Here is a 108,458-nt window from a genome sequence, read left to right as displayed (position 1 = left end):
CTCAAGGAGACATACCTGTGCTAGCTCTGATAAAGCTAGCATGCTAAAAATAGTGTAGAGCTGTGAAATCATGAGGCATGGGAGGGGCTAGCCGCCACAAGTAGGTACCCATGCAAGACACTAAGGTACAACTCCCCGTTCTGTAGGCATGGCCAGAATTCCTTGTTCCTAGATATATAGCTTGGCACTTAGCTATATTAAAACTCATTCTGTTAGAACGGGCCCAGGGTTATCAAGTGATCTGTGTTACTGCCCTGTCCTTGTTGTGTACCATGCTGCCAATCTTTGTATCATCCACAAATTTTATCAACAATGATTATATACTTACATCCAGATAATTGATGAAAATGTTGAATAGTTTTGGGCCTAGAACCTCACTAGAAACACTCCCATGCGATAATGATTCTTCACTGATGGCCAATTTTTGAGATCTATCAGTTAGATCACATGTTATCAGTTAACATGTGCTCTGTCAATGTTGTACAGTGCACATTTTCAAATCAGAATGTTGTGAGGTACTAAGTCAAACATCTTGCAAAAGTCTCAATACTTTACACCTATGCAGTTACCTTTATCAACCAAACTTGTAGTCTCCTCAAAGAATGAGATCAGGTTTGTTTGACAAGACCTATTTGCCATAAAACCACGCTGACTGGCATTAATTATATTCCAACCCTTTAAAAATGTTTTATTAATTGAATCCAATATCAGCTTTTTGATTATTTTGCCCAGGATTGATGTCAGGATAACTAGCCTATAGTTATCTGGGTCATCCCACTTACCCTTTTTGAATACTGGCACGACATTAGCTCTCTGCCAGTTTTCTGGAAAATCCTCTGCATTACAAGTTTTATTACAAATTAACATCAATGGGCCAGAGAGATCCTTAGCCCACCTTTAGGATACTTGGGTGAGAGTTATCTGGCCTGCTGATTGAAAAATAGAGTAGATGTTGTCTGAGATCCTCCTTAGTTACTAATAGGCTGAAAATACCTCATCATCCTCATGTAATACGAGTACATCATCCTGCTGCTTTCCAGATGAAGAACAGAAATATTTGTTGAATACTTTCTGCCTCTTCCGCATCATTATTAACAGTTTTACCGACTCCATTTAGTAATGAGCCTCTACAATTTCTAGGGTTTCTATTGTTCCTAATTTACTTTAAAAAAATTCCTTATTGTCCTGAGTCCTGCCAGTCATGGATTTTTTCCAATGTGTCTACTTCCCTTATAAATTTTCTGTACTTCATAACTTCCAACTTATGTTGGTTGCTATTTATTTTCCATTGGTTATATGTTGCTTTTTTATTTTTAACTGATGCTTTCACTTTGCCACTGAACCAGAATGGACTTTTAGCTAAAACTGCCCTCTTTCTTGATTGTGGAACAGTGGCTTTTTGGCCATCTAATAAACTCTTCTTAAAGGACTCCTGAGGCACACATGGGGACTCTGCTGTTCAACGCAATCTCCTCTCAGCAGTGTCTCTTCATTTGGACTTTACTCTAGTTTTCAGGATTTGGCCCATAAGAATTATCATCAAAGTACTTTGGAACCTTCGTCTACTGCAAGTGCAGAAAACTGGCCAAGCTCAAGCTCCATTGTGCTAGGTACTATATGAACATGTAGCGAAAGACAGGCCCTGCCCTGAAGAGTTACAATTTAAATAGACAACATAGACAAAGGAACAGAGGCCCAGAGAGGTGAAGTCACATGCCTAAGTAGGTCAGTGATGGAGCCCAGGAATAGGATCTAGGTCTTTTGGTCCCATTTCAATACATTATTCACTGGACCACATTGCCTCTACTAAGACAACACAGTTAATTAAGGTGCTTTCCTTGATCCAGTAATACTGTGATAATATTTTTGTAAGAAGGGCCATTCTCCAACCCACTAAGTACTACATGATTTATTTCAATACCAGGCTTAAAATATCTACTTTTCTGACCTCTCTTTTTTTTTTTCTCCTGGACACATGTTATATTTCAATCAATTTAAGTTCCTCCAAGTTCAAGAAGCGTGATGGGCAGATCTTATAGCGCAAGAAGAAGTTGAGTTATGGATCCCTGAAATCTTCATTTAGGGTTAACTTCCCATTGTTATCAGGACAAGTCAGTATTTATCTAGCTATCATCTGAGAATACATTTCCTGATGGCTGCATTGTGACTACTCTGTTTATACTTGGCAATGTTTCCACTGTAACAGAACTTTACACATTGTCTTTTATTTTAATTTATGATTCAGCCATGTCCTTTCAAAATTAAACCTGTTTGTCAGTTCCTTTCCAAGCCTCTTCTCTATACCCTTTATACATTTAGCAAATTGCGAAAAGACACACCCCAGGACAAATATGTAGCAGTTGTGAGGACAAGGAAGAATCTTTAAGTATTTGCTGGCAATGATATTCTTACAAAACAAGGGTTATCTTCCATATAGAGCTAAAGCAAAAAAAAAAAAAATGCACTGAAGCATGGCCTAATGTGGACAAAATTGGTGTGGGGAAAAAATGAACTTTGCACCATTTCTTTGGGTGATTTTATTTGCTCAAACAGCTTCATCTACCACCTCTACACCGATCACTCACAAATCTGTCATTCTACCCCTGACGTGTGGCCTTCCATCCAAACCTCTTTTTGAGCCTGTCTCTCTGATACCTGCTTCCAGTGGCTTGCCATCAACTTCTTATCACCCCATCCACCTCCTCTTTCTGTAGCTTTTGAATACATCATCATCTTTGTGAATGGCTATCTTTAAAACCTCCTTATCCCACATGCTCAGGTTGTGTCCCGATCGTCCCTCCTCTTCTTTCATGAGCTCTTCCTCCTGTCCATAAAACAAAAACCCTCCTATCCATCCCTCGTCATGTCTTGATTACTGCCACCTCATCCGTAGCCCCCTCCTACCACCACTAGGTATTGAGTATGGTCTCAATTTCCTGTTCATCATCATCTTTCACAGCAGTCTCTGCTCTTTCTTTGGTGCCTCTCCATATGGATGTGCTCCACTTTCCAATCCTTCCTTCTGACCCACATCTGCTGTGATGCCAACAAGAAATTGGGCAACTAAGAGTGGCAGCTTAGAGTGGGCTGTTGAGGACATTGTCAGAGCTTCTCAGAAAATGCTGATTTTTCCTCCCCCATTTTTCGTCAACATTTTCCATGGCATGTTTCAACCTTTTGCTGAAAAACTTGAATTTTTTTGACCAAAATGGTTTTAGTTGGAGTTTGGATGAAAAGTTTTCAGGTTCTCAACAAAAAGTCGGAAACCAGTCACTGTCCACAAAATATTTAAGAATATTCAAGAACCTAACTTCCCATTGAAATTTGATGGAATAATTTCAATCCGATCTCGTTGTCACTCAGAACAATTTGGATGTACAGAATCATTCCCTAGACCACTTTCCTTGGCACTGTCTCTTTGAACTGTGAATGCCACAGCACAGGATCACCCATCCTATATGGTCGCACAATGCCTAATATTTTGGGGTCTACTAGAATATAAACAATAATAATACATATGCTGATAGGGTAGAGACATTAAGACAGGCTGGGACAGAGGGAGACATGACAGAGGGACGAAGATGGAATTTAAAAAGTCCCTAAACAGTTTCCGAACTGGGCATCCAGATCAATCAGTTTGGAATATCCTGGCCTTGGACCTTGTTCTGTGGGAAGGACACCACAGGTGGTGGTGTTGGTGTGGTTCTGCTTCCTGGAGGTCAGGGCACGGCTGGGGAAGGATGAGGGGGGGATGGTGGCCCAGAACCCAGCCCTGTGAGAGGTTCTACTGCTGAGCCTCAATTAGGCTTCCTTTCTGCCACAGAGATCCCTCACGCTTGGCTGAGTGCTGCGGAAAAGGCTCGGCCCTCAGAAGATACGTTTTGGAAAGTCTTTTAGAGCAGAGATGTGGTGGGTCAGGAGCTTTGTCAGTGAGTGAACGATGGTTTGCTGGTCAGAGAGCAAAAACATCCTCAGCACTGAAAGGGACCATTTTGGGCTCAGTCCCGCAAGGGGCTGAGTGTCGTCAACTGCTACTGGCGTCGTGGAGTGCTCAGGCCGTCCCAGGAAGTGCACGGCACTTTGTTTGATCAAGCCCTTAGCAGGATGGTGTACATGCTTTATCAGCAGCTACACCATTCATGCCTGGAGGGTGCAGCAACAGAGTGGTCCTGCCCCACAACAGTATAATATAGAGTGCTGAAGGAGATTGGGTGGCGAGAAAGGACCAGGAGGCCAGGAGATGTCCTCTACTGTTTTGGATTAGTCTGCAAACTCTGAACATGCTCAGGTTCCCTCACCACTAAGTTTACATGGAGTTGGGCAACTCTGGGCCTGTTTCATCACTGGTTTCATGTGAAGGGCAGCTTTGCTAATGCTGAGATTTACATTTCTTGTTAGCCATTCCTCTTGCAGTCCCAGCGGACAGGCCATGAGTTGCTCATGTTTGCTGATAAATAGGTTGGCTCATCTGCCATACCACAAATAACCAATGACAATAACTAAGATGCCTTCAGCCTGATACTTGATTCCTTTGGTCTGGCTGCGCAAAATTGTGAGGAAAAGTCCCACTTTCATTGGATGGATGGGGGCAAGATGATAAAGAGCCTAGTGACACTTTTTGTAGTGAAGCTCACACCCCCACCTGACCTAGCTGGCATTAGAACTTGGGGTGCCGGGGATCAGGCAGCATGCTCTGGCTTAAAGTGACTTCCATCATAGACAGGATTTACAGTTTTGTTCAATGGCTTTCAGCACCCCCACTATAAAAATTGTTCCCATTCCACTGCATGTGGCTTTGTGTCTGCACATCTGTGTATATAGCTCTCTCTAAACATGTGTGTGATTATCTGTTTGTCAGTCTGTCTCTCCAGCTCCTCTCACCACAGGCCAAAATCACCAAAGATGGCTGCCATAGTCCTTCAGTGTGACACTTCACATGGGCAAAATGGATCACGGGAACTGCAAAGGCTTTAGAATCCTGTACATTTTTAATTGAAAACAATATTTGGAAGGCTCAAAACCCACAAAAAGTAATGGGTGAAAATTGGGAAGTCCCTTCAGGTCTCTGTGCCTCAATTTCCCCATCTGTAAAATGGGGATAATGATACTGACCTTTTTTGTAAAGGGCTTTGAGATATCTATTATTGTAAGGTGCCACATAAATGGTTGGAAAACTGGTCTCAGAGTAGTTATCAGCGGTTCACAGTTGAGCTGGAAGGGCATATTGAATGGGGTCCCGCAGGGATCAGTTCTGGATCCGGTTCTATTCAATATCTTCATCACTGATTTAGATAATGGCATAGAGAGTACACTGATAAAGTTTGCAGATGATACTGGGAGAGGTTACAAGTGCTTTGGAGGATAGGATTAAAATTCAAAATGATCTGGACAAACTGGACAAATGGTAAGTAAATAGGATGAAATTCAATAAGGACAAATTCAAAGTACTCCACTTAGGAAGGAACAATCAGTTGCACACATAGAAAATGGGAAATGACTGCCTAGGAAGGAGTACTACGGAAAGGGATCCAGGGGTCATAGTTGATCACAAGCTAAATATGAGTCAACAGTGTAACACTGTTGCAAAATAAAAAAAAAAAGCAATCATTCTGGGATGTGCTAGCAGGAGTGTTGTAAGCAAGACACAAGAAGTAATTCTTCCTCTCTATTCCACATTGATTAGACCTCATCTGGCGTATTGTGCCCAGTACTGGCTGCCACATTTTGGGAAAGATGTGGACAAGTTGGAGGAAGTCCAGAGAAGAGCCAAAAAAAATGAAAGGTTTAGAAAACACGACCTGTGAGGGAAGATTTTAAAAACTGGGTTTGTTCAGTCTGGAGAAGAGAAGACCAAGATGAGACATTACAGTGTTCAAGTATGTAAAATATTGTTACAAGGAGGAGGGAAAAATTGTCCTTGTTAACCTCTGAGGACAGGACAAGAAGCAATGGGCTTAAATTGCAGCAAGGGAGGTTTAGGTTGGACATTAGGAAAAACTTCCTAACTGTCAGGATGGTTAAGCACTGGAATAAATTGCCTAGGGAGTTTGTGGAATCTCCATCATCTGAGATTTTTAAGAGCAGGTTAGACAAACACCTGTCAGGAATGGCCTAGATGATATTTAGTCCTGCCTTGAGTGCAGGGGACCGGACTAGATGACCTCTCAAGGTCCCACCAGTCCTATGATTCTATAAGAGCTAGGTGGTGGTGTTATTTTATATATTAGCCCACCTGCGTGTGGCACTCTGACCTCATTCCCTGTTCTGTCTTCAGAGACGTCTTTCATATAACCTACCTCACGCAAATGCATGAAAATAGGCTTTGCGTGATCCGCTACAAGGTCAAACAGTGCTCTCATGAACTGACAAGGGGAACAAGTTCTAGTGTCAAGGACACTCTCTACCAAGGACACCCTGCCTCCACTTCCACCAGAGCAAAAATGTGGGGGGCTCTCAGCCTCATTCAGTCTGGCTGATGATGGCCAGGGAGAGAAGGGCATATCTCTTAAGTCTGTGAGCCTCTCTGATGCATTCAGAATAATGGGGTTCTCTCTTCCTGGCTGTTTTAGGTACTTTCTTCAGGAAGAGTCCCATGTATGGGGTTTTTTTTTTGATTTGTTTGAAAGAAGAAAATGTGTTTTGTGGCTCATTAAGCACCTTCTCATTTCTGTGCGGGCAGGCATCTGTCTGCTGTGCCCTCCAGGAGTATGTAGTTCAAAAAGGGGACAGTCAGGTAAAAGTCAAATATATTCATATTTTGCAGCTAAAGTATACATCCTCTTTCATTTGAAATAAAGCTGAAAAAGTTGACAAAAGTGTAAGCCCTCTAATTTTCGACTGTCTGGGGAAAGCTTTTCTCTCTCTCCTCGACCCACCCACTTACCACAAAGTCATACAGGTGGTTAATTTTTTCTATTCAGTTAAATAATAATAATAATAAAGTTACCATGGCAACTACTACATTGCAGGACAGTGATGTTACCCATCAGACATGACGCAGCCCCTTAAACGCCAGCACGTGTCCCGTGAATAGCCAGGGCTTTTGAGATGCGGGGAGGGGTGGAGGGAATAGGTTTGCAATAGAATGGAATTTGTTTCCAGCTTGTTACTGCTCATTTTATTTTATTGTTTTAATTGGTGCAAATGATGACCAGGGACCTCATTCTCGACAGCTGAAAGATCCAGCCCTCCTTTTTCTAAATACTGGAGCAAGGGGAACCTAGCAAAGGTGGCAGGTCTAAAATCTCACCCGTTTTTTCCTTTTTCAGAACCTGGGCTAACGCTGGCTTTAAAAAAAAAAGTAAACTTTTTTTCTTGTAATAAAAGATAACTTTCTGAACACAATGAATAGTTTTGTGGAACCTTTTTGTTTTGGTCAAAATTTTCCAATGAAAAATGGATCATTTTTGCAAATAATCTGTTTTTTCCAAAAACCAGACTGGTTCTGTTTTTTGTTTTTTTATTTGGAAAAAGGGCAGGGGAAGCAGAAATGTTTAAAAAGTATGTGTGGGACTTGCTTTTAAAATTTTCTCTGAAAAATAATTGGCATTTTTGGATCAACTCTAAGCTGAGGCTTTGCTTATGAGGTGCCTAGTGCTCCCATTGACGTCACTGGGACCTAAGAGTCCTCAGCAAGGCTCAGGATTGGGCCCTCAGGGAAGAGTCTGGGCAGAAGGAGGGAATAGGTCAGATTTTGGGCCTACCAAACTTACCAGCTCCTATTGATTTCATTTGGAGATGTGGTTGCTCAGCACTTTGATAATCAAGTACATGTAGGGCTTCCACTAACCAAACGTTTATGTATTTTTTCTAATAAAATAAAAGACAGCACAGCCAAGCGCTCGTGAGCAGCAACAATTACATTAAAAGGTCTCCTCTACAGCAGCATTTTCCCCTCGAAGACATTCATAGAATCTCAGGGTTGGAAGGGACCTCAGGAGGTCATCTAGTCCAACCCCCTGCTCAAAGCAGGACCAAACCCAACTAAATCATCCCAGCCAGGGCTTTGTCAAGCCTGACCTTAAAAACCTCTAAGGAAGGAGATTCCACCACCTCCCTAGGTAACCCATTCCAGTGCTTCACCACCCTCCCAGTGAAAAAGTTTTTCCTAGTGTCCAACCTAAACCTCCCCCTCTGCAACTTGAGACCATTCCTCCTTGTTCTGTCATCTGCTACCACTGAGAACATTAAACAAGAACAAGCTGAACTGGGCATTTTGAAGATTTCTGACTTTGGGTTACAGCTTGGTATGTACCAATAAATGGGCAATGAAGCGAAGGGCGGGACATAACCACACACTGGTATTTAAATTAAAAATCCTCCCAGTTCTTCTAGCTTCTCTTTACGACAGGCTCGTCAATAGTTCCTGAGAGGGAAGATGGTCTTGTGGTTAGAGCCCTGGGCTGGGCTTCAGCAAATTCCTGGCTCTACTTGTCTCTCTCTGACTTTGGGCAAGTCGCCTTCATCTCTTTGTGCCTCTGTTCTCCATGAGCCTGTCTTCGTCTGTCTGAGCTGCTTGGACTGTAAGTTGATGGGGCAGGGACTGTTCACTTCCTACATGGAGAGCACCTAGCATGATGGGGCTTCAGTCTGGAGTGGAGTCTTTAGGCTCTACCCTAGCACATAAGGACGGCCCTACCGGGTCAGACCAAAGGTCCATTTAGCCCAGTATCCTGTCTTCTGACAGTGGCCAATGCCAGTGCCCCAGAGGGAATGAACAGAACATGTAATCATCAAGTGATCCATCCCCTGTCACCCATTCCCAGCTTCTGGCAAACAGAGGCTCGGGACACCATCCCTGCCCATCCTGGCTAATAGCCATTGATGGACCTGTCCTCCAGCATAAATAATATTAATAAACAATGGTTGCTAGGGTAGCATCAGGAGTGTCTTTAACCAAAATCTAAACTGTTTTGAGCTTTCTAGTTAAACTTCTGTTTGCCTCCCACAAAATGCCCCTCATGTTTTTCAGAAAGTAAATACATCTGTTGGAGAAGGAGAAGCAGCAGCAGCAGCCCTAGTCCTGTGTCCTGGTTCATGACAATACATAGCACTTGCACAACACTTGTCAAACACAAACAGTCTCCCTGTTCACTGTTGTTTCACACATAGGCAGGAGTGAAGTCAAGCAATAACTCTCTGTTTCACATTGGCCACAGCTGAGCACCAGCACTTTCTTCTAGCACAAACTGAGGGCCAACGCTTCTCTGCTTTTCATGTACCATGCGCTGGGTAATAACATGGGAGGCCTCTCTGCTTCTACCATGAAACTGGCTCTACACTGAGTGAACTATTTACAGAGATGCTGCAACTGCAGCTAGCATCCCAGCCATGGCCTTGTGGCGTAGCTTCCTGGGGCCTCCACCAAATTCTTCTGTCCTGTAACCTGTGCTCCTGCCTGTCATGATGAGGCATGGATCCTGATGGGGATCTCTGGGTGCTACCTTATTGACTATTTAAATATCCAATATAGCTGCAGGTTAAAGGGATAAACTTTTGGGGGAAAGAAGCAAGGAGAAAAGAGTGGGTGTGATTCAATTAAAGTAAGAGGATGTCCTGGTTCAGTTGGCTAAAGCATCTGCCTAGTAAACAGGACCTCTTGGTTTATATCCCAGTGGAGCCTGGTGCAGGTTTTTGTTCAGTCTGCTTAGCTTGACAAAGAAGACTAAGGGCTGACTTGATTACAATCTATAAGTATCCGAATGGGAGATAAAAATTGGATAACGGGCTCCAGTCTAGCAGACAAAAGTATAACACAGTACAATGTCTGGAAGCTGAAGCTAACCAAATTCAGATTGGAAATAGAACATACATTTTTAACAGTGAGGGTAATTAACCACTGGAGCAATTTACAGGGGTTGTGGTGGATTCTCCATCACTGGGAATTTTAAAATCAAAATTGGATGTTTTTTTAAAAGATATGGTCTAGTTCAAAAGGAATTATTTTGGGCCAGTTCTTTTGCCTGTGTTATACAGGAGATCAGACTGGATGAACACAGTGGTCCCTTCTGGCCTTGGGGGCTATGAATCTATTCTGCATAATTCAGTCTTGCTGTAGCAGACACCACCATGCAGGGACCATCAGCTTAAACCTGTACTCCTGCATTGTGTCTTTCAGGCCAAATCTGCAGTTCTTGGTTGGAGAAAACTCCCATTGACTCTAATGGGAGTCTTGCCTGAGAATGGCCAATAGGATTGGGTGCCCCCATCTAATTTAAATAATGGAGGCCAAAGTCAGAGGTGATGTGCATGAGGGGTGTACCTCAAGTCAGTGGCAGTGAATATAAAATGGTGTTATTTGCAGGCGGAGAGATTGGCAGGACACCACTGTGGCAGGAAAAGCAACCAACAGGAGGATATAAAAAGGTAAAGAAGGGAGACCTTGCTGCCTGAATATTCTCAGCAGCATTAGAATATATATAGACACAAGTCTTGATCCGCTACTGACCCGTGTCATGGACTCCTGTGCCTAGCATAGTCAATGGGCTCCCTATGGGCACATGATTCTGCTCTTGTGCATGCAATTGCAGTATCGGAGCCTGCATTATTGCTGTAGGAAAAGTGCAACTAGGATCCTGAAACCTGGATAGTGCATTAAGAGCATTGTTAACCTGTGTAACATACCTGCACATTGATGGAGCTCTCGGTTGCCTTCTTTGGTGCTGAATGCTAAATGATTAATGAATAATGCATTTATTGGCTGATTTCTAGACACGCTCTCTGGAGGCACGTATACCTCCATCAAAAGGACATGCAAGGCAAACAGAAAGATCACCATCATGCCTGGGAAAAGAGATGAGCTTTGCACTATGTCCTGGAGGCCAGCAGACTTTGGCGTTGTCAAACCAGTAGTGGTTGGGGGTAAATTTGAGTTGAGACCCTTCTTGTCCAAAGCTTTCTTGTCTCAAGAGTAGGGTCCCGCTCTTGGTGCCAACTGAACCTTTCAGATTAACAGTGAGCAACTTGATGGGTTTGTTCTAATAACTGGCACTTGTGTAGTGCTTTTTTTGAGATGCACAGATCTCAGAGCACTTTGCAAAGGTGACTGTTAGAGGTGGAGAAACTGAGATTGCAGGGAAGTGAGATGACTTCCCCGGGGTCACACATGAGCCTCTGACAGCATTGCAATAATTTGCATCTGGACCGCTTTTCCTAGTTCCATGTTGCCTGTCGTTTTCGCCCCAGGACTAGATGAAACTTTTATATGCAGGACAAGGGAAATGGAAGAGTTTCCTAGCGTGAGCCTGGGCACAAGGATATATTTGCATAAATGGTCAGGAGACTTGCTTTCTGTGAACATTTTTGCAAACAAAAAATATCACTCGCTGATGGTCACAGAAAGTGACTAGAAAGGGTCTTGTTCACCGTGTGAATTCCAGGTTTTGTGTGCATGACTGTTTGTTTGTGAATATTTCCTGTGTGGTGTTTGCCCATCTCTTGCTGACTGTGGGATAATGATTACCTGAGTGTCTGACTACAATCCTAATTTTTTTTTTTTACAATACCATAATGCAATCTCTTTATCATGAAAGTGCAACTTACAAATGTAGATTTTTTTTTTTGGTTACTTAACTCCATATATTCTGCCATATTTTCATGTTATAGCAACCAGACTCCGATGATGACCCAGCACATGTTGTTTGTTTTAAGAATGCTTTCACTGCAGATTTGACAAAACGCAACGAAGGTACCAATCTGAGATTTCTAAAAACAGCTCCAGCACTCAACTGAAGTGCCTTCCAGAATCCGAGAGGGATGAGGTGTGGAACATGATTGCAACGGGTTGAGATTTCACTAAGGCAAAGAAGATCCATCTTGCCCCAGTGCATGCTCATTATTCCACTAGAATTATGTCACTCGCCAGATACCCCTTTTGTTTCAGTGGGTGATGTTATGAAACAATACCCTGTAAGTTAATCGGTATTGCAAAGCGGAGGCTTGCTCTATAGTCACTGTCTTTGATGTCTTCGGTAGTTCATGTAAGGATCTGCCTCTCTTTTGCTTTGATTGACAAGCCCCTTTCTATAAATTTGAGCAATTAAGCAGCCCAGTAGCAGCTGCTAAGGAGAGCTGCTAAGAGCAAACCTGACACAGACTGCTGTGCAGGTCTCCTGCCATTCACTTTGACATTCTGAAACACCATCTGCAATTTAAAACTGCATAGGCAGATTTGTATCCGACAAGTTAGGTAAGTGTACTTCTGTGTTTGCTGTATGTCACTGCTCCGGCTCAGGATTAAACCAGGTCTTGCTGAGGTGACAGAGAAGAAATGTTCAAGTTGTACTGAAATCTATTATCAAATATTACTATTTAAACAAGGAATTTTAGGATTAGTCTATATGAGAAACGCAAGATTAGCTCATACATACATGTATTTAATTCAGTATGTGCCTATAATGTGTGTATGTGTTTATGTATATAGATGTCTTTCCAAAGTTTAACCTCAGTGCATGAAGTTTTCCACACTGAAAACTTCATATTCCTATGTATGTATACGATATATAGTCAGTATGTGTATACACAGATACAAATACGAAGTTTTCAATGTGGAAAACTTCATGCACTGAGGTTAAACTTTGGAAAGATGTACCAAACCGAGCTGTTAGGTCAATGGGACTTTAGATCGTCAAGCTTCTACTTAGTCTGCCAGATCCTCCCCTGGTGTAAACTGGTGTAGCTCCATTGACTTCAATTGACACTGATTTGTACCATTTGAGGATCTGGCTCAGTGGGTGCAGTTCTATTTTCTGTACCGTTGGCTACGCCCCCAAGGTTAACTTTCAGTACCTGGGGTTTTTACATGGAAAACTTTATATGAAATAAAGGCTTGAAAGGTAAAGGAGGAATATATTGGTGTAGGGCTTGATTCACTTGTTTGTTGCCATTTCCATCTCCCTTCTCTGGGAGAAGAAGCCGCATTGGGAATGGAGGGGGGTCCTTTCCCAGTAGGTTTTGCTGGGCCGAAGCCGGTTTCATAAAAAAATTTGGTTAGTGGAAGTTGCCTACAAGATGTGCTGAATCAAGGCATCTCTCAGGTACCTTGGCCCTGCCCTCCCTTGTCTAGCAACAGTCACTTTCTGGGCTGCATTGGCAGGTTAGCTGCCCTGACCAGCTCTGTCTCCTGGCAAAGTGGCAGGTGGCACGTGTTGCTGCATCTCTGTCTGCCTGGGCTGCAGCCCCCAGGGAGTGAATTAAGTGTTTACATTCTGGAGAACAACTGTGTGTGCAAAATATTCCGGGTATTCTTAGCAACAGGTATACGGTGGTAGTGCCCTCCCTCCCATCAGGATCAGGGTTTACAATCTGAAGACCAATGAAACATGGGAATGAGGGGTGGGGAGAGAAGACAACGGTTCTAGACAAAGGTGTGTTTGCAATTGCCCCCGGCTAATTTATTCCAGAGTAAGTCCCATCTGTACCTGATGCCATTCTGAATTGGCTGTTATTTTTTAACAAGCATTTCAGCAGAGGTGAGCCTCGAGGAAGAGATCCTGGCTGTTCAGCTCAGCCTGTTTCCTTGTTCCTGGCAGGGCTATTCAGTGAGCCTGTGACACCAGGTTCCCTCTGCCTCTCTCTCTCCACTCCACCCTATTCCCAGTGAAGCCGGAGCACTGCCTTGCCTGCTTCTCTGCAAAATTCGCTATGCTCAGGGGTGGGGAAACCAGTGGCCCACTGGGCTTGACAAACCCCACAGCTAAAGTTTATGAGATTAATCCCAGAAGTTATAGCAAACCCAGCCACTACCCTGCATTACCTAGCAGCACTGCCTGTGTTGTACGGAGGGAGGAATAAGGGGATGTGCCATCTTCTCACTCCTCCTCACTACTGGATGCAGAAAGGAAAAGGGTGGCTAAGAGGGGATGGTGCCATCTCTTCCCCTTCCCGCCCTAATCTCGGCACTGCAGATACAGTACACATGCCCAGGACTAAGGGTGCTAGCTCCTTGGGGCTGAGCATGTCTCACAGCTCGCTGTGTGTCTCCTTTCCACCTTGGGGTGCAGCATGAAGCTCCGTCACGTGCTCCTGGGCTCCCTGCCGCTCCTGATACTGGCTGGCTGTGTCAGTGCACTCGAAGCCTCCACCATCAACCTGCACACCTTCATTGGCTGCGCTGTGCGTGAGTTCACCTTCCTGGCTAGGAAACCTGGCTGCAAGGGGATGCGCATCACTACGGACGCCTGCTGGGGGCGCTGCGAGACTTGGGAGGTGAGCAATCCCTGAGGGGCACCTTGCAGGGGCAGAGGTGGCCTAAGGAGCTAGCTTGAAACCAATGATTCTCAACCTATTTACCACTGTGGGCTGCATGTGCAGCTCTCTGTGTTATGTGGGTCGCATCCATACAATATATATACTACCTGTATGGGCCTGAGGCTGTCACATGGGCTGCAACTGTGTGCTGACTGGGCCACAAGCGGGCTGCGGGTTGAGAACCACTGCTCTAAACAGCACCAGTGTTGGTGTCGCTTTATTTTTTTCAAATGGAGATTGGCAAGTGGTGCAGGAAGCACCTAATTCCCCTAGCACCAGGGAGCTGGTCTTGTGGTGAAGCCCCTGAACTAGGACTCATGAGATCCGCATTTGACTCCTGGCTCTGCCACAGACTTCCTGTGTGGCGCTGGGCTAGTTGCTTAATCTAGCTCCGCCTTGGTTCCCTGACTATAAAACAAGGATATTTCCTTTCTCTCCGTAGCTAAATCACACTTAGATTGTCAGTTCTTTGGGACAGGGACTGTCTTTACTATGTGTTTGTACAGCACCTACCACGATGGGACCTTGGTCTCAACTGAGGCCCTGATGCACTATCATAAAACAAACAATAAATAACCACAATGACAAGACCGTGCTTGGAAGTCAACAAGCCAGCATGAAGGCAAGGCCCCTGGTCTGGTGAATGACAGTCAAAATACAAGTGCCAGCGACTGACAAATTTGCCTTGAGTTATTCATTTGAACCATTGTTCAAGAGAAACACCCGCATCATGTGGTAATATTTATAAAGTGCTTACGTAATACTCTCATTATGCAATGTGAAAGCCTCTTACGGCTTAAACCCTTAGGGGAAAGAGCCCTGTATGACTTTACTGAAAGAAAATTCCTTTGAGATTAAAATGGGGCCCTTGATTCATGGGTAATATATATTTGTTCCAAACATCCTATCCCAAAGAGAATGTCTTTCTAATTTGGTCCCATTTAAATTGCAGCCCAGGATGAAAATGAGATAGTTCTGTTCTGGATGGAGGCGTGGGGGTGAGTGGGTGAGAGAACAAGTCTACACACATTAGAGATCAAACTCATGACTCATTTTATCTTGCTGTAATGTAAACATTTAATGGGCTGGATTCGTATGTCTTTATTTCAGGGAAAATCCCATTAATGTCAGTGGGGTTTTGCTGAGTAAAGTCGAGGGACTCATTCTGCTGATAACTGATGGGGAGAAGTTTTGGTTCAGACTTTCCTACTCCTTCTTTTATTGCCTGGGGGCGAGGAGGCTGGGCCACCGTTTGCTACCCTTCCCTTGTGGAATAAACTGGGGAAGTCGGGGGGAGGGTTCCACCTCCATAACCTAAGGAGCCTTTGAGGGCCACATGCATCTTGTCACCTTGCTCCACCAGCTCCCACTGCTCCTTGGAGAGCCACAGATATTGCAGAGGCCCTTACTTGACTGCAGCTGCCGCTGGGGCAGAGTTAAGTTAAATTCATAAAGCCCTCCTGTTCCTGGAGAGTCCCCAGATGTATTGTATGGGGGACTTAATAACATGAGGGACTTCTGAAGCACATGGTGTCTGTGATCAGTCTGCCAGGACACCTGGGCCTCCCGTAAAGAGCACGGCAAGCCCTTTCCACACCACAGAGGGGAAACAAACACAAATTAAACTATCCCTATGCTGTACTCACTCGTGCTACTTCCCCCTGCAAGTTGGAGGGGGCAGGAGAATCCAGAGGAGTCCAGTTGGCTCCTTCATATTCCTCTGCCCTCCATCCTGCCCCACCCACTCTTTCAGACTTCTCTTGAGGAGAAAAGAGGGATCATGCTGCAGAGGCATAACTTCCCATCCCCATCCATGGGCACAGGCTGCCCTCCCGCTGCAGCTGTGCTGAGTGCAGGGAGCTCTGGTCAGACTACGGCAGCCCATCCCAGCAGTGGAATGGATCAGAACTTTACAAAAAGTTTAGACTTTTCAGTGAAAGTCAAAACCACCATTTTTTGGGGCCAAAAACTGAAAAATAAATCTCACGGGTGTTGTACTATAGGTGCCTCATGCTCTGTTCTCCCTTGTGGGCTGGGCCAGACTACACCTCCCATGATGCACCGTGGTTTCCCCTTTTTGCTGAGCCTCAGTAGTGCATCATGGGAGTCCCATTGCTGCAGTGCTTCAGGGACTATATAGGCTGGCTGGGGAGCCTGGCCCATAGAGGAAACTGCAGCATCCAAACTGCAACTCCTCCCACGCAGCATTGTGGTGGCATTTATGAATATTTTTTTTGTTTTCAGGTGTTTGGGTTTTTTGACAAAAAGTCAAAATTTTCCACAGAAAGCAGCAGCACTTTTTGTGCAGCTGAAACCCCAATTTTCTGTGTTTAAAAAAAAATCAGTTTTGAGAGAAAAGGTTTTGACCAGCCCTAGCCAGCACCTTCCATTTCAAAAGAATTCTCAGGGAAATGGTCATAAGCCGAAAGGGAAAGAGTCTAGTGGGACCCATACAGCAATCAGCCTAAGAATTATTTCTAGACAGTCTCTTTATGGACCTGGTCCTGCAAACCAATTGTCCCTACTTTTGTGATTAATCCCAGGAAAGCAACTGGGACTGTGGGGGTTGCAGGGTCTAGCCCCAGTGCTATTCGGCTCAAAGCTGTCCTGAGTTCCTCTGGCCTTTGTCTGATCTCGGCGTTTCCCCCCACCTAACAGAAGCCTGTGCCGGATCCCCCGTACATCGACGCGCACCACCGAGTCTGCACCTACAATGAGACTAAGCTGGTTACGGTGAAGCTGCCGAATTGTGCTGCTGCTGTGGATCCTTCCTACACGTACCCTATGGCCATACGGTGTGACTGCGGGGTCTGTGCTACTGCAACTACTGAATGTGAGACTGTCTGAGTCCCCTGCCCCCTGCCGGACAGCGGTTCTAGGCATTTGGGGCCAAACTCTGTCCTGATGTACACCCAGAGTAACTGCAGGATTGTGGGTGGTGTAAGTCAGCATGGAATTTAATGCTTCTACTCACTGACCCTTCTGTAGGGTAGAGGCACAAGCTTCTCCCAGCCACCAGTTGTTTAACGATCTAGTCAGGGCTGCCCAGAGGATTCAGGGGGCCTGGGGCAAAGCAATTTCGGGGGCCCCCTTCCATAAAAAAAAGTTGCAATACTATAGAATACTATATTCTCGTGGGGGGCGCTGCGGGGCCTGGGGCAAATTGCCCCACTTGCCCCCCCCCTCTGGGTGGCCCTGGATCTAGTTGACCCAGTGGAGTAATAAGGAGCCTCACAGCAACATATCAGATGGAAAGTACCGATACAACTTGCTCTAGCCACAGGCATTTCACAGTGTGAACTTGCCTCATGCATAAAGGGCACATTTAATTAGAAGTCGTAGACACGTTGAAATTGACAAGAAGAGCATTAAGGGCTTAGTAACAATGAATTTGTACATTTCAGGTTTTATTTCTCCCAACCCTGAGCCCTGAACTCAAACATACTCAGCAGAGTCCCCTCAACTCCCATTAGGCTGGTTTCTCTTCTAATTTACATGGGGGTAAACCAGGAATAACTACATCAAGGAAAAGGGAAGTATAGGGCTTTGAGCCCAGTATCCGTGAGCCCAGAATTGGGTTCGGAAACATCTATAATATCAATGCATGAATGCTAAGATAATTGCATCATCATGACCCTGATGCAGCACTTGCTTAATTCCTTAGTTTAATAGGAATGGACTTGGGCACGTGCTTCAAGTTGGCACGTTTGCGTGTTTTGCTGATTTGGGTCCAATGTGCATAAAATCTTATGCAAAAGCCAACCCAGGAGAAAATTCCTTAAAAAAAGAAAAAGCACTTCAAATCTGAAAGAAAAATTAAACATTTCTTCCCCGTGCTGGTTCTGCTTGGAAAGAGGGCAAGAACTGATTTAATGTAAATCAAAGAGGCTCTCTATGGTCTGTGAGTCTCTTGATGATCTCTTCCACTTTGTCAAGATCATCCCAACCACAGGCCCAAGAGAGGCTATGTAAGATCACCCTACAGTCCCCCGTGCAGCTTAGCTCCATGGAGACCTGTTCTGTGGGAGAATGCACGTGCTATGGGCTGAGGTAATGAGACTAGGATGCTCACCATGAAGGCTTTAAAATTGTGCCTCTGATGCCCAGATAGCATTGCCACAGTATGTGTGATATTCCCTGTGCTTAGTGCAGGAGTTTCATTTAGTTACAAAGACCATAGCAAAGTTTGCCAGCGTGATCCACAAGGGCTTAGAGATCCACTGGCCACCACATGGAGAGGGGTGGGACTGCATCTACTAGTATATCCCAACCATGGCCCCTGACCAGCTGCATAGATGTCCTGTGCCTTAGCTCCAGGTTGGAGAAGAGGATTTAGTGTCTTCTGTCCCTGAATTGTTTCACTCTGCATAAATGGTCGGTTTGGGTTGTTGTGAGAACAGGAATTTTGCCCAGTGTGAGCTGTTAGCAGGCGCACACAAGATAAAAACAACTTTCCAACATAGTTGTTCTGATAGGATTTCTGAACAAATTAATGTTAAACACATGATTTACCCACCTAAACCCTGATTAGGGCTTGAAAATCAGGCAAATCAAACAGCCTTGTCTCTTAGATAGATTTCCTTCCTGTTCCAAGAATGCATGCTCAAAACTACCAAGAAAGCTTACTTGAAGTTTCTTCTGCCCGTTGAAATATATCTTTTAATTTAAGCTGTAATTTATTAAATGCTGTAATTTTGTGTCTATTGAATTGTAAAAGCTGCATGCCATTTGTGTAGGAATAGTGGTGGATTTGAATAGTGGTGCCCTGCCGATCCTTTGAATAGGCAGACTGCTGCCCTGAGCAATAGCGTAGCGTAGTTTTCCCGCTGACTGTGATGTTAACTGCCTTTAACAATTCTGCAATTTGTTTCAAGCTGCAGCTCCCATCTCTGCAGTCGTGGTGGTGGTGTAAATGGCATTGCTCGTATCCTGAGCAACTTGCAAATTTCTGTGTGTCCTTAATAAATCTGAACTCATACTATGAAAGCAATTTGAGACACGCTTCTGCTTCTGACTTCTTGGTGAGCTAAGCTGCAGCAAAGCAAACCCTTCTGGACACCTGCTAAAAACATCTGCAAAGCTCAGTTTTTGGTCATTTGCCTCACAGACTGATGTCTTACCATGAGCCTGATTGCACTCTAGCTGGTAGTCACGGAATTAGGACTGAGGTTTGAGAGTGGTGAAGTGCTCTTCAGAGACAACAGGGTATTCAGACTTTTCCCAAACGTGGGAGTGGGTAACATAAGACAGTGTGTCGGAGGAGATATTACGCACTATGACTGAGCGTTCTGGCTGATGATGGGGCCAGACGGATCAGGAGATGGAAGAGGGAGAGTGGGAAGGAAGAGCTGAGTGATTAGAACCAAAGTAACACTTATAGATGCAAAGAAGCTGACTGACTGACAGACAGCAATGGTAGTGGGAGGCAGGAAAAAGGTGAGAGACTGAGGCCACCAATTTATTTCACATGAACTACACAGAACTCCCATCAGTTAATTGTGGGCACTGCTAATCTGGGGTGGGTTCATGGTGCCCTAGAGGTGGAAGATGCTATTGCTTATTTCCTATGCAATTAATGCTGGAGATCATAGAGTGGGCAGGACCATAATAGTCATGTAAGGGGCTAAACTCAGCACTGGCGTGAACAGGCATAAATCTGGGGTTCAATTCAGAAGTCTTCACTCATGCAAGTTCCCACTGATCTAGTCCTTGGGATCTGGCCTCTTTAAATTCAGCCGAGGAAATATCCTTTTATGCCAGGGCTGAATTGGGTCCTAGGCTCGCTCTCTTTCTCTTTTAAGGAATTGTTTTGGTGGGTTACAGAGATGATGCTGATTAAGAATACAGTTGAAGTTGTCTAAATTCTGCAACTGTCTTTGGTGCAATATAGACAATTCACAAGTGGGTCTTGGCTAATGTTGCTGCCTTGCAATGGTTTAAAGGAGGACAGGCGCACTTTGTGACCTGTGCAATACTGGATCTGCACAGTACTGTATCCAATGCACTGGTGAGAGAAAAGGAGGATAACAAGTATGTGGATAAGGGGCAAATACTTGCCTTTGTGATGGTCACCGCTCACTGGGGATCATTTGGAAGACCATCTGGCAATAACAGTCACTGTGTCAAGGTGTCCCCCCCACTCTGAACTTTAGGGTACAGATGTGGGGACCTGCATGAATAACTCCCAAGCTTATTTTTACCAGCTTAGGCAAAACAGTTGCTCCCACCACCAAATGTTTTAAAAAAATGTTTGAGGGAGAGCCATTTGGGAACTCTGCCATCCCCCAATTTTCCCCAGTCCTTATCCCCCTTTTCCTGGCAGGATTTGACTAATTTCCCTCCCCCGAGTCTCTCTACCCTTTTTCCTGGGTAGACTCAAGAAAATTCCCCCCCAACAATTCCTGGTGAGGCCAGATCCAAAATCCTTGGATCTTAAAACAAGGAAAAATTAATCAGGTTCTTAAAAGAAGACTTTTAATTAAAGAAAAAGGGTGAAAGGAATACCTCTGTGAGATTAGAAAGCAAGATGATCTCACAGACAACAGATTCAAAACACAGAGGATTTCCCTCTGGGCAAAACCTTAAAGTTACACAAAACCCAATTTGATTCTCCCTCTATGTTTGAAAAGAAATGACAGAGAGAAAAATAAAGAAATCTACCACATTCTTATCTAAATCCTCACTAATTTAAACCAGGGTTAGATGGTTGTTTTCTGGATTTCTGACTCTGGCAAAAACACACACAGAACAGACCCAAACAGACTTTTTCCCTCCCCCTTCTTTGAAAGTATCTTATTGGTCCTTCTGGTCAGGTGTCAGCTAGGTTATGTGAGCTTCTTAACCCTTTAGAGGTAAAAGAGGAATTAACCCTTACACGTGAGAGAAAACGAGGATAACAAGTATGTGGATAAGGGGCAAATACTCGCCTTTGTGATTGTCACCGCTCACTGGGGATCATTTGAAAGACCATCTGGCAATAGTCACTGGCAACAACTTTCCAAAGCTTAGCTGAAAAATGCATCTTTGACACATAGCAGCCAAAATACTCAACAAAGTTCAGTGACTTTCAGTTCAGTGTGTGGAATCCACTTACCAACTTGGTCTTTATTTTCACTGCGGCACACTGACTGGGGCTTGTGTGTCAGCCAGGTCCCCTAAAGCCAGAGGTTCAATTTTCAAAAGAGGGTCCACTCAAATCTTCATCCACCCAAGGTTGATAAACTGACTTCTCCTTTGTGGGCAATAAGCTTCTCTTTGTAACAGTAGTGGTTCTCTGAATGAAAGATTCTTTTTTCCTTAACCCCCACTCATACTTTTGTTATTCCTGGGTGAATTCTGTACCAAAAAAATTAAAAATTCTGTGCACAATAGTTTCAAATTCTGCATATTTTATTTGTCAAAATAACACAATATAATCACACAGGTTTCAATTATTTTTGGTGATTTATTTCAAAATATCTGTCTACAAGTATGTCTGTAACAATACAGATGACAAAAAAAAGATTCGGAATTTTTTTTGACAAATAGATTCGTTACTGGGCATATTAATACAGAACTCTGAATAATAATTCATTTAAACTACAATACAGAACCATATTTCCCGCACCTCCCAGAAGCAGGGCAAAGGTTGGGAGGGGTGGGAGGAGTCAGGGGTAACGGAATAGCTGAGGGAGAGGGGTGTGAACTTTCAGGGTTGTTGGGTATGGGTGGAAAAAGTATGGAACAGGTTTTTTGCAGGGGTGGGGAGGGACTGTTAGGAAGTGTCCCACATGCAGACCCTGGCTGACCCCTAGCCTCTCCCATTCAGTCAGGCACATGTGTTCCTTCATCCCCACTCAGACATCACCATGTGGCCCAGCACCTCCCTCCTCTCCCATTCAACCCCTACCCCAGTTTGTCGTCCTCCACTAGCCTTTATGAGCCCCTGGCTGACCCCACCCAGCACTCCACGCTGTCTGTCTCCCCAAAGCTCCTACCTCCTGACCTGGCCCACTGTGAAGAAGGCTCTTTCTCTTTCCTAGCTGGCTGGGAGCTGCTGCTGTGGTCTATCACGACAGCGCCATCTTGTGGAAAAAAGGTGGAATTGCAGAAGTTATTTTCTGCTGGGAGCTGCTGCTGTGTTCTATTGCCACAGCGCCATCTGGTGGACAAAAGGCAGAACTGAAGCAACTTGCCAGCAGAAGCTTTTTTTCTGTGCAAAAAATTAAAAATATGTGCGGCTCGCTAATTATTCACACACGCGGTGGTGCAGAATTCCCCCAGGAGTATTTTGTGGAGCACGCTGGTTATCACCTTCCATCCAAGACTATCCACTAGAACTGGTCAGAGATTTTCAAAATTAGACATTTTAACCAAAAAGAAGGGTAAAATGTCATGAAAATTTAATCTGACTTTTTGTTCAACTCCACTTTCTGCTGTGAAAAACCGAGATATAATTCTGCCTTTGAATATATAAGGTGGCCGTTGGCTTTCATGAGAATTGTGTAAGCACATCGGAGAGCAGAATTGTTCCTAAGAATGGATGTTACAGGTGCTTCTGCTTTGTAAATTCTGGACCGAAAGAACGTTACTCACCTGCTGGGAGACACCATGGGTCTAAGCATCCATGTCAGTTCAGTGATTTTTCTAATGAGGGATGTATTTATATTCTGAACGGTCATGAAAGGAAGGATTGCTTCATGATTAAGGCAATGGGCTGTCCTCAATTCCTGGCTCTGCCACAGACTTCCTGTGTGACCTGGATCATTGCATTTAATCTCTCTGTCCCCCAGGTCCTCTTCTGTAAAATGGAAATAATGGTAACAAATCTTCTTCCCTCCCACCCTTTGTCTTGCCTCTTTAGACTGTGATTTTTTTGAGGGTGGAATTGTCTCTGTGTTTGTACAGCACCTAGCACAATGGGCTGCTGATATTGGCTGGGCCTCTAGATGTTACCATAGTGTAAATAATAAATAGGGATAGTAATAATAACATGTCAGCTTTTTTTCTTTTTAGACTTTCGTTATAAATGCTCACTGGATTCTGAAGCGCTCTCTCTCGCACTTGTTTTGCTGTAGCAATTTACTCAAGCACATCTGCGAAGAGAAGCTCTACTATTACATTCTACCCACTTTTCAAACCGCCTTTGCTAGTGGTGCCCTAGAGGAGGCTGCGGGAGGCCCGATACAAGCACCTGTCGGCTTTCTGGCTGGAGAATGGGAACATCTGCTACCATGTTCTCATATTCTCCTTGGACTTCCTTATCCTGGATGCAGCCTAGCCCTAGTATCTGTGATGGCTGACGTCAGGCTCATGAGACTTCACCAAGGATGGTTACATTAAACAAATCCAGGGCCATATTCTCAGCTAGTGTGAATCAGCCTAGCTGCATTGACTCCAGGGAGGCTATCCCGTCCCAATTTATACCAGTGAGTATCTGGCACATCATTTTAGGAGCAGATCTTGTTGCCCTTCCCTTTCTCTCCAGTGTTAAGTTCACCTAGGCTGCTGCTTAAGGTCACCCAGGTTCTCAAGGTGGGGAAACCTGGCCGGTTTCAAAAATGTCTTTCTCAAACAAATATGCTCTTGCTCATCCTGACTTTACTGGCTGGATTCAGGACTTACTGGGTGAAGTTCTCTGGCCTGTGATGTGCAGGAGGTCAGACTAGATGATCACAACGATCCCTCCTAGCCTTGGAAGCTATGAAAGGAAAAGGTTTGACAATAAAGGCGGCGTCTTTTTTAACAAGGTCTCATAACTCTACTTTGAAGCCCCAGAATGAGGCTAATCAGATTCCTGTTTCCATCCAGCACATACGGGCTGCCTTACTGCTGCGCTTTCTTTGGCCCCTGACACATTTCACTTCCTTTCCCCTTGCCCCCTTATATAACTAATCATCTTTCTTGTCTCAATAAGCTTTTGTTGGAGGGTTTTTATTACCCACTAGTTAGAGTTGTCAGTGAGTTGCAGAAAACTGACGCTTGTGTTAGTTATTAATAGCTGCTGTGCCAGGCGTGCTCGAGCTGTCTGTTAGCTTCAAGCTGGCGTCTTTCCAAAACACCATTAATATTCACAGCCCCCCCCACAAGATTGTATGATATTGTAATGTTCAGGTAGGGACCTGAGCCAATGAGGCCAAGTGACAATCTGCCCTTCACTAAACTCCTGCTTTTAAAAAGTGCTACCGTCAGCTAAAGAGATGGAGCCGCTAACATGCCATTTTCTGAGGTGTGCTGATGAATGGTAACAATCCCAATGCTGTTGAATACAAGACATCAAAGACACCCGTGCTGATGAAAGCCAACTGAGGGAGAGGGGGAGAATGGGGGTGGGGTGGGGGTCTGATTCATGGAGATCATGACTGTCTCCCTTAGAGATGACAAGCTGCCAGCAGACCTTCAACATGCTGTGGTCTAGCTCTTGCTCAGAAAACCGGCTCTCAGCATTAACAATCTTGCCAAATACTAGTCGGTCTCTAACCTTCCATTCTTGTGAAAGTTGAGAAGGGGATAGCGGACCAATTCCAGCATCATGTCCAGTCTTTAGCTACCTACCTACGCTGCAGAACTGGGCCTGGCGTAGAGTGCTGGGTGAGCAAAGTATGATCTCTGGGTTACCATATGCCCCATGCTGATCTCATTGGGATTGTCTGTAGCCTTCAGACCCTGTGGGATCTCTTCCAAAAGAGTGTCTGAAACCATCATAGTGACTTTATCCCCATTCTCTCCAGTCAGGGTTAAGAAAATATGAATGGCCCACACTGGACCAGAGCAAAGGTCTGGCTAGCCCAGTATTCTGTCTTCTGACAGTGGCCAGTGCCAGATGCTTCAGAGGGAAAGAACAGAACAGGATGATTATCATGTGATCCGTCCCATGTCATCCAGTCTAGCTCCTGTCTGAATTCGGAAACTGTTCTTCTTCCCTGAGCATTCCCACCTGTGGAGCCAAATAAACCTCTGTATTGTCTCCTCTTGTTCAAAATGTGTGAGGAGGAGAGTGTGGGTTGCAGTGCCTTCTGGATGTAACACTAGATGTTTTTGCAGTGCTTTTTGCTGCCACATCTGTTTACTGGAAATGTCCTGAAAACTAGAGGTGATTAAAGTCTGTTTCCGTCTGGGTAAATAAATATAGAGGCATTGGGCAGTTAGAGTCCCTCTCCAAATAATACCACCAAAAGACATCGTTTATTTTAATGGAATAAATGTATTACTATGTACAATACAAGATATTAATGAATTGTTATAATATACAATAATTACAGGTTTAAAAGAGGGGAAGCCAAAGCATACAGAATTCTGGGTTTTAAATAGAAAATGAAGAGTTAACAAACTGCTGAATAAGCAAAATATGACTGCTGAAAAAAATTATTAACTTGAAACCAAGCAAATTTCTTTAATTTGAATTTTGAAACTGAGTCAACATCCAGAAAGGATATGACACCTTCATGTCAAATATAGCTGTCTGCCACTAAGCCTTTGTTTTAACCAGACCCTGAACCCATTTGTATCATGCATGGAATGCTTCTAGGAAGAACTTTTAGCAGACATAGAAATTCAGTTGCTTGTATGAAAAAAAGTAAATGCCTCAGTTCTTAACCTGTCTTCTCAGAAATTGGCTTATAATATGATAGAGGGAATGCTAGATTCTGCATCGTAAGCAGATGAGTATGTTTTCTTCACTACCAGTTTCAGACAAACACAGTGGGACTATGGAACTAGTGCTGAGAGCCGGCATCACAGTCCTGCTATGAATAGTCAGTTACTCCAAAAAGAAACCATTTCTACAGTCTTCAGGTGAGTAGTTCTACCTGTTTCTCATTAGACTGTCTGTTACATTTTGAGACAGGAAGATTGCAGATCAGTGACAATAGCTGTGAATCGCAATGCACTCAACCTTGAATCAAAGTGGAAGTGAATCAATGAGGAGGTTACAAGTAGCCCAAGCTGCAACCTGGCCAATCAAGTATGAAAGTAAAGGTGGAAGCCTGCATAACACCACACCATAGGCTGACGTGAAACAAATGTGATGCCAACCAATCCAATGTCAACCTCTGAAAAATATGCCACTTGAAAAATATTGTTACTATAATGACTTTTGCCATGGTCCTCAACAGGGATTGGATCCCAAAGCTAAAGCATAGCCTCATACGCTTGAACTAAAGAACCAAGGCCCAGTCCTGAAAAGAAGGAGTCTAACTCCCATTGAAATCAGCAGGAGTAGGTGCCTAAATATCTTTAGGGATCTGGGTCTAAATCCTGTGGGGCATGTCTACACTGCCATTAGACACCCACAGCTTGCCCGTGCCAGCTGACCTGGGCTCACAGGCTCAGGCTGAGGGTCTGTTTAACTCAAGTGTAGACTCCTGGGCTTTGGCTGCAGCCTGAGCTTTGGGACCCTCTCACCTCACAGGGTCCTAGAGCCCGAGGACCAGCCTGAGGCAGGAAGTCTACACTGTAATTAAACAGCCCCGTAGCCCAATCACGCGTCAGTTGACATGGGCCAGCTACAGGTGTCTAATTGCAGTGTAGACATACTCTTAGATAATCCTTTGGAGACCAGGTGCAGAGGGAGACATGTACCACACACTGAACAGTGGGTTACATTGTTATGGAGAATCATGCTTCACATGCCTGACAGTTTCATCACTGAAGACTCTATGGGTCCAGTCCTGCAGACATAACCCAGATAAAACAACCCAACCAACAGCCCATCAAATTTCAGTGAGATCTTTCCCTGGGCAAGAACTGTTGCCTTGGGTCTTAGCTGACCGCTAATACAAAGGCTGGTGCTCAGTTTCCTTCCACTGTTTTGTTCGTGCAGCATTGACAATGACAGAGGAAACTCCAGGCAGTAAGTAAGAAAGTAAGTCTTGCTTTAAAAACAAAACAAAAGAGTTGTCCTCGCTGCCCAGAGGGCAGGCGTCTAGATTACAACTAGTCAAAAATTTGTCATTGACTTTTGGGCGGGGGGGGATGAAAAACAATTATTTGGCTTTTTGACAGGATCTTTTTTGTACAATTTTCCTTTTGGTCAAAATTTTCTGAGTTCTGATGAAAAACCAGAAACCAAAAGGGTTTCCTTAAAATAATTTTCTATTTTTGGATTTTTAAAAAATCAGTTTTTGGTTTTTGAAAACCAAAATCTTTTACCAAAAACTGATTTTTTTAAACCAAAATGGTTTTAGAAAACTGAAAATTGTTTGCAAGATTTAAAGAAAAAAATAATGAAATTTTTAAAATGAAAAATAATTGGCATTTTCCAAACAACTCTAGTAAAGATGCACATCTACTTAAGAAACTGCTTTTAAATTCTGGACATGTAAGTAGGTCAAGAACAGCTTGCTGGGTGCATAGGCAAAACTGACTAACTTAAAATAGTTGCCGCTATGATGGGGAAATCAGGGTACATCTACACAGTAAATAATCTTCTGCAGAGTGTCTCTAAATGTTATATGGTCAGCTGTATTAAAATACTTCATTACCAGGTCACTGGAGTACCCTTGGCTCAAATTCAGCCCTCGTGTGACTAGAACCGAGGATGGAATTGGCTCAATCTGTTTATCTGCTCAGAGATTTGACAGCCTTAATAAAGAAGACAGAATAGAGGGGGAAATCTGAAGAGATGTTTTCAAATGCACTCAGTATTGGCCCAATTCAGCTCCTATTGAAGTTTTCCATTGACATCACTAGGAGCAGAGTTAGGTCAATAAGAGAGGCTGTCACGGAAATCATGTATTCCATGACTTTCTGTGACTTCTGCAGCAGCTGGTGCTGGCTCAGGGGCTGCCCTATGGCCAGCAGCAGGAGCAGTTTGAGTGTATGGGAGGGGGCTCAGGTCTAGGGGCAGGAGGTTGGGGTGTGGGACAGCGCTTACCTCGGGTGGGGGGTCTCCCTGGCTCCCATCAGCATGTCCCTGCAGTTCCTAGGTGGAGGGGCCAGGGGGCTCCGTGTGCTGCCCGTGCCCACAGGCCCTGCCCCCACAGTGCCCATTGGCTGTGGTTCCTGGCCAATGGAAGCTGCAGAGCCAGCACTTGTGGTGGGAGCAGCGCGTGGAGCCCCCCTGGCTTTCCCTCGCCCTAAGAGCTGCCGGCACACTTGGAGCTGGGTAGGGAGCCGGTGAGCCCTGCCAAACCCACCCCAGCACCAGCGGTGATCCCGGGCCAACCCCCCCCCCCACCCATGGCACCTCCAGACCGTCCCCCTCTCCCCGAGCACCCGCAGCCCCCCACCTAAGTTTTAGTTAGGGGTATATAGTAAAAGTCATGGACAGGTCACAGGCCGTGAATTTTTGTTTACTGCCCGTGACCTGTCCATGACTTTTACTAAAAATACCTGTGACTAAAACGTAGCCTTACCAATAAGAAGCACTTTTGAAAATCCCACGCTAGAGTCTTTAGTTAGAGGATTCAGATGGAGATTGCTCTACAGACCCCTCCTACCATACACAGACTGTTGTGCAAAATGATTCTTTCAAGGGGCAGTAATTATTAGCAACATCTTATAATATTAAAGCAGCACTTCAAAACTCAAGTGGACTTGTCCGGATTTATGCCCAATTTATATAATGTTTGCATGGCTTCGAATAGAAAAACTAGATTTGTTAGTTCTTTTTCTGTTTCTAGTAAGTTTCATGCTGTGGTTCCTATCGCTGCTGTGTTTGGGGTCCCAGAGTAGCCCGGAAAGTTTACCTTTGCACCCACGATTCAGAAAATTTTAACTGACATTAAAAACAAATACTGAAAGCATTTCTATCAATAGCAGCTATTGGATACCAGTACGTTATGCAAAAATTTCTGCAACTCGAAAATTCTGTTTCTGGCTTATTGAACTTTTTCTGTAAGTGCAAATTTGCATAAGTCGGGTCTTGCGTAACCCGGGGAGTGTCTGTAAAAGGAAAAACTGAATTTTGGGGGCCCAATTTACTGATTGTTGTTTTTGCAATGTGGCTTTACAATTCTGCTCCAGAAAATTATAATGAAACTTCCCATTTGCCTAAAATAAATTTCACACTTTCACTGCATTCCTTACCTAACTGACTTTTCTATTCATTTTGACTATGCATAAAAATTTCCATGCATATTTCATTTCATTATGTTCCGTGATGAGAATGGAGGTTGCAAACCAGCAACACTGAAATCAATGGAAGTTCTCCACTGACTTCAGTGGATCCTCATTTCCTCTAGAAAAATATTTGCTTTTGTTACAGATTTTTTTCTTCGTTTTTTACACAGTACAAATACAATATTATTATATTTTTATATTATTATCTAGAAACTGTCTTTGATCTAGATTGTTTTGAGCTCACTTCCTGGTAGAAGAGATGCTGCTCCACTCCAGCTAATGCTATGAAACTAGAAAGAGTTCAGACATTTACAGCTGTAGGAAGCAGATGAAGCATAACAGAAATCCCCTGGGACAGGGCAAAATTTTATAAAGGATAAAGTACGTGCAGCTACTGATTTATATAACAAATAGCACCTGTGTTGCTGAGAGTGTATGCTGCATTGCTTTCATGCTGCAGTGCAAATGTGCTTTCAAACCAACCTGGTTTACTGTGAAAAGAATCAGCAACAATTCATTTTAGTTTTGAGCTGGGTAAGTTCTAATACTATGAACAAGGAGCCATCTGTTCCCTCTTCGTAGTAAAAAGGCTAAGAGCTACACCAGTATTACACAAAGCTGAGTTATGTTAATTAATTAGTATTATCCCATCCAACTAGGAGAGAGTTTGCAGGCGGCGGCAGCAGCAGCAGCCAGCATGACTGTAGAGAGCCAACAAAGAGCTTTTCCTGCACCGAGGGCACGTGAATTATGGAAATGGCAGCACACTTTTCTAAGAACTTGTCCACACTGAGGATTCGACCCAGCTACCACCACTGGTGTTAACACCAGTCTCGTTACACGAGCAACAGCCAGTCCTGTAAAAGTGAGCTACTAGACACCACAATTTGCACCAGTGTAAATGAACCTGGTTTCAAGCAAGTCTTAAGCTGCTCCAATGCACATGGTGGTGTGCATTGAAACAACTACGCTGCTGGCTGCCACCAATGGTTGAAATCTCCAGTGTAGACAAGGGCCAAGAATTTCAATTTCAATAGTGACTATGGGTGCTTCAATTTCTGGGGGTCCAACTTGAGAGACCTGAGAGGAGCTTGATTTTCAGAGCAGGGAGTTCAGCACTTTCTGAGCATTGGGCCCTTTAAGGTACCCAGAGGTTGAGGCACCCACACTTAGGAGTCACTTTGAAAATCTTGGCCAAAACCAAATTGACACTGCTAGCCATGTGAGATGAAGCACAGACACACGTCACAGATGAGCAGATAAGTCCCTGAATACTGAAACATCCACTGTATAGGTCTGGTTCCATGCTACGATGTGGAATTTTGCTCCTGCACTTAGAACGGAAGAATCCCATGCACTGCTGTAGACTAGGGACCGAATGGCTGGGCAGCAGTTCTGCAGAAAAGGACCTAGGGGTTACAGTGAATGAGAAGCTGGATATGAGTCAGTGTGCCCTTGTTGCCAAGAATGCTAACAGCATTTGGGGCTGTGTAAGTAGGGGCATTGCCAGCAGATCGAGGGACATGACCATTCCCCTCTATTCAGCATTGGTGAGGCCTCATTTGGAGTACTGTGTCCAGTTTTGGATCCGACACTACAAGAAGGATGTGGAAAAATTGAAAAAAATCCAGTGGAGAGCAACAAAAATGATTAGGGGGCTGAAGCACATGACTTATGAGGAGAGGCTGAGGGAACTTGGATTATTTAGTCTGAAGAAGAGAAGAATGAGGGGGGATTTGATAGCTGCTTTCAACTACTTAAAAGTGGGTTCCAAAGAGGATGGATCTAGACTTTTCTCACTAGTACCAGATGACAGAACAAGGAGTAATGGTCTCAAGTTGCATTGGGGGAGGTTTAGGTTGGATATTAGGAAAAACTTTTTCACTAGGAGGGTGGTGAAGCACTGAAATGGGTTACCTAGGGAGGTGGTGGAATCTCCTTCCTTAGAGGTTTTTAAGGTCAGGCTTGACAAAGCCCTGGCTGGGATGATTTAGTTGGGGATTGGTCCTGCTTTGAGCAGGGGGTTGGACTAGATGACCTCCTGAGGTCCCTTCAAACCCCGATGTTCAGTGACTCTATGATTTTGATGGGAGACACTGATCAAGCAGTGTCTTTCAGGCACCTGATCCTGCTCTTGTTGAACTCAGTGGGAGTTTGGCCACTGACACCAGTGGGAGGAGGCATGGCCCCTAGTGCTTCCTTTCTCAGCTAGCTTAATCTTTAGCATCTAATTCTCAGATTATTAACAATGCAGGCTTTCAGGGTCGAATCCAAAACCCACTGAAGTCAATGGAAAGCAGAGCTGCTCAGAGGATTCAGGGGGCCTGGGATCTCTGCCGAATTGCCGCCGAAGACCCGGAGTGGAAGAAGCTCTGGGGGCCCGGGCCCTGCGAGAGTTTTCCAGGGCCCCCAGAACGAGTGAAGGACCCCGCTTCAGGGGCCCTGAAAAACTCTCGTGGGGGCCCCTGCTGGGCCCGGGGCCTTGGGCAAATTGCCCCACTTGCTCCCCCCTGGCGGCCCTGATGGAAAGACTCCCATTGACGTCACTGAGTGCTGGATTGGGACTTTCTTGAGAAAAACGTTTTGTTTTTTGATCTGATGTAACAGATGGTTCTTTACAAGTTGCGCGGGAGATATTTAAAAGGCAGATCAGTGAGAGGTGCACATACTCACTAGGGGTAGGACCTATAGGGCAAAAGGGAGAGAGACATAGTGGCTCTGTGGAACCTGCTACTGCTCATGTGCTACGAGGGGTGGTATGGCACAAAAGAAGAAGGGTGCTCTTTACACCCCCTTACTCCATTGCACCGGCGTGCAGGACCAGCCACAATCTGACCCCCGCTAAGTCAGTAGCATCCTCTCCTACGTGACATGACAGGGGAACAGGCAACATGGGCAATTTCGTTAAAATAGATCACAGAAATACCACTGAACATAGTGTATATATTGTTGAATTTAGGTCCTGATCGGAAGCCCGTTGAAGTCAACTGAAAGGGTTCTATCAGCATCAGTGGCTTTTGGATCAGGTCTTTTAAATATACGTGTGCAAACATTTTTCTTGTTGCTCCTCATGAGACACCACTTTGGGACCTTTAGGCTGAGAGATCCAAAATTGCCTCAGGGAGCTGAATGCCCAATTCAGACCGTTCTGAAAATTTCAGCTTTAGTTTTCTAGTCCAGGCCGCATGCCCCAGGCTCTGCATTCAGTTTTATGGACTTAAGAATGTTTGTAGGTTAAGAGTGCCAAGCTTAACAAAGTTTGTGTCCGGTGGCAGCTCTGTTCAGAATTGTTCCTGTAAAAATAATAATTAAGACAAAAGCCTTCTTCCAAACTAATTAGAAAAGCTCCTGAATTTTATTAGGCTGAAGAAATTTCTCATGCAAGACAGACAAGCCCTCCTATCTGCTGGAATATATTTTGTTTAATTACTAAGTGCCCCATCCTGCATTACATAGGTTTACATAACTGAGGTCGAAGTCTATGGAAGTCCTGTAAGCATTAGAATTATTTGATCAGACCCGAGGTGACAACAAAGCATCCGTTTATTGGCATGCACCGTCAAAGAGCTCACCACGCATATTTTTGCTGGGACCTTATTTACATTTTAGTTATTAATTCAAACCAACTCTTGATAGAATATGTAGGTTTAAAAAAATAAAAGGCCCAGGCTAGGATTTAGCACATTCTTTTTAAGATCTGAAAGCATTTGAAAAGATAATAGGCTATTAACAAAAGTAGGTCTGTCAGAAACGGCTTTGACATCAATTGAGATAAACTATTATCATTGTCAAATAATTTCTTGGAGTAGTTTTTACTCTTTGCTTACTCTAATAGGCTTTAAAATAACATTTGCCTTCCTTATGAATTCAGGGCCTGATTTCCAGTGTGCACTGCAGGTGCTTGGCACGGTAACATTAGATTGCTGGTCTACAGCCTTTCAGTAGGCAAATGTTTATTGTTTCTGTTGTTTCTAATGGGGCTTGAAAAATAATCTGATGTTTCTATTCATTTCCGTGTTTCTGCTTTAGAACCACCAGCGTTGTCACAACAATTCTGAGAATAGTCTTTGCTCGTCAGTTCATACTCCAGCTGCTGGCTCCGTAGCAGAAAAGCACACGGTACCGTAGACCAATTTTCAAAGGTCATCCTTAACTCTGCCCACAATATTTGGAAAGGGCATCGACTTGTGCCTCTGCAACTCACATTTACCCGTGCAAGCTGAGCTCCTTCCCTCAAAAATACATAGTGAGTTTTACAGCTGGGAAGCTACTGGGCATAGATGTATGTGCACTCACAAATACGGGGCGGGAGGGTCAGGGGACAGTTAAAGAGGCCTTTTGAAAATTTGGCCTTGTAGGCAGGGGCTGCTCCAGGCCCCAGCACGCCAAGCGCGTGCTTGAGGTGGCAAGCCACTGGGGGCGCTCTGCCGGTCGCCGCTAGGGCAGCAGGCAGGTTGCCTTCGGCGGCATGCCTGCGGAGGGTCTGCTGGTCCTGGAGCCTGCCTGCTGTGCTTGGGGCGGCAAAATGCCTAGAGCCGCCCCTGCTTGTAGGACCTACGTAAAGTGTGGGTATATTTAAAACATTTATTTTTGATGACAGGAAATTAAAAAATACATAGAATCCAGAGGCCATTTCTAAGTGGATTGTTACCCTTTGAGGATAGGTCAAATTTTGGTCATAAGCAGCTTGAAAGCATCTCTTTAATTCACAGTTTTATCACCTTGCAAAATTGATTTACTTCACTTTATAAGTGCAAAAAAGTCTTGCCTTGCATTAATTAAAATATTTTTTCATGAATAATAATATTGCTCCATCTGCTTTCTCTACTATGCAATGATTTGTACAGAGGTCTGTAGTTTTTAATATATGAGGATATTAGCATTTTAGCATCGATTATCACAGTATTTAGTTTCCCAAAATTACTGCAGTTATATTAATTTCTGATTTAACATGCCTATCATATGTCATAGCATCATTATTAACAGGCACCACTGAAATTAAACACCACCCAAACCCCATCGTTCGATTATTTGTGGCTTCCTCAGAGGCATGATGGGACTGATATATTGCACTTTTCCAAAGTACTCATTATTTTATAAGCACAGCTGTCAATCTAGAGTTTTAGTTTCTCTTCAATTTAGAGAAGCTGTAACATTATCTGGCAGATCCAACCTTAGGGCATGTATTGCAGTTCAGGTGAAAGAGACTTGGTCCCATTTCTCCCTTACCCAGGGACTCATGGGTATATGTATACTGTATATCGAGTCAATTCCTGGGGAACGGAATAAGCAGGCCATCTTCCATTGAAATCAGTGGCAAACCTCAGTGGGATCAGATTGAGCTCTAAACCCTTGATACAAAGTCCATTGAAATAAATTGATTGGGGCAGGGGGCTTTTGTTCATTTCATGGGGATTTGGGTCAGGCCTTAAGTCAATAAAATATTCCCCAAACATTTCTATATTCAATCTGCTCCTAGCTTTCCTGCTGCACCTCTGATACGTGGGAGTCCAGAGAACCCACTGCCAGACATGCTACCTGCAGCCCAGCTGCACTAGGAAATTAACACATTCAACTAGACGCAAACCACAGCTCCTTTCATACGAAAGAAAATGACATCGTCGCCAGGCTCGCTTTCTGGTCCGAGCTACGTTTCCCAAACTTTCTGTCAACATATTCTAAGACAACCCCTTCGACAGGATGAAACGGGATCCAGAGTGTTCACTAGGGATTTATACCCTAAGGCGCACACCAGATTTTCTTTAGCATCTCTGACTTACTACAACTTCATTTTCAGCCATGTCCATGGACAGTGACCCAATGTTATCACAATTCCACTGTGTAATAATTAAGGTTAAGATTCTGTTGCGGGTATTTTTTACTAAAAGTCAAGGACAGGTCATGGGCAATAAACGCAAATTCATGGATGCCCGTGACCTGTCCCTGACTTTTAGTAAAAAATACCCTGCGGGGGCAGGATGGGGGACTAACAACTAGTACTATTGGGGGCTGAACCCTCTGCTGCTCCATTCTCAGGAGGGCTCATCCAAGCCTGGCCACTGCTGTGGCGGCGCTGGGGCACCTGCTGGCCAGCTGCTCCAGCAGCCCAGGGATTGCTGCTCCGGCGGCCTGGAGGATCACTGCTCTGATGGCCCTGGGGCCAGCTGCTATTCCGATGGCTGGGGGACTGCTGCTCCGGTGACCCTCAGGCCAACCACCAGCTATCTGCTCCAGCGGCCCCCGGGGCTGACCACTGGCTGCTGTTCTAATCCCACTGCTGCTCCTGTGGCAGGGGCTGACAGCTGCAGCTTCATCCCCAGTGGGTTTCAGCCCTGGAGCTGCTGCTTTGGCGGCCCTGGGGCTGACAGCTGCTCCAGCCCTGCCCTGGAAGAAGTCCTGGAGGTCCCAGAAAGTCATGGAATCCGTGACCTCCATGACAGAATCGTATCCTTAGCAATAACATAGCAAAAGACACTTACTTACTAATTACCATAGCTAAATATGCCTTATGTCTCGGAGATAATGGGTGACCTGTACTGATATAAATGTTTTGGCATCTGATCCTGCTCCTATTAGAGTCAATGGCAAAGCATAAATTAGTGTCCATGGGATTGTGGGCCCTTGAATTCTAGTGAGCTGCATTTACTAAAACAGAAATTGCTTCATTTACCCTTAAGATACAGCCAGTACATTCTAGCCATGCACTTCCCACTGATTTTAATGGGCGCTGTGCAGCCGGAATCCAGAACAAGGCTTTTACAATGTAATGACAACGATCTCATATAGGAAAATCTTCTATAAATATCTGTGTAGTAAAGGATACTGTCATCATCACTGAAGTCAATGGGAGTTTTGTCTTTGATTGCAATGAAGGTGGGAGTGGGCCTTGTATCTATGATGTTGCTTACTTTGGGCCGAATGTTATAGTCCTTGCTCAAAATCCCACTGAAGTCAATGGGAGTTATACCTGAATCAGGACTGTAGGATTGGTTCCCTAATCTCCAGTTAATGGCAGAGGCTTTCTAGCTGCCCCTCTATAGACTCAAGCACTGTATAGAACATCAAAAGAGGAGAATGCTGGCTCTTCCAACACATGGGTGGGTAAATTAATCCCTGTGCTAGTACTTTGCTGGTGAGAGAGGGTTCAATTCCATACTAGGTCTGGAAACACTGACTCTGGCAGTTGCTTTTTTCAGGGAGTTACTTTACAGGTCTAGAAACATGGATTTGCTGGCACTGTAATTGTATGCCTTGGAGAGGTATGATCAGAAATGAAATCCATAACAAGACAGCTACATGAGCATTTCCAAGGCACTCATAGGCAGATGTAAGTAATAAGACACCCTCACAGTTCACCTCCGAGTGTCTGTGGTATAACGGCATCTTGCTGTGATGTGCAAAACAACAGGCTCCCTGGAGAAGCCTTAGCGAAAAGGCACACTTTATTCAACAGCAAAGAGTGCTTATTGTCAGCTTTCATTCCCTTGAGGTTCAGGCTTCCTGTCTCCGTACTGCATGCTGCAGCACTTCATCCTGCATATTGTCTGAAAGAAAGTTCCTGAGTAGCATACCCACACTATACCTTAACTGCTAATTGCAATAATGAACATGGAAGACACAGACAAAGCAATGAAGAGCAGAGAGAGGACTACAGTAAATAGACATGTTTAAAAGTCCGCTCCAATTAATACCTTTACACAAGATCATTTCTAAAAAACTATTTCAAATAAGGCAACTGGATCATTATAAAGCACTTCACATCAATGTGACTTTGGCTTGTTTGTTTTTGTTTTCATCCGCTGGGTGAGATGTGGAAATGCACCCAATCTGTAGAGTGAATTTATAATACTCGTGGCAATGCAACACCTCCCTGGTTTTTCATGTCTGTCACAAGATTTTTTGGTGATATGATCACTCTGTTTCTGCAAATGAATGCTACAGTTTTTCACTTACACTGTTTTCCCTCACCCAGCTTCTGAAAACCTCCTGGTCCAGCCTGGACACATTCTGTAGAAAATAGAGATATTTGTCATTTTGTGTAGTAAAAAGAACATTCCTTCAATCTGGATGTAAATATTGATCCATTTTGATGGCTTGATGGCATGAGTTAAATGACTGCGAATTGGAGTCACTACCGCTTTGCTTTCATGTCATTTTAAACAAACTAAAGTAGATCCTGAAATTAGTGAGTATCTTATAAAGAAAAGTAATTTGAAAGTATATCCTATATATAACATATATGATTACATATTAAACTCCTAATGATTTCTCTGTGCTTTTGATCCATTCATATTCAATTCTTAAGTATTATAAATTTATACTTTTGATCAATTCTTGCTTAAGGCCACAAATGAAGTTTTTCTTGGTGGTTTTACAGTGTCTTTAAAGTTTTCCACACAGCACCCTTACCTGATTCAGAGTCAGCCATTAGCAGACATTCTGTTTTATACTGGCTCAGTGCATGCGAGCATAGTGTGGGAACAGGCTGCATGCAGCTCTATAGGGTTAGGAAAGCAAATAGACATTAGCTGGCTAACATGTTACAGCCTGAGGTTTCACAGAATGGAGGAATCGTATATGGTTTAATAAGACTCCTTTCTGGTCATGTTCCCCATTTCACTTTGTGTGTGATGCTCATTGCCATTCTAACCTGGGGGGTTTAGTTGAACAATAGCACTGTCCTGCTTTGCTTTTCAAGTGACCTCATACAACTGTACAGCAGCTGTGGCACGTCACACAGCGTTTCTTCTTTTTCTTAGGGTGAAAAATGGTGAGGATTGCTTCATCAAAGACTGTTTTAAGGCCTTTCTGTGTCAGGGCTGAACATTCCAAATAACACTGTGCTCCGATCTTAAGCAGGAGAGAAAGAGAGAGAGGGGTCATAAATACACAGTTTGGAGAAGAAGACAATAGGACATGTTTATGACATACAGATCCTGTTATCCTCATGTGCACCCAACTCCCTATAATAATAAATAGAGATATACCAATCTCCTAGAACTGGAAGGGACCTTGAAAGGTCATCGAGTCCAGCCCCCTGCCTTCACTAGCAGGACCAATTTTGCCCTAGATCCAGGGCCGGCTCCAGACCCCAGCGCGGCAAGCACGCGTGTGGGGCGGCCCTTTCCCGGGGGGGCGGCAGGCTGGGTCGGCGGACCTGCCGCAGTCATGCCTGCGGGAGGTCCACCGGAGCCCCGGGACGACCGGACCTGCCGCAGGGTTGTGAGTTCAATCCTTGAGGGGGCCACTTAGGGATCTAGGCAGGGGCGGCTCTACGTTTTTGGCCACCCCAAGCAGTCATGCCCGGGAGGCGCCCCGGACTGCGGAGGGGGCGCTCGTCCCGCGGCTCCAGTGGACCTCCCGCAGGCATGACTGCGGCAGCTCCAGCAGAGCCGCCGGACCTGCGAACCGTCCGCAGCTGCAGGAGGTCCAACCGAGCCGCGCGACCAGCGGACCCTCCGCAGTCATGCCCGCGGGAGGTCCGCTGCTCCCGTGGCGCCTCCCGGGCATGGCTTGGGGTGGCCAAAAATGTAGAGCCGCCCCTGCCTAGATCCCTAAGTGGCCCCCTCAAGGATTGAACTCACAACCCTGCATTTAGCAGGCCAATGCTCAAACCACTGAGCTATCCCTCCCCCCATAGAGTGAGCCATGCCTTTAAGATGGATTAAAGTCCTAGCTCTGCCTTGGGCCTGGCTTCCTATCTGATCATAGGCCTTGTGGGACAGGCTTTGAGAATAGATGCCAGGGCATTGTCTCAGTGCAGAGGGAGACGTGGAGGGAGCAACAGTCTGCCAGTGGGGCTGGCCAGGAAGAAGAAGCTCCATGTATGCCAGCTGAGAGTTTGTAGGAACTCTTCCACTGCATAGGGGTTCCTCTGAACAGAAGAAGCTGGATCTCAGGGTTTCCAGGAGGCATTGGATGGATCTCAGGGTTTCCAGGAGGCATTGGCTCCAGTGCTCCCTGGCAGTGTGGTTCAGTCACTTAACATAACTATCCTTAGCTCCCCTTCCATGCTCTTGGCTTCTCCTATCAAACTCCACAGAGATGAAGCCATTGCGGAGGCACTTCTACAGGCTCAGGGTGATTGATGGGGGCGTGCCACTGAGTCAAAAATACCCTCCCGTTCTGTGGGCACTTGCACATGTGTAGTGTGGACCTTGAGCCTGCCCGTGGAAATGAATTTGGATAAATGCAATTCCTCCTGCTTTTTAGCTCTGCTTGGCCTTTTAGAACCCTCTGACTAAATAGCAGCATAACCAATATGTGCAGTGACTAGTTGGAATGTGCTTGTATCTGAATGCAGATGCTGCAGGAGTTGACGTACGTACGTATTTCATGTTCATTTCTCCAGCCCTTCTCCTTACCCACAGCAATAATACATTATGAACTGAAAAGAAGATCCCACTAAATAGAGATGTATGGGCCTGAGTCTCATTTACGGCCTCCGTACGTAGCTGTGTAAAGTGGCCTTAAGTGAGAATCAATCCGGATGTGTTTGTATGGGAGTGACTAAGAGTAGAATTTTTCCCATTGTGATTAGCCCAAGTAGCACCAGAGAGAATACATACGAGCGTGTTATTTTAGACAAGCTTTTATATCCATCTCCTACATATGGGTCTTAACTAAAAAGCTGGATCCAAACACACTGAAACTTTGGGACAGCTCCAGTACAGATGAGAATTTTCCAGCTCATTCCCATCTCTGCAGCCTAAATGCAGCTTCTGTAGGTTTCGATTCTTTTTTTTTTTTTTTTTTTTTTTTGGCAGTGACTAATGTTACTCTGCCAAACACGGATGTCCATTTTCTCCCAGGAAAACCACGGAATGTCTTTATAGGCTCACATAAATGAATAACATCCACAATGTACAGTTTGTTTTATCATGATGTGTAAAACAACCTGTTATGTATCCATTTTGTTATGACCAAATATGGTAAAACACTGCAGTGGCTGATCCTAAATCAAACATAAGAACATTAGATGTTTCATTTCATTCAGATGTCTCATGTATGGAGTGTGCTTGTTATATATCAGAGATTTATTAGTGGGTTTGCAGAACAATCAAGGTAATGATAGAGACAGGCTTAAAGGTGCAAAATTCAGTGTGTTTGGAGTTGAGGTTTTAGTCTGGACCCAAGTTAGTGAAAATGGAGGAAAAAATGAAAGAATTGGATTTGAGTGAAATATACAGAAACTAAAGTTATGGCCAAACTACTCTGCAGCCTGGGTCCTAACAATAGGGTCATGCAAAACAATGATACCTCTTTAGCCAGCTTCACTCCATGTTCGTAAGTGAGGGGTTTCTCCTTCATATAAAGTAGTCGAGCCAAAGTTTTCGGATCATCTCGAAGATCAATCTAGCAGTAAAAAAGAACCACACACACGCACGCAGTACTAAACACAACATTCCTGTGGATGAGTTGACTCCAGAGCCCTATGCTAGGATGAATATTTCAGTGACACGCTCAATTTCTCCCCTACTAGAGATGATAATTTTTTTTTAAAAGCTGGTTCATAATCTCTCTCTCTCTCTCTCTCTCTCTCTCCCTCCCTGTGTATATGCACACACATGTGGCCTCAATGTCTCCTTTCCATTTTCTGGTCAAAGCAGAAAAGAGAGAAAACAGGATTGTGTAAGAAGCATATAGGCTTAATTCTATGTCTGAGAACAGGTAGGGAATTTTCCATCAATGTTTTTTGATGGAAAATGCAATTTCTGCAAAATTGAAATTTTCCCGAGGAAAATTTAGATTTTGCAGATTTTTTTTTTGATTTTCTGTTAAAATTAAGTATTTAGTTCTGGGTCAGGTTGCCCCAAGTGAAACATTTTGGTTTGTTGAACTGAAACAAAACATTTAATTGTGGGTCACTTTGATATTAATCTCTGACTGCCTCACCTGCGGGTTTTTTTTTTAAAGAGAATATGAGTTTTTACATCTTAGTAAAGATGGATTAAGTAGGATACCAATTGCCCAGTGAAATGCTATTGTGCAAAACTGCCTCCAAAAGATCTTGGTATAAAGGCTGAAATGTATTTCTAACTTGCCATTATTTGCAGCACCCTTTTAGAAGTTTGAAAAAAAGTTTTCCTCATTTGGCAAACCTTGATTTTTCTCCAAATATTTGTATAGGCTTGGGCCCTATCCTGCAGGAGGCAGGAGCACCTTCAGCTCCCACCAAAGGGGTTCAGTGCTTCTCAGGAGGTACTTGGCAGGATTAGACCCTCCACAAAGAGTGTGTGGTGAGTTAGCTGTTGCTGCAGAACTGGCCTAGCTGAATCTCACAAATGTTTTGGCAACAGAGTGATTGATGTTAAAAAAACCCAGCTCTACAGAATGTCTCCACCTTAATGTGACCATTCGACAGTAGGTCAGAGCTCATGGCTACCCCATTTGGCAGGAGGGACCCTCTGAGTTGGGGATGTCCGATGACATTTGGAGAACGATTATGACAACAAAAAATACAGGTCTGAACTGGTGGTCATGTGCCTACTACTCTGCTCCGCAGCTTGAGAGTGAACAACAATAATACTTGATCTGGCTCTGATTTCTGGGTTGGGTCAGTCTTTTTCTTCCAACTATTTGGGATCAGGATGAGACTGAATGTGGTGGGCAGATTATCCCACATCTGTGTCATGACCCACAGGACTCAAACCCAGGATTCACAGGAGCGGCCATGCTTCAACCTTCCTCTTGGTAGCCTGCGGACAGCTGCTGACCCAGGACCCATGAAGCCCAGCCCTGGTTTAAGGCTCCTCCCCTGACATCCTATTGGCGGAGCCACAGAGCAGCTGATTGGCCTTCTGGCCCTACTTAAGCCAGGAACAGGAAGCTGTCTGAACACCTGGGATCCAGCCTGCTCTGGACTGTGTGCTTCCTGCTCCCCTGTGTCAGCTTCTTGACCTCTGACTTGTGGTTCTGATCTATGCTTTGTCTCCTGCCTCTGACACTCTAGTATCCTGACCCAGCCTGACTGTGGTTACAAACTTGTGGTTTGTCTCCTGCCTTTGATGTCCTACAGCAGACTCTTGGCTCCTGACTATGGATTCTGGCTCTGACCACTAGGTCTGGCTGCCCATGACCTGGCTTTGCCAGTCTGTTTACTCTGTGGTTCCTACACCTTCCTCTGAAACAGCTGGTGCTGGCCACTGTCAGAGACAGGATACTGGACTGGATGGATTATGGGTCTTATCCACTCTGACAATCCCTAGGTAAACTCTGGGGGAAGAAAGTGCTCTCAGCAGGACTGGCTGGTCCAGAAGGAGCTGTGTTGGCTCTAAAGAGGTGGTTAATCCTTGTTGGCTCCAGGAAGGCTATTCAGGGAAGGGGGTGAATGTTGGGGGATGTAATATGGGAATGGCTTCCCCACTCCAGAAAAATATAATGAATTTAAAGCTTAGTTAAAAATCACAGTGATATTGAGGAGCCCCTAATACAGAATATGGGTACAGTGGAGCTAGAGGTGTAATTTCCTGCATGAAATAGCTGTGGTAGCTCTGATCAAGTTAGTGCACGGGAAACAGAAGTACAGCCGAGGCAGTGTGAGTAGCGAGGTGGACTCGCCAGCCTGAGTATGTATCTAGGGTTTCAGACGGGATTGTATTTGGGTGGCTAGCCCATACTGCTGCTTGCCCTGCTGCAGCTACACCGCTATTTTTAGTGTGTTGGCTCGATCGGAGCTAGTCTGGGTATGTCTTCTTGACCTGGGAATTATACCTCCTGCTCCAGTGTAGACATACCCACAGAGTGATCCTTCAGTGGGTTGGGCAACTAGATGCATTATGTTTGCATGGGGCTTGGGGAAGCCTGCTTGTTTCAGTTCATGTGAGTTGCAGCCCCTGAGGTTTGCTTTGAGTTGCAAGTTTGGTATCAGGTCTGCCAGGGTGGAAGCAGGTGTGTGTGGAACAGCAGAGTTTTCAGGGGACCCCGGGACTGCAGCCAAACCTCAATCTGGGTAAGTTCCCCCTGGCTTTGAGGTTTCACAAGGCCCACCTGGCTATAGAGTTCCAGACCCCTTGTGCGGGTCAATAGGCTTCCCAGTTAGTAGCTACCTGTGTTCCTATGAGCACATAAGGCACATGCGGCATGCTGACTTTCAGTTCAGGCACCCACTCTTCCTGGACGTTGTGGTAAGAGGCAGGGTTCACCACAGAAAAACAGATCAAGAACACATCCGTGTTGGGATAGGAGAGGGGTCTCAGCTGATTGTAGTCCTCCTATCAGAGAGCAAAGGCAGGTGTTAGCAGTGGGTCACGCAAGCTGCGTAACAAAGCATCTGCAAGCACTTTGAGTTGCCCAACATTGTCACTGAATGTCAACAAGAGCTGATAAGTTCCAGGGGGTGGAACGACCACTGCGAAGGCGCGGTGGAGGTATCCCGCAGCTGGGTCAGTCTCTGAACCCCCTTTTACATGGGCTTTGTGCAGACAGGCAGCGGGGTGGGTATTCTGTTTTCATAGTGATTCTAGTGTACAAGGGAGATAAGCTAAAAGGGCTGCCTTCAATGCCATTGAACAGTAAAAGAAAACATACCTTGGGGTAAAAACAGCTCTTTAGGTTGCGCATATTGGCCTCAGCCTTCAATATACCATAATCCTAGGAATTCTTATGTGACTGCCATTGTCCTTGGAGCCAGATAACATCTGTAGAGGACATTCACGCCATGCGTTTTACAGTAGGTGTTATGTGCAGGGTGTATAAAACCTCAAAAATGCTACAGACATGACTATGCACAACAAAAATGGGCCTTTGGGCTGTTCAGTTAGATCATGCTATCTCCAGTGCCACGTCAATCAGAATGAGAAACTCTCATCCTGGAAATTTAGCAGCAGCTCGGATCCAGTTTGTGACTCAAGGTGATTTGAGATTTCCATGGGCCCCTGTCTTGTGAGAAGAGATGTCGTGTTGCCCCCGAGGCTGTGCAGAGAGCAGCATTCAGTTACCTCAAAGCACAGACGTTCCATGTAGTTAGCTGATTTGATAACAGGGAAGCTTGTTAGAAGGACAAATTTGGGTCCCTTCCCAGTCTCGAGAGTTGGACTTTGCAATCCATGTGAAATGGATAAATGGGTCTGGAGTAACAGCATATGGAATCTCACAGGCCCATTCTTGGACAAGTGAAATTCATATTGGAGAGTCTGGGTGGAAGCTAGTGTTTCCCAATTTTCCTGCAAGTGGTTCAAAAATTACTTGTAAAGTTACCTGTTTCCTTCAGCAAATGTATAAAAACACAGCATGGGAACAAATGATAACCCCTATGCCAGGGCTGGATTAAGACACAAGCAATATCAGCCTGTGCCTAGGGCTCCAGCACCTGGAGTCATGTGATTATATCAGAATTTAAGACATGTAAGTTCTCATGGTTGTGAAGAAAAGCTTGAAAATATGAATTGAGTGTAACTGAGGCTGAGAGATCTGCCTGGGGCTTGTCTACACTTACAGCGCTGCACAGCTGAAGTGCTTAGTGAAGATGCTACCTGCACTGACATGAGAGCTTCTCCCATCGGTGTAGTTAATCCACCTCCCTGAGAGGCGGAAGCCCTCCAGTCGACACAGCACTGTCTGTGGAGGGGTTAGGTTGGTATAACTACGTAGTTATACTTAGTTGCTATTGTAGACTAAGCCTTAGTCTGCAGACAGCCTGAAGCAATAGCTCTGAGAGGTGTGAACTGCCCCATGCATCTGGTACCACCCTGACTGAGGGCTCTGCATGGGGCAGGACTGGAGAAGGAGAATGCAGAGGGGTCTGGTTGACCAAGATATCCCAGCTGCTGGAGGGACCTCCTCCCCCCAAATGTGTAGGGTCACCCACTGCTCGGTGAGGTGCTGTGTGTCCCTCTGCACCTAGATTGTGAGGCTGTTCCAGGTGTTAGCTATACTGCCTACCCACCATCTTAAAATGTGCAGACTTAAGTTTTTTGCCCTGGAGGTTTCCGGTTCAATCCCTGGTAGCAGCCAAGACGGTGGCCATCACATATGCACTGTGCAAGGGTAACGGAAAATGCAGTTTCTATCCTGAAAGACAAAGAGCGGGGTAATGGGCTACTGTGTTCTAGTAGGCTTGGCAGGGTGCTGGCTGGCCCAAGCGCTGCTAGTATCCCTTTGCCACCGACTTTTTAAAAAAAGTATAAACATTCCCCAGCTGCTTCCCTTTCTAGTGATTATTAACTGACCAATGTTTTGTAGGGGTCAAGGCAGAGGTGGGTCTCGAGGAGGGATTGATTGGTGAGAGGAAATGGCCTGTCCTATCAGAGCAGGGAGGATGCTCCATGTACAGGGATTAGCACGAAAGAAAATGCAAAGACACTTGTGGGAGAATCAGCTAAATGAGGCCACCCCACTGCTGGTGGGGCAGAGAACATGATGTGACTGACAAGAGACAAAGCAGGGAGGGATGGACATATGCTAGAGGATGATAAGAACCTTCCACTTGATGCAGTGGAGGGCCGGTATCTGATTAATGGAACAATGAGGTGATCTTGGCAGCTGAGTTTTGTGTGGCTTGGAGGAGGGATAATGTGAGTCTCAGAGGCTTGGCCTCATGCTGACCCTATTACATGATATTTTAACCGATGAAATCATTTACATCCAGAACATTAAAGCTGATGACTTCTCCAAGGGTAAACACACTTATCCACAATCACCATGGGCTGATACAGGGAGCTGCTTGGCAATTGACTTTTCATACACTTTTGGTTTATCTTGATTATCACTACAAAAGTTTTTTTTTCTCCTGCTGACAACAGTTCATCGTAATTAATTAGCCTCCCATCTTTTCATGTTCTCTGTATGTATATATCTCTCTGTATGTATATATATCTCCTCACTATATGTTCCATTCTATGCGTCTGATGAAGTGGGCTGTAGCCCACAAAAGCTTATGCTCAAATAAATTTGTTAGTCTCTAAGGTGCCACAAGTACTCCTGGTTTTTTTGCGGATACAGACTAACATGGCTGCTACTCTGAAACCTTTGGTTTATTTGTTACAAAACAGATCTTTGGGATAACCACAAGGTGGCAGCAGATACTCTATGTATCTTTTTTTTATTTGGGACCTTGGAAAGCAGTTGGCTAAATATATCTGTTTTAAAAATTCAAGAGTTGCCTATTTAGAGGGGCTGAAACTTAGTGTGCTGTTAAAAATCACAGACTAAAAGCTATGAACATTCTGCATAATGGTGACAGGTCCTTTCAGAAGGTTCATTTAATTTTACTTTGCTTGTCACTTTGGAGCTTATGAGGACAGTTTGTTCTCCTTTTGTGTTTGCAGCATGGGACATTATATAAGCAATAGGTTGGAAGAGAAAGGGTATCTACAGATTACACACAAGGATGTAGTCTACTGTCAATACACATTAGTAGCTCAGGATGACGCTGACAAGCATGGGAGTTATGCTTGCATGTCACGGGAATAGTAGATCAAGGGCTCTCGTGTTATCCAACTCCCTGGGACCATACGAATTGCCATATGAGATCAGCTTTGTATTCTGAATCTGACACAGCCCACTATCAGCTGCTCATGGGGCAGGTGGAAGGAAACCTGTAATAAACCATTGGGATCACCTGCCCATTGGATAGCTTTGGGTTGCTGCAGGAAGTCACTGAGGCCAAGAACTTAACAAGATTCAAAAAGGGATTGGGCATTTAGCTGAATGTGGGGCATATCCAGAGTTGTTGTTTTTAATTATAACAAATTTTGGAAGGGATATTAAAGCTTGTGTGTTGGGCTTTCGCTGATCTCTAACTCTTTGAGATCAGGATTAGACCTTTACGGGGTCCGGAATACCTCACAAGCATTTGGGGCTGGCCACTGTCAGAGGCAGGATCCTGGACAAGATAGACCTTGGATCTGATCCACTCTGACAAGTCCTATGTTCCTGTGCTCCCAGCTGGCCATTGGATTTGTGCCCTAAAGCATGGGGCATATCAAAATGATTTTATCCCAGCTAAAGTAACAGTGGATGCACTCATTAGCTGTACACATAACTAATACAGTTGTCCAGATCTTTTCTCACACTGTGACCTCCAGGTTACAGCAGCAAAATGTTCAGGACATCCTACCCACCCTGCCCCAACCTAACCAGACAGATAGGAAAGGTGATTGTGCCTACCTGGACCTGTCCATGTGCCCCTCTTGGGGTTTCAGCCTGTAGGATGAGAACTCTTAATCTAATCCACTATTTTACAATCCGTTCCTCCCACCCCCTCCTGGTATGTCTTGATTTTCATAGGGCAATCCCATGCCCTGAAATCTTGGCTTTCAGGATGATAAAGGGTTCTGCTTGCAGTTCTTCTACTGGTTTACCAGATGACCTTGGGCATGACACGTCATCGCTTTGTGCCTCAGTTTCCCCATCTGTCAAATGAGGATATTGACACCTGCTTTGTAAAGAGCTTTGAGATCTACGGATGGCAAGTGCTATATAAGAGCTAGGTATTGTTAATATATATAAAAAAGACTCAGAATTACTTTCATGCCCACGCAGTATGATCTTAGAATCACAGACGTTTAGAATTGGAAGGGACCTTGAGGGGTCATTTAGTCTAGTCCCCTGCACTAGAGGCAGGACTATGTAATAACTAGACCATTCCTGATGGTGTTTGTCTAATCTGTTCTTAAAAACCTCCAATGGGAGATTCCACAACATCCCTAAGTAACTCCAGTGTTTAACCACCCTTACAGTTAGGAAGTTTTTCCTAATGTCCAACCTAAACCTCTACTGCTGCAATTTGAACCCCTTACTTCTTGTTCTGTCCTCAGTGGATAAAGAGAACAATTTTTCTCCCGCCTCCTGGTAACAACCTTTTTGTATTTGAAACTGTTATCACATTCCCTCTCAGTCTTCTCTTCTCCAGTGTAAACAAATCCAATTTTTTTCAATCTTTCCTCATAGGTCCTGGTTTCTAGACCTTCCATCATTTTTATTGCTCTCCCTGGGACTTTCTCCAATTTGTCCAATCTTTCCTGAAATGTGGCACCCAGAACTAGACACAGTACTCCAGCTGAGGCCTTATCAGCACAAAGTAGAGCAGAAGAATTACTTCTTATGTCTTGCTTTCAACACTCCTGCAAATACATCCCAGAATGATGTTTGCTTTTTTTTTTTTTGCAACAGTGTTACACTGTTGACTCGTATTTATCTTGTGATCCACTATGACTCCCAGATCCCTTTCCGTAGTACTCCCGCCTAGGCAGTCATTTCCCATCTTGTATGTGTGCAATTAATTGTTCCTTTCTAAGTGGAGTACTTTGGATTTGTCCTTATTGAATTTCATCCTATTTACTTCAGAACATTTCTCCAGTTTGTCCAGATCATTTTGGATTTTAATCCTATCCTTGAAAGCACTTGCAACTCCTCCTAGCTTGGTATCATCCGCAAACTTTATCAGTGTACTCTCTATGCCATTATCTAAATCATTGATGAAGATATTGAACAGAACCGGATCCAGAACTGATCCCTGCGGGACCCCACTCAGCATGTCCTTCCCAGTTGACTGTGAACCGTTGATAACTACTCTCTGGGAATGGTTTTCTAACCAGATATGCACTCACGTTATAGTAGCTCCATCCAGGTTGTATTTCCCACAGGTGTAGTGCGTATTGTAGTTTGTTTATAAGAAGGTCATGTGAGAGTATCAAAAGCCTTACTAAAGTCAAGATATACCACATCTGTTGCTTCCCCCAATCCACAAGGCTTGTTACCCTGTCACAGAAAGCTATTAGGTTGGGTTGACGCGATTTGTTCTGAACAAATCCATGCTAACTGTTACTTATCACCTTATTATCTTCTATGTATTTGCAGATTGATTGCTTGATTATTTGCTCCATTATCTTTCCGGGTACTGAAGTTAAGTTGACTGGTCTGTAATTCCCTGGATTGTCCTGATTTCCATTATATTTGCCCTCTTCCAGTCCTCTGGAATCTTTCCATTTTCAAATTTCATCTCTAATGGATCAGATATCTCCTCAGTCATCTCCCTGAATATTCTAGAAAGTAGTTCATCAGGCCTGGGCGACTTGAAGACATTCAACTTGTCTAAGTAATTTTTGACTTGTCCTTTCCCTATTTTAGCCTCAGATCCTATCTCATTTTCACTGGTGTTCACCATGTTAAATGTCCAATTGCTACTAAACTTTCTGGTGAAAACTAAAACAATAAGTTCTTTAGCACTACACTTCCACATTTTTTTAATTGTTTTTTCCCCCTCATTGAGTAATGGGCCTACCCTGTCCTTGGTCTTCCTCTTGCTTCTAATGGATTTGTAGAATGTTTTCTTCTCATCCTTTGTTTCTAGCTGGTTTAATCTCATTTTCTGCCTCGGCCTTTCTAATTTTGTCCCTACATAGTTGTGATGGTTGTTTTATATTCATCCTTTGTAATCTGACCTAGTCTCCACTTTTTGTAGGACTTTTTTTTTTGAGTTTCAGATCACTGAAAATCTCCTGGTTAAACCAGGGTGATAGTGTTGGAAGGCTGGAAAATGCCATTAGTTCTGTTAGTGCTCTGTGCTAATGGGAGTGCCTAGGACCTTGCTTCTGTGGAGTTCAGGCCTGGGACCCAGCTACATCCTTATTCTAGTGTCACTGTCACAGGCACCTTCTTACCCTACAGTCTCTCTTCCAGTAAAGTTATTCAGGAGGGGGGGCCAGACTACCATGGAGAGAGACAACCTCACAGCCCCTGTTTCAGTAGCTAATGAGGCTCCTCCCATGGTAAGAGGGTAATGCTGCACCAGGGTACATTTTTAAATTGTTAGTTCATCAGCATGTGTTTTAGAGCATGCCAATGTCAAGCATTATTGTTAGCTCTGACTTCATGTCGATTTTCTTTGGAAAGCCACACAACTCAAGGAGGTGTGTGTGTGTCGGGGACAGTGAACCCATATGAGCTGTCATTCCCGCAACAGCATGTGGGAAAGAGCAACCTTCTGGACTCCTTTAAGATATGATCTATTAATCACAAAGTGATTCATGCTCCGTAATGTCTTGACTCAATGACCGTCTCCTTTGCACTGAAATCTAAAATGAAAATGGTTCTGACAAGTCACTTACAGTCATTGAGTGTCACTTGGAGACAGGCATGCCTGGGCTAACTTGAACTTCGTCACGAGAGATGGCAAAATGATTGTCAAAAAGGAGGGGAAAACACATTTCTGTCAGCTAGATTCACAGCTTAATGTTTTCTTTTGGCTCGGGAAAACGAATAAAAGGAAGTGTCATTGACAGAGTGGGTGACAGGTGGAGTATGCACAAAACATGTTCAAATAATGTTACGGTTCTGGATTAGCCTAACAGAAGTGGTAAACTCAGGCATGAATAAAATTCTGGCCAGATTTTCATAGCCCTGCATTACTGCAGAAGGGCGCAAAACATGAGCACACCCGGAATCCTGCATCTGGGTGAACGAACGATCCTTTGCGTGTGCAAAGTGGGTAATTGAATGTGCACGTTCCCTGATTGCACGTGCAATTATGTGATAGGTTATTATTATTTATTACTTGTAGCATGGTAGTGCTTAGATGCCCTGACAAATATATACGGACCGTATTGTGCAAGGCAACACAAACATACTCACAGACAGACCCTGCCCTGAGGAGCTTACATTTTAGACAAGACGAGGCGTGGGGGAAGGAGTGGAAAGAGAGGCGTATTAAGGTGATGTGTCTAGAGGTGGAGCTGGAACTAGAATCCAGTTGATCCTATGCATTGGATCACCTGCCTCTCAGTATATGTGACTGTGGGGTGTGGCCATGCAACAGGCTGTGTGGGCTTGTCTTACTGTATTTAGGCATCTGCTTGGGCCTAGAGTGTGTCTCACAGTCTATATTAGTTATTTTTAGTATTGATTTGTAGGTAGTCTGTTTCAATTCATTATTTTTAGATCAGCTATTAAAAAAGGACAAACCAACCATAACGGATATAAAACTAGCCGCTATAGATAGCACTCAGTAACTGGTGCCGCCTACAGAAACAGGAGCAGTCAATGTGGAAGGAATAAAATAGACAAAACACAAATCAGGCAAAAGCAAAACCAGAAGGGACCCAATCTTGCAAGCCCCTACTACAGGTGTAGTGCGTATTGTAGTGACCATCTGTTTCTCTGCAGTGCTTGGGGTCTCTGAATATTATTAATCTGTGTAACAGTATTCTCAGTAGTGTGGTGTCTGCTACTACATTTATTATGCCTGGCAGCGTTTGAAGGATCAGATCCTAATATATCTGTGCCGTGCCCTGAAGTTTGCTAGAGTTGGCCTTTGCTGGACCACCAAGCAGAGGTGAGGCTCAGTACTGAAGAAAGTCGGCTACCGGTTCATGTGAGTCTTGTCCAATCAAAAATGATGGTTTCACACACATTGGTAAGATGCGCATACAAATGCAGGCAGGGTTGATGTGAGACCCACATGGTGCCTACAACTTCATGTGGGCCCTCTGCACTTCAGGCAACAGTGCCCCCCCAGTGACATGTCATGGTGCTTTTCATGCCTATTAGGTAATAAAGGTAATAATTGGAGATGTACCAATCTCCTAGAACTAGAAGGGACCTTGAAAGCTCATTGAGTCCAGCCCCCTGCCTTCACTAGCAGGACCAATTTTTGCTCCAGATCCCTAAGTGGCCTCCTCAAGGATTGAACTTACAACCCTGGGTTTAGCAGGCCAATGCTCAAACCACTGAGCTATTCCTTCCCCCCTTCCTATTGTGCTCAAGGGCAAGTGAGAATGCAATAGTTGTAGGTTTCCTGCTTGTTTTCTGAGCTGGAAGCATCGGCTAATCCAGGGCCTTATCCAAAGTCCATTGAAATCAACTGAAGCTTTTCTACTGACTTCTGTGGCACTGACTAAGGTCCCAGTGCTCTCCTTTCAGACAAGTTGACTTTGGGAATGGATGCTTCCAAATGGCTGGTGAAATGATAATGACACAGGCTTGTCTACATGAGAACATTGCAGTGGTTTAACTCAAGGTGGCATATTTAAACCAATTTAGTTAAACCAGTGCAAGTTCTGTGTGGACACAATGATTGAGAATAGAGAGTAGTCCATCATGTTCCGTGGAATAACAGTGTTCCCCTATGACTGATATAGGGGAGAGAAGAATGAAAGGGCAAAGTTTATAAACTGGAGTCGCCATTGTCTTAATTCCACAGTTGCTAATAAAAGGCCTCGTTGTAGTACTAGATGCTGCTTCTCTAAGGATCTTGCAGATCCAACAATGTAAACAAAGATTCACCAGCAAGAGAATGAGATGCTTAATAAAAAATTCTCTACATTTTTTCTCTGTTAATTAATTTGGATTACTGGGACAGCCACAGGGGTTTAGGTGCATGTACTCTTCTCAAAATAACGTCTGTTAGACCAGGGAATAGTCTGGCAAGGGAAATGGTAAAAGCCTCATAAATTGCATTACGTAAATTTAGACTGGGCATAGACATTGGAGACTATATTGTAAGTGACTGTCTTTCACTGGTAGGTATCTGTTGAAGATTACCTACAGTGGTTGCCATTTAAAAGTTAATAGCTGTTGAGAGTTACCGCACAGAGTTGTATTGGATATTTGCTATTTTCTATACTCAGGATAGGAAATATTGGCTGTATCTCAGCTGCCGCTACATGAAAACCATTAGTAATCGTTGACTAGAGAGCTCTGTGCCTGTGACAGAAGTCAGAGGTGTAAAAGACCTAATAGTTTAGCCTGGTTTTATTTTTAGTTAGAAAAATTAAGTCTATGGCATGTTTTTTGTGTTGAAATCTCTGCGTAAGAAACGGGTAATCAGTTCAGCCATCACCAAATAGTACTGATGCTATTTTTTATATGGAAAAAATTGTGTGTAATAAAAATCAGAAAGGGAAAGAAGGTAAAACAATTTACCTGCCCTGCAGTATCATATAGCCCCAGCAAGTGCTGCTTGCCTCCGACAGTCACAGTCACTGGAAGAGAGAAACAACAGAGAGGTTGTGAGACACAAGCTCCAGCCAGTAGTTATGATTTTACACTTTTTAAACTACATACCCTAGTGCAAGGCAGATTAGCGTGCGCCTTACCATGTGAACCCTAAACTAAGCTGACAATCATCTCAAAATGAAGGCAACTAAGGCCACAACAAAAGCAGATGGTTTGGTTTGAACTCTCATTTCTTAATAGATAGATCAGGATTTCTCAAACTTCATTGCATTGCGACCCCCCCCCCTTCTGACAACAAAAATTACTACATGATCTTGGGTGGGGGGAGGGAAAGCCTGAGCCCCACCACCCCGGGCAGTGGGCCAAAATCAAAGCCCAAGGGAGGAGAGCCTGTAACCTGAGCCCTGTTAGATGCCAGTCTAACACCAGCCCTGGCGACCCCATTACAACGGGGTTGTGACCCACTTTGGGGTCCCGACCCGCAGTTTGAGAACCGCTGAGACAGACGAATTGCAAGCACTGCTGCTGTCTGGGTATTCAGAGATCTAAGGACATTTGCTAATCTCTGTGAGACTTCCAGCTGATACCAGCAAGTCATTAGGAGCCCAGAGCACAGGGAACCTTCCTCCCCACCAAGTCTGTTTGGGTTATGTCTGGTCTTGATGTTTTCTCTGTTCAGACTTTTTTTCTTCCTCAATTCCAGAGCTGTGAAACAATGATGTATTTGGAACCGAGCAGCCTTCAGTCTGGATCAGTGCAAATGCATTATTTTTTTTGCTCAATCTCTCTTTTTTGAATGCGGGGAAGTTCAATGCCAGTTAATACAGTGATAGTGTTACAAATCATTGTGCTTCATGCACACTTTGAAAACAGGAGGGTAATCTTAGGGGTCAAACGTTTTCCAGGATATTGACCAGATTTTACAATAGGGCTGATGACTTGCTTTAATGATCAAATTCTGTACTTCAGCACATATGCTCATAGAGTCAAATTCAATACTGGCTCTCCGGGCGTGCTCCAAAGCTCATTAAAGTCAACTGGAGTCTTACCGTTGATTTCCGCGGACCTTTTCAACAATATCCTTTATAATTTGATCTCTCTAATCAACATCATTTCATCTAAAAATGTCCTCTGCTTTAATAGAGTTTAGTTATCCAACTAATGTGCTTAAATCATTAAAGTTCCGTGTGGGAAGAGAATTGGGAATTCAATCCCCCCTTAGTCAGTGGGAAAAGATTTTAAGCATGTATCAGGAGAGTCACATCTCAGAACAATGTTGTTCAAAATTATTCACTGGGTGTACAGGATACCAGGATGTCTTAAAACATGCAGGTGAAGGGACTCTGATGCATGCTGGAGATGTGGCTGGGGAGGGCTATCTTTTTGATACTTTTTCGCTAATCATCTTCTAAAATTAATGTGCGCAAGGAAAGATTAATAGTTAATGTTGAGAAAATATGGGATTTGAAATCATCACATAGGCCTTAGCTGATGATTTTACATGATGGGTCTTTTGCAGATGACAAGTACCCACAGCATTTCAGAAATTAATTTTTGCTGCTGTGGGGAACTGTGATGGGCTGCTGACCCCATACTAGACTGGGAAGCATTGATGAGGCTCAGAAGATGCCAGTTAACCTGGTAAGAAACACCTGAGGGAGAATTAGACTTGATAAACAATCACTAGTGGAGGATGGCGCCCAGCTGAGCAGGAAAACCCTGGGATCCTGGCCCTGAGGGTAGGGTGTATCTGGAGAGGTGGTGAAGCAAGAGTCCCAGGGAAATGGTGGCAAGGTTCAGGACAGTGCAGATCTTGGTCGCTGATTAGAAGGTCTTGGGCTGGAACCCAGAGTAGTGGATGAGCCCGGGTTCCCCTACCAGCCACAGGGGAAGTGGCACAGTCTGGGTGGTGAGCTGGACCTGAGACAGTTCATATGGAGAGACTTTGAAACGCCAGAAGAGTGAAAACACATAGTGCCATGGCTGGAAGGCCAAGCCACTAAGAGGGAGAGTCCTGGTTCACAAAGAGGAAGCACAGCAACTCCTGGAGCGTGACCAGGGATGCAGCATGAGTGAGAGACCAAAGGGGGCATCAGACTGGGAGAGAGTTGTTCCTTAGATGTAGCCATGAAGAGGTGTCACAGCAGTAAGTGTACCCCGATACAGGGCATAACTTGGGATGCCATCTGTTACACTTAGAAATCTCTGTCAGTGTTGTTGGACAGGTTGATTATTCAGCAGGTTTACTAGCTTGCAAAATAATTGGGTAGCTCAGCTGAAGTATAAACTTAATAACGCTGACCACCTCATATATAAAATACAATGGATCATACTGCTGGAATAGTGAGGACCAGATTCTCGGTTCCACCTTGGCTGTGGCTGGTACAGGAGCTAAGAGGGATGGAGAAGTGGCTCAAAGCCATTTTTCATGCTGCATTCAGGGGAGCTGGGGGCTGGTGTGGCCCCAACATAACTTGAAGGAGCCTAAATGCTGCTGCGACAGCTCCCCTGAGGATGCTCTGCTAGCTCAAGCCCATTGGTGTGCAATGTGCTTCAGCTATACTCTTCTGCCACTGGCCTACCACGGAATGTCCCCCTGAGGCAAGAGCAGAGCTGGCTGTGTTAATCTGACACCACTCAGGGGCTCACCACCCATCCACTTAGGGGAGTTTTGCATCAGCATTGCACTACCTGAGCAGTACTACCTGGAAAGAGGTGGTGGTCAAGTGTTATGTTTAGAACTTGGACTGAAATAAATAAGGCCTGTTCTACACTACATAATTAGGTCGAAGGAAGCCGCCAGTATATACACAGATGCTTGCAGCTTCTCCTTCCTTTCCACCTCTGTGACCGTCGGGAGACTGATATCACATAGGGTTGCCTAGGGGAAATGGGGGAAGTTCTCATTAAAAGTGCTCTTACATGGAAAAAAGGGGCATGTAGACCCACCCCTGACATTCCAGATTGCCAAACCACGTGGCCGCTAATGTGCCTTTACTGTGCTTGGCATGGGTCGGCAAGTAGTTTAAAATGGCTGATAGGGGACTGGGGCACCACATGAGAGATTCTGCAATTTGGGAGTGAAAACAGCTTTAGTGCTATGGGGAAGGGCCATTGTTCAACAAGCTACCTGTGCTCCCGACATGAGCGTGCCATAAACTTCATTAAAAGTGTGGTCACCCATGACCCAAGGGGAGGAGGAGGGGGGTTACTCACCATGGGTGGAGCAGCAAAATGGCACAGTGAAGGGTTACGGATTCTGATTAGGTTATGGCTCGCACCTACGGTAATAAGGGTGGGTTTTTTTTTAATGAAAACAGCCTTGCTATGGAAATATTTTATTCATGTACAATGGCTTCTTTATTTTTTCTCCCTGACTGACAGCTGGAAATGTGTCCTTTGGTGGGTCACCAACACCGAAAGTGGACTTTCCGGGATTAGAAGGAGGAGAAAGAGAACGCGGGAAGATGTTCACTGAGATAATGAATGCTTCCGGGACAACTGATGCAGAGCCGAGAGCATGGAGGTTTTTGTTGTCTGAGAAGTTAGACATGGACGTGGAGAGCAGGAAAGCTTCCAGTGACTGAGAGCGTGCGGTGCAGGATGAGATGCTTCGGATTATGAGGGACCAAGCAGACACGTTGAGGCCTCTGGTTGAACTGCAGGAACAGAAGCAGGAGGGTAGAGTCCCTCTGCAAACCCCGGTGGACAGCCAGCCAGCATCGCCTGGTGCAGAATTACCCTCTCCCAAGCGTTCCATGAGGCATGGGCGAGAAGTCCATGATCACTTTCACTTAACTCGGGGTGGGGGTGGGGGGGAGTACAAGGAATAGAAGGTGCCCATTCACAGACCTTTGATGGTCTGGAATGCGTGTTATGTTACACAGCTGAAAATGTTTCTCCCATTCCAACTTTACAACTCCTTTTCCCCAAGGTTACCTTTTCTTTCTGGTCTCCCTCTTTACCTATGTTTGTTCAATATAGTAAATGGATTCAAGAAATAAATGTTCTTTATTGATTAGAAGCAGTGAGCTCAGGCGGGGGGTTGGCTTTACAGGGACAGTGATACAGGCCAGGTGAAGGTTTGGGAAAGCACAATGCCGACAAGCAGCTCACATTACTGTGACTCATTTTTGAAATGGCTTTTCAAAGCCTCGCAGATACGCAGCGCTCCTTGCTGTGCTCTTCTTATTGCACTGATGTCTGGCTGCTCAAAAATGGCTGCCACGTGATCTGTTTCAACTGCCCACCCCTGTGAAAAATGTCCCCCCTTTTTTTCACAAATATTATGGCGCACACAGCAGGCAGCTATAACCATGGGGCTGTTCTCCTCACTAAGGTCCAACCTTGTTAGTAGACTTCTCCAGCGCCCTTTCAAATGACCAAAGGCACATTCACCCACCATTGTGCACTTGCTGAGCCTATAGTTGAACCATTCCTTACTGCTGTTCAGACAGCCAGTGTATAGCTTCATAAGCCATGGTAGCAAGGGGTAGGCTGGGTCCCCCAGGATAACTATAGGCATCTCAATGTCATCAATGTTAATTTTGTCATCTGGAAAGAAAGTCCCAGATTGCAGCTTTTTTAACAGACCCGAGTTCCTAAAGATGCATGAGTCATGAACCTTTCCTGAACATCCTACGTTGATGTCGGTGAAATGCCCCCTGTGATCCACTAGCGCTTGCAACACCATTGGAAAGTATCCCTTTTGGTTTATGTACTCTTTGGCAAGGGAGTCTGGTGCCAAGATGGGGATAAGTGTGCCATCTATCGCCCCACCGCAATTAGGGAACCCCATTGCGGCAAAACCATCCGCTATGTGCTGCACATTTCCCAGACTCACTATCCTTTGTAGCAGAAGTCAATTAATGGCCCTGCACACATGGAGCACAGCAGCTCCCATGGTTGATTTACATACTCCAAATTCAGAGGGGTAGCCGTGTTAGGCTTGCATCCGATGAAGTGGGTATTCACCCACGAAAGTTCATGCTCCAAAACGTCTGTTAGTCTATAAGTTGCCACAGGATTCTTTGCTGCTTGTACTCCAAATTGATTCCCCACTGACCGGTAACTATCTGGTGTTGCAAGCTTCCAAATAGCGATAGCCACTCACTTCTCCACTGTCAGAGCAGCTCCCATTTTTGTGTTGCTGAACTGCAGGGCAGGAGAAAGCTCTGCACAAAGTTCCTGGAAGGTGGCCTTCTGCATTCCAGAGTTCTGCAGGCACTGCTCATCATCCCATACCTGCAAAACGATGTGGTCCCACCAGCCAGTGCTTGTTTCACGGGATCAGAAACAGTGCTCAACAGAGTGCAGCTGCTCTGTGACTGCCATCAGCAACTGTGAATTGTTTTTTTTCAATGGCTTGCAGCAGGGCTGCTTGCAGGATATCGCTATGTTCCACACTGCAGACCCTACTTCGGCTCTGGAAACACTGCAGGAGAAGGTCTGAGGTGTTTGAGATGCTCACAGCAAGAGCACACAGCTGAGCCGGCTCCATGCTTCTGGGGTTATGGCATATGCGCGGAGGTTTTAAGGCATGAAAACCACTGGGTTGTTTGCTGTTGATGTGAGGGAGCGAGCACAGTGCATCATGGGATGCTGATGCAATGTTTCCATTCTCCCCTGCGACAATGTTTTGGTCCCATGAGGCATTGCACAAACTTCCCAAAAACACAGTGTAGCAAGTTGCACTTTGGGAAAGCTACCCACGATGCACTGCTTTGTGCATCAATGCAGGCACTGCTAGTGAGGACGCACTCCATTGAGACAATGTGCGTGGCCACACCATGCTCAATCGACTTCATTAATTCGGGGGCTCGAGGTTGAATTAGATAAAGTTGTCTTAATTTTGTAGTGTAGACAAGCCCTCAGCTGCAAGTCAGCAACAGCCACCTTATTTGTTGTTTTTTTCATCTACAGAAATCATGGACAAAAAATGACCAATGCCATCCCATTACCTTTTTGGCAGACAGGTAAGGTGGTGCAAGGCGCACAGGTTTCTGTTCAATTCAATCATATGGTGTTGGCATGACAAGCTATAGAATTGTTGTCAAAGTGTAAATGAGACAGACACCTTTTAGGAATCTACCATTAAATTGGCACAGAGTAAAATTTTCAAAAGTGTCTAAGTTCCACTGAAATCAGTAGCACTGAAAGTCACTGAGTCTTAGACTATTTTTGAAAACTTCCTCCTCAGTCTGCCCAGGCTACACCATGCACTTGGAGTTTTAACCCCCGTCTCTGTCTGGATTTACTGTCCATTCCCAATTCTGTGGCAGGTTGCTATGTAGCACGAGTCATCTCTCTCTCTCTCTCTTTCTTCTCCCAAGTTTAGGTGCAGTTTTTCCTCCTCACTTTTTGTTGAAAAATCTTTCATTTTTTCTCATCATCTTAGGAAATATCTTTCTTGAATTCATTACCACTATGTAACATATTCCTCTCCCACTAGTAGAATTGGTTTATTGACATGAATTTAAATTAGGATGCAGATAGCCTGCTGTACCCTGAATTCTGGCTTTGCCTGTGGATTGTTTGTCTCCCAAACATGGGGATTACCAAATCATTAACAATTCAAATAATTGGGAGGTCTTCTGACACTTGTTTAAGCAGGGTCTGAATGGGCTCTAACCTGACATTTATTAGTGAGGTGGGGGAGAAGACTAAAGGAACTAACCTCGTTTGCATAGACACACCCACTCTGTCTAGATGCACAGCATGATGGAGTCACTTTGCCCAAACGATCACTTTTGGCTGGTGCTGGATTGCAAATCACTTTGTTATTGGGGTTAGGGGAGAGGTAATAAAGTGTTATATGAATCAAGGGAAGCAGAACTGTGCTTGGCATGGCCTGATTGAAGGGTTCACCCTCATCTGAACTGTACTCACTAAGCAGGGGACAGGGGTGCCAAAGCTCAGTGGAGATGAGAGAAGGTGGGGACAGGTGCCTTTACTTGGCAGTGGGGTCTTAGGCACCATTTGATTGTCATTCTCCCCATTGTGTAATGACACAGCTGGTTAAGACTCAGTTGAGAGTCTTTTGTTGTGGATCACTAGAGGTGAAATTGCTGGTAACCAGGTCTAAGCATTAGACCTGTTATGGGATAGTTTCTCTACTGAAGGAGACTACCCAGCTCACACTAGTATTGAGGCTCCCCCATTAACAGATGAAATCACTGAGAGCTGTGTTAAGTGCTATGGCCTCAAGACATCCAGAGGTGGCAGTGGAGGAGTGAATGATGGCAGAGCAGCCCAGGTGCTTTTCTCCCATGCCCTCTGGCCAGGGTAGGAGGTGATTTCACGTGAATGCACCTCTGAACTCTGGGTCTTCACTGAACAAGGACAACAGCTGTGAGTGGGGTGCAGTGGTGGGAGGGGCACATTAAAGGAACTTTTGTTTGTTGGACTTTTTTGCTGCAAGGTGAGAACCTGAGGCGAAGGACAGTGCCCAACATACTTTGGGGTGGGTGTTTTGGTCATATGCTTCTGAATCATGCTTGTGGCACTTCCCCAAATTAATGCTGGGTTACTTTCCCCTTTTTATTAAAGCTTTTTTTTTCTACACACCGACTGAGTGCTTACAAGAGGGGAAGTATTTGAGGCTCCTGGCATGGTGTGCATTGTGATGTTCTGGTAATAGAACTTCCATCATGTCATGGACATGGTGCTTGTGAAACAGATATCAGAGGTGAATTAGTTGATTCTTCCAGTGAAGATCTCACATGCATGAGCTGCATGCCTCTGCAGTGTGAGCAATGACTCAGCATGTCCACTCTGTAGACAGCGGTCATAGCAGTGACTACAGCAACTAGCATATCTATGAGCTGCAGCCAATGTTCCCTCCAATTTTTTACATCCGTGTGCGGCATGAATTTTATGTGCACCAGTATGGAGGTGGTGTGTGGTGGGGGTGGGGCTGAGGGTTTCAGAGTGTGGGAGGGGGCTCAAGGGCTGGAGCAGACCATTGAGGTGGAGGGGGGTTCGGGCTCTGGGATGGGGCTGGGGATGAGGGGTTCAGAGTGCGGGAGGGGGCTCAGAGCTGGGGCAGAAGGTTGGGCTGAGAGGGAGTGAGGGCTCCATCTGGGGGGTGCGGGCTCTGGGATGGGCCCTGGGATGAGGGGTTTGGGGTGCAGGCTGCCCCGTCACTGTGTTGGGGAGAGAGGACTCCCTCCAGTCCTCTCTTGCCTCAGCTGCTGAGGGCTGGGAGAGACTGCCTGTCCCCACCACAGCAGCTCTGGGGCCGCAGGAGAGGTGCCTGTCCCCACCGCGGCAGCTCTGGGGCCACAGGAGAGGTGCCTGTCCCCACCGCGGCAGCTCTGGGGCTGGGGGAGGGAGAGAGGTGCCTCTCCCCGCCGCAGCCCTGCATGCCCCGTACCACTCTCTAGTCCAGGTCTCTGCGGCTGCAGAGCCTTGATAACCTGCTGCACAGCTTAGAGGGAACTTAGGTTGCAGCTGCTTTTCCAGGTTCATAAACCCTGCTGTTGGTTTATATTCTGCTATTAATCTACTGTTGCCTGTTGCTCTTGCACCAGCTGTTCTTAGACCATCCTGAATTATTTCAGTAAACCAAAACCAGCATATAAGTGTTATCAAGTCATTAGATGTGATCCAGCAGTGGCTCTCAAACACTTTTACTGGTGACCCCTTTCACATAACAAGCTTTTGAGTGCGAGCCCCCACCCCTTTTAAATTAAAAACACTTTTTTATATATTTAACACCATTATAAATGCTGGAGGCAAAGTGGGGTTTGGGGTGGAGGTTGACAGCTCATGACCTCCCATGTAATAACCTCGTGACCCCCTGAGCGGTCCCAACCCCCAGTTTGAGAACCCCTGTGATACAGACTCATTTGCAGAAGCATGAACTGGAGCTTCATAAGTTTTGAGATAACAATATATAAACAAAGGTAAATTTTCATCTACTAGCTGCTCTGGCCAAACTATGATGATTGAATGGTTTTGTAGCTTTTGGGTGATGAACTTGGCAGACAGAGGTCTTCTAGATCCCCGGCTATGTCGATTAAGCATCTTGGTCATATACCCTTCAAGAATAAACACCAGCCCTCTGAAAATCAGACCCCTATGGGTCTGCAGCTGGGCACCTGGAATTAGAGGCCATTTTGAAAAACCTGGACTGACTTACTTGCCCAGTGTCGCTCAAGAAAAGAGTAACAAGCAGGTCAATTTAGCGCTAATGCCTCCTGACTCCCAGGTGTGTACTTTGTCTTTCCTCCCCTGCTTCTGTATCCTTCCTCCTTTATAAATATTTCCTTTGCTTTCATTGAATGCAATATTAAAACATCTAATTGCAAATGAACCCCAGACAGGAATAGGAGTTATTGGGTTCCTGTGCTCACAGTCAGAGAGCCTCCAAGATCCATTGGTTTGCAATTGTCAGCGTGCCCAACCGTTCGTTACTTCTGTATGTTTGAATCGTCACCAGGAAATTAACTCATGGGTTGCTAGAGCTGTGTTCCCACTTTGCTCCCTTAAAATAAACAAGATTGGATCATGGGCAAATTGGTTCCTGTCACAGTCTTAAAGCCTGCAACTTCAGAGTAATCTTTTCTGAAGGAAAAACCACAAGCATGTTACTTTGCACCTTAATTGGCCTAAAATCAGGATTTTGGGTATAAAATGAACTAACAGTCTTTCTTTAATTGTCCCTGTAACCATCTAATATCAAAACTACAAACCGTATACATCTTCGTTGGTTAACGTTTTCCAGAAGAAGTTCTCAGAATAGCTTGAAGCAGACTGGCATTAGCCACACCATTCTCAGTCACAGCATCAAAAGGTGAGTTTCGTGTCGCGCAGAGTGCATTTTTTGTTTTGTCTGACATTTAAAAGGTTTGAAGAATGGTCACAGAGTGTTTCCTGAGGTGAGGCCATAATAAGGTCTTGAGTGGATTTAGCTATATCTTAACCCCTAAATGTAGCTTTTGGCTTATTGAGGTCATTGCTTTTGCCTTCAGATTCACAGAGGTTTTAAGGCCAGAGGGGATCGTTACATCTGACCTAACTACATTACGTCTGACCTAACTAAATAGAATTTGCTTTTTTAGTGTCTCAGTATAAGGCATGTTTTCCAGATCTTGAATCATGTTTGTAGCTTTGTTCTGAACGCTTTCCAGTTTTTCAACATCTTTTTTAAAGTATGGAAACCAGGACTGGACACAGTATTCCAGTCATGGTCTCACTAATACCATATCTAGGGTTAACATTACTTCCCTCCACCTGCTTGCTATTCCCTGCGTATAACTCCAAACAGTGCCTTGGCTCTTTATGAAAACTCTGATGATTTTATCAAGAATCACACAATATCTGTTTTTTTCCCGTAAGCCCCACCTCCTGGAGTCAGGTGATTCTCTGAGAATCTCAGCTTTCATTTTTTCTCCACAAGTTTGTTTCTAGCCTTCATTGCTGCTGAGAAAAGTTTGAAAATGTGACCTGGGTGCACCCTAAAGACCAAAAACTGGAAGGCAAATAAGAAGAGCCTCCCCAAATCTCATGATTTTTTGGGATCTGAGCCATGGTTTTCAAATGCTTGGGATTGGCAATGCTGAAAGAAGCAGTGGCTGCGGGGGACCTTTGGGTGCTCATGGTATCATCACTGCCTAACACCTTTTTTTTGGTTTCTGGACATTCTTTCCCCTCTGCTGATTGGCTGCTTGTTCCAACTCCCTCCTCCCACTGCCCTCAGATTTAATTAAAAAGCACCGAAACAGGCATGATGGTAAGTGTAATGAGGAATGCCTGCCCTGTGGTGTGCTGTATGTCTGTATTGGTTTTAGTAGTTGGAGAATTCAGACTGAGTTAATGAGAAACTCAGCCACCTCAACTTGCATTACAGCCAGGTTAGAAAAGCAGGCCTACATCAACTGACAGCTCTGTCATCCAGTTCCCAAATAAAAATGGATTCATCTAGACAGTGCAACCCCCTCAGAGAATATGTGCCTTGCACCAAGTATGTCTTCTTATAGCATTGTGTTTTACAAGGCCTTAGCTCTATAAATTGTTCCCAGTTCTCCACAGCTAGGTACGTGCTGTGCAGAGAAGGCTAATAAAAGAGAGACCAGTCCGCTAACCATTTTTATCCAAGCAGCTTATATCAAATGCTATAAATCTTTTAAAGTGCCTGGAGCACATGGAATTTGGTGTTGGCAAACTTACATGACAAAGAACACACAGGCAGTGGAGATGGATTAGAAAGAGCAAACAGCATAAATCTAGCCCAGAAATAGATGAAAGGGAATGGAAATTCCCAAAGCCTTCAGCAACACTAAAATGCAACACTAAAAATATGAGCTTGTTCCTTCCTAGTCCGGGATGCGGGTTATTTATAGACAGAATGAAATAAGATGATTTATCAGAACCATTGACCTCATTATTTGTAAATTCAGCACCGGAGGATGTCCACTGCACCCCAGGGAATTACAGTATTGCTGCACTAAACAATCCCTGAGCAAAGTAACTTTGCCTGAGGGAGGAGTGTTAAATAGCCTGGTTCGGTTTTCACATACCTAAGTCCCTCCGTAACCCTGCCCTAGGGTGTTTCAGGGATATAAATATTATACCGCAGTATTGTAAAGAGTGAAATGCTAATGTGATTACAAGGTTTGGGGAATATAGGAACAATTATATCTAAGGGCATGTCCACACAGAGACTTAGTGCACAGCAAGCTGGGGTGTCAATCTAGGACACTCTAGCCTGCCACACACTGAGCGGCCACATACTGAGTTTCAAACAGCAGTAGATCATGAGTGTTTTGTCAAAGAGTCTTGTAGTAGCGGTGGCAGTCTAAGCACATGAACTGGAGATGTTTGCAGATTGGCGCTGGCATCCTTGTCTCAATGGTATTATAATTGAGTGTCCTGTTATTCAGGAAAATTCCTCGATGGAAGGTAATAGTGGTAAAATCCGAGCAGATGGTGGACAAAGGAATGTGTGCAGCAGTAAATAGTCTGAACATCTGCAAAAGCTGGGCAGTAGAGATGCTAGGACTAACTCTAAACAATGACGGTAACTGTAGCACCTTTACCTGGACGGAGTTGAAGTGCTTTTGTGAGAGATCAAATTGTTTATGTTACAGAAATGGGCAGGTGGTGGTGGTGGGGAGATTTTGGCTGAGATTGTAGCGTGAGCCTGTGCAAAAATGAAACTAACAGTGTGTGGGTTAATAATAATCTATATCTACCACTCTTCTAAGTATTTATAATGCTTCCATCACCATAGCACAGTAACTATTTTTCTGGAGCTGGGATTTAGGCGCAAAAGAAGGAGAACAAGCAGATTATTAAAGAAACAATAGTTGATACTCTGAATAATCTTAATATTTTCAGCTGATCATAGAGCTGACCTGGTTTGCAAAAGAGCAGACGCTCTGTCTTTTTAACAGAGATAAGATCAGTCAAGGCTATTGAAATCAACTGTTTGCCATAACATAATTCTCCTAAAGGAGAATTTGGCTTCCCCTAACAATGGCATGCTAGGCTCAATAGGCAGAGCAAACAGTGTGGGTTCCGTTGCATGGGGCTGGGGGAGATCTGGGGAGTCTGAAGAGCAGTGGTCCCCTATAGTGGAGTGCGCCCCCTAAGGAGACGTGGAGGAGCATTCAGGGTGTGTGTGGCAGGGCCCAGGCTGGGCGAGGATGGAGCGCCGCCCTCAGCCCAGCTCCTCCCCCAGCCGCAGCTCCACTGCACCATTGGTGGGATTCTGGGGATGTGGAAGAGCTGCTGGGGAGGCTTGGGAAGAGAGCACTAGTTCAGCGCCTCGGAGGCAACAGGATCAATGGGGATCCCCATTCCCAAGAAGAGTGTCAGACATGAGGTCTACACCAGGAGATGTGCCTAGAACCCCAAAGCCAGGAACAGTGCCTAAAGTCTGCCCAGCCCCCGCAAGCGAAGGGCAGGTGGGATTCAGTTTGGCGCCCTTACAGCAGTCTAGTGAGTGTCCAACAGGGGGAGCTCACCCAGGTCTGTGACTGGGCTGTATAGGCATTGCTGGACAGCTACAAGTATTCTGCAGCAAACAAACACTTGAACATGATAAGTGCCACTGAGAGTTATCAATCATCGTTAATAGCTGTCTACAAACATAGGAGGCTGAAGAGTACAGTGATGCAAGCCCAGAAACCATTTTAATTCCAAGCAGCTGCTATAAGCTTATACCTGTGCAGGTTTAGCTGACTGACTGCTTAGGGAAAGTCGATGGCTCAGCAGAATGGCAATGATCTTGGGGTCTTTCACCTCTAGGTCTGGTGTGAATTGCCCCCTAGCTGGGAGCGAATAAAAATCCTCACTGTCAGAGGGCTAGCGCTCAGCATGGAGTTACTTGGCGATCTCAGTCTAGATCCTAGTGTCCACTTCCCAGAGACAATTAGCATACCAGCATTAATTGGCACACTTTCAGCAGAGGAGGCAAGAAAGGGGCATGGTGCATGAATTCAGCTCTCCTTCTGGACTCTCACCCAGTGCGGATGACCTATCTTCTTGGAGAGATGCTGGGGGTAGATCGAGGACGTCAGTCCACGGGGCTGTCAATCTGCCCCTCCTATGATTACTGAATACATTTAAACAAAGAAAAGTTGGATTCTCTCTTTTTTGCCAAGGTACAAGGGAAACAGGCACCGGAGATAGATAGGAAAGGTCGAGGAAGATGAATCTAGCACTGAAGTGCATGGGAGGGGACAGAAATTCATGATTTCCATAACAGAGAAATATGATTAAGGTTCAAAGAATGTAAAACAGGACGTATTCCCAAAACACCGATTACAGAGACTTTGTTTTAACTGTACAAATATTCCATTTATCTTATTCATCATATTTACCTTATGATAAGGTTTCCCACATTCACATTTGGGCCAAGTGCATTAGTGAAAGAAAGTGCACATAGCAACATCTTGGCATGCTAGTCAGACATCATCAAGTGCACCTGCTCCAGGAATCTGTGGCCAAACTCTGTTTTCTACTGCACTGGTGTAGATCTGGAGTAACTCCAGCATCTACTATAGCAAACTAGAATGGAGTTACTCCAAGTTTACTACAGGGCAGTTGAAAGCAGAATTTGACCTGCTGTTCCCTATCCTGCCAAAGCAGAAACACCTTGGGCACACTGAATTGAATCAATGTACATCTGAGCCTTTTATTCATGGCATAAGGGAGACAAGAGAGACACGGGGACAGGATGATGGATAATAAAGTCTGAACAAATTCCGTTCCGTACCTTACATGTTCAGGTCTCTTAAGCTTAACTTCAACACTGACTTTACTGCATATGTAAGAGATGAAGTCTGATCCTGCTGCCACGGAGGGCAGGGGCCGTACTCCCATGCTGTGCTCCCTGGGAGTGGGAGCAGACCTGTAATGATTCAGCCTTAGGTGCCAGCTTTTAGCTGCTATTTATCATACTGCTTACAATGATTTGCCAAACATTGTGTCTGGCAGTCCTTCGCCCGGTGCTGTAAAGACATTTTTCAAAGGCCAGGGAGGTAGGTGGGAGCAACAACCCTTTAATTAGGGAAAGACCTTAGGTGGTCCAGTGTAGATCCAAAAAGAGGTGGGAGTGGGGATATGGTCCAGGATGCCCCTTCACCTGCCCCCTGTGTCGATCCATCCTAGGCAGCCAGAGGGACAGTGTTTGGGCTCCCTGAGCTCATGGGGCTCCACCCCCAAAGGGCCATGGCTGGGGGAGGTGAGGCTGTGTCCAGGCCCTGCTCCTGTGTGTAGTGACTGGGGGCTGGAAGCCTGAGCTGAAAGGAGGGCACGTAGCCCTTCGAGACAAAAGACTAAGGGCCACTGCTAAGTGCCTGTTCCATTTAGTAGCCTGGCTCCTTCCACATGCAGGCTCGTACCTTTCCAGGTGGCCTCATCATGGCTGGTCTTGAATTCTGCAGTGTCGTGACTGGGGAAAATCCAGGGAGGAGGGTGACCAGGAGCCCAGTTTTCCACTGGACAGTCCGGTTGAAAAAGAGACCTGACGGTGTCCAGATCTACAGTCTTGTGCCAGAATTCTCATACAGCTAGAATTCACTGAGCTCATTAGATAAGACACTCTCACCCTTCCTGGCCAATCTGGGTAATGCATACTACAGATTCCCAGGAGCTCATTCTGAATGTACATCCACAAAGAATCAAGATGTCAGATTAAATCAAAGGGATCTCAGTTTAGCCCTTTAAGCTCAGCTGAAAACATTGCTCTACAGCAGGGGTAGGCAACCTATGGCACACATGCCGAAGGCGGCACGCGAGCTGATTTTCAGTGGCACTCACACTGCCCAGGTCCTGGCCACCGCTCGGGGTGGGACTTTGCATTTTAATTTAGTTTTTAAATGAAGCTTCTTAAACATTTTAAAAACCTTATTTACTTTACATGCAACAATAGTTTAGTTAATATTATAGACTTATAGTAAGAGACCTTCTAAAAATGTTAAAATGTATGACTGGCACATGAAACCTTAAATTAGAGTGAATAAATGAAGACTCGGCACATCACTTCTGAAAGGTTGCCGACCCCTGCTCTACAGTAAGGAAAGCCATGTTGGGCAGAGGATGAATTTCTTGTGAATTCCTACAGACCTGCTCAAACTATGCTGTTTGTGCCCTCTTAGGGACCAAGGTAGAACACACTATTAAAAAAAATCACTTTCCCCCACCCCCCAAAAAAAGGTCTACTGAATGAAAATGTCCCCAGACTTTTAAATGAAGCACAGTAGATACACAGTGTATTTGTTTTAAGGAAGGCTGTGCAGTTTAAGGGCCGGATTCTTAGCAGGTGTAAATCAGCGAAGTCACTCTGTGAGGCCAAGGGATCAGTGCTGCTTTACACCCGCTAATGAGCTAATCCTAAATATTCCCTCAGAATTATAGGTCAGATCCTCAGGTACTGTGTGGCTGCCTTATGCTGCATTTCTCATGTACGCTGGCTATAAAATCCTGAGCAACAGGTCCAAGAAAATGTTCTCAGTGTAAGGATGATCCCGCTGGGCTGTAGAGCTGATCTGATAGCTCGTGTGCCACAGCCCTTCCTTGGTGCCCAGCATTGTAGGGAAAGGGAGTATGGTTACTGTCAAGAAGGCAGGAAGCCCCTCTGCTATACCAAGCCTATGAGTTTGTGGCATAATTTTAGACAGCTCTTATGCTGCTCTAGTACACGGTGCATGGGGGTTTCCCAGAATAGCACCAGGATCAAATGGCGCAAATGGAAGCTTTACCCGGGTTTGGAATACGTACCACTGACTTTCACTCTGAGCATTTTGGGGGTACCTAAGGAGCATGGGGAGCACCCTATACATCTGGATCACTCTGGGGCACACAAACCGTTCTTGTCCACAAAAGCTCTTGTATGACAGTTGGCTTTGCAATTAGTGATTGCCTCATGTGTTCATATTGGCTTGTGGCAATAAAGAGTGGAACTGAAGAGGAAGCAGCCATGAACCACAAAGCTTTGGCCTAGAACCTAGACACACTTTTAAAAGAGAAATCTTTGGTCATTTCCCCGAACTGCTGATATTCTCAGCACTCTGATCAGTGCTTGTGTTCCCTTTCCCTTCGCGCCATCTTTTTCTGCTTTTGCTCTGACCAGGTCATTGTACTAATGAGGACTTACACAGCAGCCAAACAGATTTTCATTTTACAGAACATTTAAGGTAGAACAAACTCGGCTGCTTTCCTGGAGATCTTTTTCTGGGTGACCTTTGGGTCAGCCCGAATTGCTGCAATCAAAGCAGTGCAAATCTCTAGGAATAGGACAAAAACAGTGCCTGAAATTGGGTGCCAGCATTACAGCTCTAATTAAAAGCAGTAGTTTTTATGCATTTCTGTGTGGATTATAGCATCAGGCTCTGACTCTGAAATCTGAGCCAGGTGGGCAGACACCTGCCCTCGTGCAGGGGTACTGTTTACTTCATTGGTTTATGCCTGTGCTGATCAGATTGCAGGACTGAGGCCTAGGCTGGCAAAATGTCAGTCTTCACATCCCTCATCACTTCCTCTTTCAGTGGTTGTTCCTGTTGAACAGTTTTGTGAATTCTGTGATCATGGAAAAAGCAGATTTTCTTCCTCACTTTTCCACAAAATTGATGACAAAGCAAACTTCTATGATTTCACGGTACATGCAAACTGTTAGGCACATCTAGTCTGCAAGGATTTCCCTAACGTCCTGTGAATAGGCCTCCCCTTGCCTTCCATGCGCTGTAGCAGATGTTCCATCTCTGACAGGCCTGAACGCTTCTCTCATGAGTTATGTATTTCCAGGTTTCCAAGTAATCAGGAGCGGCTCCAGACCCCAGCACGCCAATCGCGTGCTTGGGGTGGCATGCCGCGGGGGGCGCTCTGCTGATCCCGGGAGGGTGGCAGGTGGCTCTGGTGGACCTCCCGCAGGCGTGCCTGCAGAGGGTCCGCTGGTCCCGCAGCTCCAGTGGAGCATCCGCAGGCACGTCCGTAGGACCGGCGACCGACAGAGTGCCCCCCGTGGCGTGCCGCCGTGCTTGGGGCGGCGAAATGGCTACAGCCGCCCCTGCAAGTAATGCAACCTCATGTGCAGCAACTGACAGAGCAACATGTTCCTCTACATTTTTCAGTAAGCATGGGGATCAGCATAGCTGCCTTCTAGAGGCTTTTCACTGGACTAACTTGCTATCCTGTTCCTTACAGGAGCTCAGCAAAACCAATATCTTATCCTTACATAAGTGACAGTATAATGAACCTTGTAGGCTACAGTACAGTAAACAGTTGCTCATCATCATGCAACATGCGATATATATTACAGTAAATTCATAGATTCCAAGACTGGAAGGGACCACTGTGATTATCTGACCTCCTGCATAACACAGGCCAGAGAAGATCCCCAAAATGATTCCCAGATCAGATCTTTCAGAAAAAAACATTAAATCTTAATTTAAAAAATGTCAGTGATGGAGAATCCACCACAAACCCTGGTAAATTGTTCCAATGGATAATTACCTTCACTGTTAAAAATGTATGCCTTATTTCCAGTCTCAATATGGCTAGTTTCAACTTCCAGCCATTGAACGTAGTTATACCTTTCTCTGCTAGATTGCAGAGCCCATTATTAAATATTTGTTCCCCATGTAGCTGCTGTGATGGGGCAAGGCCAGATGGCTACAGTAAAGTAGTGAGGAACAGGTATGTTAGTCTCAGGCTAAAGAAATCCCTGGTACCATGGTAATCAAATGGCAGTTGCTCCAGGTTAATCAAGACACCTGGGGCCAATTAAGATCTTTCTAGAAGTCAGTGGAGATAGTTACAGTGATTGGGACACCTGAAGCCAATCAAGGGCTGGCTGGAATTAGTTAAAAGCCTCCCACTTAGTCAGTGAGGTGCGTGTGTGAGGAGCTGAGAGCAAGAGGCGCAAGGAGCTGAGAGGGTGTGCTGCTGGAGGACTGAGGAGTACAAGTGTTATCAGACACCAGGAGGACGGTCCTGTGGTGAGGATCAAGAAGGTGTTGGGAGGAGGCCATGGGGAAGTAGCCCAAGGAGTTGTAGCTGTTATGCAGCTGTTACAGGAGGCACTATAGACAGCTGCAATCCACAGGGCCCTGGGCTGGAACCCGGAGTAGAGGGCGGGCCCGGGTTCCCCCCAAACCTCCCAACTCCTGATCAGACACAGGAGGAGTTGACCCAGACTGTGGGTTCCACCAGAGGGGAAGATCACTGAGGTGAGTAAATCCGCCAATAAGCGCAGAGGTAGAGGACAAACTTTGTCACACTACATATAGACTAATGAAGTCACCCCTTAACCTTCTCTTTGTTAAGCTAAAGCAATCAAGCTCCGTGAGTTGATCACCATAAGGCAAGTTTTCTAACCCTTTAATTATTCTCATGGTTCTTCAATAAACCCTCTCCAACGTAGCACCATCTGTCTTGAATTGTGGGCACCAGAACTGGACACAGCATTCCAGGAGCAGTCACAACAGTGCCAAATAGAGAGATAAAATACCCTCTCTCCCCCTGTTTGAGAGTCCCCTGTTTATGCCTCCAAGGATTGCATTCGCCCCTCTGGCCACAGTGTCGAACTGGGAGCTCATGTTCAGCTCATTATCCATCATCATCCTTAAATCTTTTTCAGAGTAACTGCTTCTCAGGATAGAGTCTCCCATCCTGAAAATATGGCTTACATTCTTTGTTGCTTGATGTATACGTTTACATTTAGTTATATTATTTGCTTGCACCCAGTTTACAAAGCAATCCAGATTGCTTTGTATTAGTGACTCGTCGTCTTCATTATTTACCACTCCCCCAATTTTTGTGTCATCTGCAAACTTTGCCTGTGATTATTTTGTTTTCTTCCAGGTCATTGATAAAAAGGTTAAATAGCATAGGACCAAGAACAGATCCCTGTGGGACCCCACTAGAGAAACACCCACTTGATGATTCCCCGTTACAATTACATTTTGAGACCTACCAGTTAGACCTATCAGATGCTGTATAGTATTAGCTCTCCAACAGGGCAGGTGTTAATGGTACGCTATTGTGTTTGTATATACTGTGTACTAGGTCAAATTTTCAATAAGTGCTGGCTGACGTCTGTGTGCACCTGCACTTGCATGTACAAATGTGCACACATCTGTACAGGCAGTTGTCTAGTTTGTACATACAAATGAAGCTTCCTTCATAAACTCAGTTTTTTTTGCATATACACTTATTCTACATTTTGAAAATTTGGTCTCTAACATATACACAAACATATTACAACAACGATACTACATAACACTAACATATAAACAACTATACTACTACTTTAATCATCCTTCAGTCCTATTGTGCCTGGTGATTATTGTTGACACTTCCATACTCATAATTGCAATGGTGGAACTAACTTGACATTTGCTGCCATCACACTGTTCACTCTGCTTGTTTGTAACACCCCTTCCTGAGCCCTGTGTCTGTCTTGTCTTGTCAGGAAGCAGGGCCTGCAGCAGAACTAGTCTCCAGGCAACTTAATGAGCGCAGCTGGCTTGTAACAGGCTGCCAGATGTGACTGGCTACATTGCCCAATTCATTGGCAGAGTCAGCAGACCAGCTCTTCAGCCCAGCAGCAGCAGCAGTTCAGTGGCTGCTCAAGGCATTCACCCACAGCTGCAATAGCTTCTGCTTGTTCCCTGCCTTGTTCCAGTCCTTCTCACTGTAATGCGTATACTATAGACAGGCCAATAAACCGTAGTCTACAGCTGCTATGTGTGGGTTATAACAAACAGTGAGAACTAACCACAGAGGCAGCAGTTACTTTAGCTTTAACCAGGTACCGTTACCTTTGAGTGGGATGTCAGATTTCCTTCTGCACTTGTTCTTTGGGGGAATGCTATGGCAAAGACGTGAGTCTTGCAATGGGACATGACTGTGATGACATTTGGACAATTCTTGAGCTTTTTGAAGAAGGAGTTCAAGATCTTTGAGTTGACTGTTGAGAAGGCATCATCTCCAGGTCCCTTGAGTCTGTAACTGGGCTCACTGAACTGTTGCATCTGTTGTGATGGGCTACAGAAGGAGAGGTGGTATCCGAGGTAGCATGGGCATATTCCACCAAGGCTTTTGTAAATCAGAACCAGAACCTTGAAAGGGAGTTAGCACAGAACTGGGCACTACTGCTGTTACCAAGCACCTACATGGTGTAGTCTCGTGGGTTCTTTCTACTTAGGTGCTGGGCTGCCAGAGAGCTTCTTCTGGAATGTAGGCCTAGGTAGAGTGAGTTACAATAGTCTAACCTGCTTGTGACAAATGCATGAACTGCTGAGGCCAGGTCATCATCCTAGGGGAATGGATAGAGGAGTTTTCTTGCTAGCCAGAGGTGGAAGGAAGGCACTTTTGGTGATGGCTGTTTAATTGGCCAGGGGTTCAGTGATGAGTCTAGCAGGACATAGTTGTCAAACTTAACGAGTGGTGTTCAGATGTCCTCAGCTGAGCATGGAAGGGTGGTATCCAAACACTTCTCTCTTCCAACTAGCAACACTTCAGTCTTTTCAAAGTTTAATCTGAGCCAGCTGTTTTTCATCCAGACTCCAATTTCCTTCAGGCACTGAGAAATCTGGGAGCCAGGGCTGGCTGCACCCAATGAAAAGGATATAGAGAACTGCATATGGCTGGGATCACAGCCCTGGTTTTCTCATGACCTCCCTTAATGTTATACATAGATGTTAAGTACGTGTGGTGGCAGGCACAAGCAACATTGTTACTAAGTCCTAGTTATTATTTTATTAAATACCTTGTCTTTTTTCTGCCTTCACACCCTTTCCCCTGAATCCTGTAAAATTACAGCCTGGCTCTAGTACAGTGCATTAGAACATTACCCAGCTCCACAGGTCAGGGAGTCAGAATAAATGTCTTTTACTTGACCGAGTGTACACAACTGGATGTGAAGTGTGTGCCTGCAGGGAATCTAGAGAAGGATAGCTACTTAGGGATTAATCAGCTCAGTGAAGTGTCCCTGTGCAAACTGTGATAAAGGGCTGGAGGCCAGTCATTTCTGTAAGTGGAGTTCACACTCCCTTTTTTTACTGTTGTGTGCTTCAGGGAGTTTTACCACACTGTGACTTTAAGGAGAGTTCAACTTTCTGTTAGCCAGTGATAGAAGCCAGTCCAAACCCCAGACACACCCCTGGAGCATTCGCTCAGATGTACCAAGTTTATGCTCATGCTGAGGAATAAGGCACGTGGCAGGAGCTGTCCACTTGGGTCATTACCAGTTCAAAAGTGTCCCTCAATTACTACTAGGAACGACATGATAAATCCTGCTGAAGAGGTTTCTCCTAGAATGCTGGAGGCTCATTTTCCCCCTTTAAATTCCATGTGCTGTTGTCATTAGCATTAATGTTCTTAGTCAGCTTCACACCTCTCTGTCCTGCACCATTCCCTCTTGGTGAGAGACTTCCTGCATGGGAGTCAGTCTTTTACAGTAGGAGTGGGAATGAGCCAGTGGCATGCATAGGAATAAAAAGTTGGCTGCTTTTGGAGGGGCATTTTCTGTGCCCCCCGTGGTTGGAGAAGCTGCCTCCTCCCCCCCCACCCCGCATGGCTCTCCCTCGCACCCTGTGGCAGTGGAGCTCGCTCTCTCCTGGCAGCTGGAGGAGTTGGATCTCGCCCTCGCAGCCCCAGGGCCAGAGGAGCTGTCATCTCCCACCCTGAACGAGCTGGAGGAGCTCACTGGCCCTGGAGGAATTCTCTGCCCCCCCGATCGGGGGGCCCCGTGTCCCTGTTTGCCCCCCTTGTGCATGCCATGGCATGAGCTGATGGAAATAAAATTTGATTCTTCTTAAAAATTGCATCTCTTCATGTGCATAAAATAAGAGGCAAAGTATCACTTTGCTTGAGTCAACACCAGGCTCATTTTCTAATCATCATAGAAGCATAGAATCACAGAGATGTAGGACTGGAAGGGACCTCAAGAGGTCATTCAGCCCATCCTCCTGCAATGAAACAAGACTAAGTATATGTAGAAGTCATAGAGAAGTTCATAATTCAGCAATCATCTGCATAGTGCACATTTACATCTCAGCAATCCAGCCACTAGTTCATTTTGTTTTTAAAGATTGTTGACTTGTATTTGGGGGTGAACAGAAGGGGTCTCCTGCACAGGGATTGGTAAAACTCATATTATGATGATTAGGCAATGTCTATGATATAGCAACACATTAGGGCTTGTCTACACAGTGCGGTAATGCACTGTACATGGGTGTGATTTCTAAAGCACATGTCAATGTTGCACATTAATTGGTGTGTGTAGACCCTGCTGGTGTGCACTAAAGTGTGCTTTAACATAGTGCTATTTAAAACACTACAGGTACATTAAGTAGGTCAGATTAGCTATTGGACACATAGCTCATAATTGAATTGCTCTGAGTAGTTGCCTGGCTAGCTGTGTTGTGTACTATAGCAAGAGAAGGCATCATACAGAGGCTGTTAATATGCTTATTGCTTATCTAATATAGCCTACTTTGTGCAATCTCTTTTGAAATCCATCCATCCCCTACCTGCCCTAGTCTCTGAACTGTTTGTCTTCCGCAGAACTGGGTGAATGCTGGAAAAATATTTCCACAAATATTTGACTTTTACCTGGGTTCACTTTGACAGAGTTTACATGATATTTGTTATAGAAAAGAAATGTTGTTGTGATGTATAGTAGTATTGAATGTTATAAGGTACAACTGAAGCATACAATTACAAACAATGTGAGCATGTGTTAATGATTTATATATATTTTTTAAAAAATGGAAACCTAAGTCCTGATGCTGCGAACACTTAAGCACATGCATAACCTTATTTACTTGGGGTCTCATTGAAGTCAATAGGACTTTGACATTGACTTCAAAAGGTGTAAGATCAAGCTACTGGATAGTTTCCTAAAAGCAAATGGCACTGCTTATGTGTAATGCATGTGCCACAAGTGTTTGTAGGATTGGCCCTCAAAACTGTGAGCTCCTCCAGGCAGGGTTGGAGCCTTCTCTGTTTGGAAGAACTTAGTACTTTGTGGGCACTACCAGAAATAAATAATAAATAACAATAATAATTTAAAAGAGGAAAAAGGGGACGAGACACTTCTGATCCTGGCTCAGATTTTCAAAACCAACTAATACTTTAGAGTGTCTTCATTTTTGGGAGTCCAGCTTGTGACACCTCAAAAAGGGCCTGATTTTCAGACAGTGCAGGGAGCACCTGCCCTCTCAACATCAGGCTCCTTTAAGGAGTCTCAAATTAGATTCCTAAAAATGGAGGCACCTGAAATCACTAGTCACTTCTGAAAGTCTTGGCTCAAACTCTCTACAAGCCCCAGCGAAGGACCGTATTTCACAGAAGATGTTTTATGCCCTCCTGCCTCTACAGGCATGTTAATGAATGCAGAATAAGGCCCTGCTTGTGGCATTGACTTCCCCTAGGCAGACCCCTGTGCTCATGCAGCTCTGATTGACTTCTTTAGGATTTGGCAGGAGAGCAGGGGCGAGGAATATTGTCTAACTGCCCAGAGACAGAGATGGTTTAAAAAAAAAAAGTCTGTTTCTTGTGAGGAATTTTTTGGAGTCCAAAAGTAATTTTTCTCTTTTGGATGAAAAAGGCCAAGCAGAATATTTTTGCTGAAAGACGCAAGTTTTCAGTTGTCAATGAAAACTGGGGGGAAAAATCCTTTTTGGGGTTGCATTAAAAATTGTGATTCAGATGAAAATTTCCTGTGACAAAATTTCATTTAGAAAAAAGGCCATTTTCAACAAACTCAACTCTCAGTGGTTCTTTATGCAATTTCTTTGATGCAGGTCTTATGAGGAATGAGCAGCTCCCTTTGGTCCTAAGTGGGAGATGTATTATATACTTTGGTGACATAGATTACAGATGCAATCCCAGTCCAGCCCAGCTGCAAATTATTCCTATAGGCATAAGCATAATAAAATGGGTGTTTTTATATACACTAACCTGCCAATAGCTGACATCATGCTGACAACAGAATTAAAAGAAAAAGACAAGGCAACTATGTGTATGTGAGAAGATTCCTTCCTTCCTACAGGCCAGTCAGCCTCACCTCAGTCCCTGGAAAAATCATGAAGCAGGTCCTCAAGGAATCAATTCTGAAGCACTTAGAGGAGAGGAAAGTGATCAGGAACAGTCAGCATGGATTTACCAAGGGCAAGTCATGCCTGACTAACCTAATTGCCTTCTATGATGAGATAACTGACTCTGTGGATGAGGGCAAAGCAGTGGACATGTTATTCCTTGACTTTAGCAAAGCTTTTGATACAGTCTCCCACAGTATTGTTGCTGGCAAGTTAAAGAAGTATGGGCTGGATGATTGGACTATAAGGTGGATAGAAAGCTGGCTAGATCTTCGGGCTCAATGGGTAGTGATCAATGGCTCCATGTCTTGTTGGCAGCCGGTATCAAGCGGAGTACCCCAAGAGTTGGTCCTGGGGCTGGTTTTGTTCAATATCTTCATTAATGATCTGGAGGATGGTGTGGACTGCACCCTCAGCAAGTTTGCAGATGACACTAAACTGGGAGGAGTGGTAGATACGCTGGAGGGTAGGGATAGGATACAGAGGGACCTAGACAAATTAGAGGATTGGGCCAAAAGAAACCTGATGAGGTTCAACAAGGACAAGTGCAGAGTCCTGCACTTAGGGCGGAAGAATCCCATGCACTGCTACAGATTAGAGTCCGAGGGGCTAGGCAGCAGTCCTGCAGAAAAGGACCTAGGGGTTACAGTGGATGAGAAGCTGGATATGAGTCGACAGTGTGCCCTTGTTGCCAAGAAGCTAATGGCATTTTGGGCTGTATAAGTAGGGGCATTGCCAGCAGATTGAGGGACATGATTGTTCCCCTCTATTTGACATTGGTGAGGCCTCATCTGGAGTACTGTGTCCAGTTTTGGGCCCCACACTACAAGAAAGATGTGGATAAATTGGAAAGAGTCCAGCGGAGGGCAACAAAAATGATTAGGGGATGGAGCACATGACTTAGGAGGAGAGGCTGAGGAACTGGGATTATTTGGTCTGCAGAAAAGACGAATGAGGGGGGATTTCAGCTACCTGAAAGGGAGTTCCAAAGAGGATGGATCTGGACTGTTCTCAGTGGTAGCCGATGACAGAACAAGGAGTAATGGTCTCAAGTTGCAGTGGGGGAGGTTTAGGTTGGATATTAGGAAAAACTATTTCACTAGGAAGGTGGTGAAGCACTGGAATGGGTTACCTATGGAGGTGGTGGAATCTCCTTCCTTAGAGGTTTTTAAGGTCAGGCTTGACAAAGCCCTGGCTGGGATGATTTAGTTGGGAATTGGTCCTGCTTTGAGCAGGGGTTGGACTAGATGACCTCCTGAGGTCCCTTCCAACCCTGATATTCTATTATTCTATTCTATGATTCTGTGATTCCTAGCACAAGTCAGTGCACAGGTAACTTTTATCAAAATATAAAATGCATGATGTGATGTTATATTGAAACTTTTGCTGTTTCATGGATCCCAGACTGATGCTGCAGGTGCTATAAAAGGAGTTTTTTCCATTTAAATGCCACTTGCCATAAGACTGTGGGAAGATTCACGTGTCAATGCTGACATCAATAAGGATGGGTCCACTAAGTAAAAATTTCATGTTAATTTCATGATAAACATTTTTGAATCTGTGCGGGCAGATCATTTCATTCATACAGATCGCCTTTGGCTACAATACTTAAAGTTAGGCATGTGTTTACAAGCTTTGCTGCATTGGGGCTTCAGGGGAGGATTTTCAAAAGCATCTAAATGATTTAAGAGCACAAATACACTGACTGTGAATGGGATTTGTGCTCCTAAGTCACTTAGTCACTTTTGAAAACCCACCCTCTGGTTATTATTTAATAATGTTCTTTGGCCAAATTTTTTTTCAAAAGCAACTGGTGAATTGGGGTGGTTCCATGTTTTGGGAGTGTACTTTGAGAAACCTTAAAGGGGCTTGAGTTTCAGAGGGTGGGTGCTAAGCACTTTCTAAAAATCTGGCCCCTTTAACTTGTCTCAAGTTGGGCTCCCAAAAATAAAGGTGCCCCAAATCACTTGTCACTTTTGAAAATGTTGCCTCCCCTTTTTTGCAGCATGTTGCCTAGGGTTTAAAACGATACATTCACAACCACATAGATGGTTTTAACAATAGGTCCTTGCTGTAATATACTTTCTGAGCTTGCTTTGATATTATCTTCTAAGAATGTATTTATAAAAGACTTTACCCACATCCTTCATAAGGGGAAATCACAGATTGCAGCTGCATCTATTAATTGTATAATTATTCAATCTTTTATAAATGGACATTTAATGTGTTCCTAAAGTGCCAATCTCCGCTCATGTCATAATGTTAGAGGGATCCTTAATATTACATGGTTAGATTAATTGGAATGTAAATGCTGTTTAAATCACTAAAGCATTAATACTCTTACACCTTAGTAAACATCATTTGCACTGCTTCTAATCACCAAGGTTCTAATTCTGCTCACAGTTATTCATACAGCTTCAATGACTTCAACTCAGTAGATATCAAACTGAGCAAAGATGGGCTTTGCATGGAAACATGCAGAAATTCCTGGGGCTGCTCTCTGCCCTTCTCAACCTGCACCCCGGCTCATAAAGGGGCAGACCACCCTGTTGCATGTATTAACTGAAATTTTGGGAGTGCAAAATTGGACACCACAGCAAAACTTTTAACATGACATTCTGTTAACCTGATTCATGAATTTCACTCAGGGCTAGTCCACACTTACCGTCCGGGTCGACGCGGTGAGTTTGACATCTCGGAGTTCGAACTATCGCGTCTGATCTAGACGCGATAGTTCGAACTCCGGAAGCGCCGCGGTCGACTCCGGTACTCCACCACTGCAAACGGCGGTGGCGGAGTCGACCTTGGAGCCGCGGAGTTCGACCCCGCCGCGTCTGGACGGGTGAGTAGTTCGAATTAGGGTACTTCGAATTCAGCTATGCTATTCACGTAGCTGAATTTGCGTACCCTAATTCGAACCCCCTTTTTAGTGTGGACCAGGCCTCAGTTATAACTGAAGTCCTTGTTAAAAGTTGCTAGAGTTGTATATTCCGACTTCTGTTCTATTGACATCTCAGTATTTCTGCCTGAAGTCATGGGAACTGGGTGGAAACATTCCAATAAAAGCAGCACCAGTAGCTCCTAGAAAGTCACAGTGAAAAATTACCACCTCTTTCTCTCTTAGGCAGACCAAGGGCTAGAAACATTCCAGGGAACATCACGCTGGCAAAGAATCCCCGTGAGCGTCTACAAATGATGTATGCAGAACAGGTGGGTAGAGCAAAGAGTACTTTTCCAAAACGTCTTCAGGGTTGTTGAAGGTCAGGGCCTTCTACGCCGTGCGTGAGAATCTCAGTCATTACTGTGCTGTGTAGCAATGAATGCTTTTGGAATCTATTTTCACTACTTCACCCCTTTCTGCTCACTGCGTTCTGGCCCCTAATAAATCAATAAAAATCCCACCACTGTTGTCAGAAGCAATGACAAGTCTCAGTTTTGGACTATTACTCTTTTTAGGCATCTTTATGGGACCTCGGTTGTCCTGCTGCAGGATGCTACTGGCTCCTATTGAAGTAAAGGTTACTTGAACCCTGTAATGGGAGAATGAATAAACTCCTTGGATTATTGGGTGTTGGCCCATTCAGCCCCATGGCTTTGCCTCTCGTAAGTGATATGAACACAAATGAGATTCTGATTCTTTGAATGTCTTCGCTCTTTCCTTTAAAACTTTGCTTCCATTGGAGCACGAGACACCCGCCCTCATTGGGCCATGTTTCAGTGACAAATCTTGAATAGACTTTGAATCTCTCTTTTCCATTCGAACTCTAAGCTATTAAAGTATGATATTAAAATCTTTCCTCCCCACCTTATTGTGCTCCAGTATAGCAGTTAGTTTGTTACATTTTCACCTCTTATAAGGAGTAATCCTGACGACTTCACTCAAGCACCAAGATTAGACTATGGAGCTACCACAAACTGTAGTTGCCCGAGGAGCAGGCTGTGGACTGAATTGTGACTCAGGGTATGTCTACACTGCAATTAAAAACCTGCGGTGGGCCTGTGCCAGCTGATTTGGGCTCGCAGGGCTCGGGCTAATGGGCTGTTTAATTGCAGTGTAGATGTTCGGGCTCAAGCTGGAGCCCGGGCTCTAGGACCTCGCAAGGTGGGAAGGTTCCAGATGTCCGGCAGCAGCCCAATGCCTACACTGTAATTAATCAACTCTGCAGCCTGAGCTTGCTGGCATGGGCTAGCCATGGGTGTCCAACTGCAGTGTAGACATACCCTCATAGGGTGTCAGCCTAGGGTTAGTGGAACTCAAGTCAGCAGACCCTGCCTGGGCATCTATACTGATTGTCAACCCTAGGTTAAGAATTTTCTAACATGGGCCTGAACTCGAGTCTCCAGCATCCACACTGCAGTACGCAGACCCAAGTCCAACAAACCATATCCCAGACTTCCTAGCACACTCCTAAAATGTGTCTGCTCTAGCTGTTTGTTCGTGGAGGAGCGTGGGAAAACTTGACTGTCCACCAACCTTGATTGTCCAGAGGACAATGAAAGTCAGCCTGTGGGATTGTGGGATACTTCTGGTGGACTCGAAGAGCACAAGTCCAGTGGGGCTGTCTCTACATTGCAAAGCAATAAGGCTTGAACCCTAGGTCCTGGCTTCACTCAGGCTCTGACTCTCCACGCTTGTGGGATACTGGGATCTGAGCCCTGGATTAGCACGATTTGTGTGTAGCTGGAAAGGGGAATTAGGCTTGAGCCTGAGTTCGAACTCTAGTCTTATACTGCAGTGTAGACTCAATTCAGCCAGTATCTCCCCCTTGCTCCAGCCCTATAGATGATGCAGCTCACTTCCCTCTCCATGTCAGCTCAGCTTCACTGTCTGCAATGTTGGATAGTGTAGCCAAGGCTCCGCCCACTCTCCTCCAGCTGTTCAGGACAGGAAGTACAGGCCCCACAGCAGACACCCTGTATGCAGAGGCCCAGTGAAGCTGGTTGCCTGTGTATAGAGTAAGGAAATGCCTTACCTCTCCTTCCTTAACTGCAGTGACATACTTGGTGGCTCATGCCTTAAGGCTAAGCTCTGCGCTTTTTGCTCATGTCCGTAGTACCTTGATTAGCCCCATTGCTTTCAACAGGATAACTTGCAGATTAAGACCCTATTCAGCAGGAGTAAGGGTATCACAATCTGGGATTTAGGAAATGGTAGAGATCAGAAAGTGTTGTGCAAGAAACTAATTTAACACAGAAGGATTAAGAACTGCCATTTTCCATACAAGAGCAAACCAATAAACCTCGTCAGAAAGTTTAAATCAATGTTATTGAAACTAATCAAATAATCTGAAATGATTCCGTGAAGCTCTAGCTTGCTAATAAATTACAGCAGCTTCTCTCCCTTTAATTGTACACCTCAGATTAGTTAATACTAGTTCTGTGGATATATGCAAATTGTCTCTCTAGGCAGTCCATTTACATCCAGATTTGAGCCCAGGTTTGGAGATGTGATAAATTAGATCACTGACATGATCCAACACCCAGTTGTTATATTTTTATAACACTCAGTATAAGGTTATAGGAAATTCACCTGTGCTAACACAAGGCCTGTGCATAAAGATGTCGACTCATGCTGGCAAGGGGGCTCTTCTAGTGCTGGTCCAGAATATAAGAGGGGTTGGATTGTCTGTTAAGGGGCAGAAGAAAATAGGGGCAGGGACAGAGAGCTCCTGCAGGGGAAACCCCCAGGAACAACTGAGCTCCGGAGAAATCTTAGACTGAGGATTGTTTAGTGGACTTTTTGTTTAAGTAAACAATAGAGGTAAACCCCAGGCAAGAGGCGAGTTTGGGCCATATCCAATATGTGCATATACTCCGTCTGGAGCATGGTGGAAACTCCATTTGCTGACAGGGAGGCTGAACTTTACAAAATGTTCTCTGCATTAAACCAAGCCAGTGTCTCTACTAAGTGAAATAGAATACTCCTAGAAGAATGGCTCTATTGTGCCCAACTTTCAGGCCTGTATTGTGTTTTCTGGACAGAGCCTGCATGCAAGTTGAGAAATGCAGTTTTGATAAAAAGTTACTATGGTTGTCTTGCATCCATATTAATTTTCCTAATGGACTTTACTTAATGAAATGTTAAGACCTTTATTGAAATTCCAGTGCCAGCGTTACCAAGAACAGCCCTCAACCCATAATCCACCAGGAATCAACGTGAGTTATAGTAGCAACAGCCTTGTGACAAGTATCTCGGTGCTCTCTCAGTATTCTTTGAAAATTTTCCATCATTTTGGTGAAGGGGCTGGCACTCGATTGGCTACTTATCTTTATGAAGTGGAATCTCTTTTGTGTTTTCAGCCAGTGGGTGTTTTAAATTTTTTTTATCAAAGCACAACCTAATTTAAAACACATACTTATCAAAACTGGAAACCAGCCATTGGATGGCTTTGCAAGGCCATATTGTAAATAAAATTTCCTTCCTTGGTGTTTCAAGAAATAATTAGTTGGCATGCCCAACTGGTGCCAATATGCACTGCTCTTCCAGATCTCCTAGAAGAGGGAAATCTGCATGTACTTTTCAAATAGAGGGCAGAAGGTGTTCTGAGAATGCTCTGTGATGAGGGACAAAGCACTGAAATCACAGTCTTTCTCCCTTTCCTCCCCCTCAGATTTAGCTCTTAGCTATTGTAGTCTTTGTTCCATTGACTATAAGGTGTAAAATAGTTTACATGCCTGTTTTGCTACAATGAAAGCCCCAGACACTGAAGTGATGTTCCATCTAGAAGTAGAGAACGCTAAGGGCTAGGTTGTAGCTTTAGGCACAGCTTTAAGTAAGGAGAGGTGTGTAAATTACACCCCAGGAGTAGCCCAGGATACAGTTCTTCCCCTGCTTCCTCTGTACTACCTGGGAGTAGAAATTACAAATGAAAAATTATGACACCCCCTGCTTCCCAGAGCCATCTCAATTGTGCTGGGCAACAAGTAGAAAAGTAGAGCCAAGCCTCTGCCCATTTCCGCCCACCCTACTGCAGAGAGAGAGGGAGGGAGGAAAAGGGTGTGCAGCACCTCCTTAGTCCTATATGCCTGGACCCTGGTCTGGGCTGCCCACACAGGTTATAAAGGGGGTGGTTCTTATTCTCTGTGACCCCTGTATAGGTGAGTAGCTCAAGTCACAAGCTAGCCCCACCTGCAAAAAAAAGATGATTAGACAATGACAGGCACATGATTAGATCAATTACGCTCTTAAATGGGAGTCTGCTGGGGTTTGAATATCACTCAGGAAACATCTGAGGGACCAGCCCAATGGTGTGGCTACAAAATCTGTGCCAAGTAGAAATCACTTCCACATTAAATGTGGAAGGCCAGACCAACTCAGGCTGAGTGCATTTCGCAAGTAATACATTCTCTGGATAATGCAGCACTGGCTTTATTGCTGCTTTGCTGATGCACTCAACTGATGGATGGAAATTACCTTCCTGAAGATGCCATTCAGCCTGACCTCACAGCTTAAGGTAAGGCATTAGGAAACAGCAAAATGACAGACAGCAGGGGGAGGGCAATTCCCAGAACGCAAATGTGTTGATAGATGATTCAGCTTCCTAATTTTATAAAGAGCCCTTGTGTCTTGTGAAAATATGGATTCCCATTTTTACCACCGCTGGCTGTACAAGCATGGGCCTGATTCTTCTCCCATTGAGGGGAGATTTGACACTGGCTTCTGGGCCAATAATTTGGGCCAATAATTCATCAGCTGAATGAATCCTTGTATTGCATACATTTTTAGAGGGACTTTGCAGATTTCAAGACACTTGCTTATGGTCGGCATTAATTCTGCATATTCAATGTCCCCATTAGCAACATTTTATCAGATCACATGTAATTTCTACACCTGTTGTTATTCAAGAATCAAATGGCGGCCACACACCAGACTGACCAGTTCTCTTACTCTTACTGTGATACTCTAAAGTTATAGAGCCTGATTCTGATCTCACTTACTCAGGTTTTACTCCATCGAGTTTGGCGGAATTACTCCTGAATTTCACCAGTGGGAGTGGGATAGCAGATGATGTTTTATGCTGGTTCAGTTCTGAAACTGAGTGGGGAGGAGGAGGAGGAGAGACGGAAATACAAAAGAGGAGGCAGAGGTAGACAATGTAATAAAACACGTAGGCTATATTCCTAGTTTTATTTAACTACTGCTTTGAATAGCTGTGAAGTGATTCTAGGGATTTTATAAAGACAGAGTATCTGTTTAAATGTATAATTATACTGTTACGGTGTAGTGATATGGATAAATGTGCTATTAATAAGAAGCACTTTCATCCCATTTTTTTTTGTATCATGGCTCTTTTACATATCATAAAATACAGTATTATCCACAGCAGTGTTTAGAAACAACCTTTTTGTCCTCAGTCTCTACAGATCACTGCAGCAAGAGGGTGAGCGGGCAGACCACGGCTGAGTGATCCAGCCAAAGCCTAAAATGATGTCTCTGGGCCAAGTTCTAATAGTATTATTCATTGTGAATAGCACTTTCCTCGCAGGGAAGCGAGGTACTACTCAGAATGAGTAACATTGTCAGGATATGGCTCTTTGCGCGGCATTTCCACTTGGTGGTAGCATCTTCACTGATCCATGTGCACATATTGGGAAATAGAGTCCAACATTTCAAATCTTGTATCTTGTGCATATACGTACACACCCAGAGAATAATGAGAATCCAATTAAAATGCTGGTTATAGATATTACTTACATTATAAAGCAAGATACATGCTTTTGTTTGTTTTATGAGAGAGCTGGGTGAACCATAGATAATTAAATCTTGCCCCTGTGGGAAGCATTTTTTTCCCCATGGAACGATTTTGTGTGTATTTTGACTATTACAGCTCAATAGCCTACAGGCATCAAAAATATCAACTAGAAAACAGGGAGCTCGCTGTTATAATATTAAATGCCTTAAAGCTCAAAACCAGAACAGGGGGAGGGATAGCTCAGTGGTTTGAGCATTGGCCTGCTAAACCCAGGGTTGTGAGTTCAATCCTTGAGGAGGCCATTTAGGGATCTGGGGCAAAAATTGGTCCTGCTAGTGAAGGCAGGGGGCTGGACTAGAGGTCCCTTCCAGTTCTAGGAGATTGGTATATCTCCAATTATAAAAAATATAAGCTATAACAACAAATGGGCTATCCAAGGTTCAGTTTCCTACTTGATCCTTTCACATAATTCCAGTGCAGGGTGACAAAATGGAGGATATTTTCTAAGTCTTCCAAAGAACAAGATAATTCAACATCCCAATGTGTCTTGGGTGTTGCACTTTTTTTTTTTCATACTGTTGGAAGCTCTTATTCATCAAGACAGATGCATCAGGGACAAAAATGTATAGTGTCATGGATTAGAAATATGAGGGTATGTCTATGTTACCCCCCAGATTGGTGGGCAGCGATTGATCCAGCAGGGATTGATTTATCATGTCTAGTCTAGACGCGATAAATCGACCCCTGAGCCCTCTCCCGTCGACCCCTGTATTCCAGCTCTGTGAGAGGCGCAAGCAAAGTCGACGGGGGAGCGGCAGTCAACTCACCATGGTGAAGACACCACGATAAGTTGCTCTAAGTACATCGACTTCAGCTATGTTGTTCATGTAGCTGAAGTTGCATAACTTAGATCAATCCCGCCCCCAGTGTAGACCAGGGCTGAGAGCTCTTGGTCACTTCTACCACCCCTCCCTTGAATCAACACAGGGCAGCATTCATAGATTTCTACAGCAGCCCCACTGGTTTTCTGCCTAGTCTTACCCTGAATACAGTACTTGCAATCATAAATGTCATAAAAACCGCCTATGGCAGTTTACTCAGCTTTTTGGTTGGTCTATACCATACTTCTAAAAAAAAATGTTCTTAATTTTAGGCCATTGTATTTTCTTCTGCTTGCCTGAACTCCTGATAACTCCTTTGCCTCCAAACGTCCTACTTGTTTATTCCTTGTAGGTACTTTTAGACTCTTACCTTATTGTTGGTTTGTTTTTTCTAGTCTGGAGAAATTAATTTCTATTAACTTCCTTTTTGTTTTTGAACCTGGCATTATTTTTGTCTTTGGATACTGTCCACTTTAATGTGATCATTTTTGGAATGCAGAGCTGCTTGCTCTGCTCCAAATGCTGTATAGAGTGGAATAATTGCTACCTGGTCCTATATGATTACTCTTTTTCTACAGCTTGTCTCAGCGTAGTGTTGGCATTTCTGGCATCAGTGTCACGCTGCATGCTCATGTTCAATTGTTCCTGTCTACATGCACTTAAGAATGGTGCTTTCTCACATGTGTACAGATTGCAGAGCCATAGATGGGTTGCTAATTTTAGCCTGGTTAGAGTGTTGCAGCCAGACATAGTTCATTGTCTCTCCTATAACTCATAAATAATCAGTGATGTGTAATGGTACATTTTATAGTGCTGGAGCCCTACAGAAATGTACCCATCACACACACAATTTTTCTTCCTCTCCAGTCTCTTCACCTACACCTACCGCACGTGTCCTTCTGTCCTGCAGTCCATTCTGTCTCTATCCATTTGGAGCTTGATGCATTATAATGCTCTGTCCTTCCACACCGAAGCAGAGCTCCAGGCAGGGGGAGGGAGGAGGCCACTGTGCTGTTGTTACTGAAAGTGGGTGTTGCAAGCAAATTCCTGCTTGAGCTGCGAGGAGCCGCTGGCTTTCCCGTCACCCGTGGGTTCTAGAGCCTGGCCTGTCCCACCCCTCACCTAACCCTGACTCTGCTTCACTGCTGGCCTGGTGCCCCAGCTACTGCTCCTCGCCAGAGTTATTCTGGAGCGGTAAGACTGCAGGGATCAGGGGTGGTAGAGAGACCAGAGGTGAAGGGGATATTCCAGGGGTCTCCCCATACACTCCCCATCCCAGACTAGAGGTGAGTGGGATACACACACTCCACCAACCCTCAGAGGAATCCCATCACCGTAAGCTCCCCCTAGGCTGGGGGAGGATTTCTAAAACTTCCCCCATGCACCACCTCAGTGAAAGGGGACACTCTCATCGGGAATACCACCCCATGCCTCCATTTTGAATCCCTCTGCAGGTAGCAGGCCATGCCTCCAGTCCTGTGCCTGGGCTTTTGTGTGGGGGGAGGGAGGGAACAATACTGCCCAAGCTGGTTACCTCAGGGAGCAGGGGGCAAATCCCCCACCCTCCTTTCAGTTTCAATTCTTCCTGCCTCCACCCCAGCCTAGTTCGGGGCTGCTCTAGCAGCCTGACACCACTGTGCCTAAAGAGAGATAAGATGGCTGACAAACCCTCTACGACTGGCATGTGGCTGTGAAAGTGTGTGTGAGCCCTTCTGCAACCAGTGGAAGAAGCCCCTCAGCACTGCTGCACTCACTCCAGTGCTGTCCTGAGGACAAGACACTGCTGAGATTATATCCAGGAGGGGCTTTCACAGTCCGTGCAGGGAATGCCTCCCTGAGCTGAAGCAGTTAGGTGCTGCTGATTCTGGTTAGCTCAGAGCCTTACAAGGAGCTAGGTTACTCTGACGAAAGGTGGAAAGAGAGGTTTCTGGGCAGAAACCAGGAGAGGGTGACCTAAGGGCTACCCTATCTGTGGGTACGTCTACACTACGGGACTATTCCGAATTTGCATAAACCGGTTTTGTAAAACAGATTGTATAAAATCGAGTGCGCACGGCCACACTAAAGACATTAAATTGGTGGTGTGCGTCCACGGTCCGAGGCTAGCATCGACTTCTGGAGCATTGCACTGTGGGTAGCTATTCCGTAGCTATGCCATAGTTCCCGCAGCCTCCCCCGCCCCTTGGAATTTCCGGGTTGAGATCCCAGTGCCTGATGGGGCAAAAATCATTGTCGCGGGTGGTTCTGGGTAAATGTCGTCAGTCACTCCTTCCTCTGGGAAAGCAACGGCAGACAAGCATTTCGCGCCTTTTTTCCCTGGATTGCCCTGGCAGATGCCATAGCATGGCAATCATGGAGCCTGTTTTGCCTTTTGTGACTGTCACCGTATGTGTACTAGATGCCGCTGACAGAGGCGATTCAGCAGCGCTACACAGCAGCATGCTTTTGCTTTTGTATGACAGCAGAGATGGTTACCAGCCATACTGTACCATCTACCAATCCATAAATTGGTAAAAAGATGATCATGGTTACCAGTCCTTTTGCACTGCACCATCTGTTGCTGTCATAAGTGCCCCTGGCTGCTCTTAGCCAGGGGCGCAAAATCCAAAATTGGGAATGACTCCCTGAGTCAATCCCTCCTTTTTGGTATCTAAAAATAGAATCAGTCCTGCCTAGAATATGGGCAAGTGTACTAGAGAACCACTGTATCAGAGAACCAGAGAGCACAGCTGCTCTGTGTCAGATCCTGCAGAAATTATGAGCTGTATGCTATTCACAGGGGGTGCTCCTGCAACAACCCCACCTGTTCATTCTGTTCTTCAACCAGCCTTCCTGGGCTACCATAGCATTGTCCCCCCACTTGTGTGATGACACAGTGACTTGTTAGTGAGAAATGAGTGGAAGGCAGCCTCCAGCTGCTATGATAGTCCAGACAGGACATTAAGCAGTGTGTAGGAGAGGAGCCCAGCATCCCACTCCTAGTCCAGGGGCAACTGAATCTTTTCTTTACACATGAAGGGTGGGGGCTGATGGAGCTCAGCCCCCTGTTGCTATGATGAGGATGGTAACCAGCCATATTGCACCATCTACCAGGAAAAATTAGGGGCAGGCACCCTTGATCGACCTAACGGATGCTAGTCTGCATGGTTACCAGTCCTTTTGCACTGCCCCATGTGCCAATAGGCTGATGATGACAATGGATATCAGTCTTATTGTACCATCAGCCACCCATGGCGGGGGGGAGCAAGGATGTTGGTGTTGAGTGCTGCAGCATCGTGTCTATCTGCAGCATTCAGTAAAGATAGGGTGACATGTAAAAGAGTCAAGAGAGGATTGTTTTCCCTTTCACTTCTGGGGGTAGGTGGGGGGGTGCGTAGATTGCCGAGCTATGCCCTGACCCACCGCGGACACTGTGTTTGACCCTAGAAGCATTTGGAGCTCAGCCAAGAATGCAAATACTTTTCAGAGACTGCAGGAACTGTGGGATAGCTTCAGTCCTCCAGTCCATGAGCGTCCATTTGATTCTTTGGCTTTCCGTTACGCTTGTCACGCAGCAGTGCGCTGAGCCCCTGCTATGGCGTCTGTCTGGAGATTTTTTAAAAATGATTTTGAATTTTGTCTTCTGTAACGGAGCGCTGATAGAACAGATTTGCCTGCCCTTACTGCGATCACATCCGCATGGTCCATGCGGGAGCTCTTTCTTTATTTTGATTTTTAACTGCATCACCACACGTGCTGATCGGAGCTCCACGCTGGGCAAACAGGAAATATTCAAAAGTTCGCGGGGCTTTTCCTGTCTACCTGGCCACTGCATCCGAGTTCAGATTGCGGTCCAGAGCGGTCAGTGGTGCACTGTGGGATACCACCCGGAGGCCAATACCGTCGATCTGCGGCCACACTAACCCTAATCCGATATGGTAATACCGATACTAGCGCTACTCCTCTCGTTAGGGAGGAGTACAGAAACCGGTTTAAAGAGCCCTTTATACCGATATAAAGGGCCTCTCAGTGTGGACGGGTGTGGCGTTAAATCGGTTTTACGCTCCTAAAACCGGTTTAAACGCCTAGTGTAGACCAGGCCTGTGCTTTCCCTGATGCTAACAGATTGTTCAGCTGCATGAAGAGAGTGTGGCCCGGGGCTTCACTTGTTAAACACAAACCCTGTAAGTAAAATGGAAATCCGAGGAAAGGTTTTGTTTTGCTCATCACAGGCCTCTTGTAATGTTCTGTACAGCTGCTAAGACCTCCGACACTACCTCCTGAAATTTTCAGTTCACCACAATTCGTCCAATGATACTCTGGCTTGTGTTATCTGAACCTACAAATGCAACATATACCTGAATAAAACGCTGGAGTATTTAAAGTGAGACCTGCTGATACCAGTAAGTCAAAGAAGTTTCCTGACTCAGTGCAAGTCATCAGTTAAATACCGGAGCATATCTTCTGCAAGCAAACAAAGAAAAACCACTTTTTTCCAGTTGGAAGAAATTTTGATCCAAATTGTCCTGTGTCCGTACTAAATAATTCACGCGAATCCCTGAAGGAAGGATGATGTGTTCTACCCTCTGTATACTTGGGAAACAAAAAAGTTTGGATTATTTTAATGAATCCTGAAGAGAGACAAGTACAACATCATTTCATCTGTGGTTAAACACTTCAGCACAGACACAGCACTGAACTGGTGGCAAGAGCATGGGCCAGCAATTACTGCTGTGAGAATTGTACTGGAAGGAAACAGAGAATTCATTTAACTCTCCAACTCACCACTGGAAGGTAATTTGGACATGCTGTATTCCCCAGCACAGCTATACATTTTAAAATAAGCACAGCCAGGGGTCTAGCTGAAGAGAGACAGTATGGTGCAACGTAATCCAGCTGTGCGCCGAAATATACTGGTGTGTATTTTAAACAAGCTGCCTTTTAAATCTTGTGCCTACAATTTATTTATCTCTGGAACAGAAACATGGCAACTGCGCCTCACTTTCTGAAATGTGGCATGATATTGCCATTTTGCTCCCAGTATAATTGGAGCATACCTGTTATACAAAGTGGTTAGAAGTATCTGGCTAAGAAGAAAGCTGCAGAATCTCTTATGTACTGTCAAGGCATGCTTAATAAATGGATCCAATTATTTTTATACTGTAGCAAAAGTAACTGTGTAGTGTGAACTCTCATAATTATGACCCTGATTCAGTAAAGTATAACACTGACAGACCCCGGTTGTCGGCGGGTAGGGTTGAACCTGGGATCTCTGGAGCTAAATGCATGAGCCTCTACTGCATGAGCTAAAAGCCGTATGACTCTTAGCTAAGGCTGTAGAGCAGACTCATTAATCTTTCTCTAAGTGGTCTTGGCACCACTAGGTGACCAACATGTGTATTCATGGGAGAGGAAGTGTTATCTAGTGGATGGAACATTGGATGGGGGCTCAGGAGACCGAGTTTCAATTCCTGGCTTTGGCAATAGTCTGCTGGGTAGCCCTGGGCAAGTCACTTCCTTCCCTGTGCCTCTGTTTCCCCTTTGGTTAAAAATGGACATCATCACACTGAACACCTTTGTAAAACACTTTGAGATCTATTGATGAAAAGTGCTGGGTATTATTATTATTATATATTATAGTAGGGTCGGCAACCTTCCAGAAGTGGTGTGCCGAGTCTTTATTTATTCACTCTAATTTACGGTTTTGCGTGCCAGTAATACATTTTAACCTTTTTAGAAGGTCTCTTTCTATAAGTCTAGAACTAAACTCTTGTTGTCTGTCAACTAAATAAGGTTTTTAAAATATTTAAGAAGCTTCATTTAAAATTAAATTAAAATGCAAAGCCCCCTGGACCAGTGGCCAGGACCTGGGCAGTGCGAGTGCCACTGAAAATCAACTCGCGTGCCGCCTTCGGCATGCGTGCCATAGGTTGCCTACCCCTATGGCATTATTATTATTATATAACATTTCTAGACCAAATTTAGCAGCCATTTAGAAAATGTTCCCATTAAATAGTAAAGATATTTTTAAGGACTATGATGTTGTGTAATAATTAAGAAAACAGTGATTTAAAATAATAGCACTAGTGTGCTCTAGGTGTTGGTGCTGGATAATCCTAGCCACTTTCACATCACAACAAAAAAAACAAACAAACAGATAACCCTATTGAAGGAATGATTGCTTATTTTCTTCCATACTTTTGCTAGAGACCCAAACAAACTGAATTTATATCATTGTACTTGGACCATGGTTAACACAGTGAACAAATAGACCTGCACATTGCATTTTTCAGGGGCATAATGTTGGCAGCAGGTTAATTTGATCACAGTGAATCATTTTACTATTAGAGTTTATGTCGTTTTCATTTTCTAATAAATGGAAGAATCTCAGGATGTTTAGCAGTTCAGAAGCGTGTCTCTTTGGAATGGGAAGTATGGGAGGGAATTATCAAAGAAGCTCAATATACCTATGTGCCTTATTCCCACTGAATTTTATTGGCAGCTGGGTGCCTTAGGCACCATTGAAAATCCCAGCCGACAACTTTGCAAGGGCAGGAAGTCTCATGAGATTTTCAGGTCTTCCACTTCTGGTTCCAACTGAAACAGAGGTACACAGGAGAGGGTAAAACATTACTAGCCAGAGTTTTTTACTATCCAAGGAGTGGCTCAGCTGTATAAAATTCAAGATTGAGTTTCAGTTTGGGTTTTATACAGTGATTGAAATCCGTTCTTGTTTTTGTCTGAACTACTTTGACTACCCAGACCGTCCAGTTATACCATTATTGTTCTCCTATAGTTGCCTTTAGCCACTGGGCTGTGCATTTACTGTGGAATTGTCCTGTTCTGAGGGATATCTGGGAGGCAAACAAAGGTGTCTTTTGAACTTGGGTTAGCTAACCTGAGTTAAAATAGGTTAGCTGCTCAAGTTCAACTCCAGGGGCTGCCCTATAGGCTAGAACTCACACTGCTATTGTCATCACTTCCATTTTAACCTGAGATAGCTAATCTGAATTAAGAACAAACCTCTCTTTGCAGTGTGTAGACATACCCTCAAGTGTGCAGGGGAAGGTTGCCCCTGCTACATACACCACTTCAGGAGAGGCAGCATGCTCAGCCTTCTGTGCCCAGTTCAGCTCCTCTTTATCATCCTCACCCTTTTGGGGTGTCTTGTATCCCATGGGGCACTAGAAGGCATCAGCCCCTGTGCCTGGAGCTCCTCAGGACTCTTCCTTGCACACTTGTCCCTTGCATACCCATGGCATGGTCAGGCACAATCTGCCCCATAGTGGGAAGATGTAGTCTGATTTTCATTGCTGATTTACCACTTTCAATTCAGTCCATATGTACTAACATATGGATGGACACAAAGCTCCTGGGGTTAGATAATGGGCTTGCACCTGTGTGGCTGAGAACAGAATTTGGATCACTATCTTCCTGTAGCAACATACATCTGTGCAAAGGACTTGGGTGAATATTCCCCAAAGTGCATTTCTCTAAATGCTTACGTAAGTCAATATAGCGAATGGGGGGAGGGAAGGAAGGGAGAAATCAGGAAAAGCAAACAAAAACAAGGCTTCTTTGTGACCTAATAATTCTTGCCTTGACAAAAATAAATGGCTCAATTATTAATATGTCACATTTTCATTGAATCTCCTGCAAATAAATGTATACCTCCTTCCTGATAAATTAACTGTTGTGCTTCATAAATGACTTTGTTCCGATTTCTTAGGAGCTTAGCACTTTGCACAGAAATACTTTAAGGAAATTATCTGCTTCCTTCGCTTCTATATAGTTCTTCTAGTTGGGATTTTATGACATGTAACAAATTGCTTCACTTCAAGGATTTCCTCTATGACAACTACCTAGTTCAAACCCTTATCCCTCAATGGTCATGTCTGTTACAAACCCGGGCTGACTAATGGCATATTTCAGGATGAGCACAGCTGTAGTTTTATCCACTTCTTTCTGTATTCATTGGCAGGAACAGTTCATCATGACTAGGAGCTTCTAAAATTTACTTGCTCCCTTGTCAGCAACAAAATATATTCCTCCCCGAGCTGTACTGTGGTTTGCAAGGCTAAAAGCTACATGCTGTGGTGATCAGCACACAACAAATGCCTAAGACGAATAGATATGATCAGCCATTGGTCCTCATTGCGGATCGAACTCAGAGTTTTCAGGGTTAAAACCGTGTCCCATGATCCTCTACCACTTTTGCTAAGGAATTAACTCATTAACTGCCATCTATAGTATGTTCTTATCCTCTTAGCACTGAAGGTTCTGGGTTTATTCCCCACGGATAATCCATTGTGTGATTCCCCACGGATAATCCGTGGTTACAAACGGTTGGCCACAAAGGGATTTGAACAGCTTTGGACCTCAAACAATCAGGATGTGCTTGTCCAGCTTGGGGAAGTACGTAACCCATGCTAGGAAAAGAGGCTTGAAGCCCTCTAGTACAGGGGAGGGCAAACTACAGCCCGTGGGCCAGATCCAGCCCATCAGGGTTTTCAGTCTGGCCCATAGGATTGCCAGCCCGGTGGTGCAGCGGGGCTGAGGCAGGCTCCCTGCCCATCCTGGTCCTGTGCTGCTTCCGGAAGCGGCTGGCACCACGTCCCTGTGGCCCCGGGGGAAGGGGAAGGGGAGGCAGAGGGCTCCATGTGCTGCCCTCGCCTGCAGGCACTGCACCTGTCCCCCGCAGTGCCCATTGGCTGGGAACAGGGAACCATGGCTAATGGGAGCTTCAGGGGTGTTACCCACAGGCGCTGGCAGCGCCCCACCTCACCCCCAGGAGTCACTGCCAGACATGCTGGCCACTTCTGGGAGCAGCACAGGACCAGGACAGGCAGGGAGCCTGCCTTAGCCCCTCTGCATGCCGCTGCCCCCCGGAGCCACTCGAGGTAAGCAGCACTGGGCCAGAGACCGAACCCCGAATCCCTCCTGCACCCTGCACTCCAACCCCCGTGCTGAGCCCCCTAAGTCCCTGCCTTGAGCTCCCTGCTGCACCCTTCCTGCACCCCAGCCCCCTGCCCTGAGCCCCTTCCTGCACCCCACACCCCTCCTGCATCCCAACCCCCTGCCCCAGCCCTACATTCATGGCCCTGCATACAATTTTCCCACCCGGATGTGGCCCTTGGGCCAAAAAGTTTGCCCACCCCTGCTCTAGCAGCTGGTTCACATAAGATGACAGGACACAACTACCGCTGCTAGCTGACAGTTACTCTTCCAGGTCAAGCAGTATTAACCTGCATTTTTAACATGATAGATTCCAGGCTCAGTTCCCTGGCAACCCAGGATGACAGTTTTCATATCACTACATTTGGGTGATTAAAAATAAATATAAATAAATATGATGACCACAAAAACCCTGGAATTGAACCCTAAAAACTGGAATGTGGGTATTATTCTGATCTCACACTGGCTTTACACCAGTATAATTCCTCGGAGTATAGTGAAGTTACTCCTGATTTACACTCGTGTGAAATCAGAAGTCAGACCCTTTGTCTTTATTTATTCAATGCACCACATAGCCATTGTGAAAATTAGACTACATACAGTACGCAACATTTTAAATACGTGCTCTAACTTCCATTAACTTTAGTGAACAGCCCCCGGAGAAAAGAACCCTTAACTGATAGTTTATATCATGCCTGAGTCAAACTTCAGTATCAGAAAAGTTACATCTTTTGAAGAATGCCTGCATTGTCTAACCAAAACACACGCCAGCCTCCTCTAGGGATGAGGGTGTCCAACTGGTTGTCTGTCTAACACCTAACTGGTTGGTTTATGGAGTGTTTCCTGGTCATATGGGAACTGGTATTCAAAAGTGTTTAGCGTCATAACTGGGCCCAAATCTTCAAAAACTGTCAGTACACCATGTTCTGAGCTCTTTTGAAAATCTCTCTCTCATTAAGTTTCTAAAGGGATCTTTGTAGTGCAATCACAGGCCATGCCTGCAGCTTGAGTAGGCATTTGGGTATCTCTACACAGGGATAAAAGACCCACGGGCAAGGCCACAGATGGTTTGGGTCAACTGACTTGGACTCACAGGGCTTGGGCTGCAGGGCTAAAAATTGACATTGAGGTTCGGGCTGGAGCCTAAGCCTGAGCATCTACACAGTGATTTTTCAGCCCTGAAACCTGAGCCCTGGGAGCCTGAGTCAGCTGAGCTCAGCCAGCCATGGGTTTTTTATCCCTATTAGCTCAGGTACCAGCAGGCTGGCTCCAGCTTTTTTGCTGCCCCAAGTGGCGAGGGGGGAAAGAAAAAAAAAAAGGAAAACGATTGAGCTACCGCCGAAATGCTGCCGAGGAAGACGGAGTGAAGGGCCCGCGGCCGAATTGCCGCAGAAGACTGAAGCAGACTGATTGAGCTGCCGCCGAAGTGCCACTGCTGCCGCCCCAACAACCGACTGACATGCTGCCCCTTTCGATTGGCCACCCCAGGCACCTGCTTTCTTCGCTGGTGCCTGGAGCCGGTCCTGGGTACCAGAGTAGTGAAGCAACGGCAGTGCATGCTTCAGCACAGGCGGTACAAGCCTGCCCGGAGCCCTGGGTAATTACTCGTGGAGCTGGCTTGCACTGAAATGCATCCTGCCGTGGCTTTGCTGCTCCAGTGCCTGAGCTAGGTAGATTAAAGCTAGCATGGGTATGCCTGCTCAAGCTGTAATCACATCCTGGGATTGCACCATAGACATTCCATAAGTGAGAACTCAGCTCAAAATCTGGTCCCAGTTTTGGATGCAGAATACTTGAAAGGCTGGCCCTCAGCTGTTCTGAATATCTGTCCCATGGCGCTGCACCCCTTTTTGTTTCCTGATGCACCTCGGCTAGTCACCACTGCGGTGGTATTGTTCACAGAGACAGGAAGTCTCAGCTAACCTGGTCCCCGAGGTTAAAACCAGCATCTTGGATTTTAAGAGGCACTATTGCAGGATGACGTATTGAGTGAGATTAGCAGGTTTTGAACTAGAATGAGTACGACTACACAGAACAAGAAGACATCACAAGTCATGGAGGGTCTGCCCTTCCAGGACAAAATTGCTCCTTGCGCCTGGATCACTGCCTGTTTTGAAACTAGAGCATGAGACAGTTTATGAACTTAAAACACATTTTCCAACCTTAGGAGGGTTTTTTTGACTGCCTGTTCTCAGCAAAGAAATATTATTATAGATAGGCTCTTTTTGGCAGGGGGCAGGAGTGGTATTTTTGTCCCATTTCCCAGAGGATAAAAATGACCAACATGCTTGAATGTGCATGTTTTCCCACTTTGTGCTACGGGGGTTGCTTGCCATAAGGACTGCCGAAAACCCAGCTTTAGCTGATAGTGTTAATATCATTACTCCGCAGTCACCGCTGAATGTCTTTGCCAGAAAGTCTTTAATAAAAAACATTGCTTCTTTCCCCTTAGAATGGCCGGGGTTGGAAAGGAACTCTCATGAGTCATCTAGCTCATCTCCCGGCACCGTGGCAGGACTGATCAGCCCAATTTCCCTGCGCAAATTCGTGTTAACTTCCTGTCTGAAAGGCTGAGTATTGACTCTATCCATGCTGATGGTTTATGCTTTTATTTCTCTAATAATCTGATCCAGTGTTGGTTTGGTGCTGGACTAAGGAGCAAGGGACAGGGTCCTGGGACTGTGTTGTGAAGAGAAGGAACCCCCCCCAACCCCTGGCTACTTTTTCCCACTCCAGCAACACTCTCGTTGCTCTCCCCCCATAGATGGGCAATTTTTACAGCTGTGTCCCCATCCTCTTTGGGAAGGGGTTTTACTCACGTTCCCTCCCACACCAGTGGTGGATGTTTTTTCCAGCAGCTGCCTTTTCCCCCCAGAGACCGTTGCTGGAGTCATGTACTTCAGGAGTCATTGCTCTGCAGGGAAGATTCTTCTTCCCCTGCCCAGCAAAGGACAGAATCTCTACTGGTAGCTTGGGGAGGTGCTAAGTTTAGAGACTGACTCTTGTGCCAGCTGAAACAGCATGACCTCAAGATTCTGCCTGCTAGCCCCATGAGCCCCAGCACACGTGGGGGTTGGCAGTAGGGCCTAGCAGAGGGTGCGTGCTGATCTTTAGCAAAAGAGAAACAAGATGCACTTGGCACTATGTCCCCAAGTCTGTCTGAAGCCATCTTGCCCTGTGACGGTACAATGCTTCCCCTATGCATAGAAACAGCAACATCTGTTGATGGCAGGATTTTGCTCTTAGTTTTAAATTCATGACTATGTATGGCGCAAAACTAATAAAGGACTTAAGATTTAGATGCGATCTAAGGTCCCTTCCAGATTCCTAAGCAGGACTTTGGGGGAAATGAAGAAGTGAATATCCTTGAAAAATCAGTCCCAGGTTTTATCCTGATCCTTTCATTCAGTTAGAAGCCTATTAACCAGCAATCTCCCAGGATTCAGGTAAATGAGCACCCATTTTGAAGGTAGACATCAAATATTATAACTAGCATTGTCACATTTTAAAGGTAAGTAATAATTTGACAAAAGGTGTCCTTCATTTTGAATAGTATCAGGGTAGCCGTGTTAGTCTTCATTTTGAATGACTTTGTCTTGATGGGACAAGTTAAGGAAATATATTTTCTCTTCCCCATCCCCTGCCAGTTCCATGATGTAGTTAGTTAGTTAGTTAGTTAGTCCTGGCTATAGCCACTGAAATATTAGGACATAGGAAAGTAGTGGGGTATACAGAGGGAAACAAACAGAATGATAAACTGTGGCACTTGTATGTCCCAATCAGCTAGGCATCTGCAGCAACTCTTCCTAAGTGGACAGCACATGAGAAGAAAGTTCAAGGGAGCATTTTTCATTGACTTAATCAGCAAAGAAACCATTATGCTGATGACTCAGTACAATATGGCCACACCACATCCTGCAGAAATGGAAAGATTTATATACAGCTAGGGTTTTCTGTTGTTTGGAAGCTCTGGGCAAGTTTTTTCCCCTTTTTTTTCAGCGAGGCGTCTATTCTGGAAATAGTGCTGCCACCTATTGTAAATTGGTCATTCTGTTATAAGAATGAGTTATGTATACATATCTGTCATGTCCATCATTTAGACTTTAAGTTTAACTCACTGCTCAGTATATTACTTGTTGCTCTCTGTGCTTGGATCCAGAGGGATACGAGTCTGCTACCAGCTAGGGGAGTTAGGTCTTTAACTCAAACTATAGATCCTGGGTTCTGACCAAGTAGTCAATCATTACATGTAAGCCAGCGGCTAGGGCTCTACAGCGAAGGTGCGCTCTGTGCCATCTATTGGTGGTCCAGAAGAAGAAACAGAATAATTCTTGGATTCCAAGGCCAGAAGGAATCATTGTGATCATTTAGCTTGACCTCCTGTATAACCAGGCCATAAAACCCCAAAATAATTCCTAGAGCAGATCTTTCAAAAAAACACCCAGTCTTGATTTAAAAATTGCAGGTGATGGAGAATCCACCAAAAACCTTAGTATGTTGTTCCAATGGTTAATTACTCTCACTGTTAAAATTTCACCTTATTTCCAGTCTGAATTTGTTTAGCTTCAACTTCCAGGCAGCGGATCATGTTATCCGTTCCTCTGCTAGTTTGAAGAGCCCATTGTCAAATTTGTATTCGCTTGTACGCAGTGTTGTAGCCATGTCGATCCCAGGATATTAGAGAGACAAGGTGGGTGAGGTAGTATCTTTTATTGGACCAACTTCTGATGGTGAGAGAGACAAGCTTTAAAGCTTACACAGAGCTCCTCCTCAAGTGTAGCTCAAAAGTTTGTCTCCCTCACCAACAGAAGTTTGTCCAATAAAAGATATTACCTCACCCACTGTGTCTCTCTGTTCCCCTTGTAGATATTCATAGATTGTGATCGTCACCCCTTAACCTTCCCTTTGTTAAGCTAATTAGGTTGAGCTCTTTGAGTCTATCACTATATAGCATGTTTTCTAATCCTTATGAGCAGATCTTATTTGCATGGGTGACACCTATCTTGCCCGTGTGATCATTTTTGGCTTTTTTGGGTTAAAACATCTAGTCCGACCTCCTGTATTACACAGGCCATAGAATTTCACCCAGTTACCCCAGTATTGAACACAATAATTTGTGTTTGACTAGAATATGTCCTCCCGAAAGGCAGCCAGCCTCAAATTGAAGACATCCAGAGCTGAAGAGTCTGTAAAACTGCATTAGTGGAGTTTTGTTTTGTAAAACCTGAGGTGGTTTTGATCAATCTCTCAGACTCTCTTGCCTCCCAAAGCTGATGGGGAAACAGGATTCTCACATAAATCCTTTTGGCTTTTGCCAGCAAAATGAACACATTAAGCTTGTCACTATTAACCTGAAAAGGCGAGGGTGTACAAAGGATCAATGCTTTCTTGTCTCAAGGCTGGGGCTCAAATCTGGTAGCCTAGATCAGGGTGAACTTTTTTTGGAGGGGGAGAGGGTGTGTGTGAAACATCCCCCTCAAGTAAAATCACAAATTTGGGTCAGTCGTATTCTTGTCCTTTTCTACTGAGTTATCACAAATGTTTGTATGAATGACTTCTCTCTCTTGTTTGCAAGAATGTTTATGGGAAACAAACTTCTCGTGAATACACATTGGTGTGAAGATTCACATGAGAAATGTCCACGCAGCTGTCTTCTTGATTCTCCTCCTCCTGTTTATAGAATACTCCTGGGGGAATTCTGCACCAAAAAATTAAAAATTCTGCACACAATATTTTAAAATTCTGCAAAATTCTGCATATTTTATTTACCAAAATAATACAATATAACCACACCAGTTTCAATTATTTTTGGTCATTTATTTCAAAATACCTGCCGGCAAGTTTGTCTGTAACAATACAGACATGAAAAAGGATTCAGGAAATGTTTTGAGAAATAGATTTCTTACTAGGCATATTAATACAGAACTCTGAGTAATAATTCATTTAAATTACAATACATAACCATATTTCCTGCACCCCACAGAAGCAGTGCAAAGGCTTGGGGGAGTCAGTGGTAACGGAGGAGCTGAGGGAGAAGGAAGTAAATTGCTGGAAAGGAGCCTGGGTGTGATCTTGGAGGGTTGTTGGGTATGGGTGGGAAAAGTATGGAACAGTTTTTTTGGGGGGGGGGCGGGGCGGGATTGTTAGGGAGCTTCTCCCATGCAGACCCTGGCTGACCTCTAGCCTCTCCCATGTCCTATTCAGAGGACATATCTGCCCCTGTCCCCATGTGTTTCTGTACCCCCATGTGTCCTTGAACCCCACGTCCACATGTGCCCCTTCCCCCATCCCCATGTGTCTCTGTGCCCCTGTCCCTATGTGTTCCTGTATCCCCTCCCGGTCTCCATGTGTCTCTGTGCTCCCACCCAGCCACCCCCTGTCCCTGTGTAGCTCTGCACCCCCTTCCCCATCACCATGTGGCCCTGCACATCCCTCCCCCCTGTGGCCCTGTGCCTCCATTCCCATTCAGCCCATGACCCAGTCTAAGCTCCCCCACTAGCCCTTATGAGCCTCTGTCTGGCTCCCCCCAGCACCCCACACTGTCTGTCTCCGCATAGCCCCTATCTCCTGACCTGGCCTGCTGCAAAGCAGGCAGCTCTTTCTCTTCCCTTGCTGTCGGGGAGCTGCTGCTTTGTTCAATTGCCACAGCGCCCTCTAGTGGGTAAAAGGCAGAACTGCAGAAGTTATTTTCTGCCGGGAGCTGCTGCTGTTCTTGCACTATAACTCCTTCTGGTGGACAAAAGGCGGAATTGGAACAACATTTCGGCAGAAGCTTTTTTCTGCACAAAAAATTAAAAATATGTGGGGCTCATTCATTATGCACATGGGCAATAGCACAGAATTCCCCCAGGAGTAATAGAAGTTTCAGTCAGGGGACAAAAACAGTATCATTTGACTTAGCTAACCACTAACAATAAAGAGTTGAAGCAAATAGTTTGGGAGCCACTCAACAACTGAGACATGTCCATATAAAGCATTATCAATCAGTTGAAAATTACAAACATTTCTAAACAATTAGTCTCCTAATTTGTGAACAGAAGAAAGTAATGGCTCTGGTCATGATACATTGCTGTTAGTTTGCCTGGCTGCAGTCATGACTGAATATTCATTAAGAATACAATATTCATTAACAAATGATTTACAACGCTTGATTTTCTTCATGTGGATTCCTGATTCATAAATTTTCACTAGCTCGTTTAGACAAACGGTTTTTCATGAACCATTCACTTTGACCTTTTTGTGAAGTTTGGCTAATTATGGCACATGGTATTGTTTTTGGTCCCTGTTTGAGTAACTTTTAAAATAGAAAAATAGGAAATAACACACTTTTGAATATGAATTTAGGGAGGAATAAACATTCATACTAAAATCTCTGAAGCTTTCATGGTTTGTGAACATTTGCACGAATACAGCTAACATTCTTCCACTAATCAGAGTAACCATAGTCATCTTGTTAATATTCCACCAGCTCTGCTGGTGGTTGAACTGAATTTTGCCTTGGTGCAGTCTCAGTCCTAAGTAAACATTTATAACATCACATAGATGGATACAGTTTAACTCACTTTGACTTGGAGAGCATTGCTCAGAGAAGATCAGCATCAGAATTTTAAAGATGGCATAAAACTGATTTGGCAGAAATTGCTATAAACTATGGAAACTGGCATCTATTGTTATTGCCTGCGCTGTCCTGTTTGCCACTAGGATAGATTTTTTTTTGTATGCTTGCCACTAGAAACCAGATGTTTATCTAGCATGTGAAGTTTTTAGCACATGACTTGGATTTTTATTATTCTACAATAAAAGAGCACCCAACCAATGCTCTGAGCATCTTGGCCAGTGTTTTAAAAGTACACTGGTAAATAAGCAGCCCCACCAATTAGCCCAGATCAAATCAAAGAGCCCAGTTAGAACATATATATAACAAATTAATCAACCTCCCCACACAGTCCCCAGAGTCCCACACCACTACTACACAGCCCTACCCAACATCCAGCATGGGTACTGGTGGAAAGGCTGGCCTTGCCATGTATCCTGAAATTTTACAAATTCACACTCTTAGAGATTGTGTGGGGGGGGGAAAATAGCAGCTGATCGATGCAGGGGACCAATTCACATATTTATTAACTGGCCTAAAAAGTTGTGTCATGCAGCTGTTTGCACTGTTAAACCAGTGCAATGCTTTGCTCCAGAAGTGGCTGCATTTCAGTGCTAGGTGAAGTAACTGCCATCTATAGAAGGTCTTTTCTTGTACTCATTGCAATCAACTGAGTTTTGGTTTTGACTTCCTTGGAGCAGGACTGGGACCACAGTTTGCAAAGTGCTTTGAGGTCCCATAGTGTAAAAGGCACTGTATAAATATAGGATAATTATAATCCTCATTGGAGTTTAGCTCCCTGAAATTTGACACAATTCCTTTGCTACACCCTTGTGGCCTGTCTCCATTTGCATCAATGATGTGAAAACCTGCCACACATCTGTGGCCCATACAAAGGCTAGAGAGCAGGTAGGGCAAGTTGGTGTAATTTGTGATCTGCTGCTATCAATGGTTCACACCCTATCATCAGCGACAACTGTGCAATTAAGCTGTTCCCAGTTCTGTGCTAGTTACTACGCTGCTAGTATAATATTTTGACATTATCAAAATGAAGCATTGTGATATTATCAAAACACATTATTTTTTTTCAGACTCTCTGTTGCATGGAAAATTTCAACATTTTTACTTTTCATGCTGATTTGGAACAAAGACAGATTTCAAAATGTTGGAATTTCCCATGGAATGGAAATTCTATTTTCTGACTAGCTCTAGTTTTTAATCACGCTAATCAGAGATGGTTTGTCCCACAATAGTATATTACTAGCAAAAGACTCTGAGCAATCTGTTTGCTTAGCGTTCTGGGCTTTCTCCTAAAAAACACTTTTCCTTGTTGCTTTGAATGCTTCAGAATTCCAATAAAAATAACTGGGGATAATCTCAGAAACCTAATTCTTCAGTCTCTGCAAATACAGTTGTAAAATCAGCATTTGAATGGGAAAAGATATTGTTTCATACATTATATTGATTAAATTTTTACTTCTATTTCTGTTTTGTGTAAACAGCTTTTTAAAAATGGGAATTTAAAATAAATGGGGAGAGGTGGTGGAGAAAAGACATTGTTATGTGCATCTAGAGCTGAAGCTGCACACATTCATGGGGAAATAAGGGTTTCACATTGCAACATATCAAACTCAGCATTTACACGGTTTTCTTTTTTTGGCCACGTGCCTCTGCTAAACCTGACATGAAGCCAAGGTGAAAGCAGAGATTTTCCCATTACAGAATACCAAATCTATGATAAGCCATGCCATGAAAATCTAGTTGAGGAGAAACAGAAAATAAAAAACAAACAAAACTGCTGCAAGATCAGTGATAAGTTTTGCATTATTTATAAAAGCTGTTTTTTCAGGGATCTTATAAATAAAAAAAAAATCATAGGATGGGTAATGTAACATGATGAGGACAACCAACGCTTGCATTAGGAGAACTTAAGCACCAGTAAAGGCATTTTCAGCCTGTTGCACAGTACACATGCTAACTTTTGAAGCACCTGAAAAAGTTGTAAGCAGTTGCTTCAGTAAAAGTGGTCTGTGAATACTGTACCTAAACTGTGGTCTTCTTAAGATATGTGTGTCAGCTTGCACTGTGATACAATGATTATCAGCTATGATCTTTGCTATGTTCTGTGAATGGTTGTTCTCTTTTTTCCTAAGACAAGCATGTTCATCATTAAGAATTAAAACAATGACCACTGCTGCTTTGCTCATCGTCATGCTCTGATATTAAAAACTCTTAATACTAAATGCCAGTAAAACAGAGTGAGCTTCATTCTGGCAGCACTGGGTGAGATTTCAGTGATTTTCTCAAAGATTAATTCATAAAAAGGATTTCAGTATTGCAGCTTCTGAATCATTTGCCACGAGGAAAAAGATGACTGACAAAATGTGTGTGTTAGAGTCCTCCAGGCAGAGGGCAGAGTTCAGCTTAGAACTTCAAAAACCCCAGACAAGCCTGGCAACTAGTTATGCAAATGCTGAATTATATCCACTGCCTTCAAAGCCCAGTGGAGGTTAATTCAAGTTGTGTTTCTAATTCTGCATATTTGCCAAAAACAAAATGGAAAACAAATAAGTTCTCTGCTAACAAATCCTTCATTGCCCCACTCGTATGTGCTGCCCTCTAAGCTGTCTGGCTGCCTTCCAAGCCTGAACCACATCCCTGGGCTAGCAGTAACCCCAACATCCCCTTTGACCCATTCTCCTTGATCTCCCTTCGCCTCCCTCTTGGAGTTTTCTGTACCTGTTTAGACTTTTTACAAAGTACTTCCTTACCTGCATAGTGGTCAAATACAGTGGGCACGTACTCCTCCGGGAAGGCATCGTTGGCATAACTCATCAGCAGACAGGTTTTCCCAACTGCACCATCCCCAACCACCACGCACTTCAACATCTTCTTCACGTTATTGCTGCCGCAGTTGGTGCTGTTGTCATCTTCTTCCTTACAGTTCATTCTTGCTGGTGCTGCTGCTGGTCCCGGGACTTCCAAGTGCACATGAAGGAAAAATGAAGTGCGATTGTACTGACTCTTCCTGAGTTTGGGAGGCTCTCAACCTCAGGAAATCATACTAATATTTCCAGGCTGTTCCAGCCGCCTCTAACAATTCCCATATCAGTAAAGAGAAGCATTGAGGTAAATAAATTATACATCGATTTAAAAAAAAGGATTGTCCTTTCCTGTGAGCTTGAGTCAGGAAACACTCATCCTGTCACAGAGCCCTTGATATTTATTGCGACTTTAAAAATATCAGCAGTCTGAGGTGTTGATTCTCTTCTCCCCTTCTCCAGCTTGGCCAGAGGAATCAGGGATTCCTGCTAAATCCACTCCATTTTCCATTTCATTCCTAACATGGAGGAAAGCTGGAGGTTTTTAATGGAGTTTTTCCTTTCTTTCTTCAGCTTGCTGTGTGTCAGGAAATCATGGGTTTCCTGCTGAATTCCATATTAGGATCAGTGGGCTTGTGAAGGGCTGCAAACAATAGGAGCTCTGTGTGTGTTTGTACTTTAGAGGAACTATGCCAGGACATAGAGTAAGAAAAACACTAGAGGTCTCACTGCGGGCTAAAGTTGTTAAGCTTCCTGTTTCATCTACGCACTGTTCTCCGGGCTGGCTGAGATGAGGCTGGTGCTGACTGATAGATATATAGATGATTTTCAATGGGGAATGCTGTGCAAAATGGGGATTCAGGCTTAAATGAATAAGCAGGGAATGGCAGGAGTGCTACAAGGGAATCAGCCTGTTAAATGTGCAATAGAGTCTATCGTAGGGTTTTCTGCTGCCACCCGTCGCTGTAGTATCGGAGCATCTTGGGGTGTGCTTTTTCTTTTGGGGGTGTTGGTACATGGGAGTAGACTTGAACACAAACGCTTTCCTATGTAAATACCTCTTTAACAATTTGGGTAAAGTAATAAATCAGTCAAGCCAGGGACTAAGAAAATATCCTCTCCTGTCCCCCCCAAAATAAACGAGATTTTTTGCTGATGTAGGGGTGTGTGGAGGGAGGTGGGGTGAAAGAAAGCAGATGGAGAATTAGGAACTACAGCTGTTAAAAGGGAAGGCTGCAGAACAGCCTGCGAAAACCAGAGTCAAACGGCATAGCTTTTACTCCCTAAAAACTAGAGCAATGTGTGGTCCAGCACAGTTTTGCTGTAGTATTTTATATAGTTCTCCTCCTCCTTTTCATTTTATTATATAACCGTCCCAAAGATCCCACTGTGGGTAAACACTTAGGGCCAAACCTTGCGCTCTCTACTCTTGGAAAACTGTGCAATCTCTAGCAGAAGTGAGTCACTAATTTAAAAGCAGCAAAGAATCCTGTGGCACCTTATAGACTAACAGACGTTTTGCAGCATGAGCTTTCGTGGGTGAATACCCACTTCGTCGGATGCAAGGTGCCACAGGATTCTTTGCTGCTTTTACAGATCCAGACTAACACGGCTACCCCTCTGATACTTGACACTAATTTAAAAACAACCCCTTCCTCATGTCAGCCGTTCTCTTCCCTGGGCATCCCAGCGCATGCTGCCTGCTCTGAGTCTGCCTTACTTAGATTGTAGGGCCTCAGAGCGGGGAAACAGATATGGCGCGAATCCACGGTGAGGTAACAACAGGCTTTACTGAGGTG

General features: G+C 44.7%; 2 protein-coding genes across 2 annotated transcripts; one reads left to right on the top strand and one right to left on the bottom strand.

Annotated features, from left to right (window-relative positions):
* Positions 1-13,977: 13,977 nt before the first annotated feature.
* Positions 13,978-17,094, top strand: GPHB5 (glycoprotein hormone subunit beta 5). Its single transcript, XM_045012460.1, has 2 exons — positions 13,978-14,205; positions 16,906-17,094. The coding sequence occupies exons 1-2, from the start codon at positions 14,002-14,004 to the stop codon at positions 17,092-17,094; spliced, it is 393 nt and encodes a 130-aa protein (XP_044868395.1). The 5' UTR covers positions 13,978-14,001.
* A 19,841-nt stretch (positions 17,095-36,935) lies between these two features.
* On the bottom strand, positions 36,936-107,262 carry RHOJ (ras homolog family member J). The gene is made up of 5 exons (XM_045016697.1): positions 106,609-107,262; positions 53,149-53,207; positions 43,335-43,499; positions 40,546-40,641; positions 36,936-38,136 (listed from the first exon to the last, which is right to left on the bottom strand). Exons 1-5 carry the CDS (start codon positions 106,784-106,786, stop codon positions 37,990-37,992), a joined length of 645 nt encoding a protein of 214 aa, XP_044872632.1. The 5' UTR covers positions 106,787-107,262; the 3' UTR covers positions 36,936-37,989.
* Positions 107,263-108,458: the final 1,196 nt, after the last annotated feature.

The sequence above is a fragment of the Mauremys mutica genome, chromosome 4, assembly GCF_020497125.1.
Source record: "Mauremys mutica isolate MM-2020 ecotype Southern chromosome 4, ASM2049712v1, whole genome shotgun sequence".
Taxonomy (NCBI): Eukaryota; Metazoa; Chordata; order Testudines; family Geoemydidae; genus Mauremys; species Mauremys mutica.
Note: the sequence above shows the minus strand (reverse complement) of the source record. Positions and strands in the feature narration are given on the sequence as shown.

Bases quoted from the DNA above. Each gene is read 5' to 3' on its own strand.
- GPHB5 (XM_045012460.1), top strand. From the start codon at position 14,002: ATGAAGCTCCGTCACGTGCTCCTGGGCTCCCTGCCGCTCCTGATACTG. The intron at 14,206-16,905 runs GTGAGCAATCCC...CCCACCTAACAG, and splicing joins GGCGCTGCGAGACTTGGGAG to AAGCCTGTGCCGGATCCCCC.
- RHOJ (XM_045016697.1), bottom strand. From the start codon at position 106,786: ATGAACTGTAAGGAAGAAGATGACAACAGCACCAACTGCGGCAGCAAT. The intron at 53,208-106,608 runs GTAAGGAAGTAC...TCTCTCTTCCAG, and splicing joins TGTATTTGACCACTATGCAG to TGACTGTGACTGTCGGAGGC. The intron at 43,500-53,148 runs GTAAATTGTTTT...GCTCTCTGATAG, and splicing joins TATATGATACTGCAGGGCAG to GAGGACTACAATCAGCTGAG.